We start from the raw sequence: 144,179 nt of genomic DNA, 5'->3' as shown, positions 1-144,179 counted from the left end.
ATGTACAGATGGTCCAGCGCACTCACATCTGCGTACTGCTGGAGTAAATGCTCAGAGGCCCCTTCCTGCTACTGTTGCCTCTTCAGGGAGAAGAGTTCTCCCAGTTGCTACCTTTGCTGCTCCTGAGGAGAGGGGAGCAGAGTTCTTGCTGCCATTCCTGGGGTGTATAAGGACAGAAGGCCAGCCCCAGAGGGCTAGGAGCATAGACTAGGAGGTAATGGAGAGTGTGCTATGAGGCCTTTGTGTCTAGAGTTCTGGATTAATCTGGCCTCATTTCCATGACTCTTGTTTTTTAGGGGAGGGAATGATGCACTAAGCAATCCATGCACAATAACCATTTGTCTTATGGGCATGACAAGGGAGGTTTAGGTTGGACATTAGGGAAAAAATTGCCAACAGTCAGGGTGGTTAAGCACTGAAATAAGTTGCCTAAGGAGCTTGTGGAATTTCCAGCATTGAAGACTTTTTTTTTAAGAGCAGGTTAGACAAACAGGTTAACCCGTACCCAGGAGCTGCCGCAGCAGCCCCCTCGGGGGGCAGGAGCAGCCAAGCTGGAGTGGCCTCCACACTCACACCCCTTGAATCAGTTAAATGCTATGTCAGCACTATGTTTAACCATTTAACCAAGTAAACAGGATTTTCATCCCCACAGAGGATGGAAGTACATTAAAACGGTTGGCTGGGAAGACTGGTTCTTTAGTTCAGTCTCACCCATGTAGCTCTGGAAGCCAATGCGATGATTAGCATAGTGGCGTGGCCAAAAGGCAGAGTACCATTGCTTTAAAAATGCTCTGCTGAATGCTCTATCCCTATTCACATCAAACACATCTCCATGAACTATATTAGGGGTAGTCTTTATCTTACGGTTAGGTCAATGCAAGGCAGTGTTTATCAACTTAGCTGTGGAAGTGTCTTCACTTAAATTTGGCTCCTGCTAATGTAAGCACCTCTCTACTACTTAGTAACACCACCTTTTTGAGTGGCATAGTCATGGTACTTATAATTAGGTCCACAAATTGTCAGTGTAGACACTGTGTTACTTCCATTGACTGTTTCTGGCCTCCAGAAGCTATCCTACAATGCCCCATAACAACATCTCTGGTCACCATTGTGAACTCCACTGCCCCAGGGGTCAGGTAGACAGAAAGCCAACCCTCTCAAGCCTCACTAATTTTTGAAATTCCTTTTCCTGGTTATCGGGCTTGGTGAGCACATCTAGCAGCCTCTGTTGATTTGAACCGCCCAGCTGACCATGCCAGCTACATACTCCAAACATGCTCCTACCTCCATGCTCTCAGGAGCTCTTATTATTACCAATACATCTGCAGGATTGTCTGGGACCCCAGGCACAGCACTCGGATACCTTGCCTGCCTGTCCCAGAAAAATGACACTTCCTGGTCCTTGTTCTGGAGATGGTGCCTCATCCTGCCTCATGACATCTAAGTACATCATGGCAGGCAACTCCAATTTCTTCTAATCAGCAGCCAGACCTCACTGCACACATAGGCTCAGAAGCTTCTACACTGAGGCGACTCAAAGCACTGAGGTTTGGATTCCCTTCACAGCAGCACTAGTCAGAGGCCAGGAAGGGGAGCTGTGGTAGCTAATGGGATTTATGTGGTAGTGAGTGAAGCTTTTTTAAACAGTCTTTGCTGAAGGGTTTAAACTTTTTGTCTTAAACAGAAGCCAAGAGCAAGACTGTCCATTTGTCCGAATAACTGTCTGGTTTACAGTTAACTCTGTCAGAAGTATGCAACAGTCATGAAGCAGTTACCCATAGAGACAGACACTTTGCTCAGAGTTTAACACCTTCGTGATTTTTATGCTTAATTGTGTAAAGTACGAGGGAATAAAGATCATACAAAAGACTAATTACTTCTTGCTTTAGTATCCTTTAAATCACCTTCTATACCAAATGACAGCCCAGAACACTGAGAGCCAGGACTGATGACTGTAAACAAACTTTATGGGACTGCGGGAAACTTGGCCACACCCATGATAAGTGGACATCCAGCTAACTAAAATCATGCTAGACCACAGATGTTGCCAGACCAGAGAGTGCTGGACTAGAGAGGTTCAACCTTTGGTATATTTTTTTCCAGCTTTGAGGTATAATGTGAAAGTAATGTCAGTTTTTCTTACACATTCTGAGCATTTTGCCCCTCTTCCTGAATAAGCTTGAAGAGTGTGAGAGTGGCAACCTAAGAATATTTCTACTGTTCACTGTTTAAAGGGAAAACTGGTCTTGTAAATAATTCTTGGTAATCATGTTCCAATTTGGAGCATCAATGAATCATTTTAATGTTCTTGGCAGTCTTTTCTTGGCCTTCTCATTGTTACTTTCAAGTGATATATGTGATTGAAGGCCAACAGTAGAATTACAGCATAATTTTGTAACTCAAGGCAAATGGCATAGCTTTAAATAATTATCACTGAGAATTCACCTCTTACAGACTTGGAAGAAAGATGGAACAGATCCTATCTGTGTTTGGATATTGCTGTTCAATGGAGTTGCCTGTCCAATATAAACTAATAATAATTTGTAAAGCTAATCCTCTTTACCATGTGTTTTCTTACATAACCTTTTCAAGAGAAGCTTTCCTTCAACTCTGTGAAATCTGTGCAAAGCCTTTGAATTGAAAGGCCTCACATTCTCTGTCATACAACCATTATCCAAGTCTTCCCTAACCAGACCAAATGAAGGGCCAAATTCTTTCTTAAAGGCACAAACGCATTAGAAAACAGAATTTGGCAACAGGTGTCAGCGGGAAACAGTCCACTTACATAACAAATCTTAAAGCATATTCTCTGATGTAAAAACTCTGCCAGTGTGCCAATCAATAGACTATGCATGATGAATCGTGAAACAAATATTCTAGGGCTTTAAAAGAAATCTGGACTCCAGCATGCCAATCAATCAGAGATTGCCTGAAGAATCACAAAACATATTCATAGACAACTAAAAAATGTCTGGATTCTGCCAGTATGCTAGGCTAATCAATCACGGTGTGCCTGATGCATCATGAAACACATTCTGCAACATGTCAGAACATATACACAGCTGGCACCATTCCCATCACCCAGAGTTTGTCTCACAGTTAAATTGACTGAAGTTGAGTTATAGAAATGTTGTTTTTCCCACCTACTGACCTCCACAACCAGCTCCTCTTAAACTTGCTTAGTCTGTCGTTGGTTCAAACTGAAGATTTTAGACAAGGGTTCAACGAGATAGCTAACATGTATTTGCGATGTCTAACAGGTGTTAAACCACCATTGAAGCTGTCAAGCACATATTTTAACAAGAGAATGGACTCTAGCAGAAATGTTTCTCTTTAAAGCCTTCCCTTTTAGATAAACCAGAGTGGGGACTGAATCATTAAGGCCACAAGTGTCCTGTTCTAATGCCGTTACAAGTTTGACTCATTCCTCCATCATGAATCATTCCATAGGAAATATGTCACTATTATAATTCTCTTATTTCACAGCTAGCACATACAGAGTTGCTACTTCACAGTCAATCTTTCCATTATACATTGTAAAATGTTGAGAGCCCAGCAAATTAAAATACCTTGGACCAAGTTAAAACATAGCACATGAATCTTCTCAAATGAGTTTATAACAGTGTACAGTGACATTGGTTATTTAAAAAACAATCCTAAGCAACCCCTGTTATTTGGCAGAAAAAAATAGTTTGAAATGTTGCTGTTCGTTTACAAAAAAAAGGAAAATTGAAAACAAACTGATAAACTTTTAATGTTTCTGGAAACTAATTTTTTTTTCAATATTTTGTTTTACCAAGACCCAAAACATTTTTGTTTTTTAATCAGTAAAGAAAGTCTCCACAAAAGCTTGCTGGAAGAAGTTTTCATTCTTTTGTTGTTGTTGAATGTACTTACCATATTCTTACCAACTGTAATAAAATAAGTAATAATAACACCAAACAGTTTTCATCGGTAGATCTCAAACCACTTTATAATGGGGAAAAAGTATCGTTATCTCCATACTAACTCCATTCACTTTAATGAAGTTATTCTTGATTTACATTAGTGAAAATAAAAGAAGACCCAGTTTAATTGTTCTTACATTGAAAATTTCTTTTTAGCTGATAAATGTATAACACAATTCAGTGGCTGGAAACTGAGCCTAGACAAATTCAGATTGGAAGTAAGGTGTAATTGTTTAAGAGTCGGAGTCATTAACCACTGGAACAATTTACCAGTGGTCCTGGTGGATTTTCCATTTTTAAATCAAGATTGATTTTTTTTCTTGATATCTATGCTTAAAGAATTACTTTGGGGGAAATTCCATGGCTTGTGTTCTGCAAGAGGTCAGATTATATGATTGCAGTGGTCCTGTTTAGCTTTGGACCTATAAATGCATGAATTGTCTTTAACAGGCAGATGATGCTGGTGGAGTACACCCTTATTTTTCCCAGAAATAAGTATACTATGCTCTGAATACTGAACTGTGGAAATAGTCATCAGCAAAGACATTAAAGGAAACCTGCAATGGAATATAAAGTGGTTTCCAGTAACTTAATCCAATACAAAACCTGATTAAAAGCCAGACCCACAGAGGTGCCTAGGCATTGAAATGCATAAACTCATGGTAACCTAGTAGAATCCTCTGCTCTGAGAGAGCCACCCAGTTTCTCCATTCATTTTATGGGAGAGTTAATCATCTCACAAAGGGATTCTCAGATGACAGCAAGTTCAGTGGGGAGATGCCTTACTTAGTCAAGAATGAAATGCAAAGGAAAGGGGCAGGGTGTCAGCTGAAATCACCAAAGTATTTAGATGTCTAACTCTCATTGATCTGGGCATTAGGCAGGAGGCGCATCTAAGGGAGATGCCTTCTGGCTCTAAGCTGGAAAGCCAGAGCCAAGGGCCCAAGAGGCAGCAGCAGAGGGCATTGATTGATGGTCAGAGATAGATGCTTCTCTGCTGGTGATTCTTGGCTGTGAACATTCTCCTAGATTGGGCCTGACACTGAAGCAACACATAACTGTGGGTAGTGGGAGGGCAAAGCTGAAATGTTCTTGGGGGCATGTGACCACCCTATGCACTGCCTTTGCCTCCACCCCCAACTCACTTCATCTGGCAATCTGCCTGTAGCCACCTGCCCTTCTGCCTACTCCCTCTCTGCACGGACACATGGTGAGTGCTACCACCAGGGGGAGCCACTGCCTTCTCACTACTGGGTGTCTCAGGGAGAGGCATCCTGGGAAATCTGTGAGGACATGTGCCTCCACGTAACCTACCACGTGTCATTTCTGGTCACAGATAAAATAGTTGGGGCAACAGCTACTTTGAGACTCCTGCTTTGGTATCGCTGGGGCTCTTGGCTGTTCATTAGCTATAGATAGCAGCAGTACCCACTGTTGGAAATGTAAGGGCCTCAGTGGCAACTGAGATGACTGACACCTAAATGGATGTTGGTGCCTCAAGTGTCCACTGTGAATCTACCTCCATGAGCCAAAATCATTTTTGAAAATAGAACAAGGTCTTTACATTACATGATCACAATGGCAGTTTTTCCACAGGGCCTCAGTGCACAAACTATACACACAAGGGAGCAGAGTTATGGTTTCATGAGTAAGTATAAATCTGGGATTGAGTTTTCAGTCTAAACTTAATGCATGGATTTGTACGTCTATATATATATATATATACACACACACACACACACACACACACAGAGTATTACATTGTATGTGTGTAAAATAATAATATATTCTCATTATTTTAAAGTATTTCCATGTACTTTTAAAAGAGCGTTTTAGTAAGAATTATGTGATAGAAAATAAAAAAATAAATAAAGCTACTTCCAACAGTATTTCAAGGGAAGTGGAACTGGAAATTAGACACCATTGTTTTCTTTTTCAAATTAATACCCACTATTCGACTTGGATTTGAGCTGCGCTGTAACAGGGCATCTGGCCCATTAAATGAAATTGGGCTCTGCTCTTGTGTTCCAGTCCAATTAAACCTCTTTGGGCCAATTAAGAGGGTGAGGAAACACATGGGGACTATCAAAGGTTAATAAGGAGTCTGACAGGAGAAGTGCAACAGAGGAGAGCTGCCAGAGATAGAGGATGGTTCTTGGGAGAAGTTTGAAGGCAGGAGACCAGAAAGAGGATGTTTCTGGTTGGTGTTCTTAAGCCAGAGAGCTAGGGGTGGAGAGGTTCGAAGGCAGGAGACGCATCAGAGGGAGATACTTTCTGGCTATAATCTGGAAAGCTAGAGCCAAGGGCCCAAGAAGCTTAAAGAAGGGGCAGCAGCAGAGGGACTTACCCTCTGGCCTCTCTTTGAGACTTTATCTGGATTTAAATGTCTATTTAATAATGACAAGAGCTGAATTTCATGTGAACACTTACATTTTTTGGAACTACCAAAACCAGCCCCTGCTGGTACTCATTTTTTGGAACTACCCTTTTGTTCCTAAATACCCAGTCATCATTTATTTCTCTTCTGGCTGCTCTGTAGCCATCCTGTTCATTTTGCAGAAAGCATTATTTCAAGGTAACATGAGAATCACTTCAGTCATTATTGAAGTCTTAAGACAAAAGCGCTATATACTAATGCAGGCTTCTGCGTTCTCATCTGTTGATGTTAAAATGGTGCTAAGTACCTTGAAAGATCTAGTCCACAAACTTATATTACCACTGAAGGAAATTCCCGAAGCCAGTGTTGAATACCTCGTGAATATCAATCTCTCCAGGGTGGGTACATGTCAGCTCCTCTTCTTTACACTTCTAAGCATGGGGTTGAACCAGAGGCAGATTAAGGTCTTCTGGGGCCCTGGGCCATAGCAAGAAGGAAACCCCTCCCCTTCACTTCTGAATATAGTCCCTCCCACATTCTGCTCCTTCCACCTGTGGCCCCGCCCACTATCCCACCCCATTCTACCTCTTCTCCCATGGCCTTGCCACCATTTCACTCACAGTCCTGCCTCATTCCACACACATCCCCACTGCAGCCTGAGGGCTGGAGAAGCAAACAATATATTAGGCAATCTTCAGCTCCTCTCCAAAATGAGAGCTGCTGCCTATGAAGCAGTGGCTCTCATCCTCTTCTTTACTGAAGCAAAATGCAGGACAATGTAGCACTTTAAAGACTAACAGGATGGTTTATTAGGTGATGAGCTTTCGTGGGCCAGACCCACTTCCTCAGATCAAATAGTGGAAGAAAATAGTCACAACCATATATACCAGAGGATACAATTAAAAAAAAGTGAACACATATGAAAAGGACAAATCACATTTCAGAACAGGAGGGGAATGCGGGGGCGGGGGAAGGAAGGAAGGTAAGTGTCTGTGAAGTGATGATATTAGAGGTGGGGAGAGTGGGATGTCTGTGAGCTAATGGTATTAGAGGTGATAATTTGGGGAAGCTATCTTGGTGATGGGTAAGATAGTTTGAGTGTTTGTTCATTCCTTCCCGGAGAGTGTCGAATTTTAACATGAATGACAGTTCAGAGGATTCCCTTTCAAGTGCAGATGTAAAAGGTCTTTGTAGCAGAATGCAGGTGGTTAAGTCATTGAGAGAGTGTCCTTTCTGGTTAAAATGGCAAGAAACTGTTTTTTCTTTGTGATCTTGTCTGATATCTGTTTTGTGGGCATTAATCCTTTGGCGAAGTGTCTGAGATGTTTGTCCAATGTACATAGCAGACGGACACTTTCGGCACATGAGGTGCAGGAATATGTGTTCTTGAGTTATAAGATCAAGAACACATATTCCTGCGCATCCAGAAATATAATCTATGCTATCATGTGCCGAAAGTGTCCATCTGCTATGTACATTGGACAAACATCTCAGACACTTCGCCAAAGGATTAATGCCCACAAAACAGATATCAGACAAGATCACAGAGAAAAAATAGTTTCTTGCCATTTTAACCAGAAAGGACACTCTCTCAATGACTTAACCACCTGCATTCTGCTACAAAGACCTTTTACATCTGCACTTGAAAGGGAATCCTCTGAACTGTCATTCATGTTAAAATTCGACACTCTCCGGGAAGGAATGAACAAACACTCAAACTATCTTACCCATTACCAAGATAGCTTCCCCAATTATCACCTCTAATACCATTAGCTCACAGACATCCCACTCTCCCCACCTCTAATATCATCAATTCACAGACACTTACCTTCCTTCCTTCCCTCCTCCCCCGCATCCCCCTCCTTTTCTGAAATGTGATTTGTCCTTTTCATATGTGTTCACTTTTTTTTAATTGTATCCTTTGGTATATATGGTTGTGACTATTTTCTTCCACTATTTGATCTGAGGAAGTGGGTCTGGCCCACGAAAGCTCATCATCTAATAAACCATCCTGTTAGTCTTTAAAGTGCTACATTGTCCTGCATTTTGCTTCAGCTACCCCAGACTAACACGGCTACATTTCTATCCCTCTTCTTTACTGTGGGTCCATGTTACATCAGAAAAATGTTCCCAGCACAGGGAAAAAGGAAGAAAGGGGGATCGCAGCCCTCAGTCTGAGACCCATTAAATGATAAGGATGAAATCCTGAGTCCATTAAACTCAAGAAAAATCAAAATGGTTGCAAACGCCTCAAATCACATACGAGCCTCAAACATGCACATTGCTCTTCTGCTCCTTCACAATGTAGGACTTAGTGATCTGAAATAGCCAATTAATGTGTTTGTCATAGTACTTTGCCCAGCTGCATGCAGTACAAGTATGCTGTCACAAAACAAAGTTGTTTTGTTTTTGGTAGGAAAAGGCTGAGATTGTGTCATTAAATTTTAAGAGGACGAAGAACAACATATTTGTTTTATATTTTGGTTTTAGGGATTTTGTAAAAGCCTGAGGGTTTTTTTCCTCTAAAACTGAAATAGTGACTTTAGTTGGTTCTTTTCATTTTCTTTATTTTCGAGTTTAAGTAGTTTAGCTCTCAGTTAATTGATTTCTCAATGCTTTGGGAAGTGTGAAAAGGGAACTATGTTGCTGCAGAAAGAATGTTCCTTATAGTCTCTTACCTTTAAATCTGATCATCGTGCTAAGGAGCGCCGGGTCAGGTCACAGGAGTTGCCCTGACTTGCTCTACCTAGTGCTCTTGCCAGAGAGTGGGGTAAGGATGTGGGGGCTTTCCCTGTCCCACTCCATCAGGCACCCGAGTTGGGGCATCGGGGCACCCATTTTTCCAGTGCCCCTAGGCACGGACCTCATTAGCCCAGTAGCTAATCTGCAATTGGGCTGGACATGAGGCAGAAAAGGTGACCAAGTAATATTTAAGAAGTTATGAACTAAGCTAGTTCTTTCTCTAAAGAAAATATACACAATCCAGCAAAAATAGCTACTGACTGGCCATTTCTAATCAAATCTCACTGGTTGACTAACAAACCCAACTGCTTCACCAGCTATTCTAATGTAAAAACAACTCTATTATTCAATACAATTAAACATGAACTATTCCCAAACTCATGCATCCTTCCACTGTTTGCTGTATGAATTCTAATGAATTTATGGCAGATATGCACAGATGTCATTTTTTGATCTACTACAGTGTGCCTCACCTATTACTGCTAGTTGTACAATGCAGAATGTGCTGGAAGAGGAAAAAATACACTTCTAAGAAAAAAAATCTGAGATGTGTTCTCTTGGAATATCTTCTCTCTCTCATATTTCTGTGGATAGTTTATTTCTTTATCATATGGAAGTGGGGTATACATAAGATGGCAGTCCAAAACCAGTCACTCAGATATTGAGCTTGGCCTTCAAGTTCCTATGGAATCTGAGTATCCAGCCCAGTTTCTGTCTGTCAGAAAAGAAAGAAGTTGATGTCATATATGTCTTTACAGATATTAAGAACATAATATATCTCATTCTCATTCAGCCTGTGGAGGCACAGCTTCAATGAAAGCAAAGCTTCTGTATCCAGCAGGAAAATTACCAGCAGGAGTTGGTGAGAAGTGGGCTTTTAAACACATAAACACATGAACAGCTTCATTCTAAGATATTTTTAGATGGGAAGTAACCATTCCATTTGCTGCATCAGCCTTTACATGCAGCTCCATTAGAAGGGTGGATGAATCCTTTACATGATCCCAGCAGTCAGCACCATCTTGACGATGATGATTCTGATTGAAGAGGAAGAAGAATTTTCACCACTTTGTAGATTTATTTTGACATAGGGTGATTGTGTATATGAGAAAGACTTTTATAATACTAGTGAAGAAGTGAAAGCAACTATGTTTTCAGGATGGGCAGGAACCAGTTTTGTTAGGAGATGATTTAGATCTTATGTGGTTTATAAATCAGTGAAGAAAATTAGAGTTCTGGGTTGGGAATTATGAAGTTCTGAAACTTGTGTTTGCATTTGGTGGAAGAATTTGATTTAAACAACATAATTTCATGGTGGTGACAGACTCATAGAGATGGTTAACTGAGAATGAGTTATGGAGGAGAGTTAGCATTTGAGGGTGTGCATTATTGGAAGTCTACGAGATTTGTATCTTTAAGACCACTCTTGCAACCTGCCCTGGATATCCATATTTAAGCAGAAGATGCTGCTACTGTGCCCCTTGATTAATACATGATGGGGTCCAATAGGGCTCAGCAATGCTCACATTGCTTGGACATCTGTGGAGATTTGTTATGGGGGCTTGGATTTTAGATTCCTTTCATGGTTAGAAAATAACTAGTAATCAAGTCTAATCTAGATTCACAGTATTTAATATAAACACCACTCTTCTTATTCAGGCATTCGTTTTGTTTTCAGGATTCCAGAGGTTTGGTAAATGGGATCCCTATTCCTCAAGTAATGCTGCTGAATGTAAGATCAGTGGATGGAAAAGGTAACACATTCATGACAAAGTCATAGATGATTTTATATGTTATTATGGTTGCCAGGTGAGATGTATTGTGTTAATCTTGAAATAGCTTGCAAAAGCCTCATGTACTGTAATATAATTTTGTAAGACATCTAAAACCAATTTGGTGTAAATATTCCTTCTTCATTGTAACTAGTACTAAACTAACTAACAAGAAAAATATTTGAAATCCATTTAGAAAATGTCTTGGGCTTTATGCTTTCCAAACCTTACCCTCTTTACCTGGAAGTTCTTCTGAATTCATCTCATGAACAGAAGAAATTGGCCATGGAAACAAAACATTCCACGCTAATAGGAAGCAACTTGTGTGTATTCCTAACAACAAAAGATTTCTTTGAACATCTTCCAGAAAAAATTCTAAGTATATGCACAAACTGTTCCAGCTAAGGAAAAAGCTAATTCTTGCTGTCTTCTGAAGAATTGTTTGCCTGTTTAATTTATGTACACAACTTCTGCTCTCAGAGTATTCCATTGTGCAAGCCCTGCAGTTGTGCATGGCCCTTACATCAGCCACAGAAAAGTGTTGGGATGAAGACTACTTTTGCTCTTTCTTCCTGCCTCGCTGCACCCTCACATAAGGACTCAACAGAATCACAATCACGGAGTGGGGGGGGGGGGGGGGAGAGATCAGGTAAATGCCAGAGAAAATGGCTTTGGTAAACAGAACTAATTCAGATTAAAAATGTGTGGCTTCAACTATCCAACATTAGCTGATGAAACTTTATTTAGGGAAACAGTTTAGATAAGCAATTTCATTATGTTATAAATTATTGTTTTTTGGAATAGCCAGTTCCAGAGCTCACGAGACAAGAAGCTACTTAGTCCTAAATAACACATAAGAGTTAGTGCCAGAAGTAAATGTAGCAGATTTACGAAGCAATACTGACAGGTAAAACTATAGTACCAATGTTCACTTTCATTAGTCTCTACTTGCATAACTGAATTCAATGTCCATAAGGGAAGAATCAATTAAAAGTGAATGGTATGACAGTGGCACTACATTTTAGGAAAGTTATTTAAATATAATAAAGAGGAAGCAGGTTAGAAAGACCGTAAAGCAAAAGTAATAGAATTAACATGGAATCACACAAGGTTTGCCAATCCTGACACATAAAAGGAAGCCAAAAATGATGACATAACCCTGCAATCAGGGGGAATTACTGGGCCCCTGGGCAAGGTGGAGGGGAATCGACTCTGCACATCCAGAAGGTGCAGGACCTCAGGTAGAAGGGGTGGGGTTGGGACAATCAGCCCACAAGCCCTCAGAGCTGCCCAGAGCATACAGGGCCTGGGGCTCCACCACTGTAGTAAGGAGACCGGGGCCCTTTTGAATCATCAGGATCCGGGGCAACTGTCCCCTTCCTCTTCCTCCTCCCACCCTGCTCCCATCAATGGGCTTGTCCACAATGGCTTGTCTAAACATTTATTCTAGTTCAAGAGATATACTTTCAGAAAGAGGAAACCAGACTAAGTGATGTAGATATTGGGATGGCCGATCTATTAAAAGAATATAGTCAGTCTAGGGTTGCCAGGTGTCCAGTATTGACCCGGATAGTCCAGTATTTTTGCCTCCTGTCCAGTAAAAAAAATCTGAAAATACCAAACACCTGGCAACCCTACACACACTCAGCAACTGGGCCCAGCCCCCAGGCTTTCTCCCGACCCAGCCCCCAGGCTCCTCCTGGACCTGCCCTCAGTCCCACCAAGCCCCCCCTCCTCCTCACTTACCTGATTGTGCAGGGGAGCTCTCTTCCCACATAGAGTACGAAAACAAAATGGCCACCAGCAAAAAAACAAAAAAAACAAAAAAACCCAAAGGCCTTAAAGGGGCCATGCTGTTTTTTTGTATTTTTTGTATATTTTTTTATCTTTCCTTTTTTTTCTCAATGGGGGGGGCGATGTTTGGTGTTTTGGTTAAACCATCTAGCAACCCAAATAGTCACTCCGCCATATGGTCATATAACATATAGTTATTTCCTAAGTTTCCTCTCAGACGAAATAAAAAATTCGGTAGACAAGATCAGCAGGTGAATTCACCAATAGGTGCCAACCCTAGCAATTCAAAGATAAAAAAGATGCTCATTTTGAAAATAATGGAATGCCCGGAGTTACATTGTACAAACTTGTAGAATAAAACAGCTTAGCAGTTATTTAATGTTATCATAGTTAAAAGCTTAATAGTTTGGGATGCTAGAAAGTTTTTGCACCATTCCATCTAAAAGAACTGAAAATAGATTAGTCAGTGTAGTTGCAATGGGATCATCATCTTAAAAGGGAATTGAGCTAGCAATAATCTAGTTAAACTGGATTTTATTCGTGTTTATGTAATTGAGGTTGATATAAAGTGTATACAAGATTAAAAGTTATGTTTGATATCATTGAATGGTTCAACCTTTTATTGTTCTGCTAGGGATGTAGACTTACTGGCTACGTCTACACTGGCCCCTTTTCCGGAAGGGGCATGTAAATTTCACCAGTCATCGTAGGGAAATCCGCGGGGGATTTAAATATCCCCCGCGGCATTTAAATAAAAATGTCCGCCGCTTTTTTCCAGCTTTTAAAAAAGCCGGAAAAGAGCGTCTAGACTGGCCCCGATCCTCCGGAAAAAGCGCCCTTTTCCGGAGGGTCTTATTCCTACTTTGAAGTAAGAATAAGAGCCTCCGGAAAAGGGCACTTTTTCCGGAGGATCGGGGCCAGTCTAGACGCTCTTTTCCGGCTTTTTTAAAAGCCGGAAAAAAGCGGCGGACATTTTTATTTAAATGCCGCGGGGGATATTTAAATCCCCCGCGGATTTCCCTACGACGACTAGTGAAATTTACATGCCCCTTCCGGAAAAGGGGCCAGTGTAGACGTAGCCACTATGTCTTTACTGTTGCAGGAATTAATTTGTGGTCAGAGTCCAATACTCTTACTCACAGTGAGTAGTAATATTTTCTTTATAGCTGAAATCAGTAAGACTTCTTGAGAAACAAGATATTTACTTAGTATGAATAAATGTATCAGTATCTGACCCTAACAAATTTCTTTTTAAAAAAGTAATCTGAGGTTATTTTTAATGTGATAGTGTATTGAAGATTAATTAATGCTATTCGTACAGTGTCATAGCAATTCTCAGACTGGATAAGACCAGTGATCCAGCTAGTCCAGTATACTGATTCCCGCAATGGTTATCATGAGTTATTTCAGTTGTAGGCTCAAGAAACCCCCTATCCTTCAATAGCTGGCTCATGTCCAGCAGAATGATAGTTTAGAACCATAGGCGTGGAGGCTGTATGTTTGAAAAGCTGAAGCTTTATGCTAATCATATGTTTCCAAATGTATATAACAATGAATTCACATTGTTTCATTTATATAAAGAGACTCCCAGTTGCTCAAACCCTCCAGTTGTTCATTTCCTTTCCCGGTCAAACCCAGCATCTCACCCCTCACATTTCCCTGCCCCGACACATTTTTCATAGATTCCAAGGCCAGAAGAGACCATTAGGATAGTCTAATATAACCTCTTATATGACACAGGGCTAGAACATCCCCTAAATAATTCTTAGAGCATTTTTTTAGAAAAATGAAATTAAAAATTAAAAAATAAATTGAAGAGGCCATTATTAAATATGTATTCCCCATGGAGGTACTTATGTATTCAAGTCATTGCTGAACTGTTTCTTGGTGAAGCTAAATAGGCTGAGCTACTTGAGTCTATGTGTATATGACACGATTTCCAATCATTTAATCATTCTCAAGACTCTTCTCTCAGCCTTCTCCAATTTACCAACATCCTTCTTGAATTGTGGGCCCTGAAACTGGACACATTGTTTCAGAAGCAATCATACCAGTGTCAAATATAAAGGTAAAATAATATCTCTGTTCTTACTCAAGATTCCCCTGTTCATGCATCCTGGAATCACATTAGCTCTTTTGGTCACAGTGTCATTCTGGGAGCTCATGCTCACTAATTATTCACCACAACTCCAAAATCTGTTTCAGAGTCACAGATTCCCATGGTAGAATCCCTCATTCCATAAGTGTAATATACAACCTTTGATCCTAGATGTACATTTATATTTAGCTGTGTTAAAACACATACTGTTTATTTGCACCGAGTTGAGTATTCTAAAGTATTCTAAATTGCTCTGAATCAATGACCTATCCTCTTTATTATTTCCTTCTCCCACATGTTTTGTCATCTGAAAACTTTATCAGTGATGATTTTCTATTTTCATCCAGAACATCAGTAGCCCACACAGAGTCTGTTTAGTTGAAAGTTTGTTACAGAAACTCCATCAGAGGCCAGGTCCCAGCCCCTCACATGGCACTCATTTTTGGTGAGACACAGCCAATGTTGAGTGGAAGGAGGTGGCTTAGCTACATCAATTACAGTAGGGATTAAGCAAAGAAGTAAAGATGAGCTATCATACACTGAGAAACTCTCCATCTTGGATGCCTTTTTAAATCTGTCCCTTTGCATTGACACTTAGCTGCAAAAGGTGTGTGGGGAGGGGGTAAGAGATGCCATCCACTTGTTTATAAGATGAGCCAAAGCCTCTCATACCAAGCCTGGCTCACACACAAATCAACCTGACTCACAGTCATTTAACTCTGCAGGAGAAGGCGCATCATCACCATGAGGATCTATGTTTTTACTATGGGCACCCAGACATGCCCCCCTCTTACCCATTCAGATGAGAATTGGGAAATAAACAAGATCATGCCTGCTAAGTGTTGATGGGCTGGGCACCACTGAGGCTTGGATGGATCAGCAAGAAAGCTAACTTATGCAAGTCAGAAAGTATAGGGGGGAAAGTGAGAATTGCCCAAGAGCTGGGAGATGCTTATGCAATCAATGCTCCTGATTCAAATATTGAGCTGGAGAGAAATCAAAGAAGAGGTGGTGGAGCAACAGAAAAAGAAACAACAGAGGATAGGATAGTAGACCTCAAGAGGAAAGATTGTGTCACTGATGGCACCAACAGTCAGACCATCCTGGCAGTAGAATGACTACTAATAACCTAATTGGGTTAGGAATCTGGGTGAAGCCAACCAGTAGCAACTAAGAGGTCTGTACACCTTACAAGATGTCTGCAAGGGGCCTGGATAAAAAAATGGTATAACTATAACTACTGGTGAAGTGAAACCACATATAGGAATAATAGAAACATGGTGGAATGGTGGTTATGACTGGAGTACAGGTATTGAAAGGCATGTGCTGTTTAGGAAAGATAGAAATAAAAGTAAAGGTGAAGGAATAGCATTGCATATTAATGACAAGGAAAACTAAAGAAATTAGAAGTGATCAAGAAGATAAGATGGATTTGTCTGGGTCAAAATCACTTTGGGGAAGAATGGTAACAGAGCCTCCACTGATATTGTGTTTGGAACATGCCTGCATCCCCTGGATCCAGTCTAGATACAGTTACAGACCTTTTTGATATTTTTAATAAAATAAACAATATTAGGAATCGTTGAAATTATGGAAGACTTTAATGTTCCAGACATAGAAAGGAAAATAAGTGGTAGGACCCTGATATTCTAGGGTGTGATAAATGACAGATTTTTTTCACAAAATAATCATTGAGTAAACAAGAGATGAATTCATTGTAGATTTAGTATTGGTAAGCAGTAAGGACCTGAAAGAAAATTGACTGTAGAGAACAACCTTGTTGCAAGTGATCATGAGCTAATTCAATTTAAACTGAATGGAAGGATTAAAAATAGGTCTGCAGCTAGGGTCCTTGTGGTCAAATCAGCAAACTTAAAAAATGAAGGCAAGTACTTAGAGTAATGCACAGAATTAAACAACTCAAAGATCTGAATGTGGAAGATGATTGAAATTATTTTAAGTCAAAGTTGCAGAAACCAATGGAACCCTGCATCTCAAGCAAGAGGAAAAAAATTGTAGGAAAGTGTTGTAGACCAAACTGGACAAACATCTCATACTGGGAAGAGAACTCAGGGAAACCTAAAAGGGATGGAAGAAAGGATGGATCAGCAAGAGAGCTGTCCTTTGAAGTTCAGAAAATATAAAGAAAAAGTGAGAATTGCCCAGAAGAGTTGGACCTTGAAAAGAAATTAAAATAAATAGTAAATGGTTCCTTAACAATATAAATGAAATAAGGGAAGATGCAATGAGACCACTACGTACTGAGGATGAGGTGGAGATTAAAGATAAACTAGGCATGGCCCAACATTTAAACAAAGCTTTTACCTCCATTTTTAATAAAGGTAATGAGGAGTTTAGGAATTATGGTATGGTGACTAATAGAAACGGGAATTGGGAATTATAAATTGCTACATCAAAAAAGGATGTCAGACTAAATAATCTTAATAGGACCAAATGGGGGGCCTGGATAAACTTCTTAGAATATTAAATAAACTGGAACATGAAAATGCAAACCCAGTAGCAAGGATTTATGACTCTGTAAACTCAGGGTTTAAAACTTGCTAATATAATATGTATTGTTAAGAACTGGAAAAGAAGTTATCCAGCAAACTACAGGACTGTTAGTTAGACTTCATTTATATGGAAGGTCTTGGAACAAATTTTGAAAGAACAAAGAAGTAATTGAGAGAAAATGCGTGGTGTTACAAAAGAAAGACCAATCTATCTCTTCTTTGAGAAAATAACTTATAGTTAAAAAAAATGCAGATGTAATCCATCTGATTTCATTAAGGTATTTGATAAAGTGCTACATGGGAAATTATTAATTAAATTGAGAAAGATGGCAAATTATATAAGTGAAAGGTGGATAAGGAACTGGTTAAGGGGAAACTATAATGAGTCAGACTAGAGGACTTGTCTTCACTGTGGTGGTTGATTTTCTGGTATTTCATTTAGCAGGTCTATAAAGACCCACTAAATTGAATGCTGATGGCTCCTGCCCCCTTGACCCGTGTGGTACTTCTCACAGTCATGAGGAGTAAGGGAAATCGAGGGGAGTATGGAGGGAAATGGAGGAAGAGGAGTTCTTTAAAGTGAGCACCAACATTGGCACAAAACCAAATGGATTTAAATTGGTCATCATCAAGTTGAGGCTTGAAATTAGACAAAGTCTCTTAACCATCAGAGAAGCAAAGTTCTTAAAGTCTATAAAATTATGATCCCAGCAGGTGAGCCATGTGACTGTCCCATACTGAAGAGACTGGTTAAAAAAAAGACATGCTCCCTGCCAATCTGAGCTATGGACAAATTCCACCTTGACTTAAAATCTGACTCCAAGCATGTAAGTAAAGCACAACAGCCAGGAACCTAAAAAAGGGTTGAATACTCACAATACATCACAATAGCACCCTGCAGACCCCCTTTTCACCACTGTTTTATGATTATCATATGATTTTGTACAAAGTATGCCTTATGAGGGAACATTGGAGAAGTCATGATCTGTTGAACATTACTGTCTTGTTCAATTATATGTTTTACTATCGTATCTGCAGTTTTGAAGTTTTGTAATTTATGTGGTACTGAAATATGTTGTGAGTCAGGGAAATGCCTACAGCTGGCCTTTGGGTGACAACAAAAAGACAACTAACACTTCCAAGTAATATTTACATTAGGAAAAGCTAGCCATGTGTTGATGGCCCATTAAGGAGAATCTACTCTTCTAGGGTATGTCTACACTAGCTCGTTAGTTTGAGCTAGGTAGGGTAATTACGGCAAGAGGAGTTGCAAAGAAGCCTGGGATTTAAATATCCCGGGCTTCATTTGCATGTTCCTGGGCGTTGCCATTTTTAAATCCCCCTTAGTCTGAACTCCGTGCCCGCGGCTACACGCAGCATGGAGTAGGTAGTTCGAATTAAAGATCCTAATTCAAACTACCATTACTCCTCAACAGAATGAGGAGTAATGGTAGTTCGAATTAGGATCTTTAATTCGAACTACCTCCTCTGTGTCGCGTGTAGCCGCGGGCATGGAGTTCAGACTAAGGGGGATTTAAAAATGGCAACGCCCAGGAACATGCAAATGAAGCCCGGGATATTTAAATCCCAGGCTTCATTTGCAACTCCGCTTGCCCTAATTACCCTACCTAGCTCAAACTAACAAGCTAGTGTAGACGTACCCCTAGTGTAGCCCTCCCAAAGCATGTAAAAATAAGAATTCTTTAACCCAGTGAGTCAGCAGGGGACATGGAACATGTAATACCTAACTCCATGTGTGAGACAATATCTTTCCATGCCAATGAATGGGGTGGGGGTGGGGGTATTAACTAGAGAGTTTGACAGCAGCCCAAGGCCTCTCTCTTCTCCCACCTATTCTGAAAGTGGCAAGAATGTTTGGGGAAAAAAAAGATCTTGAACTAGAGAGATTAGTCCCAGGCTTAGCAAGGAATTCTGCCTGTGTATTGAGAAGTGTGAACTGCTTAAAACATGTAGTGGGATGAGAAATTGCTTGATTCAAATCTCGCTTAGTCTGATAAACTGTGGAATTTAGACTGTGATTTTATTTCTATTTCTTATGCAACCAACTTTGACCTCTACCCCTAATATTTATAATTACATAGGGTACCTCTAGACTACACAGTTTTAAAACTGTTCTGTGTCCAGGGAACGCGTTTGCTCTTCCACGTTTTTTTTTTTTTTTTTTTTTTGCGGAAGAGCAAATGCGCTCTTTTGGAAGCCCCTGTATTCCTCGTTACATGAGGAATAAAAGGACTTCTGACAGAGGGTTTTTTTCTGACATTTGGCCCAGTCTAAGCAGGCCAAATGTCGGAAAAGTTTAATCCGACAAAAGAATTGGAAAAACCTATGCAAAATGCGATTCACATTTTGCGTAGCTTTTTCCAAAAAAAAGCTGTAGTCTAGCCATACCCGTAGTATCTCTGGGTATGTCTACACTACCCCCCTAGTTCGAACTAGGGGGGTAATGTATGCATACCGAACTTGCTAATGAAGCCCGGGATTTGAATTTCCCGGGCTTCATTAGCATAAAGCCGGCGCCGCCATTTTTAAAAGCCGGCTAGTGCGAACCCCGTGCTGCGCGGCTACTCGCGGCACGGACTAGATAGTTCGGATTAGGCTTCTAATCTGAACTATCTGTAGGTGGAACGAGGTGTACAGATAGTTCGGATTAGGAAGCCTAATCCGAACTATCTAGTCCGTGCCACGTGTAGCCGCGCGGCACGGGGTTCGCACTAGCCGGCTTTTAAAAATGGCGGCGCCGGCTTTATGCTAATGAAGCCCGGGAAATTCAAATCCCGGGCTTCATTAGCAAGTTCGGTATGCATACATTACCCCCCTAGTTCGAACTAGGGGGGTAGTGTAGACATACCCTCTCTTTCCCTCTTCCCCTTCCACACATGCTTTATTGTGAAAGAGCTATTTTGCAAAAAGGCTTCTTCCTCATAGAATGAGGATTACCAATGCCGGAAAAAACCCTCGGTTCTTTAGATATTCTTGTGGAAGAATGCAATTGCAGTGTGGACGGTCCTCAAGTTTTGTCAGAAAAATGACCATTTTTCTGACAAAATTCTTTAGTGTAGACATATGAGTAACTTCAGAATATGGAAACTGAAATACAATGTAAACCCACATCTTCCCTGCCCCTCTTTTCCTTCTCTGTGTGGAGGTTGGCTGGACTGAAGTACCAGGTCCAATCTGTTAAACTGTTTACATTCTAAAAAGAAAAGGAGACTTACCTGGTCCAGCATTGCTAACTGTCAGCAACAGTTAAAACTGTCCTCATCCTAACCCCCTTAAATAGTCAAGACCTCAGGGAAAAGCAGAGGAGAAAACCTAAGGAGTGGAGCACATGGGAGATAATGGAGGGTATGCTCATAGTGGAGGCAAAATGTGCGGGATTCTAAGTGGGAAGACTTGAACGTGGAGAAAGGACAAACCTGAAAAAGAAAAACTCAGGGGACTGGGAGACTAAAATAGGGATAATCATTAAGATGGCACAGGCCAAAATAAAGATGTGAGTGTAGGGAAATTTGCAAAATTGGTGGAAATTGCAGTAGATAAGTCAGAACCTCAAAGAGAAAGAAAAGGGAGTTATAGGTTGTAGCGAAAAGAGGATTCCCCAGGACCTTGTTGGGACTAGACAGACAGAAGGGAGAGACACCTTTTGGAAGCTGACAGAAGGGGAAGAAAATAGAGAAGAAATTGGGGCCAATGGCCCAGGCCTGGCTGGATTCACTCAAAGTACTCACCCGGTGATATTCACTCATTAGGTAATATTTTAAAATTCTACTAAAAAAAAAACCTGTTGTGATCTTGGTGTGGGGTTTTTTGTTTGTTTGTTTTTCAAAAAAGACTGCAAACTCCAAGTATGGGATAATTGTTCAGCAAAAAATAAAATCTGATTTTTCCCATTGCCTGCTGTAGCCTATGATCTACAGGCAATATTTTACTATCAATAGCTTCAAGAGAAAATACAGTAGAACTATACACATAGCTTGGCAATATTAAAGGATCTGTATTGCAAATAACCTGAAACTAAACAGCTGATAAAAGAAAATGGTTAATATTCTCAAAATGGTCTCTAAGGCAATTGCATGCTGAATACACAGTGCTAGTTGGACAAGGATATTCTCAGCAAGAACCACTGGACAGAAGAGCTAATTGGTACTGTCAAAAAAATCTGTTCCCACTTTTCTAACTCAATAAACTGTGCACAAAGCATTGAAATCTGTGCAACTAGAAAAGCCTCTCTTCTGACCCATAAAACCGCTGGTTCAAATATTATGCTTTCAATAAGCAATTGGGCGCTGATTAGAAAGTCCTGTTCCTATTCTGGAGCACTCTCTGATTACAACTCATGTTATTCAAGAGACAGTAAACTTGAATCACTGTCTATTTCATGTTCATTTCTTTGCTTCTTACTTAGATGGCATAATTCTGTCTAGCTAACTTTTTATTGTATTTGGTTATAGGTGCTAGACTGATAACCATAGAACAAAGTCTTCTCCTCATTCATTGTATAAGTAGAACATTGGATGCACATAAGTAGATATAGGTATCCAGGCTTTATGATGAGGCTCTGACAAACTCCCTCAGCATTGTTCTCGAAGGCCCATGCAAGAGATGACAAATTAGATCCCTTTCTTTGCCCATTGAGTCTTTACCATCTCTACTGAAGCTGTCAATCAATGCCAACTATGATGATGTCTTGTGAAATATTTTGATTTGTATACTTGAGGCCAAAGAAAGGGAAATAGATATAAAAGTTCTCAAGCCAATTTGGACTCTTTCCAGAGAGACTCATGATATGTTTGATTTGACTGGCAGTGTGAGGCTGAGTAGAGGAAACAAGATTTTTTATTTTTTATTTTTTACTGTAGGAAATAAATAAAGGAGCAGCCTTTATTTCACCTACACATGTGTAATACCCACACCCTTGTTACACTACAAGGCTATTTTTCTCACAGTTGATCATTAAATCGATAATGCTAATGTGGGTATCAATCATTCATCATTAGTTATCCATTTCTCCTCTCAAAATCGGTAACTAATAACCCTCAGATAATATCAGAGACAATAATTTCTGTATTTAATCTTGATCTTTTTAAGGTTAACAAAGTTTTTTTAAGTACTTTCACCATCTAGGAAGAAAAGCTGTATTTCGGAACAAAAAAATCAGTCTTCTCATCTATATAATTATACACACACAAAAGCCTACAATAAAAGAACACTATTAAGGTTGCAAAGTCATGTGCTACAAAGCAAGGAAATGCCAGAATTAACACTTCCTGGATAACATTAACCCATGCCCCCTAACCCACTTGTGTTCATGCATTATGCTACAGAATTTTAATTACATGATCATATACCAGACAGGACCCTGCCTCATTCACTTCAAGGATGTTGCCCATTTAGTGAGCAATATTTTGTTTTATCCACAATGTTGAAATGTGATCCTGGGCCTTATTTAAAACACATGATTCCAACCCTCCTCTAAAGAAAGGATTATGAATTTCCTCATCGATTTTTCTATGGTGCTCATTGTTATAGTACATAGGTGCTTGGCAAACATTAAATAATTTATCTTCACTACCCCCGTGTGCGGTGTTATAATCCCATTGTGAAATGAGGAATGGACGCACAAAAGGCTAGATTTACAAAGGCTAGATTCTACACCTATTCAATAAGGAAATGATTTTAAACCAAATTGAAATAAATCTTCTGCTACCAGCTATTTCCTGAGCCCTTCTTCATTCCATCTACTGGAAAGGGGTCTTCTTAAAGAGCTAGAATTCCCTTGTAAAACTGCCCCACCATGTCTATTTGCTCATAGATGCGTGTGGTTTCCTCATAGCATTTGACTCTCTGACCAATGTCTACTATAAACTAGAAGCCATTGCATAACTCATGATTCCTTTATACCCTTTCCTGTGTCTTTACAAAGGTTTGGTCCACACTGGAGTGCCCTTTTCCAGAGCTGACTGATATTTTGATGCGTGTCTGTAATAACTCACTTGCTTCCTCTGATTCTTCACCTTCTTCTTTCTTCAGTTTCCAACAATGTATGGCTATGGTATCACCAACATGGCTTTGATTCTATGCCCTATCTGAGCCTATTACTGAATTATTCTGATACTCTTGTGGTGGAATATTCATATTCATCAACAGTGCTAAATAAAGATCTTGTATCATGCAGAAGTTGCAGTAAGTTCTTTATTATTATGGGATACTGTTTTTCCCTAAAGATACAGATATTCATTCAAATAATTTAGGAAGATTGTGTGGCATTAGAGATTCGTTCCGTTGTTGATTATTGGCCATCTGTACAATTATTGGCTGCTCTTTCTCTGATACATCATATTCTAGGGTCAGCTGTCCACCAAGCTGGTTCAGGACAGTTCCTAGAGTATAGCTTTTAGAAAAACATCCAATTTTGATTTAAAAATTTCCAATTATTGAGAATTCACCCCAACTCATCATAGCAGACGATAACTGCATTGCTTGGTCTTGGGCCTCCTGGTGGATAATCCTCTGAATGTGAGCACCACTGTGAGACTTTGCCCCCAAAAAAGCTAATGCAATTGTTTCATGTTTAAATAAGACATGATTGAATATGAAGAAGGAGCTTGTATTACCTCTGTGTTCAGCATTAATGTGACCACTGCTTGAATGCTGTGTCCAGTTCTGGTCCCCACAGTTCAAGAAGAATCTTGAGAAACAGGAGAGGATTCAAAGAAGAGCCACAGGAATTATTGAAGCATTAGAAAACATGCCTTATAGTGATAGACATACCACTTACCTTAACAAAGAGAAGGTTAAGAAGTGACTTGTTCACAGTACCTATATGAAGAACAAAAAAATTGGCAATGCATTATTCACTCTAACAGAGAAAGATATAATTATATCCCATAATTGGAGGTTGAAGATAGACAAATCCACACAGGAAATAGAGCACAGATTTTTAACAATAAGAGTAATAAATATTGGAACATTTTGCTAATGATTCAGGTGAATTCCCCATCTCTGGCAATTTTAAAATGAAGATTGGATTTTTTTTAAGACATACTTGCTTTGGTCTTGTTATTGCTTAATCTATGAAGTGGACTACAACAAAGATTTTCTAAAAATTGTATCAGTTTAATGTATTTAGCTTTTGTGTTTTCATTTTGATTAAAAAATGGAACACAGGTCTGATCAGGGAGGAGAATTTTCATGGAGTAAAATGATACAGGGCTTTAAAAAACAACTGTAACAATTTTGCTTTGATTAATCATGAATCATCACTTTAATATAGTGGTTCTCAAACTGCAGTCTAGTGGTCCACAGCCACCTTGCTGGTGGCTGTGGCTCAAGACTCAGCCCCACCCATCCCTCTGAAGCTGGGAGCCCATGAGAGCACTCCAGCCCCACTGGGCTTGTATAGGGGCCAAGTGGCTTCATGAGATGCTGCTCCTCCTCACCCTGGCTGGGGGAGTGGCAGTGAGGAAACTGGTTGCCTGGAGGCTTTCCCCACTGCTCCCATTGGCTGGACTCACATCCAATGGGAGCAGTGGTAGGTAATGCCTGGGATGTGGTGCCTGAGAGCAGTGGGGGTTGTGGAACAAAGTAAGTGCCCCATCATGCCTAGACCTCATACCACATCACCCTCACGGACTCCTCTCCTTCTAAGACTGTACACCCCTAGCCCAATCTTGCACTCACCCTCTCTCCCATCCAAACCCCCCACCCCTAGTCTGCTCCTGCACTCTCCCTCCTGGCCAGACCTCACCCCCTCCAACATCCAAACTCCTGGTGAGATCCCCACTCCCAACCTGCTCCAGCACCCTATCAACCACCCAGACTCCCCACTCTCACCTCCTCCTGAACCCCATCCCTATCCACTCCCTGGCAGTCATCTCCCACACACTGAACCCCTAATTTCTGGCCCCACCCCAGGGCCTAGGAGGGCTCACAAAATCTAATAACCCTTGGACTCCAGAAGAGTCAGTCTGGCCTATCCCCTCTCCGTTTCCCTCCGCTCCCTCTTTCCCCTCTCCCCCATGGGGCTGGAGCACCAGGGGAGTGAGGTGTGTCAGCTGGGGGCCACATCTGTGAGGGTTGGAAGGTTGTTTGTTTGTGGGGCCTCTGACTTATTTTACTGTGAGTCAGTGGCCCCGATCCAATAAAGGTTCTTCACCCCTGCCATAAATAGAGACAATGTTGAAACCTTTTGTTTTGGACATTAAATTAATATTTTACTTTTTTAAAACAAAGTTTGATAAACTAACATGATAAAGTTAAAACACTTAATCTGTTTGGGTATGTCTACACTTGCATCCTAGTTCGAACTAGGGATGCAAATGCAGGCATTCAAAATAGTCAATGAAGTGGGGATTTAAATATCCCAGGCTTCATTAGAATGATCTCGCCGGTGCACTAGTTCGAATCACAGCTGATTCGAACCAGGAAGTGTGCGCCGGCACTCATTTTTTGAGGAGTAACGTTAGTTCGAACCAAGGGGTTTGGTTCTAACTAACGCGTCCCGGCGCGCACTTCCTGGTTCGAATCATCTGTGATTCAAACTAGCTCACCGGCAAGATCATGCTAATGAAGCGCAGGATATTTAAATCCCCGCTTCATTGACTATTTTGAATGCCTGCATTTGCATCCCTAGTTTGAACTAGGGTGCAAGTGTAGACATACCCTTTTATTATTTTAATTTTGATTAATAATATTTCCTTTCTTACCAGTTATATATGCTCCCTCATGTTATAGCTGCATATGTAACTTTTTATGATTCAGTAGCTTAATATGCATAATTTAGTATTTAAGATATTCAGAAATAAGCAAAGGAACTTCATCATCATGGGAGGTTGTCTCATGGTCTGTGTTTCCGCATTGAGCGGGGTGGGCTGCAGGCCAAAAAGTTTGAGAACCACTGATCTAAAAACTGGGAATTACTGATTCTTACTAATCTCCATGAACTAGATAGAGATGTTCGGCTCACATGAATCTCAGGCACATGATATCCACTAGTTCAAATAGGAATCAATGCAGGGAAATTGAATGGCCTGTGTTAAGATGGACGTCAGACTACATCAGTGGTTCTCAAATGATTCTGGCCAATGGGCGCAGCAGCAAAATCCTCCAGGCAAGCAGTTTCTTTGCTGCCATTCCCCCAGATGGGATGAGAGGGAATGGCATCACACAAAGCCACTTGCTCCCCCTGCAAACCAGATCCAGCTTGTGAGGATCAGAGCTCCCCCCCCGCCTCTCCCCCCCCCCCCCCCCCCCGCGCGCAATGGAAAGCTGGTACAGTACTCGTGCTCCAACCTCACGGAGATGGGTACTGTGTGGCTGGAATGCCAGCATGGGCTCCCGTCTGTGGGAGGAGAGAGCTGAGCCTTGAGCTATGGCCCACCTGCAAGGTGGCTGCGGACCACTAGTGGTCCACGGACCACAGTTTGATAACCAATGGACTAGATGATGATGGCAGTTCATACTGGAGTTATAGTCTATGACTCTGTTCAGTGAGATGTCATTTATTTTAGTCCCAAATTTATTTATGTTCCTCGCAGATATGTGGCCCTGCCACATTTATTGTTTACAGATATGTACTTCAGAAATAAAGTCTTATAAATTAAGGCTCAAAATGAATTACTTTCTTTAAAAGAGGGAACTCCCCCCCAATATTGAAAGTTTCCTAAATGAATACTTTTTGATTACTCTTAATGGTTCTTTGTCACACATTGCATTTCACATTTGGGCCTGGCAGATTGAGTGATATGGTTGTGTATAAGGAAAAAAAGGTGCTGCCCCAAGCAGAGTTCCTGCTTCTCCCCTCTTTCTCCAACATGGAGAAAAGGTAGGTTTACTGGGAAGAGTTTACTCTTCTCTTTGTGTCTGGCCTTCCCCTCTGGACAGTGTGTGGGGTCAGGAAAACATCACTCTTCATCTCTTTGTCATAGGTGATGGGAGCTATTGGCAACACAATCACTGTTCTGTCCCAGTTCCATATACTGATGTATATATGTCCTACCTGGCTGCAAGGGGAGGAGGAGTGAAGTGTTTATTTTCCTGTGCAGTCATATCGAACCAACACACAATCTTGTCCTTTGGTATTTAAATCTATCTATCTATCTATCTATCTATCTATCTATCTATCTATCTATCTATCTATCTATCTATCTATCACTTAATTTAAAGTTAACAAATGTTGCGGCATGTATTATCTCAGACTGATTGTTCAGGTGCTATAAGTGTGCAATGCAATTATTTGTATTTCTAAACAGTTCCAGTTGGTGCAAACCAGAAAACAGGGAGAATTTCTCTAGAAAAAATATGATGAAAAGTATGCATTTTGGAAATAAACTTTAAAGAAGGGAAGTGGGCCTTCCTCAGGAGAGAAGTACTGGGAAATGGATAAGCACCTCCTTCCAATAACACCAGGAACCTCCTTCAGAAACACAACTAAATGCATGAAAATCAAACTAGCAGATAACTAGGTCAGAAGAGTGAATCTGGAAGAAGGCGTCTCCTAAAAGCTGACACTTACCCTTCCCTGTTTAATATTGTTCTTGGTCTTCCATCTAGATATTTCCTTCCATCTCTATGTTCTTGGAAGTCCAAGTTTTATATTTGTATCCCTAGAATTCCCCAACCTGTTGTCTGCAGTGTCCATGATGCAGCCCCACAAGGATTTGAGTGGATTTTTTTGTTTTGTTTTGTTGTTTTTTCCCCCCTGCTGTAACTAGCAGGAGCAAAACCTTCTGGGATAATTAGTGCTGCTTCAGTTGGACAGGTAGCAGGTGGGAAATAAACAGGCTCAGGAGCTCTGGGGACATTACTGCTGCTGTGGGCACGAAGGCAGCAAAAAATAAATATAGCTAAACAGTTGGGTAAATGCTGATTTTTTTTCTGTCTTTTCCCTCTGCTTATGAGGAGGGGTCAGCTCAAATCCGAGGTGAAAGATCTCTGAGCAGTTGCCTTCTTTCTCCTATGATGTCACTCCATCGTACAGTTGAGAACAATAATGACCCACTTGGAAGAGTTTCTTTTTATTGTTAGCTGCAACAGGAGATAATTTGTTACATAAATAATGAATTAGATGTGTATTAATTTAGAACTGCTTGTCTGAATGATTTGTAAAACAGCTGTGTGATTTTAGCCAGTCATATGCTGTCAATTAACAATTTATTCTAAGCTAAATCTGTTTAAGCTCATTATGTGTATCACACAGTTTGGAATTTCTTCAGAGGGTCTTACTGATTCCAGCTCTTGGTTGTACAGTAGTTTTAAACTGCCAAAGATTAGAAAAGATCCCAGCTAAATTACAGATGGACATGAGGAACTCAACACACTTGTTCTTCTTTTACTCGGCATTCCACTGATAATCGGCTTGTGTTATTTTTACCAATGCTGTAAAAGCTCAGGAAAACTCATTGAAAGAACAAAGTCTTCAGTTATACATTTACAAGTTTAGGCAAACTAAATTTGAGTTGAAAATGCATGAATATTTGTATTATTAAGGGATGCTGCCTTTCAGTCCACATTTAAGGATGAACCAAGAATTTCAGACCAGCAATTTATCTAGTCCAGAATCCTGTCTTCCAACACTGGCCAATGCCAGGTCCTTTAGAGGGAATTAACAGAATACACGCTCATCAAATGATCCCTCCCCTGTCACCCACCCCCAGCTTCTGGCAAACACAAGTCAGGAACACTCAGAGCATGACATTGCATCCCTGTGCATTGTGGATAATAGCCATCAATGAACCTATCCTCCAAGAACTCATCTAGTTATTTTTAACTCACTTATTTCTTTGGCCTTCACTACAGCCCTGAAAAGTTGACTGTGTATTCTGTGAAACACTATCTGTTTGTTTTAATTCTGCTGCCTATTAATTTCATTGTGTGACTCTTAATTCTTGTGTTATGAGAAAGATTAACACTTTCCTATTCACCTTCTCCGCACCAGTCAAGACTTTATAGACCTTTGCCATATCCTCACTTAGGCCAAAGTCTAGGAAGTTTCAAATGTAAAAGTATTGTCATATGGGGAAGTTTGGCATTGTCATGCAGTTATTATCGAAACCCTATATTAAAATCTTTCCATCTGACAGTGTGGAAGGCTGGAAGGAAGCTGAGGCAGATTCAAGGATCTCTTAAATATACTTTTCCAGACCTTTTATTGTCTACATGTGGGCTGGGGTCTGGTAGGAGGGACAGTTATACTATAGAATGACCAGAGGGAAAAAGCACAGGGCCGGAGGTAGGAACCAGGACAGCTATAACCCCAAAGGGTCAGCAGGAGTCAGGGGTGGAGAAAGGGGCAGCTATTTACTATATATATATGAGAGAGTTTGTCCGTGTGTCTGTCTGTCCCCCAACTGGGGGACATGTGCCCTTCTCCAAGCTGTGCCCACTGCAACTGCAGCAGCCATAGACAGGTGTTTTTCACCTGGCCCCAAGCTGCTGTAGTGAGAGAGGGCTGGGGTTGTCCACTCTTCCTGGGGCAGCGTGCATACTGAACCCCTATACCAAAACAATGATTTAAAAGAAGAAAAAATAAACTTATTTGAGTTAAGGACCCAAGCAACACTGGGTACACCTTCTAATACAGTGTATGGAAAGAAAACTTGATTTACCACCTTCTGTGATTGGTGAAAGGATGCACACTTTTATGTCCCTTGTAACAGGTGGAATGCTGACAGTGTTATTCTCAATTTAATTCTAAAAACCTTTTTAATTGTATAGTGTTTGAGACAAAGAAATTCCTTTTTGTAGGGAAAAATTACTTTTCCAGAATGTTTTTAATATCTCAGTTTACTTCATTACTTATGGGATTTCATGTATGATGTCTTGCTTTTTGTGTTTGATTAAATACATTTGTAATTCAAAAATTATTATGAACAACTGTTGTAGTAAGCTCTTTCTAATGAGTCGCACATCTTTCAATAGGTCATTATATCAGAAATCATGGAAAACATCTGCAATAGCAAATATCCCTTATCAATTATAGAACATATTTGGATTATAAGCACCCACTTGTCAATTATCCAGTTTTGTTTATTATAACATACTTCTGTAGTTTCCCTTCATGAGTTTTGAGGTCCAGTGCTTAATTATGTACATTCCTGAGCATTCTGACACCCTTGGTTCAATTTAAGGACAGACCATTTCAACTTCTTAGGAACAGGAGACTAAATTTATAATTATTTATATAAATAATTTTGTTAATGTATAAAACAATTATGAGCATTTAACATACAGAAAACATAAAAGATTACTGGTTACTAACACACCCTTCTTCCTAGGTCACTTTTGGCCTCCTTTTTTCCTTCTTTTTGTCCAGATTGCCCCTGTACTTCCACATGCACAATTCAATTCTTTTCCTTCTTTCTTTGTTCAGACTGGCAGATTTTCAATTCCTAACTGCTTTACCCTATGATTCTGTTATTTTTCTCTGACTTTTCAGCTGCTCAGCTATGTGGGCAAACTGAGCAATAAAGTGAAATAACAAGAAGTTCCATAAAGATCTGGTGAGTCTTGGCTGTACACTCAGAATCTAACTGAATGCTACATAGGGGGTTGGGAAGCATTTTCCCTCCAGGTTAGCTTGACAAATACCCTGGAGATTTGCCATTTTCCTCTGCACTATGTTAGTCACTTGCTGGTTTGAACTAGAGTAAATGATGGATTTTCTGTAATTTGAAATTTTTAAATCAAGGTTTGAGGACTTCAGTGACTGAGCCCAAGGTTCCATATCTATTACAGGAGGAGGTGGATAAGGATCTGTGGTCTGTAATGTGCAGGAGGTCAGATGGCTAATCATGATTGTCTCTTCTGGTCTTAAAATCTATGAGTCTATGAGTTTGATGGTGCAGATTCAAGCACTTTGGTGTTGCTGTCACTGTTGGTCTGTCATGTTCTCTTTTCCCAGTCAGTTATAGGCCCCGGGAAAGAGTTTAAGACAACATTACTGTTATTTTTCCTTGCAACTACTCTCACACTCCCATGTCTTGCAAAACAGAATACAGGAGTGGAAAGCTCACACTGGTGTGAAGGGGAAAGGTTGCTTGCTCTGTCTATCAGGTTACTGCATCTGACCCCCCGGTGGCATATTTCAGGTCTCCTGTCATCTGCTGTTTTCCATCACCCTCTCTCTACTCTGTTATGTCATTTTTATGGTTACTCAATTATAAAATGAAAATAGTAATATTTATAATGTAGAGCAAGCTGGATTGCTTTATCTTTCACTCATTTTTTTCCAGAGTACTTTATTCAGACATGGATAGATAAGATGATGTGCTAAAACAATCTGTGAAAGGATGCATGGACTTTTAAGCAAATTAATAAGTGCCTTGGAGCAAAGATATATAATCACTGAAAACACTGAATCTTTCATATCAGGTATATTCTTGAAACACTATTTCATCTAGTTAATTAGAGATAAGGGGGAAAGGACGTGCTTTCATGAGAGTAAAGAACTAACTTGGAATATGCAGATGGGATTTATTTGTAATACACTGTGTACACACTTAAATATTAAAGTTTGATCCTTTAATATTTAACCAAGGGACATTCCACTGAGACACCTATTTCATTTCCACTGGGGGCCTGGTACAAGCATCAGCTAGTTTTAATAGACATCGCACATTTAAAAAAAATAGGCACAGCTAAGTCACAGTTCAACTAAGAGCCATGGGGCACAATATGTTGCATGGGTCAAAAGCGCACGTCCTAAAGGAACTACTGAACTAGAACAGTGTCTTTGTTATTAATCCGGAAATTGCATTTTTAGAACATATATTGCTGACTGTATAAGTCTCAGTTTTCTCCTTTCTTGTATTTTTTCACAAAAACAAAACAAATGTCTCCCTTTTGTTCCTCAAGATTTTTTTCAGTGGATTCCTATTTGAACTGATCAGCACCATTTTTAATTTGCATCTATATATTATGTCTAAGCAGGTTAGAAATGTCCATGTTTATTCATACTAGGCATTTTTAACATACATTCCCATCTGCTGGTGACCTGCACATGACCTTCTTTTGAAATGCAAGGTAACTTGGCTAGCTCTACTTCTGGTCCTTCTGAAGAAAGATTGTCAGGTCAAATAGTGACAGTTTAAGTGTGATGTTTGATATTGACTGCTGTCCAGAAGGGACTTAAATGTCACATCTCCCACTTCATTCAGGACCTCAGTATTGACTTGAACTATTGTTCTAAGATAGTCCTTTCTCTTCTAACTTTCCAGACATAGTAATAAGTTACACTAGGGTGTGCATTGTGAAGCTGTTGTCACACAGTTCAGGTACCGGACTATATGCCTTCATCTACCTAATAATGCACACCCTATGGTGTATTGATGTCATTGGTTTTATTACTATTACTATAACCACTATGATTCTAAAGTTTCCATGATTTACCTTTTAAAGCCAACATTTCAAGATATGCTTTTGGGGTTCATATTATCTATAATATCTTTAAAAGAAAATAGTCCCTTTTAGAAGAATATGAAGAAATGGGGGGGAAGCATACTATAAAGCATTATTCTTTACTAATTTGACCATAGTTATTGTTAAACTACTTCCTTTCTGACTTTTTCTTCGCCCCATACCAGTTCCCTAGAGTTCTTGAAACTCTTATTCTTGCACCCAGCCTCGTGTGCTTCCTGCTCTCTTTTCTGTAGCAGTTCATGGCCTAATGGGGGCCCTTTAATCTGACACTTCATAATGGGAGATATTAAAGCACTCCCAGTGAAGTTTTTACAGTAGAATTTAAATGTGAGAGCCATAAACTACAGCTGAGAAGTCATCTGGACTTTTAGAAGAAAGTGTAGAGAAGGGACAGTTGTATACTGCCATCTTCTTTTCTCCTCCTTCTCCTCCTTCCGCTTACCCTCTCAGACATCTCTTTCCACAAACTTTTCCCACACCTGCTTTTGTGTGGCTACGATAAAAGAAAAACTGAGGACAAAGAGACGCAGCCACAGGAAGGCAGACGAAGTGTGAGGAGAAACAAATGGGTGGACAGAAGAAGTTACAGGCCTTGGCTGTTTTGTCAAGAAAGCCAATGACAAGTTTTAAAAAAAAAATTAAAGTTTTTTAAAAACCAGTATCTAGAGAAGTGATTATTCCCCTTTATTCGACTTTGGTGAGGCCACATCCGGAGTATTGTGTCCAGTTCTCGGCCCCCCACTATAGAAAGGATGTGGAGAGGGTCCAGCAGAGGGCGACCAAAATGATAAGGGGGCTGGAACGCATGACCCCTGAGAAGAGACTGAGGGATTTGGGTTTGCTTAGTCTGCAGAAGAGAAGAGTGAGGGGGGATTTGATACCAGCCTTCAACTTCCTGAAGGGAGGTTCCAAAGAGGATGGAGAAAGGCTGTTCTCAGTAGTGATAGATGGCAGAACAAGGAGCAATGGTCTCAAGTTGCAGTGGGAGAGGTCTAGGTTGTATATTAGGAAAAACTATTTCACTAGCAGGGTGGTGAAGTACTGGAATGGGTTACCTAGGGAGGTGGTGGAATCTCCATCCCTAGAAGTTTTTAAGTCTTAGCTTGACAAAGCTGTGGCTGGGTTGATTTAGTTGGGATTGGTCCTGCCTTGGGCAGAGAGCTGGACTTGATGACCTCCTGAGTTCTCGTCTAGCTCTATGATTCTGTTATTCTACAAATCAGAGGAAATTAATCTTTTCTGCCGGCCACCAACTGAATACAGACACACATACACAAATATATGGAGACAGACCGCGGAGCCTTTATGCATGTTAGTGAGCACTGGCTCAAGTCTGTCAGCCTACTGAAGCTAATTATGGAGACACCAGTGATGACTTCATAGTTAATACTGAGCTCCATGCTGTATTTAAGCCACTTTGTTTCAAGGAATAACATAGAATAAACTCTCTAAATTTATAGCACTTATTCTTTCTGTATAAAAGGAATTTACAGAGAATTTACAAATAAATTCATGTAGTAGTACATGAGTTAAATATAATTTAAAACTACATCCTATGAGACTATGTACAGATGTATCAGTCTTTTCTCTGTCTGGAATTAGCTTATAATAACACAGACACCTCCAATTTTTCATGTTATAAAGTTCAGTAAAGAGTCTGATACAGTGCCACATGGGAAAATAGTAGTTAAGTTGGAAAACACAGGGATTAGTACAAACACTATAGCGTGAATAAGGACTAGCTAAAAGGGGGATGACTATAGATTGTAATGAAAGGGGAACTGTGAGGCAGGAGGGAGGTTGCTAATAAAATTTTTCATGGATTGATCTTGGGATCAATCTTAGCTTTTATTAGCGATGTGTGTATAAAAAGTTAGCATGGGCTAATAGAATTTGCTGATGACGTAACGCCAGGAGACATTGTCAATACAGAAGAGTATCAGAATACCATACAGGAAGAACTAGATAACCTCGATGACTGGACTAATAGAAATGGGATGAATTTAAAAGTGCAAAGGGTAAGATTATATATTTAGGGAATAATAACAAGAATGTATGTTAGAAACTGGGAACTGGAAACAATAGGAGAAGACTTGAAAGACTGGGATATATTGGCTGATCACAGATGACTGTGTCACCAATGGGAAGCAGCAACAAAAAGGGCAAATGCAATCTCAGAATGTATCAGGTGAAAATTTTCCAGGAGAGATAAAGCTGTGTTAATTGGATTGTCCAAGGCACTGGTAAGCCTTGCCAGGAATATTGTGTGCAATACTGGTCACGCATCTTCAAGAAAGAGGAATTCAGTCTGAAAAAGTACAGAGAAAAGCTACTAGGATGATCGGGGAATGGAGGGCTTATTTTATAGCAAGAAAGTGGAGGAATTTGGTTTGTCTAGCCTAATAAAATGAAGACTGAGAGCGGGGTTACACTTTCTGACTAAAAATACATTGGGGGAATATGGAACTATTCAAGCAAAAGGACAATATAAGAGTATAAATTGCCCATGAGTAAATTTAAGATGGAAATTAAGAAATTTCTAACTATTAAAGGGAGGAAACTGATAAGGAAAGCAAAGAGACACAATGAGAAATTTATGGCAGCAGAATTAAGTACAATAAGAAAAATGTTAAGTATATTAGTAAAAAAATTATAATAATGTCTTAATAATAATCCTAGATGGAAATGGTAAAATTATCACAGTTCAAATAAGATGCTGATACATTGGACAGGGCACAGAGAAAAGACGCAGGAACGATTAAAAGATTAGAATACATGATTTACAGTAATAGACTAAAAGAGCTCTATATATTTAGCTTAACAAAAGAAAGTTAAGGGGTCGCTTGATTACTGCCTACAGCTGCCAACACAGGGAACAAATATGTAATGATGGACTCTTAAATCTATTAAAGAAAAGTATATTATGAGCCAATGGCTGGAAGTTGAAGCTAGAGAAAATCAGACTGGAAATATCAATTTTCCACAGTGAGAGTAATAAACCAATTGGGAACACTTTACCAAGGATTGTGGTGGTTTCTTCATCCCTGATCAGTTTTAAATCAAGATGTTATGTTTCTCTAAAAGCTATACTCTAAGAAATTCTATAGTGTGGGGTACACAGGATGTCAGACTAGGTGATCACAGTGGTCCCTTCTGGCCTTAGAATCTATGAATCTCTTGGAGCAGCAGGGGGCAAGAAACCTAACTGGATTTATGATACAGTCAGGTAAATTCATGAATGGGACTCAGGCCTGTCGACAGAGGGCAAATAGGATGTTGCCCCAGGGTCCAGAAATTCAAAAGAGCCGAGGGCTCCTTGCTGACACCACAGCCCCAGGCCCTTTATATTTCTGTTTCAGTACCATACATCATGCCCCATGCAGCTCTCAGGACTGGGTGGGGCATGCTATGCTCTGGGTGGCACAGAGAGCTGGTTGAAGCCCAGCCCCATACCATCTACACAAGGCCCAGCCCCTTCTGAGAACGCAGAGCAGGCCCTCCCTACCTTGCCCCAGGGCCACGGTGGCTTTCGGCTCCCCTGATGGGATTACATGGCATGGTTGTCTGTGATGGCACAGGACTGGTCCTGTTGACCCAGGGGGTCCCTTCCAATCCTTTTATTATGTTCTTCCTAATTAATGGCTTTTGTAAGAAATAGGTTTTAACTAAGCTAATTAATTAAATCTGTTGCATCTAATTGTTATGATTATGTAGTGTAGAGACAGGTTCAGGTCAAAACTTCAGTGGGTAATTATGGTAATCCAACTAACCAGCAACCTTCCTTTGCAGCTAATTTGGAATAATAGAACTGTAGGCCTGGAAGGAACCTTGAGAGGTCATCTAGTCCAGCCCATGCATTCGTGGCAGAACTAAGTATTATCTAGACTGTTACTGATAGGTGTTTGTCTAACCCACTCTTAACAATTTCCAGTGATGGAGATGACACTATTCCTCAAGGCAATTTATTCCAGATCTTAACCACCTTGACAGTTGGGAGCTTTTCCTGCTGTCCAGCCTAAACCATACTTTCTGCAATTTAAGCACATTGTTTCTTGTCCTAACCTCAGAGGTTAAGGAAACCGATTTTTCTCCCTCCTCCTTTTAATAACCTTTTATCTGCTTGAAAACTATTACTGTGTCTCCCCTCAGTCTTCTCTTCTCCAGACTAATCAAACCAGGTTTTTTTTAATCTTCCCTAAGAGGTCAATAGACTTAACATATTTTATTGCTCTTCTCTGGATTTTTTCCAGTTTGTCTGCATCTTTCCTGAAATGTGGAGCCCAGAACTAGACACAAGACTTCGATTGAGGCCTAATTAACATGGAGTGGGGCAGAATTATTTCTCACACCTTGCTTAAAACACTCCTGCTAATGTACTCACATACTGCAACAATTCTATTGGTTGTATTGACTCAGTGGTTTTAGACTACACATGTCTCATGAGTTCTCTTTGGTAGGTTACTTGGCCCAACTGACACTGCTCTTTAAAGATTCCAGGGTCACATGCTGATCTAGGCATCATTGTTTAAAAGGCTCTCCAAGCACTGTTGCCTTGGCTCTACTGGGCATGGAGGAAGCCATGCCAAACCCCTGACATTTCAAAGGCATTGGGACTCAGGGCCTTGGCACATAACCACTGCAACTCGTCTTTCACACAGTACCAGACTCAGTAACACAACTCTCTAAAACAATTGATCAATTGAAAACTACAGGTCAGATTCACTAGTATGTTTTGGCTACTTTATATTGCACTGGTGTGCCAGTGGATCTGCCCTTAAAACTTCAAATAAAATTTTAAAATTTTATGATGATATTTTCACATCATTAGATATTGAGAGGCATCATTTTCTTGGGCTTTATTGTTGGTAATCATATATTAAATTTGTTTTAAAATGAAAAAAAGAATTACCAAAGAGCTACTTTGAAATAGAGTTTAGATTGAGAGTATCAACCTTCTATATTAGAAACTGAAAGGTAAAAAGTTATGAAAATGTTGTGATTATTCTAAACCAAGCATTGCAATTCAGATAATTCAGAGATAAGATGCACTAAAAAAAAATGCAAACACGTTAAGGTACAGACATGTACAGTTAAGGCCCCAAACAAACTTAAGTATGACATGCAGTGACATCATGAGGGGAAAGGGAAAAAAGGAAGTGGGTGAAGCCTCCACTTTACTTCTTTAAAATTAATTTAATATAATCTGTGATCATAAAAATTAAAGTATCTTAAGCCTAATTATATAGTTACTGCATTGCATCACTATAGGACAGAGTTATATTAGGTTTGTAAGTGCCCCTGTTTGAACTACTTTATTTGTCTCTGGGTTTTTTTGAACACATATTCCCTTCCCCCTTTGCTACCCAAATGGATCATGATATAATTAATCTATTTCTGAAATACAGTCTTCATTAATCAAGGAGACAAAAAAGCAGAATGCTCTAGGAGGTCCACTGGGACCTTAACCATGTTTACTTAATTTACCTGAAAAACACTTGTATATTACTCTGATGGATACAGCAGAAAACTCACACTATAAACTTTGGTCAACATAAGTTATATCATCAAGCCTCTTGAAATAATGTATTGCTTGGGCACATGTATAGGGCCTGTACTCACCAGCAATTCTTGTGTTGCTGCAATGTTCAGTGCACCATGGGTAGATATCCCAGCATTCCATGCACCACCCACCCTCTTGATAAGTTTTTCACAATGGGCTGGGGGGTAGAAATGAGCTGCTCAGGAAACTCTGGGCGCTAGTGGTCAAGTTTCCAGCATCAACTTCTTCCATTTCATAATGCCATCCATATCCCATAATTTTTGTGCCTTTAAAAAAATCCCAAATCTGGCCAGTACTGTTCACTGACTGCTATCTTTGATAGAACCAGCGAACCCTCTGGTGTTTGGAGATCCACAGGAAGAACAATAACAGTGCATAAGAACATAACATAAGAACATAAGAACGGCCGTACTGGGTCAGACCAAAGGTCCATCTAGCCCAGTATCCTGTCTACCAACAATGGCCAGCACCAGGTGCCCCAGAGAGGGTGGACCGAAGACAATGATCAAGCGATTTGTCTCCTGCCATTCCTCTCCAGCCTCTGACAAACAGAGGCCAAGGACACCATTTTATCCCCTGGCTAATAGCCTTTTATGGACCTAACCTCCATGAATTTATCCAGCTTCTCTTTAAACTCTATTATAGTCCTAGCCTTCACAGCCTCCTCTGGCAAGGAGTTCCACAGGTTGACTACACGCTGTGTGAAGAAGAACTTTCTTTTAATAGTTTTAAACCTGCTACCCATTAATTTCATTTGGTGTCCTCTAGTTCTTCTATTATGGGAACTAATAAATAACTTTTCTTTATCAGCCCTCTCCACACCACTCATGATTTTATAGACCTCTATCATATCCCCCCTCAGTCTCCTCTTTTCCAAACTGAAAAGTCCCAGTCGCTTTAACCTCTCCTCATATGGGACCCGTTCCAAACCCCTAATCATTTTAATTGCCCTTTTCTGAACCCTTTCCAAGGCCAAAATATCTTTTTTGAGGTGAGGAGACCACATCTGTACACAGTATTCAAGATGTGGGCGTACCATACTTTTATACAGGGGCAGTAAGATATTCTGGGTCTTATTTTCTATCCCTTTCCTAATAATTCCTAGCATCCTACTTGCCTTTTTGACCGCCGCTGCACTCTGTGTGGAAGTTTTCAGAGAACTGTCCACGATAACTCCAAGATCTCTTTCCTGATTTGTCGTAGCCAAATTAGCCCCCATCATACTGTACGTATAGTTGGGGTTATTTTTCCCGATGTGCATTACTTTACACTTATCCACATTAAATTTCATTTGCCATTTTGTTGCCCAATCACTCAGTTTGGTGAGATCTTCTTGGAGTCCCTCACAGTCTGTTTCTGTCTTGACTATCCTAGACAGTTTGGTATCATCTGCAAACTTTACTACCTCACTGCTTACCCCTTTCTCCAGATCATTTATGAATAAGTTGAAAAGGATTGGTCCCAGGACTGACCCTTGGGATACACCACTAGTTACCCCTCTCCAATCTGAAAATTTACCATTTATTCCTACCCTTTGTTTCCCGTCTTTTAACCAGTTCGCAATCCAAGAAAGGACCTTCCCTCTTATCCCATGGCCATGTAATTTAAACAAGAGCCTTTGGTGAGGGACCTTGTCAAAGGCTTTCTGAAAATCCAAGTATACTATATCTACTGGATCCCCCTTGTCCGCATGTTTGTTAACTAACTCTAACAGATTAGTAAGACAGGATTTCCCTTTACAGAAACCATGTTGACTTTTGTCCAGCAAATTATGTTCTTCTACATGCTTCACAATTTTATTCTTTACTATTGTTTCGACTAATTTGCCCGGTACTGAAGTTAGACTGAAGTTAGGTCTGTAATTGCCAGGATCGCCTCTAGAGCCCTTTTTAAATATTGGTGTCACGTTGGCTACCTTCCAGTCATTAGGTACGGAAGCCGATTTAAAGGATAGGTTACAAACCACAGATAATAGCTCAGCAAGTTCCCATTTAAGTTCTTTTAGAACCCTTGGATAAATGCCATCCAGTCCCAGAGATTTGTTAACATTAAGTTTTTCTATTTGTTCCAAAACCTCCTCTAATGACACTTCAATCCGGGACAGTTCCTCAGATTCATCACCCACAAAGGACGGTGCAGATTCAGGAATCTCCCCAACGTCCTCAGCCGTGAAGACTGAAGCAAAGAAATCATTTAGTTTCTCCGCATTGGCTTTATCTTCCTTGATTGCTCCTTTTATAGCTCGATCATCTAGGGGACCCACAGGTTTTTTAGCAGGCTTCCTGCTTCTAATGTACTTAAAAAACATTTTGTTATTTCTTTTTGAGTTTTTGGCTAGCTGTTCCTCAAAATCTTTTTTTGCTTTTCTTATTACATGTTTACACTTGATTTAACAGTGTTTATGTTCCTTTCTATTTATCTCACTAGGATTGGACTTCCACTTCTTAAAAGATACCTTTTTGTCCCTCACTGCTTCTTTTACATGGTGGTTAAGCCACGGTGACTCTTTTTTAGGTCTCTTGCTATGTTTTTTTAATTTGGGGTATACATTTAAGTTGGGCCTCTATTATGGTGTCTTTAAAAAGTTTCCATGCAGCTTTCAGGGATTTGGCTCTAGTCACTGTGCCTTTTAATTTCTGTTTAACTAAACTCCTCATAATATGCATATGCACATGCATAATATGATACTTTCTTCAAGGTCAGTATGCTGAAAGTGAAAAATGATCCAAGGTTCTTGCAGGCTTTCACAGAGCCGTTAGAGATGGTGGCACACTGCTTCTGGGCATGAGATATGAGCACTGACTGGTGAGATGACATTGTAATTCAGGTCTGAGAGGACAGGCAGTAGCTGCAGAGCTTTTGGATGTGAAAAGCCATATCCCTGGATCTATGCACTGAGCTCCCCCAAGCCCTCCTGCAAATGGGACACCACTATGAGATCTGGCTGACAAAAGAGTGGTGATTGCATTGTAAAATCATGCAACTCCAGAGTGTAAGATTGGGAAATCTTTGAGTGCAAAATTGAGTGCAAAACTCAATGGGAAATTACTCTGGAGCTTAAAGATCCACTCTGTGTGAAGGAGGATGGGGGAAATGTCTTGCAAGTGTATGTAGCCATTCGCTATTTCTTGCTATACTACAGGGCTTTGATTTTTGGCAACATGTAGGACTTAGTGGATGGATTTCCAAAAATGGGGTTCCCAAGATGTGATGGGCCAATGAATAGCACACATGTCCCTATTATGGCACCTTCCACCTTGCCACAGAGTACATGAAAAGAAATGGCTAATTTTCTTTAGTTATGTAAGTGTTGATGTAAGTGTTGCCCAGGGAGGTTGTGGAATCCCCATCTCTGGAGATATTTAAGAGTAGGTTAGATAATGTCTATCAGGGGTGGTCTAGACAGTATTTGGTCCTGCCATGGGGGCAGGAGACAGGACTTGATGACCTCTTGAGGTCCCTTCCAGTCCTAGTATTCTATGATTCTATGATTCTATGCTTCACCACAATCAATGGGAGGTCACTGGGGAAGGTGCATAATGTTCACATCTTTAAGAACATGGCAAGCACAAACATTCTTTCCCATCTGGCAGACTACCATCAGCAATACTAAAATGTCAATAGAAGGGCATAAGTCAATTATTTGCCATTAACTCAAGTGATTAACACCAAAAAGTTAATCACAATAAAAAAATTTAATAAAAATTAAATGCAATTTTAATCACACCGCTAAACAATAAAATACCAGTTAGCGGCACAGAAGTCAGCCGAGCGCCACGGTGGGAGGCAAAGGACGTGACTCAGGCAACAGCACCACCCAGAGGGAACAGCCAGGGAGGCAGCAGCGCCGCCTAGAGGAAACAGCCAGCATTTCAGCGTTTCAAAGTCACAGACATTGGGCTACTATATATATGATTTCCATATATATTCCCCAGAGCTATATATTTCAGTGTGGTTTTTATTTCTTTTTGTTTCTGTTTTTTGTTCTTCATTTCCAATTCTGTGTCCAGATTTCTGGACATTCTGATTCTTTACCATGAATCGTTTTCATTTTAATTTCTTGATTTAATTTTCAGTCTAAAATACAGATCTGTAGATCCTTTCTTCTCACTCTGAAATGGCATTTTCTGATTTCAGAGCATGGTACTGTGAATATTGCATTGTGGTTTCATTTCACTGGAGTATGGATTATTATAATTAAGTGATACTTATGATTTTGATCTCATAATAAGGGTGAAATCTTTTCACAGAGATCCACAAAGGTAGATCTCCTTTGATGCCTTAGAATTTCTTCAATTGAGTAGTGCAGCAAATAACTTCAAATGCTTGTACTTGAGTGTTTTTACTCTGGTTTCTGGGTCCAAATATTTTCTTGATTCAAAGCGCTTTGCTTCAGATGTCAAATCCTTGCTCCTTCCCTCCTGCCAGTGTATCTACCTTACTGAGACTGACATTTTCTGCTTTAAGAATATTAATTGCTGGATTGTTCTAAGCAATTTTTTTCAGAAATGTTATATATCGCAATCACAGTGTTCCTATAATTCTTCTGAATGTTCCATGTTTATTCCCACTAAATGGCTTGGGTGCAACAGAGAATTTAAAGGGATATTATGTGGCATATTATTTGGCACCTTGCACAAATGTCATGAAAGTGCAATTACTGCCAGTATCATTTCACAAATCAATGGTGGGGCAGAAAAGGTATGAAACAAACCAGGTATAGTTTGTTCTTTTCGCTGTACAAATTTCGAGTTTTCACAGATATTAAAGCCAGTATGATTCATTGTTTTTCTTTACTACTGTTTGTAGTAGTGAAGCACCTAGGGTATGTCTACACTACCACCCTAGTTCAAACTAGGGTGGTTAATGTAGTCAATCGAAGTTAACAAATGAAGCCCGGGATTTAAATATCCCGGGCTTCATTTGCATCTTGCCGGGCACCGCCATTTTTAAATCCCCGGTAGTTCGGACTCTGTGCCCGTGGCTACACGCGGCACGGAGTAGGTAGTTCAAATTAGGCTTTCTAATTCGAACTACCATTACACCTCGTTCCACAGGGGTAGGTGAAAAGAAAGGGTAGGTGGAGGGAAAAGGTATGGGTGGGTACTGGCATCTGTGTGGTGAGCTGGAGGCTGGGATGTCCTGACTCACTTGCTGCAGTCCTCTATGTCTGACTGGGTTGGGGGGAAGCTAGATGCATGGTGGAGGAGGAGTTGGCAGGATATTTTCATGATTACATTTCAAACAAAGTTTACATAGCTGTTAGTGGCTTAACGTAAGCAGGGACGGCTCTACCATGAGGCGAACTGAGGCAGCCACCTCAGGTGCCAGACTGTGCGGGGGCGTCACTAGGACCCAGAGTGTAGAAAATTGTGTCTGCTGCTGGTGCATATGTATTCTCTCTGCTCTAGATGCACAGAGATGGTGGAGTGCTGTGCTGGAGGGAGGAGGGCATAAGAGACCTTTCAAAGTTTTGGCCCAAGCAAGCGGGCATGGGGGCATCGTTTGAGCTCCCCGCCTCAGGTGCCAAAATGTTGTGGGCCGGCCCTGAAAGTAGGAAAGAAAAAGATTCTTATAACAGATTTTTTTAGAGTGTTTCAGGTATCTAAAACTCTGATCTTAAATTAAGGACAGATCTTTGCTATGTAGTACAGTTCTGGCTCTTATGAATCAGATGTAGCAAGTACTAGCTGTGATGTTAGTTGTTTTGTAGGATGAAACCTTATCTGCAAGCTCTTTGAAACATGCATCTGTCTGCAAACCTTGAAGCCATGTGTTAATTTGTTCTGGGGCTTCTACTCTTTGAGTTGGTGACACACACAAGATGATAGTTTCAAACCAGGAGAACTTTTATTTGTTTGTACAGGTCTCTTTCACTTGCTCTTATGCAGCATGAATCCTAAACATACCCCAGAGAAACTATATACCCCTTAGTGAATGCCTTTTACTCTCCTTTGCAGTGTCAGTAAATATTGTATTAGTCATGCTCTTCTTACAAATACTATTACTTTGAAGTAGGAATAAGACCCTCCGGAAAAGGGCACTTTTTCCGGAGGATCGGGGCCAGTGTAGACGCTCTTTTCCGGCTTTTTTAAAAGCCGGAAAAAAGCGGCGGACATTTTTATTTAAATGCCACGGGGGATATTTAAATCCCCCGCGGATTTCCCTACGACGACTGGTGAAATTTACATGCCCCTTCCGGAAAAGGGGCCAGTGTAGACGTAGCCCTTGGGTAGTATTATTTTATTTATTTGATTTCGTATTAAATATTGTAAGCATTGCTCCTTGTTAACTATCCCTTGTTTTAATATATTTTCTTCCACACCTATGAACTGTTTAAATATAGTTTATATATATATATAATACCTGAATATTGGTGTTGTACACAAGAAATTTCAACCGGCCCAAAATCAAATTTAACCCACCCAAGGATAGAAAATGTTAGAGCGAACACTGACTGAAAGAGTCCCCTCCACATGGAAAATTGTATAAAAGTCCTTGAAAACATCAGTATCTTTCCTCTTTCCTGCTCTGACCTCTGAGCTTAGCTAAAAGGAGCATTTCAGCCAAGGGACTGAGGACCTTCCAATCTTTTGGAGATTACCAGAGACTTTACAAGCCAGCAATTTATTCCACCACTGTTTCAAACCTGCCAGAATAACTTTGCAATTACTGTATTTCCTTAACTATTTTATTTGATTTCCTTAAGCATTTTAACACTTTCCTCTTCCTTTTTTCTCCCCTAAATAAATCTGTATATATTAGCAACAGCATGATTATTGGCTATGTTTTGAGTTCTATATTGAGCTAGCTATGTGGTTGATCTCTTGGGATTAGAAGCACCCATTATTTGATAGAATTGATTTTCAGTAACTACTCATTGTAAAAGCTAGTGTCTTGGTGGTGACATCAAAGCTGGAATGTCTAAGGAACCTGTATTTGTGACTTCTTGTTAACCAGTTGGGTGAGACAGAAATTTATTTTTGCTAGTGATTTGGTATATCAGATGGTAGAATAACCACCAGTCTGGAATAAGTTTGCCCTATTTCTTAGCAGTTTATCCTGAATCTGGTATTCTCAGGTGCAACCCACTGAGGCACAATGACAGAATCCTGTGTTAGTCATTCCAATATTTTGTCCAGAAACAAGGTCAAGTTTATAGTTATCTGGCTCTCCCTGTTTTCCCTTTTTAAATACTGACAGAGCACTGGCTTTTTATAATTCCCCAGGGTTCAAAGACTTATTAAAAAATTGCATCAGTAGTCCAGAGAGAGCCTCAGCCAACACTCTGAAAATTCTTGGGAGCAAATTATTCAGACCTGCGGATTTTAACATATTTAATGTGAGCAGTTGATTTTCAACATTATATTTAGTTACTACTGCAAAACAAAATATTTCATCATCATTATACGATATTGATATTGTCCAGCTTGTTTCCAGATACAGAACATCAATATTTATTGAACTCTTTTGCCTTTTCAGCATCATTATTTACAATAATTATAATAATAACGAGAGACCTAGATCATTGGTAGGATTCCTTTTGATCCTTATATTCTTTACAATAACTTCTTGCTGTCCTTAACTCTATTGGCCATATTAGTTCATTGATACTGTTATCTTAGAACCTCTTGATGCCAAGTGGCAGAGGGCACAGGGTATATAAGAGTTACAAAGATCCCCTGGGCCTCATTTCTCCCTACTAGTCCACCAATGAGAATACATCTAGATAGCGGTGCTATTTCGGGATATGTCCGGTATTCAAAAATAGCATTTTCTGCATCTTAACAGCACACCCATTATTTCAAAATGCAATCAAATTACTATTCCGACATCCCGGTAAACCTTGTTCCACGAGGATTAAGGGACTTGTCGGAATAGCGGTCTACTTTGAAATTTGGCACTGTGTAGACCAGTGGTCTCCAACCTTTTTACACCCAAGATCACTTTTTAAATGACAGACCAAGCCAAGAGCTACCGCCCCGCCCCTTCCTTGAAGCCCTGCCCTCTCTATTCTCCTCCTTTCCATCACTTGCTATCCCCAATCCTTATACTGCTGCTTATTATTATTATTATTTTATTCTTCTGTAGGAAGAGGTTTTTTCAACATTTGGCCTGTCTACACTGCACCAAATGTCAGAAAAAAAACCCCTTCTTTTGGAAGCCACGAGGAATAACGGGGCTACCGACAAAGGGCTTTGATGTCAGCAGGGGAGCTTCCAGACTAGCGTGCTGAGCGGAGAAACAGCTGATCAGCTGTTTGTCGGCTCAGCGCGGCAGCCATGTAAATTTAAATGAAGCCGCGATCATTTAAATCGCGGCTTCATTTGCCTTTGCCTATGTGTCTAATCTACATGCCTCTGACGACACAGGCATGTAGTCTAGACACACCCTGGGACAAGGAAGCTACTATGTCTAAACTACACTTTTTTCAAAGTAGCCTTTTTTCGAAAAAACTTCACCTGCATCTAGATTGCCGTCACATTCTTTTGAAATTAAATTGAAAGAATGTGGCAGGTTTTTTGACAATGGTAAACCTCATTTTACAAGGAAAAAATGCCTTTTTTGAAAGAACTCTTTTAAAACAGATGTTATTGAATGCAAACAAGGCTTTTTTTGAAAGAGTGTGTCCAGACTGCCTGGGTTCTCTCTTTCAAAAAAGTGGCTCACTTTTTCAAAAGACTTGGGGCTCTCTAAATGATCTCTTTCGAAATAAGCTTGTAGTCTAGATGTACCCCTAGTGAGGAAGTCCAATTCCCATGTTGTAACAGACATGCACTTTTACTTCTGCAACATATCCCCATGGATCTGACAGTAAGATTTTGTCTCTATGAATCTATCCATCATATTCTGCCTGTGGACAGGGGTTCATCTCAGGTCACTGATTGAAAGAAAGAAGAGAATGTGCTTTGACTGTATTTTCCTTCCTATTAACTTTGATAGTAATCAAAATGAGAGACAGAGTAATCTCTTCTTTGGGCCATACCTCTACACACATTCTGAGCTTCTGCTCTTTATCATGCATATTAAAACTTCCAGGGTGTTTTCTTTAGGGAGAGAGTTAGAATAATAAGATAACCTAATAGTGGAATTGTCTCCTTGATTTCTGTTATGATATTTAACTTATAGAAATGAAAGAATACTTAACTAGTAATACATTACAGGCAGTCCCTGGGTTACGTACAAGATAGGGACTGTAGGTTTGTTCTTAAGTTGAATTTGTATGTAAGTCGGAACTGGTACATATTGTAGGGGAAACTCTAGCCAAACATTTCTCCAGAGCTCAGTTTTATTCTCCCACACCTCACTTCCCTCAGTCCTTTATTCTCAAGCTGAGGTGTCTACTGAGAAAAGCCGCTCCGCGTCTCCCTGGTCTGCTGGGTGGGGCGCTAGCTTCGCGTCTCCCTGGTCTGCTAGGGGGAAAAGCAGCTAGTGCGGGGTCGCATCACCCCGTTTGTAAGTAGGGATCCGATGTAAGTCGGATCCATGTAACCCGGGGACTGCCTGTACTTTACTTCACACGTAGTTTATGGTCAACATTTTCAAAAGCATTTAATTTTATAAGACTCCGAGTCCCATTTTCAGAAGGTGCAGGACTTGTCTACATGGTACATCAAAGTGATGTGATTTTTACAGCACTCTAACATGCCCCTGCAAAGACTGTTGGCATCATTTAAAAGGTAAATAGTTTTGTATTAACATCATCCCATTTCAAACATGGGCAAGTTATTGAAATTGAAGTGACTTTCTGAGCACACCAGTTAAGTCTACCTGGTGCAATTAGAATGCAGCTCGCTAGCGTGCATCACAAATCAGACCTTTCTAGACCACTTTGCCTTTAGAGTTTGAAGTAGCTAAGTCATTTCTGAAAATGGGACTATGGCTCCCAACTTTATTCAAGCATTTTTGAACATTTTACCCCATGGCACATAATTTTGACCATTGTTCATATTTAGCAATGTAGACTCCAGTAATGCAAAGAAAGATCTTAGAGTTAAAAACAGTTTTAGCAAAATAGCCTATAGCCTGATTCAAACACTGTGCTGAAATTCTCTTCCTCCTACTGCAGAGGTTTTTGCTCCAGCATCAGCAGTGTGAGTTATTAAGAAGCTGTCTGAGTTCCTTGGATGGGAGTTAGCTATTTCCTAGTGGGAAATATGAAATATGAATGTGTGAGAGTATGATGTGTGTACACATATTTAGTAAATCATGAGATACAGGGTGTTATTTTCCGCTATACTGCTACAATTTTACAACAGTGTAACTATTGTAGAGTGCCACCAGGCTCACTGGGTCTTGTATTAGCCAGCAGGAGGCTTGGACACAGAGAAGCTCTTCTTTTTCTCTCATCTCACTTGTCCTGGTTCAGTCCTCTACTAATAGATCTGGTAACTGCTCCTCCTCTTAATGGAATATTTACTAGTTTCAGGGTCCATGCTGAATACTCCAGAAATTAACAGTAGTGCTTTGTGTTCAGCAGCAACATCTTCTACTATTGTAGGATGCTCGTTAACAGATTGAGTCAAGTTCCTCATATTTACTGTAGTTGGATGGTTCTAAAAAGAAAGTTTGAAGCTTCCTCACTTTAGTGTTACACAAAAATAGACTCAGACCCTCAAAAGGACAAATATTGTCTTCCTGGTAATTTGCTTCTTACTCAACGGGTATGTCTACACTACAGCATTATTTCAAAATAACTTATTTCGAAATAGTTATTTCAAAATAGCTTATTTCAAAATAACGTGTCTACACACAAAATGCATTTCAAAATAGATTTTTGCTATTTCAAAATAGCGCATCCACACTGAGTAGACACTGAATCACATTTAAGGCCGGCCAGAACCAGGTGGTCAGGGCATCAGGTCAGGAGTTATTTTGCGTGGCTGCTGCCTGAGGCTTTCTGAGGCCTGTGCTTAAAGGGACCCCTCTGCCCCCAGACAGCCAGTTCTCAGCTTTCCTTGCTTGTCTGCCTACCTCGATGAGGGACAGCAAAGCATTTTGTCTCTGCGTGCTCTGGTTGCCCTCACTCAGGACACCACAGAACTCTGCAACATGGAGCCAGACCTGCCCCTCGTGGTGCTTCTCATGGATGCGTTGCTGCGAGCCTGGCTGCACTTTCTGCAGGCTGCCATCTGGGAGGTCCATCGGGGGGCTGCCAGTATCCAGGAAGTCCTGCGGGAGAGCTTCCACCCTAAGGAGCACTAAGAGACACCCTGGTTTGCCCCACTGTGAGCTTGTGCCTCATTCCTCCCTCACGTCCTTCCACTTACCCCTCCCTAACGCCCCTTCCTGATGTAAAATAAAATAAATGTATTTTCATGAACACAAACTCTCTTTATTTAACAAAACTGAGGGGGGGATGAAACTCTGGTGAGACTGGGGAAAGGAGTCAGGAGAGGAGAAGAGAGAGTGGGAGAGGGAAGGGAGACTAGAAGGGGGAGAGGAAGCTCAGGGCTCAGGGTTGGGGGGTCTTGCTGGACCAACTTGATTTTCATTCAGACCTGCTCCTGGGTTCGCATGTGGCCTTTGGTGGCCAGGCTGGCAGCTATCCTGCCATAGACGGCCACATTCCTCCATCTAGTGCGGAGATCATGGACGTTGGGGGCATCCTCACCAAACCTGAATAAGGTCCATGATCTCCACCCTGGACCAGGAAGGCACTCGCCTTCTCCGGGCCCTGGCAGGCTCCTGGGAGCTGGCAGACTGCTCCTGGGGAGCAGTGGAGGGCTGGCTGCCAGTGGCTTGCTGGCTCATGTTTTGGGGCCACTGGGTCAGGGGCAGTGACTGCTGGCTCAGGGCCAGCAGGCTTGGAGTTGGCACAGGCACTGTGGCCAAAGTCAACCCCTTTAAGGGCTCCGGGAGGAGGAGGGAGAGGAGTGTTCTTGGTTGAGGCTGGAGTGACCACCAGGGCACCCTGAGAAGACTGGAGGCCCCCTATTTTAAAATAAGTGTCTACACAGCACTTATTTCAAATAGCTATTTCAAATTTGACATTATTCCTTGTGGAATGAGGTTTACCAAATTTGAAATAAGCACTCCGCTATTTTGAATTAATTTTGAAATAGCAGTTTGGCTGTGTAGACTCTAGTAAAGTTAGAGGCATGTCTACACTTCAGCGTTATTTCAAAATAACTCACTTTTTTTTCAAAATAACAAGATGTACTTCTACTCAGCAAGCCCGTTATTTCAAAATAATTTCAAAATAATGGGCTTCTTATTCTGAAATAAGGGCACTTCCAAAAGAGGAGGTTTTTCCAAAATTTGGCCCTGTGTAGACAAGCCAAATTTTCAGAAAAGCCTCTTCCAAAAAAACAATTGGAAAAAGGTACACAAATTGCAGAGTGCAATTTGCTACCTTTTTCCGAAAAAAAGCAGCAGTCTAGATGTAACCTTAGTGGCCACTCTGTCCACACACATCAAAACTCTATAGTTCTCCTTCCCCTGCAGCCCTTAATGCTGCAGCCACAGGGGAAAATGTTTGTGGCATAAGGAAAGCCTTGCTAGCCTTGTGCCACGCACCAGCAGCCTTCACTGCATTTGCTGCCACCATGAGCAACCTCCATGCTGCCACTGAGCCTTCCACAGCTACAGCTGAGCTGGGGGCAAAAGAGGAGGGCCTCTACCTGGTCTGGTGTAGAGATCCTGAATCTCACTGAGGTCTGGGGAGAGGAGGCAAACCTTCAGGATCTCCTCACCAGACAGAGAAATGCCGCTGTGTACAGCCTGATGCCCGACAGCCTGGGCCAGAAAGGCCACATGTGCACCCAGGAGCAGGGGTCAGTCCCTTTCCCCCACTTGTTGTGAACTCTGGGTGCGAGATGCCTATCGTCAGCCTCCTGGAGGGCAGGGCTGTGGATGAGAAGGAGGAGGAGCAGGAAGCCAATACCGACACCATGCCCACCAGCCAGGAGTTCATTCTGTCCCTGGAGCCATTTCCGCCCCCTCCCCCCCCCCCCCCCACACACACCCCAGGATGTCACTGAGGGGTCAGATGAACCTGGGGAAGGCCCATCAGGTGAATTCCAATACTTTCCCTAGACATACATAGGGGGAGGTGGTAGGTAGTGGGAGGTTGCATGCTCCTCGCTCAGCCTTCTCAGACTCAGGATTGAACAGAAGCCTGTGCACGTGAGTGCACATGCAGCACCAGTCCAGAGCAGACAGCTGCAATGAGGCTGCCACACAGTAAGCTTGTGCTCCTGCTCATAGAGTTCCTGCACAGGTCTGCCTTACTCCTGACCCCATGTTGGGACACTTTCCCACCACAAGCTACTACTAAGGAGGCTGGGGTCATGGACACACACACAGCAGTGCCACACACTGCATATGCTCCCAGACAAGCATGGAAAAGAGGAAGACACTGACCCTCTGCAAGGGGAGCCTTCTAGAAAGGGAAGAAAGTGGAGGGAACTCCAGTAGCAACCTCCCCAGAAAGCGGCACGTGCCATTCACACATATTTCCCACAATACCCTCCCCCACCTCCAGAGGGTGCTGCCCCATTACCCTCCCTTAATGGTGCCCTTGGTCCTATTCTTGCAGAGACCAAGCGGTGCGGCAGCCAGTCTAAGAGCTGGGGACTACTTTCCAGCAGGTCTGGCTCCATGACTGGAATGCTGTGGTGTCCAGAAGGTCAACCAGAGTAGGCAGCAAGAAAAATTTGCTGTCCCTCAAGGAGGTAGGCAAAGTTGAAGAACCTGAGACACAACTGTACAGAGGGATCCCTTTAAGCACGAGCCTCAGCTAGACTCAGGCAGCAGCTACAGGAAGTGACTGCTGTCCTGATGCCCTGCCTGGAGTGCTTCCTGGGGGCCTTAAATGTGATTCAGACTCTCATCAGTGTGGACGCTCTATTTCGAAATAACTCAGTGCTAGTTTGATGGACATTTGCAGTGTGGTTGTGCTATTTTGAAATAAACTATTCTGGAGGTTTTATTCCAAAATAGCTTTAGAAATAAGCAAGTAGTGTAGACTTACCCTAAAAGTGGTTGTTGTTTCTGATGAAATGCCAAATCTTTCAGCTCCCAATCATCTTTGATTGTAATCAATTCACTCATTTTTATCTTTCCTGCTTCTGGTGTCTTTTGAAGATAAATATATTTCCTCCATTCCTAGTTTACTGTTTAGAGCTTATTTATCAAGATTGCTTATTTCATTGGCAGCCAAGGACCATATACTTTCCCCCCTGAAGTTCACATTGTCTCTTTGAAGAGTATTAATGGAATGGTTCCTCTTAGGTATTTTATTCTCCTGTGTCTACAATTTGATTGCAAGAGATCTGCTCTGATCTTTTCCCATTTTTACCTGAAGAATCATTCACTACTAACTCCCAGGCCTGTAACTTCATAAGCACTAAAAATATTAACTGAAGTCATATTAACTGCTACCATCCTGGGTCTCCTCAACTAACAGTTTAACCCATCTGCTCAGATTTTTCAAGTTGACACAATTATAATAATCAATAGTAGTTGTTTCTAAATATCCTGAACATTTAAACATGTGCGTGCTTCTGACATAAGACTCTTACAAATACCATTAAAAATACTCTTCCATAGACTCGTGCAACTCAATGAGCTCTGGAAATTGCTGCTGTAGTTTTGGTCTATCTTATGTAATAATTTCTAACAGTGTCATGCTACAGTCAGTTCTGTTGTACTTTAATTCATTTAAGGTTTCAAAGTTAAGAAATGTATTTAATTATATTAGATTAAAGTATAAAAGAAATTATCAATCTGATATTATAACTCTTCTTATATTGTTCAAGTATAATAGGGTATGTCTACACTAGAAAGTTAGTTCGAACTAACGGACGTTAGTTCGAACTAACTTTCCTATGCGCTACACTAGCGCTCCGCTAGTTCGAATTTGAATCGAACTAGCGGAGCGCTTAGTTCGAACTAGGTAAACCTCATTTTACGAGGACTAACGCCTAGTTCGAACTAGCTAGTTCGAACTAAGGGCTGTGTAGCCCTTTAGTTCGAACTAGTGGGAGGCTAGCCCTCCCCAGGTTTCCCTGGTGGCCACTCTGGCCAACACCAGGGAAACTCTATGCCCCCCTCCCGGCCCCGGACCCCTTAAAGGGGCACGGGCTGGCTACGGTGCCCGTGCCAGGTGCAAGCCTGCCAGCACCCAGCTAGCAGACCCTGCACCTGGCACGGCACAGAGCCACCCACCCGATGCCCCCCAGCCCACCCCCTCTTGCCGGGACCAGGCTGGCGGCTCCCGGGAGCTTGCCCTGGACCGCAAGAGGCGGGCACCTTCCTGGGCTAGTGCGGACATCGTGGACCTCGTCCACGATCTCCGCACTAGGCACAGGAAAGTGGCCGGCTAGGTCAGGAGAGCTGCCAGCCTGGCCACCCAGGAGCAGGTGTGCATGAAAATCAAGGGGGTCCACTGAGACCCCCGACACTGAGCCCTGAGCTTACAATGGCCGTCCTGGGTCAGACCAAAGGTCCATCTAGCCCAGTAGCCTGTCTGCCCACAGCGGCCAACCCTAGGGACCCTGGAGGGGATGGACCGAAGACAATGACCAAGCCATTTGTCTCGTGCCATCCCTCTCCAGCCTTCCACAAACTTTGGGCAGGGACACCACTCCTACCCTCTGGCTAATAGGACTCCATGGACCCAACGTCCATGACTTGATCTCACTTCCCTTTAAACTCTGTTCTAGTTCTAGCCTTCACAGCCTCCTGCAGCAAGGAGTTCCACAGGTTAACTATTTGCTTTGTCAAGAACAACTTTCTCTTACTAGTTTCAAGCCTGCTACCCATTCCTTTCCTTTGGTGTCCTCTAGTCCTTCTTTATGGGAACTCATGAAGAACTTTTCTGAATGCACCCTCTCCACCCAACCCCTGCTTTTACAGACCTCTATCCTGTCCCCCCTCCGTCTCCTCTTTTCTAAGCTGAACAGTCCCAGTCTCTGTAGCCTCTCTTCATCTGGGACCTGTTCCCAACCCCTGATCATGTTAGTTGCCCTCCCCTCTCCCAGCCTTTCTCTTCCCCTCTCCCACCTCCTTTTCCCAGTCTCCCCCAGTTTTTTTCAATAAAGACAGAGTCAATGTTGGAAGAAACGTTATCTTTATTTTGTACATCAAGAAGAAGGGGGGCTAGGGAAGGGCAAGTGGAAGGAGGTGAGGGAGGAATGGGGTACGAGCCCCCGATGGGGAGGACTGGGCTGGCTCTGCGGGCTTCTGGGGGTGGAAGCTCTCCTGCAGCCCCCCAATTACTCCCTCTCCCCAGATGGCAGCCTGCGGCAAGTGCAGCCGGGCTGATGGCCGAGTGGTGTGATGTGCCCAGTGTGGGCACTCAGGGCACTCCAAGCCAGAACTTCTTTGCAAGCGGGGCACCCCTTAGAACTGTGTGTCCGGGGTGGGGGTCGGGACCCTTTAAGCGCAGCCCTCGGCTAGCCTGAGACAGTATCTCCATGCTCTAAGTCCTCCTTTTATGCCCTGCCGGCACTGCTTCCGGCCATCCTTAAGCCCTGTTCAGAGTCCACTCAATGTGGACTTACTAGTTCGAACTAGCAAAACGCTAGTTCGAACTAGTTTTTAGTTCTAGATGCGTTAGTTCGAACTAGCTTAGTTCGAATTAACTAATTCGAACTAAGTTAGTTCGAACTAGCGCTGTAGTGTAGACGTACCCATAGACACACATATAGATTTTATAACTTCTAAAACTACTCCTGCACTTGCATTGTACATTCACCTTTCATTAGTCAAGGGGAGTTTCTATGTTTGAAAATGGAATGTGCCATCGTATTTAAGGTAAGATTGGGAAAGAAGATGTTTACTAAAGAAGGACAGACCTGGTCTCTGGCAGAACAAAATGAGGAAATTTCACTGAGAAAGTTTAATCAGTCCCCTCCTGTTTGAACTGTGTGTGTGTGAACTTGAGAGCCTTCAAAATGTACCCAAACCATCCTGAAATTTCTGAATCCACACCTAGAACCATAATGCACTGCCACCACAAAACATCCCTTCCATAAACAATCCCACAACAGCCCTGAACTCTATGGGCTCCATAATGCTCCCTGTGGTTTTCTGTCAGATTACATCAGATGTTCTTCACATATTTGTGTCCTCCCTGTATGCTGTCCCAGCTCTGCAGAGGTATCTGGCACAGCAGACCTTGGGCGAATCACCCAATGGCCACAAGATCATTAAGGTACAAAGGCACCTAGCCAGGTTTATTGTTAACGAAGTATAGTACTAGTATCCCACAGACTCTACAAGACCACTAAAACATATATGCTCATAACAATGGATACAGCTCAGTCAATAGCAATTTCCACTGTCCGCTAGACTGGACAAAGTCACTCCTTTTGAAATACATTTTTATGCACTAATACAAACAAATTACATATCTTTCCTGACCTATATAGGTGCCACCCTCTGACGTACCTGGGTGCTACCTAGTGATGTATTCAGGGGTCTCCTGTTACCTTATACATGTTGGTTTGATCAAAACATCTCTATTCATCATGTTGTCACCCTGACTTCATCTGTAGGATGGGTCAGTGTGTTCCTGATATTGGTGGGGAATGTGCTGTTATCAAGATGTTTTGGTGTCACCCTTCAGGAATGCGAGTGTTTTGTGGCTAACAATATCAGCTAAATTCTGTGAGCAGGGCTGGCCTTTTGCTCACACCCCGACTTTGCTTTATGTTAGCAAGTTTTGACATTACTTTAGCCAAGAGTATTAGGCTCATATGAGACCTCTGATACACAACTTTATATTTCAGGTTCTCTTCCTATTACACTTCCCATCATCTCAACAAGGCCCAAGATCCTTGCTTACTATGATGGCTTCTGAAGTAAGTCCTGATGGTCTGCTACACATTTAATATATATTCAGGGATAACTGACTGACCTGTTTTAGGGGAATACCATTGAATAAATCCTCTCCTATCTAAATATCCTGAATAAGACATCTTCTTAAGTGGGAAGACAAATGTCTTCTGGTTCCACTGCCTCTGGCCCTATGAGGCATTTATGCTGACAGACCAGCAGACAGCTATGTGAAAAAGGAGAAAAGAGGCGGCAATGAATATAGATTAGAAAATATTAAATATGGAAAATGGATGAGAGAAGTTAAAGATAGTAGGGAAAAATCCATGGTTAACAGGGCTATTAAGAAGGATTTTAAGTATAGTAGGTGTTAGCTGGAAGGACACTCAAATCAAAATGGAACTTAAGGAACCTGAGACACTTTTGCAACCAAAACTATCAGTTGCACACAGCACGTGGCTGTGCATACAGTACCACTAAGCTGCACACGGCACTTTTTGCACTCATCACACTGCAGCTTTGCACTAGAGACTTCTGGTGTTTTCCCACCTAGGGATTAAAAGCACAGACCTCTGAGAGAATCGGGCTCCCTTTTCTCATCGTCCGGTTAGTTGGCAGTTTCCATTTCCACCTGGAGGAGGATCGCTGTGCTCAAGGCCGGATTAAGGGGGGGCTAGCTGGGCAGCTGCCCGGGGCACCAACCTATGGGGGTCGCCCGATGGCAGCTGTAAGGGGCACTGCACACCCGGGGTCAGGGGCCACGTGGCGCCTGTTAGAGCTGCAATCAGGCACTGCACGCCCCATTGCAACTGTACGGTGCGCAGCGTGCTGGGGGACGGGGCCACGCATGCGCCGTGTGCTCGGGGGCAGAACCACGAAAGCATCATGCACCCACTGCCCCGGGCACAGGAATGGCTCGAGCCGGCCCTGGCTGTGCTATTATTGGAGACCATGGCGAAGGCCGGGACCAGCTTCATGACAGACCAGACCCAACGCCACCACTGCCAACAGGGTGCTCCAGTTCACTGCTGTAGCGATTGCTCAGTATTGTGGGCCCTAGCTTATCCCACATCACCGAATCAAGACCCACCGCACAGTTCTATCGTGGTTATCATGGTGAAGGCCCCTTTCTGGAGACAAGAACTGTCCACTACCATGGTGCATGCACAACTTTCCTTCAGTTGCTGTAATAACATCAACAGACTACATCTGGACTCCTCAGTATTCCTCCCCTGAGGCTACCCCTAGCCAATGGCTAGAAAGCCCTGAGCCTTGTGCAGTCATCGGCCAGACTGAGTATAGAGTTCTCCTGTTCATTTTTGCTGTTCTATCTTCTATTATATCTGGGGTGAGGGGTTGGTTTTAGGCAGTGTTATATCCTGTGGTTATTGTTTGTTGTATTATCTGTTGTATTCTACATTATATTATTAAATTCTTACACATCTGTGTTTATTCAGACTGGAGAAATCCGCTGGTGATAGATATGGTGGTTTCCAGGACAGACCACTTTCTGGGACAAAGGTAATTTACATCAATTTAGATCAGTCCCCACTAAATTTAGCTTGCTAGTGTGCCTTTGCTAGTAACATAGGAATAAAAGAAATCCTAACACATGGGATAGGCCCATTAGTATCTAGAAATTGTGAAATTATTAATACTGATGCAGAAAAGGGAGAAGTGTTCAATAAATATTTCTGTTTTTTCATTTGAAAGGAAGCAGAATAATGTACTTGTAGCATATGAAGATGACAAAAGACCATCCTGTAAATTAATAACCAAACCAATGTTTAAATATCTACTAAGGGAAAATATTTTTCAAAACAGTAGGCCAAAATATCTCTTTTAAGGACTCTTGCATGTAAATTATCTGAGGAGACATCTGGCTTGCTAATGTTAATTTTTAATAAATCATGGGATATCAAGGAAATTCCAGAAGATTGGAAGAGTGTTAATGTGCAAATAGTCAAAAAACTCTAGTTCCTACAGGTAATAGGCCAGTGATATGAATATTGGGTAAAATATTAGCTAATATGGGATTCAATTAATAAAGAACCACAACATAGAAATAGAATGAATGCTAGTAAAGATCACTTTACAGAAAACCGATTTTGTACAAACATCAAGAAATTTATTCTTTAAGGAGATTACAAGTTTGGTTGATGAAAGTAATTGTGTAGATGTAATATATTTACATTTTTATAAGTCATTTGACTTAGTATTGCATGACATCCTAATTTAAAATAGTACTGTCGGTATCAGTAAATTGTATGCTAAATGGATTAAAAACTGACTACGTGACTGAGCTACAAATTAGTTGTCAATCAGGTGTCACCAATGAATAGGGGTTTTTCTAGTGGCGTTCTATAGTGACTGGTACTAGGCAGAATGCTGTTCAACATCTCGTTGAATGATGAAGTTAATATAAAATCACTGCTATCAAAATCTGTGGATGACACAAAGATTGGTGGAACTGTAATCATGAGGAGGAAAGAGCATTAATAATGAGGAGGAATGGTCTGGGTCACTTGCTAAATTAGATCCAGTCAAACAAAAGACATTTTAGTACTAGTTTTATAGCTAAAAACAAGAAAGGCAGAACAGACTTATAGAATGGTGGACTGTATCCTGGAAAACACTAGTTCTAAGAAGGATTTAGAAGTCATAATGAACAAGAAACTCAACATGAGCTCCTTGTGTAAAGCTGAGCTAAAAGGCCTACTGTGACTCTTGGAGTAGTAATTAGGAGTGTGGAAGTGATTTTATCTCTCTATGTGGCATGAAACCAATATTGAAACACTCCAAATAGTTCTGGTGTCTACTTTTTTTAAAAGATGTTGAAACATTGGAAACTGTGCAGAAGAGAGCCACAGAAATGATTAGTGACCAGAGAAAATGCCTTACATTAAGTGACTTTAAAAGGTTTGTCTGCTCAGCTTATCAAAAAGAAGATTGGATTACAGTGTCTAAATACCTCTGAGGGTAGAAAATATCAGATACAAAAGAGTTTTTAAGATAATGTGGGAGAAAGCATAACAAGAATCAATGGCTGAAAGATGAAATCAGACAAATTCAAATTGGAAATAAGGCACAATTTTTTAACAGTGAGGGTGATTACCCACAGGAACAAATTACCACGGGAAGTGATAGATTGAAAGCAAAACTAGATGTTCTAAAAGATATGCTTAGCCAAACACGGGTTATGATGTAGTCAGATAAAGTTACTGGGCTCAGTACAGGTGTAACTTGGCAAAATTAAATAACCTGCAATATATGAGAAATCAGACAAGTGAATCTAATGGTCCCTTCTAGCCTTAAATGCTAAAAAGCTATGTAATATGCTAAAATCCCAGTCATACTGAACCTTCATGCATCACTAACACACGGGTGTCACATGACGCATTGTTTCACAAAAAAAAACATTTCTTTTCATTGTGACCATGAATAAATTATTTTAAATAAGTACTTTAAAATACTCAGTGCCCTTAGCTGAAGTGTAAACCACGTGTCTTGGTTTTAGAACTGTCGATTAATGGCAGTTAACTTATGCAATTAACTAAAAAAATGTAATTGTGATCAATCATAATATTAAATGCTAGGATAACAATTGAAATTTATTAAATATGTTTGTTTCCTACATTTTCAAATATATTGATTTCTATTATAAAGCAGAATACAAAGTGTACAGTGCTCATTTTATATTATTATTTTTATTACACATATTTGCACGGTAAAAATTATGAAAGAAAAAAATTTTCAATTCATCTCATACAACTAGGGCATGTGTAAATTACATTCCTCTTTCGAAAGAGGAATGTAAATTAGGCAAATCGAAAGTGCAAGTGAAGCATGGATTTAAATATCCTGTGTTTCATTTGCATATTCACATCTGAGTGCTTTTTTGAAAAAGGGTTTTTCGAAAGTGAAAGCACAGTCTTGACATGGTTCTTTCCAAAAATCCTCCTTTTTTGAAAGAATCCATACTCCTTATTTTTTCAGGAGTACAGGTTCTTTCGAAAAAGGTTTTTTTTGTTTTTAAAGAACCGTGTCTAGACTGTGCTTTCACAAAGTAAAACTTTAGAACTTAGAGATCCACTAAGTCCTGTTTCTTGTTCATCCAATCACTTACACAAACAAGTGGTTATAATCTGCAGGTGAAAATGCTGCTTCTTATTTACAATGTCGCCAGAAAGTTAGAACAGGCATTTGCATGGCACTTCTGTAGCCAGTGTTGCAAGGTGCTATATATGCTAAACATTTGTATGCTCCTTCATGCTTCAGACACCATTCCATAGGACATGCTTCTAAGTTGATGATGCTCACTCAACATTTTTTTTTAAAAAAAATGTCAATTAAATTTGTGACTGAACTCCTTGGTGGAGAATTGTATGTCTCCTGTTCTGTTTTGCCCACATTCTACCATATATTTTATGTTATAGAAGGCTCAGATGATGACCCAGAACATGTTAATTTTTAGATACTTTCACAACAGATTTGACAAAATACAAATGTAAGACTTCTAAAAATTTCTATAACACTTGACTCCAGGTTTCAGAATCTGAAGTTCCATCAAAAAACTGAGAAGGATGAGCTGAGGAGCATACTTTCAGACCACTTGTTTGGAATAATCTGATGCAGAAACTAGAGAACACAAACTAGCAACTGGTAATAGAAATGTAGCCATGTTAGTCTGGTGTAGCTGAAGCAAAATGCAGGACTGGTGACATCTGACTCAGATGATAAAAATGAACATGGGTCCATCCACTCTGCTTTGGATAGTTATAGAGCAAAACCCGTCATCAGCATGGATGCATGCGTAAGTAAAGGTGGTTGAAGCAAGAAGGGACTCAATCTTTAGCATATCTGGCATGTAAATATCTCATACTCCAGCTACAATAGTGCCATGTGAACACCTGTTCTCACTTTTAGGCAGTATTGTAAACAAGAATCAGGCAGCATTATCTCCTGCAAATTGTAATTAACTTTTTTGTCTGATTGGCTGAAGAAGAAGGAGGCCTGAGAGGGCTTTCTGGTCAAAGTTTTACATTGTTTTATTTTTGAACGCAGTTAATTTTGGTACATAGTAAGTTCAACTTTCATGATAAAGAGGTTGCACTATAATACTTGAATTAGATAAATTGAAAATATTATTTCTTTTGTTTTTTACAGTGCAAATATTTGTAATCAAACTAACTATAAAGTGAGAACTGTTCACTTTGTATTCTGTGTTATAATTGAAATCAATATATTTGAAAATGTAGAAAACATCCAAAAACATTTATGTAAATAATATTCTATTATTGTTTAACAGTGCAATAATGTGATTAATCACGATTAATTTTAATTGCTTGACTGCCCTACTTACTTTTTAAATTAAGATCATAATAACTGACTTAAAAATAAGAAAAAAAACTAACTGAAACTAGCTAGGTTTAGCAGAATTCGATTTTTGTATCATTTTGATGGATAATATAGATGTTCATTTAAGCTTTTTTCAATTTTTATCTATATACATTTTCACAGTTTTGCTAAATCATGGGTTTTAGCCTTTTTATTTTTATAAATTTAAATTTAACAATTGAGGTAAATTATAGCCAAGGTCAGACAATTTTTTTATTAAAAGTTGAAATTCAAATAACTGAAGTTTATAACTATTAAAACACAAATTATCAGCATCATGTGTCAAAATATACAAAGTAAATAGCCTTAAATATTCAATTATAATAATTTATCAAGCAGCATATTTTACTTTGCCTAGCTGTAAAATGTTATTAATATTGATTGAAATATTTTTCCTTTGGTTTCGTCTCTATAGAGTGAAACTGACACTTGCCAATAAAAATTGAATCCTTCTAAACCTAAAATAAGTAAAACTTTCCTTGATCTACTACAATACGTCTGCTTGGATAGGCTATTCTGCAACAATCACATTTTTACATGCAAGGAATTCAGATATTATTACTTTTAATTCTTTTAAAATAATAATAATCTGATAGTGTAATCTGCTGGTAAAATGTATGGTATGAAGGGTTTAGGGGAGAAGAGAAAAGGGAAGATGAAGAAGCTCTCTGAAGTGAGAAGGTGGTGTGGGTGTTACTTAGTAATGGGAAATCATAGCTGTTGAAACTAATGATGACAGATTGTCAGTGAAGAAGTTTGAAGGCCTGTAATTATTGGCTGGCATGCCTGAGGCATCACCCAGGTGTTAGCAAAGCATTAAGGTTGAGCAAGAGAAGACAACATTTTACATAGGTTCTATGATAAATTCCCTGAAAATAGTTCTAATGATGCTGTTTATTTTATTATACTAAGTGGACTAGCAACTGTAAATCACTGTAAACCAAGGTACTAAAAATAAACAACCCTCTAAATATTCTTTCTTGGACTATAGTTCCAGAAGAAGGCAAATAAAGAACTAGAAACAAAAACAGTATGTGAATATCTGTGCAAATCCTGAGTGGCTTTTTAGCATGTACTCCTTTTATTTGCTATTCATAACACTCACTTGCGTAGGATTTTGTTTGCACTATTGTTTGAGGAATCAGCCAAATTCCTATATTCACAAAAGAACAAAGTGTATTTATTTGATATTTGATGTTCTCTATTCCTTATTTACTCTTTAGAAAGTTTTAGTTGTCCAAAGATTAGGTGAAACATTACCATTTAACTTAGTTAATCAGTCATACTACTTGAACAGCACATAGTAAAATTCTAAAATGATCAACTCATGGACCATAATCTTAACATTGATTATATAAGCTATTTAATCAGGACCAAATTTTTAAATTGGTGGAAGCCAAATGCTTTGGTGTCTGCAAAATCCCCCTTTCTATCCACAATCATTAGGCACCTAAACACCTTTAAAAAACAGGCTCTTAATGGTTACAAATAAAAAATACAAGCATCTCCTTGTTTTTTGTGTCGGTCCTCTTTCTAAATTTAAATGCTCCAAAGTTGGGCTCCTGTGGTGGTTTTCCTACAACAGGTATGTTAAAATTTAATTATATTATGGTTACTATTATCAGGCTATGTATAGTCACCTCTTGGACCAAATCCTGCGCTCCACTTAAGACTAAATCAAGAATTGCTTCTCCTCTTGTGGGTTAAAGAACTACCTGCTCCAAGAAGCAGTCATTTAAGGTGTCAAGAAACTTTATCCCTGCGTCCTGTCCTGAGGTGACATACCCAGTCAATATGTGGATAGTTGAAATCCCCCATCATTATTGAGTTTTTTAAATTTTTATACCTTCTCTAATCTCCCTTAGCATTTCACAGGTGGTTGTTGATATATCCATACTGCTATAATCATATTATTAGATCTTGGAATTACTCACCGTAAAGATTCTTTGGAAAACTTTGGTGCATATGCAACTTTTACTTCATTTGATTCTACATTTTCTTTCACATACAGCGCCACTCCCCCACCTGCACCATCTGTTCTGTCCTTTTGATATATTTTGTATCCTGGTATGACTGTGTCCCATAGGTTATCATCATTCCATCACATCTCTGTGATGCCTATTATATCAATATCCTAATTCGATACAAGGCACTCTAGCTCTCCCATCTTATTATTTCTAGCATTTGTACATATGCACTTAAAAATTGTCACTATTTAGCTGTCTGCATTTTGTCAGCTTAGATACTGAAAAATTTTCTTATGAGAATCAGCTTGGTACCTGCCTTACTTCAGATGAAATGCTTTGAAGGGAAGCCCACCTTATAACTGTTAGCCCCATGGTTCAAGAACTTAGCTGTAATGTGGGAGACTGAAATACAATTCCCCCTCCATATTGTAAATAGAAGTTTCCTGCTTCCCAGGAGAGCGGTCTAGTCACTGAACTACGGACATTCTAATGTGGGAGCTGCCTCAATCTCTCAGTTAAAGATGCTCCACTGTGACTTAATAATGAAAGAATGATTGGAGTGGGGGAACGGACTGGATCTCCCTCATGAGGGCCTTAACCACAGAATTATACAATCATTTTCTCTCTACCCCAATGACTATTTAAATATTTACCAACACTGGATGGTTACAGGGTTACAGCAAGTCCAATGGTTAGGGTGCTCCCTGGGAGTGGGGAGACCCGGAGTCCAATCCCTCCACTCAAATTATTCCTTCGTTTTATATTCGCGATGCAGCAGCTTGAAGAAGAGAGACTGACAAAGCCCCACATCAGAATATGCTATAGCTCAGTAATTAGAGCACTCTTCTGAAGTGTTGGAAGCACTCTTCACATCCTTTCTTCCCCCTCACAGAGACAAGGAGGAAGTGAAGCTGGGTCTCTCACATCCCAGATCTCTCACCAGCGGCTTTAAAACTGTACAGTGGACATCTCATCCTCTGGCCAGACTTTGAAAGGGGTCTAAGGAAGTACGTGATTGTACCCCGTACACAGTTTAGGTGGAAGAATATTTATCTTCACGAATATGTGAATAGCTCTGGGGCTTAGGCAGGGAATAGGTGCCTGGCTGCCTAGAGAGAGGCAGTGGTACACAGGTCCAGAAGCAAGGACATGGGCCTGAGGAACTTTTACCTTGAAAACATAGGTGATGAGTGAATTTAAGCCCTCACAGGGTGTGCTGGAAATATTGTGAATTATGGGGGAGCCAACATAAACCCAAGATTATGGTGCCTAAAATACTTATTTCCAAACATAAAGGTTCACCTTAATATTTTCTAAAACAAATTTCACCTCATAATGCTAGGAGAGAGACATTTAACGCTCTTGAGGATATAGGAGAATTGGTTACCTTACAACATTGTTCAAAAATCTTAGTCCTTTATAAGAGGGGAAAATAAATTTCTTGGTGGGCTGTAGGCATAGCCATGTCTATCCCTTGTTAATGATTTGCTACCCAAATTAGGTTTCTGAAGTTATCAGACATTTAATTGCCATGAAATGCACTATTCCTATTCTTACTTCCTTCTGAAGAAGAAGGATTCAGATTAGTTATGCTACGGATTCTTTGATGGATTTACTATATATTCTTTTATATGCCTGCTTTTGAGAATGGATGATAAAAATGAATCAAGAAAAATGCATATTCAAATCTTGAATCACACAATTCAGCATGGGAAATGATCAGCTGAACCTCAGAGCGCACTTTCTTACGAAAGAGCAAGATCAGTTGCAGGTCAGTCACAACACTAAAGGAATTTACTTTCACGCACAGTAACGGAAATAATTAGAATATACCTGGTTTATGATGCATAGTTGTCTGTATGATGTATTTTTGAGTACTGTAATATGAATGCCAAAAGTGCTAAGGCTTCACAGATTTTGTTTGAAATGTAAAATATAACATAGCCAAACTACACTTCAAAATGATATACCATATGAGCCCATTTTCAGCATATCCTTCCCTCCACCTCCATTTTTGCACCCACATTTAGTTGTTGTTATTAATTTTACAATAATTTTCACAAATAAATAAAAAATAAAAAGGCGAATGACTTACAGCTTATATAAGTTACCAAGGATGTGATTAATGGCCCTCAAAGGCTCAAGGAGAGAAGATGACTCCTATTTTTGTCTGTATTTGTAAGAATACAGGATTTAAATTTATTTTCACTACAGATTTGACCTTCCTGATCCATCACCATCAGGTATTGATTGGGAATGTGCAGGACCAGGGGAGATTAATACTGATCACTCTACTGCCAGCCTCTGTGCTCTCTTCTGGATGCTGGGCTCCCCTCCTACCTGCCAGCCCCCACTTCCAGGCTCCCCTTATGGCCACCGACCCTACTTTCCACTGGCCCTGAACACTCCTGGCTACCAACCCAGTTCTGCTCCAAGCCCATGCTGGGTTCCTGGCTGCTGGCCTGACTCAGTTTCCAGCTCCGGCCCTGGCTAGTCTTACAGCCACCAGCCTTTTTGGTAATATTTCTTGATTATTTTATAGCTAGATACTTGACTGCATTGGTTTTCCTATGGAAATTCCATTGAGAAAGAGGCTCACTACATGGCAACAGAGATTTCCAATCTTTCCTGATTTATTTTGTAACCAGCTATTGGTACATATTTTTCAGTTAATGATAGGAAGGCCAGACTAATGATTTCTGGTATATGCAAAAGGACTTTGTCATCATATAACATCAAGCTATAGATCATGGAAACAAGTTGTGTGCCTCAGATGTCTGAATGAGCCAGAAGAGGTAACGCCAGGGGCTCAAGAACTAAACTGAAAAGCAACAGAGACAGTGGGTACCCTTTATAATAGCCCAGAAGAGGATGATAGTATCCAAGATCACATTATTGGTTTTGAAACAGGAGTTTGGAAGAGAAAATAATTGTTGGATTCAGAAACTAAACATGAATCCAATTTTTCTGTAGTATACAAAACATATACCTCCAACTCTATCAAAAGAGGTTTTTACAGCAAAGACTAATATGGCTTGTGTTTTTGAGTCATCGTTTCTCAGTGCTATAATCAATAAGTTGTCAAAGGTTATTGGAGCCATGATGGCCTCTGGCAAACCCGCCTTGATTTGGGTGAATGAAAGAGGTTAGAACTTTCTCCAGTTTCATTGCCAGAACTTTTGCCAATATTTTGACATCTCCATTAATAAGTGAAATTGACTTATAGTTGAAATATAGTGTGGCATTTTGTCCTGGTTTAGAAATATCTGATATTAGGGCTTCCCTCAGCATAAGGGGAAGTATGCCCTCTAGGAGTGATTTATTAAAAAGTTTAAGCATCTTGTTAAACAGGAGGGCAAGACAGTGTCCACAGAATTTGGTAGGGAAGTCATTTGGCCTAAGGGATGGCCCCATTTTAATATTCTCAGTTTGCCTCAATTAACTCATTTTCTGTTAGGCACATGTCAAATTTTCTACACTGAGCTACAATAATTTGCAGTAATGTAATATATTAGAAAAATGGATGCAAAGCATCTGTTCAGAGGGTTGTGTCCAGTTGCTACATCTCTTTATAGAAATTAAAGAACTCTTTATTAATACCTTTAGGTGATGTACTTATTGTATCATATTTATCATTGATGGCCGTGATTCTACATGCAGAGCTCTTTTGCCTTAGGTGTTCTGCTAGCAACTTGTCAGCTTTTTCACCTCATTCCCAGAAGTCCTGCCTGAGTTGAAATAAGACAAATTCAGCTTGCGCAAAATGCAGTTTATTGAGGTATAGCTACAATTAATCAGGGATTGCAGCAAACCTGGGGCTGTGGCATAAGACGAATTAAACAGCCACAATTATATACAAATAAAACAAGAACTGTCTGTTGAAATTTACAAAAAATGATCTAGTCCAAGATGATCACCAAGTAATTCCTCCCTATGAATATATAACATGTATTAAATAGGTGTCAAACGACTGTACTTACTGCACCTGCAGTATTAAAAAAAGAACAGTAGACTAGGTGCTCTAGACATGTCAGCTGGTGTTTAAATACAATATTGATAACTGGAAGAGATACAGAGGGATATATAAACAACTTCAGATAGGTTGAAAAAATATGGTTCTGGAGTTCAAAAAAATACATGTGTGCTCTTTTCCAAAACTGAGTTGCATAAATGGTACCTGTTATAGACATAGAAGGGATACATCAATTAAAAGAAAAGACAGATACCAATGGGAAATGTTTGGTCTCTAAAATATTTAAGCAATGACATTTTTTTCATCAATGTTAAACTGTGATGTAAGATTCATTCCAAATTCCAAGTCTGATAAGCACACTACTCACCTAAAAGCTCATAGGGTATGTCTACACTACCCTCCTAGTTCGAACTAGCGGGGTAGTGTAGGCATACCCTTACTCATCTGCCTGCTGCAGTAGCCCAGCAGCTTGCTCAGTAAAGGATAGAGTGGCCACAATAAAATAGCTTTTCTAAACTCAGATGTGCAGTTGCCTTTTCATCACTGATCAGGGCAGGTCCTCTTTCAACATGCTTTTGTATATTACACAACTAATTCATTGCCAGAGTTCTATAGGATCTACACATGCAAAGATCCTCCTCATGAAGAGTGTGTCACATAAGCAGCTTCTAGGACAGAGTCAGGAGACAGAGAAGCCCCCAAAAAGGGCCAGGACATGAGGCAAAGCCAGAGATGATAATAGGCAAAAACATGGGAAGAAATGTCAACATCAGTGCCAGGTCCCCCACCCTGGTGCTTCTCCACAATACATAAGCAGCCGCTTGGGGACAGACTAGAAATAGCGAGGGCAGTCACACAGTAAGTAGCTAGATAAAAAATAAACTGAGAACTGTGCCACTAAGCATAGCAGCAGATGACACAATGCCTGAGAGCCACTCAGGGAATGTAAGTGCAGTCAGAGCAGGCTGCTCTACTCAGGCTGCAGGAGATGCTACACGATATAAGGCATCTCCACATACATCATCACAGCAACTGAGCAGCTGGATATTTTGTCAGTGGAAAAACCAAGAACAAGTGAGTAACTCTGATCTCTCGTGTAGTGACAATGCATAGTACATGCAGTGATAGTCTGACGTGTATCAATAAGGGGCCTTTTGGCACATTGCCATGCAATCAATATTCCATTCAGTGCATCGTCCCAGGGTTCCCCAACTATTCCATTCCCCTGGCTCAATATTGTGCCAGGAGACACAGGTACGTGGGTGGTGAATACTTCACCTTCCCCATCACCACCACAACTGATTTAGGCTGAAATCCAACCTGGAACTATGAATTTGGCATGGGCATGCCCACTCAGTAACCACTTTTGCAGATATTTGGCTGTTATCTGACGTTTCTCCCCCAGTATGAGGTTTCATGATGGAAAGGAAAAGCCAGATTTCCAGGAAGTGCCACCTGTCTGCTGAACGAAGAGGAGAGACAGATTATTACATAAAATGAATTCAATGGGAATGTTACTCTTCAAATTTGTACACCATACATATTAGGAGGCTTCTCCACTTGCCCAAGACGACACTGGACTAGATGTCAATACTTGCAAACAGTACCACTATACTTGATTTGCTTAATAAACAAGAGTCAGCAGAACTAGGATATCTGGCTAAAACAACCCAAAATTACAAGTGATCATCACATACATACACAAGCAAAAAAAAAAGTCCTTGCATTGGGGATCACTTCCTCGGTGTGCACATTTTGGTTTATTTTAATCTGTCCTTGTATTCTTAGACAATCTGTAAACAGGGGTTTTATTATTAAATCGATTATTTTCACAGTGACACTAAACATAAAATTTTGGTTTGGATGCTTTTTGCACTCAACACAGTTCCAACAGCCTCTTTTGAATGAGATTCAGACAACTCGCTTATTCTGAAAATACCCTTTCTTAGGAAATACTAACCTTACTGGTCAGTTCACTAAGATACAGACACTTGTCGTAGAAAGCATAAAATATTAATCAGTAGTCTTTAGCAATGTAAATAATCAGCTTGTTTAAACAAGAAAAATAATCATTGAACAGGGATAAGTTACTATGGGAGAAATCCTGGCAAAGGATTTCAGTCTGTATGTTTTATTCTCAGTGCTTGAACTTCTAGTAATAAAGGAGAAACAGCTATATTTTTTCAGTTTATCAATACAATTACAAACATTAACCAGACAAATAATACAGTTTAAACAATGCATTGCTCTCACTTACATTAATAGAACAATTTAAAAAAATACTATCCTAGTTTTACATAGTATTTTTCAGAAATATTTAGTACTGTAAAAGGGAAGGGATTATTGTAATCTACAGACTCCCCATAGTTCAGGGAAATGAATTAATATTTTCAAAGACATTAGATCTTTAACACGTCAATTAAGAACTAAGTCTAAGGAAATTAAAAATAATACAATATTTATCAAGTTAATTCTGCATCCATTCATGCTAGAATGGGTAACAAACTCAGCAATGGTATTTTTCTATAATTTTCATATCATTGTAAACATTGTGTTATTTTTCAGTAAAATATAGGAATCATGTAATATACATGACATCTAATATACATGACATTAGCAGTACAGCTGGGTATCTGAAATAGTATGGGTTTTGGTTTTTTGTTTGTCTGTTTTCAATACAAATGTTGAAATAAAAAAATAAAGGATTTTCATAAGATTAGAACTGAATCTAACGAAGAAAAATAATATCTTTATATTCATTTCCATTCAAAAATAGTATATTTCATAGGCAAATAATGGTGACTCCACATGTGTTCAAGCACTTGACAAAATGGAAGCAAATATACATTTTTAAAGTGTTACTTACTTTTTACTTTTGTTTTTGCACTTGGCTTACATAGTTTCATAAAAGTTCAAATAAAATGCTCAGAGTCTTGAATTCCCAAGACTCCTCTTTGAAATGTTCAGTTGATTGGACACTTCTTCATAGTAAACAGCGCTTCTGTGAAATTGAAAGATCTATTTGCTGAGTGGTTCATGTATTAATTTCATTGTACAACATAACCCTTGAGATTTGGAGCATTTAAAAATACCTTTCCTGTTTCTCTTCAGTGCAATTGATTTTCATAGTATATAAATTGAATTGTTTTAACTGTTGACATTATTAGGCTGAAAATCCTAAGTTTATCATCAAAGTATTATGTTATAATAATTAGATCATGTATACCGCTGCCGCTTCTTGTCATCACATTCTTCATGACCAAATAAACTGTCATTATATCTGGACAGAGCCCAAATACATACACATGAGCATCATTCTCCACTTCAATATTTATCCTGAGATTTGTCATACTCCAGACTTCTGTGAACTTTAAAAGGAGTTTTGAGTGCTCATAGAATTCCATAGTGGGCTCTTTCATAGGAAAATAATAACAGAATGTACAAATAAACATAAAGGCCAAATATTTCCAATAGCTTGGGTGACTTAAGAAATTTTCCTTTCTATTAGCTGATCTGTACAAAAGGTGATTCATCTTATACAAAAAGTCAATGAAATTTTTCCATAAGTACTGTATGCAGGTTCAGGATCAGAAATGCAGGTCTGTTAGTTACTCCAGACAGAAAAGAAAAAAACAAAAACCACCACCACAACCCAAAAACAAATAAATCAAAAAGCATTTACCTATTTTTTAGTTATTGTTTAAGCAATTAAAATGTGTAATTTTAGTTGGATTACCTACTTTAACTTGTGGCATAAGTATGTTTGACAGGCAGAGAAAATATGTTCGGCAAAAGTAGGGCAATTGTATCCCTGAGCATAAATGAATTTTCATTTTAGCTGTAGGAAACATGGTTCAAGGAAAATTCCACTTCAAATACAGAAAAATAAAATAATTTTATAGTAACCTCATTTTCAGCTAAGAATTATTATTGTAGTTTTTAAATATCATAAGAGGCTCATTGTCCCAAAAGAAACAATTGATTTAATGCTTTAACAGGATATTTTATACATATTGGTGTTATTTCAGGTAAGAAGATTTGTTAACTGGAAATCCAACTCTGACTATACAGTCCATTTTTAAAGGAGAAATTACTTTGTACAACTGTAATTTAGCTATGCAAAAACTGACAATATAAACTTTAGTTTGCACTGGTAAAATCTTAGATTGTGTTTCAATTCTGTAAAGCTTCAACCCTTCAAATATCTTTTTTTATGTTTAAAGGTTAATTTTCACTCAGGTAACCTAGCTCTCTGTAAACCTTCTCTGTCTGCAAGGGATGGAGAGCGAGACTTTAGCATGACAAATGAGTCTGGTGAATAGTTTTGTAGAATAATAAAAATAAATATGTCAGCTTGTCATTAAAAGAAATAGGTTGTCATTCTTTTTTTATTAGTTCTGCCTGTGACCCAGGGTTACCTACTGTGTATAAATGGGATTGCTAGATAACTTGATTTCCTGTTTCTTTTTGAAAAAAAATTTGGAACTATTGGCTCATTTATAACATTGCTTGTGTTTAAAATTTGGTTGTATATTAATTGTTCTTAATGCTATGATTTCAGATTTTTTATTATATAAAATGGACATTTACCAATAGATTCTGAATTATTTATTATAATAATTTTATGATAACAGTGAAACATAAAAATGAGTTATAGTATTTGAAGTGTCTAATACACTTTATAGCAGAATGGTAAAAATCAACACTGAACATAAGTGACTACATATTAAGGGGGGGGGGGAATGCATTAACAATACCAGAAAAGGGTCTGTGGTCACAGCAACCACAAAGTTGCTGGATACATCATAGAATTATATTGAACCCTAATATAAATGTGTCTATAATAACATACAATTTATAGAGACATTGCTACCTTTGTTCCTAAGTAAAGTGTTGAGTAAAAATGGAGCATTGTAATTAAAGTAAAAATTAAAGCAAATTGCTGCTGACAGTAAATTGAAGCAGTATAGTCCCTGTATTTTCAAAATATTCCTGGCTCAGACTACTTTATTTAATCATGCTTTCAAATATTTCTGTCATAGACAACTATTGGTTTGATCCACTAGTAGAAGAAATGTATTGATGATTCAATCTTTACAACTGCTCATGGGAGCTAGGAGAAAGCTGATAAATGGAGTCCATTCATTATGATTAATACTTGTTCTAATCCTCACAGAGCAAATGTGGCTCAAGGCAGGAGATACCCTACTCAATTTCTAGTAGAGAGACAAAGAGAAGAATGAGAACAAGCCCTTTACAAAGAAAGTACTGAAAGGTGTTTATTTTTGGAAACTATCTCCCAATCCTGGGACTTCTATCCCTGATGAGAACACTGTGTGAAAAGGCACAATGTAGCTTTCAGGCTGCATCGGTACCATCTAGTGTGTGAGAAGAAGGTAGATTTTGATGCCTGAGTGATCAGATCTTCTTCCAAGTAGTTTGCTAAATTCCCACTGGCTAAGAACAGCAAAGCTGGAAGTGCAATAGATGGAAACTAGAGACCACGATAATTGTACCAAGGCCTGCTGAGATTTTCTTAACTGCTTCCAGTAAAAGAAAAGAGTCCCTTTGTAACAGTGGGAAGTCCCACAAGAAGGACCAAAACACTATGTTCACTCATATATGAATAACACTTATTTTATCACATGAAGTTATAGATCCAGGTGCTCTAATAGAAAGAGGAATTTAACAAATACTTCATGAGGCAGAAAACTTTTCATTTATTCACAGAAATAATGTAATTTGTAGCTCTTTTCATATATGCTGTGTTTTTCAAATAGTTAGAATAAGAAAATCTCTGCAACTTTTTATTTTGTATCATAACAAATGTAGAAATGAGTCCTTTAAATGTAATTGAATATTAACCTTTTTTTTTCTTTATAATAGTAAGTTTGGGTTTTTTTAAAGATTGTATATAAATAAAAATGTTTGTAAAATCTCTGTTTCACAGATTCCTAGACTCCAAGGCCAAATGGACCATTGTGATTACCTACACTGACCACTGGGTATAACAAAGGCCATAGAACTTCCCCAAAAAAATTCCTACATTGTTTTTATAAAAACATCAAATATCGATTTAAAAACTATCAATGGCTGAAGAATAAGCCACACCATTGGCTAATTACCCTAACAGCTGAAGATGTGTGCCTTATTTTTTCCCATCTGAATTTGTCTCGTGTCAGCTTCCAGCCATTGGATCCTGTTACAACTTTCTCTGCCAGACCAAAGAGGTCATTATTAAATAATTGTGGATTATAATCAAATCATCCTTTAAACTTCTCTTTGTTAAACTACATAGATTGAGCTTCTGGCGTCTTTCACTATGTGGCATGTTTTCTAATCCTTTAATCATTCTTGGGGCTTTTCTCTAAATCCTCTCCAGTTTATCAACATCCTTCCTGTACTGTGGGCACCAAAACTGGACACAGTTTTCCAGCAGCAATCACACAAGTGGCTAATACAGAGGTGAAACAATCTGTCTACTCCTATCTGAGAGTCTCCTATTTATCCATTAGCTCTTGGACACAGTGTCATGCTGGGCACTCATATCAAGGCCGTAACAAGGGCAAGGCCAGTGAGACACTTGCCTCCGGTGCATAGCTAAGGGGGTGCAGAAAAGACAGCTACTATGCTGTTTTCACTCGTGCCTCGGGCCACGTCAGCACCCCCGCCCGCGCTGAGGACAGTCTTGCCTCAGGTGCCAAATAAGCTCTGACTCATATTGAGCTGATTTTCCACCACAAGCCCCAAATCCTTGTCAGACATGGCTTCCTACAAGAGAGTCACCCATTGTGTGAGTATGCCTCCAGTCTTTGTTCCTGCATGCATACATTTACATTTAGCCATAATAAAATGCATATTGTTTCTTGTGGCCCACATAACAAATGATCCAGATCACGTTCAATCAGTAACTTATCCTCTACATTGCTTACCATTCTTCCAATTTCTTTTTTTTTTTTCAATCTGCACTCTTTATCAGTTACAGTGTTGTATTTTCTTCCAGCCAGCTCTTTTAAAATTCTTGAATTCAAGTTATCTGGACATGCTGATTTTTAAATGCCTAGTCTTTGTTAGGATTCTTTTTGTTCCCAGAAACTCTGATTGTCCTTAACTCTTCTTGCCACAATTTTTTCCTGTGAATCTTTGGATCCCTTGTCAATTTTCTACAATTCCTACAATTAAAATACTTCTGCTGTTAAGACATTTTTAAACATTACTTCAAATCAGTAACTGTATCCAGTTCAAAATAATTATTCCTGATTTGCAATATTGTACATGAGACAATGAGGTCCAATGATTATAGCAAGAAAGTTTAAACTTTTTCAGAATTTCTTTCTTGCTTTAACTCTTAAATGTTATATATAAATATTCCATTATTTTTAAAAAGCTTCTATTAGACAACACTACGGGCCAAAATGTGATCCTTCCCTCTTTGCTTGTTATCTTATAGTGCCACATATAGTGCCACAGAAGTCCGTAGGACTACTTGTATAGTAAAGTACTCCCAGCATGAGGAAGACTATCTGGATGTGTCCCTGATATTTCAAGAATAATCATACTCAACTCATTATGTCAAAGTTAGTTATGATGCTGTCTTTAAGGACATGATTCTACCCTCTGTCATATAAAGTGTTCATAGAAGGTCAGATTCTGAGATCTATACACAGACTGAGGTGCTCTATACACCAAGAGGTCATAGGGGGTATGTCTCCACAACAGAGTTTTGTCGGAAAAACAACCATTTTTCTGACAAAACCTGAGTTACATCCACACTACAATGGCATTTTTCTGAAAGCAAATAGAAAGAATAGAGGGTTTTTTCTGGAATTGGTAATCCTCTTTCTACGAGAAAGTCTTTTTCCAAAAGAGCTCTTTCAGAAAAAGGAGTGTTTGGAGGGGAAGAGGGAGTTCTTTCAAAAGAAGAGGAAAGAGGAAAAAGCGCATATGCCCTAGTGGCCACTCCTCCCATAGTACTTACAGCTTAAATGAGAGATAGAGTCCATTCAGTGTGGATGCTATCTTTCGAAAAAGCAGATCGCTTTTTCAATGTGCTTTTGCAGTGTGGATGCTCTCTGTCAGAAGAAGTTTTTTCGGGAGATCTCTTCCAAAAAAAGGTTCTTCCGAAATAAGCCTGCAGTCTAGACATAGCCAGAGTTATAGAGTTTCAGCCTAGAAGGGACCACCAGATCATCTAGTCTGATCTCTTATATATCACAGGACACCGAATCCACCCAGCACCCACACACTAAATACAATGACCAAAATTAGACCAACGTTTTACAGCCCACAAAGACTAAATTATGTGCTGCAGACAGAGAATAGAATGTACTGAAGTGCACCAGTCCCCAGTGTCCCCACAGTGGCAGGGAAGTGATTAAGTAAGATATATGTTTAAGTGAGAAAGGCTAATAAGCCCAAGTTCACTGCCAGTCTGACCTGGGAAAAAATTCCTTCCAAACTCCACATACCCTGCCAACCACCTGATAAGGAGAATGGTTGGCAGGGTAACAGAGCCTAGGGCTCTTCCTTCCCAATGTCCCATCTTTAGCCGTGGCCTTCCCTTGTATGTCAGAGGAAGATGATTAAAAGAAACTTCTCCCAGAATACCCTTTTTTGTCCCCAACTTGTGGCCAGATGAAGCATGCACAAAAGGAACATAAGACCTAAACCAAAAGTGAGCCCTCTGGTTGTTGGGTACAGCCCCTCTCCCATCACAATCAATCCCATCATACAATTGGCCCCATATATTTGTCCAGATCTATCAAACCTAAGATGTTTATCCCCACAACTTCTTCTGGGAATCTTTTCCAGAAACTCAACCCTGAGATGGTTAGAAATTATCTTCTAATTTTGAGTCTGAATATATTCATGGCTACTTTATAGCCATTTGTTCTTGTGCCAACATTATCCTTTTGCTGAAAAACTGTCCACCCACCTATGTATTTATTCCCCTTATGTAGATATAGAGGGCAAAACTATCCTCTCGGCCTTCTTTTTTCTAGACTACATGAACCAGACTTATAGTCTTCTCTCAAAAGTTAGACTCGTCGTTGCCCTGATCATCCTGGTAACAATTCTTTTTACCTGTTCTGGATTAAATTCACCTTTTTTGAACATGGATGGTCAGGATTGTGCACAATATTCCACATAAGGACTTTCCAGTGCCTTTTGCAATGGCATGAATACATTTCTATTTCCACTAGAAATGCCTCACCTAATATATCAAGGAGCTGTATCTGTCTTTTTCACAAGTCACATCACATTGGTAAGAAACCAGTGATCAGCCCTCACACTCCCAGGTCCTTTTTTCCTCTACTGTCGCTTCCAACTGCTGAGCCCCCAGCTCGTAGCAGAAAATGCTATGTGCATGACCTTAAACTTTGCACTATTGCATTTCATCCCAATTCTGTCACTCCAGTCTTCAAGGTCATCCAAATTTTCCATAATATTCCAACCATTTTCTGAACTGATGAAGCCTCTTCCTCCCATCAGCAAATTTCATTGGCATACTCCTACATTTATGCCAAGAGCATTAATGAAAATATTGAATATTATTTGTCCCAGAACCAAATTTTGCAGACCAACACTAGCAACCACCCTGCTGTCAGACAATTCACCTTTCTGCACAACCTGTTGCCTTCTCCCTTTGACCTTTTCCTTATCTACCTCATAAGCCTTGTGCTGATTCCCCACACTCTCTATTTTAGCTAATAATTTCCAGTGGGGTACTGTGTCAAATGCTTTATGTATATTAGATCTACTGAACTTCATTTTACTACCCAGATAAGAGCTGGAGTAAGTGGAAATCCCAGCTGTCTTTTGTCAGAATTATATGTCCATACTAATCTAGTCAGGATTTAGTTCTAGAAGCTCTATCTATTGATAAATTCACTGCATTGTACATGCTTTACCATTTTGTTCTTGAAGTTGCTTATAACATAAGATTATGAAACATTATCTCAGGAACGAAAAAGTCCCTAAAAACCGAATGAAGATTGACAAACATATAGTTGACCACTCTTGAACTTCCTCATCTTGACTGGTCTGAGTTATATCTTCAAAGTAGTATGCAAAAAAAGTGAATTTAAACAAAAAGAGAAAACAGAATACAAAGGAACTTTCATCACCTGGATACAAACCAGTAAAAAGCATATTTGAAATTGATGCAAACTGAGTTTTGCAGATGTATAAAAATAACTGACTTTTGCTATTAAATATGTGCTGTGTTAATTAACAAGTACCTTGATTTTTTTTATCTTTTATAAAAATGTAAATAATTATTCCAACTGACCAGATATGCATTTCTCATAGAAGTTGAATGGCTTAGAAATAATATGAAAATAAAAATTTTGTTTGGCTGAAACTTGGTAAGGAGGCTCACGCGGAGACAATTTTTTTCCTAAAATATCCTAAAACGTTGTCTCTGGTTTTGAATTATACATACTGAAAACACAAATTATAAAAGAAATACTCCAGACCCTTTACTACTTGGATAGCTCTATATTTTTATATGTAGTTTTATTTCTACAACCCCTTTTAGAATTGGCGAGCTCCTGGAATACTGAACTGATGTTCAAGCATTCCTAGATGTTGTACGATAGCACCAAATGTCTCAAAAGTTTCCAAATACCATTTCCCAGCTTGCTTAGAGTCTGGTGCAGAGAAAGAATGGAATGTAAATTGGAATGGAATGGAATGCAAAAGCCAATGTAGTGTTTCAGATAGTGTGACTTTTATAGACAGTTTGCGGGTCCAAGAAGGAGCCATGCCAATCTAATTTCTTCTATGATGAGATACCTGGCTCTGTGGATACGAGGAAAGTGGTAAACCTTAACTTTAGCAAAGCTTTTGATATGATTTCCCAAAGTATTTTTGCCAACAAGTTAAAGAAGGATGGACTGGTTAAATGGACTATATGATGGCTAGAAAGCTGCCTAAATCATTGTGCTCAATGCGTAGTGATCAACAGCTTGATGTCTAGTTGGCAGCCAGTATCAAGCGGAGTGCCCTAGAGGCCAGTTATGTTCCATATCTTCATTAATGATCAGGATGATGGGATGGATTGCACCATTAGCAAGTTCACAGATGATACTAAGGGTAAGTCTATACTGCGGTGCTGTTTCGGGACACTTCGGCTGTGTCTACACTGGCATGAATTTCCGGAACATTAGTTATTTTTCCAAGAGATAGTGCATCCTGTGTCCTTGGCAGCAAGAGAAGTAACCTTCGATGGGGGCACTGAGTGCCAAAATTAAGTTCCTAGAACCCAATCCATACAAGGAGAAGAGAGAAGCTATTCTGATGAGCAAACCATATCGCTTCAAAATCTCTTTCTGGAACTTTTAGGGTATGTCTACACTACCCCGCTAGTTCGAACTAGCGGGGTAATGTAGGCATACCGCACTTGCAAATGAAGCCCAGGATTTGAATTTCCCGGGCTTCATTTGCATAAGCGGGGAGCCGCCATTTTTAAAACCCCGCTGGTTCGAACCCCGTACAGCGCGGCTACACGGGGCACGAACTAGGTAGTTCGAACTAGGTTTCCTAGTTCGAACTACCGTTACTCCTCGTGAAATGCAAACAAGGCGACGGGAAAAAAAAATGGTTACATAGTGTAGGAGCATGATGTCTGGAACACTTTGATAACAGTCATCTGGATCAAGTACAGCTTCTGAGCTGGAGTTGGGTAAAAGCAGTTCTGTGCACCAATGCAGCTCCACTAACTCACACAAGAACAAAGCCAAGAAAAATAGCAAAATATCATATCCAGTCTGATCAGAAAAACACATTCCATTAAAAATTTCTTCCTGGTCTCAAAAGGGCACATATACAGTCTTCTATCTATGAGTCCCTAGTTCAGGTATAGCACAGAATGGTCAAAATATTCATATGATGGATATTCAATGGCTTCTGTGAAATGATTTAGTGTTTTCGTTCCATTTTCTATGTGCCCAAATGACAAAACTTGCTAAGCTCTATAATTGCACTTTTTATAGCAATTTCAGCATAAGAGCCATGGACTAAATGGGCATGGAAACTGTTCCATCCTTTACCTTAATCATAAGGGTTCCTTTGTCTGTAATCAAAGATGTGGTCCATAGGTCAAAGTTGAAACGTGGTACAGGGATGTTTATTTTTTCAGTAGATAAACATAACAATTCAGTTTCTAAGTTTGTCAGTTTGGCACCATTGGCAAACACTAAGCATTCATTTAAAATTATTTATATTTTAAATTATTCCATGAAAGCATGGTTACAAATTTCAAACTATGTTAGATTTATCATAAAAAAATTCAACAAGACACAGGTTTGCTTTCAATGTCAGTAGATTTTACAGTGAGTTATTGTCCTCCAAAAAAAAAACCCTCAAAACAAAGTGTTGAACTTCTAAACTACTGCCCTAATCTGTCCTCAGACTGTTTCAAATTGCTGCTTCTATAAGTAGAGGCATCCAAAATGTATGATAATGTTAGAGAACAGTCTTGTACTGGCAGGAAGCTGCACAAGCTCATTAGCGTTTTTCCGTTTTTCAAATCCTATGATTTTCATCCTTATATCTACTTCAAAGAAATTTAAAATGCCAAATTGCTCCCATTCAATATCGATGGCTACTCTGTCTTTTTGTTCCTAATATATTTGTAATGAGGTATATGTAATTCTATCTGTCTGTTTGCCCATCTATCATCTCTATATTATTGGGCTATGGTACCCAATCATCCCTTAAAGTAGAAAGACTTTAAAAAGTGAGACATTTGACAAGCCCCCCACCTGTAGATTGTGGGGGCGGGGGGAGGTTAAAATAGGACATGGAAGGAAATTGTGCCCCAGTGGTCTCCCATGAGAATTTCCTCCGGCAACAACTGCCTCTCCACATGGTAACTTTCTCACATAAGAAAAAAACACAAAAGAATAGTAGTTTATAATTTAGTTTCTCACAGTAGGATCAATAACAGCAATAGAAATGTTCTGTTAAAAGTAAGGAGTAGTTTTATACTGTCAGCTCTAGAAGCTAACATTAAACCTTGCCATACTGTTCTTCACAAGAGAGACAAGTCACATATTTCAGATGGAAATATTTTAGTATCTGATATAGTTTCTCTTTTATGTTTCCTTTGCATTTCATTTTAAAAGGTATACTATGTGCCCAATCACAGCTTAGGGCACATATATTATATTTAACAAAATAACTCTATAAGCCAGCAATCTGCCACACACCTCAAAACACCACTCCTCAGACAAACCTCTGCAAAAGAGCTGAATCTTCTGATGTATCATGAGGCTGAAATTTATAAAGTCATCTACGGGATGTCCACGAAGGTTCTGTCACACCACTGGGAAAGCCACACTACAGTTCAGACTCTTGACTCAGGATGCTTGGCCTGCAGATGATTAAAGGTAGAGATTTTCAGGCTGACCACTCTCCAGTGACCTCAACTGCCATGATATCTGAAACAGTGAGAGGTGGTTTCAAGAAACTAGAACGCAAATTGTGCAGTGATTTATACAGATCAGCCAATATCCTGAATTTTAATTGTAAGTAAGTTGGGGGGGAAGACCTTGAGAGCTGATAAACATGTTTCGTGCAGAAAATATTGCCATATAAACACCTAATAGATAGATGGTGATCAGTAATCCAGTCTAGCAGTAACCGAGGTATGAACTATTGTGGCAAGGTCATAATTCTATGGATGTACATCTACACCACAGAGAAAGATCAAAACTGCAGCTGTTTATCTTCCAGGGTTTGAATTAGCAGTCTAATTAAGATAGCTAAACTAAAGTGAGAGGAGCACTCTGGTCAATGCCGGTAACCCTGCTTTCATGAGGAATAAAGGAAGTGGAAGGAAGAGAGAGTTCTTCCTTTGACTTCCTGCAATTTGGACAGCACCAAAAGCTGAGCTAAGCTACTTCAACTTCAGCTACGCAATTAATGTAACTGAAATTGTGTATCTTAATTTGACTTTGTCCTGTAGTGTAAACATACTCTGGAACTGCTTACACAGTAAAACACAACTCAGTGAGAGAAAGGGAGGAACAGTTTGTCCTATACTCTTAAATTCCCCAATGCATGCAGCCTATTTTATACATATATTTTTATAGAAAGTTCACATACTTGCAAAGCCCTGATATTTGTCTACAAAGACCCAGGTTCAGATCTTGCAAATGCTTAACACCCATGTTTAATGTTAAGCATCTGAGTAGTGAATGGAATTCTCTCATGTTTAAACGTAAACATATAGATAAATATTCAGGACCCAGCCCTTAATTTGCTCAAATAATAATATATAAAAACCTGTGAAATTGACCCTTATTCACTAAGTGCAGGCCAAAAACTTAGATTGTTGCAACCGTCATTTTAAGAACATCAGAGGGGTATCTGGAAACCTGTAATATTTTTTATTATAGTTGGGTTTTTTGCTTTTTTCTTTCGTTGTTTGTTTATTTTTGTTTTTGTTTTATTTTTTGTTTTTTTGCTTTAGGCTAGAAATGTAATGTACACAGATAAAACCATTATGAATGGACAAAGAAATCAGACCTTATTTTTATCAGCAAATGTCATACACAATTTTAGGTTTCATGTGCATTCTCAAAACATGTCTGATCTTAGCGTTTTCAGTCCATTGCCTATGTGCACTAACAGCATTTCCAAATGCTCTAGTCTAGATTTATGTCTGTAATATCTAAATGTTTATCACATTTCTATTTTGGTATATATTCAATAATTGTTTACAAATAGCTCCCTAAGGGTATGTTTACACTACAGAGAAGATCCAAGTTGCCGCTGTCAAACTTCCAGGGTTCAAATTAGCGGGTCTGATGAAGACACGCTAATTCAAACTGAGAGGGGAACTCTGGTCAATGCCAGAAGTCCTGAGCCCTCAAGAGTAAGGGAAGTTGAAGGGAGAATGTTCTTCCTGCAGTGTGGACAGAACCAAAAGTCGAGTTAAGGTATTTCAACTTCAGCTACGCAATTAAAGTAGCTGAAGTTTTGTATCTTAATTTGACCTTATCCCATAGTGTAGATATACCCTCTGTGAACTATAAACTCTTGATAATAAACTCTGTAAATGGGTATTAAGAAATAGGACTACTACTTTTGATTTCATGGTTCTCTGGAATTACACTGTTCTCATCAATTTTGTGGTATAATAGTTTGGAGATTCTAAATGGTACCTTCCACTCACCAGTTAAATCCAGTGTCTGTTGACGTAAAAAGCTTTTTACTGAAAAACTGCAAGATTTTTACTTTGACTTCTACAGTCTTTAGTTTTCAGGGCATTAATAAGTGTTAAGCGTACATTAATTGAAAAGAAGTATGTAATTATCTATAAGGATGTAAGAAGAAAGATTGGAAAGCTTAAAAGGAGTTAGGAGTCTACTTCCATTGGAGTATTCTTCCCATAGTTCCTTAACAATGCCTAAATGTTTGCACACCTGCTTCCGATAGGTAAGGGGATTCCTATAAAAAGGTAACTTTTCAAAGCATCTGTATCAGGTCTAGTTATGTCTGTAGGTAATCACAATTAAATAATTTACCTTATGTCTAACCAACATTTATCTGAAAGTATAGACTATGTGGCTCTAAGTATTGAGACTTAGTAGAAACCTTAAAATGTAGGGCTGTGTCCAGACTCAGGGGTTTTTTCGGGAAAAGTTGCCTTTTCCCGAAAAAACTTCCCCTGCGTCCAGACTCAAGCCGCATTCTTTCGAAATAATTTCGAAAGAACGCGGCTTTTCTTTCGATGGCGGTAAACCTCGTTTCACGAGGAAGAACGCCTTCTTTCGAAAGTTCCTCTTTCGAAAGAAGGCGTTCTTCAATGTAAATAGGGCTTCCTCGAAAGAGAGCATCCAGACTCGCTGGGTGCTCTCTTTCGAAAAAGCAGATTGCTCTTTTGAAAGATCCGCCTGCAGTCTAGACGCGATCTTTCGAAAGAGGCTCTTTCGAAAGATGCTTTCGAAAGAGCCTCTTTCGAAAGAAGCCTGCAGTCTAGACATAGCCTAGAAGTGGAAATCCACTAAGGTTTGTTTGGCTTCCAGTGGGGAGGCCTATTGATTCATGGTTGTTTGCCCTGTCACACAAATGTCTAAATTCAATCATTATTGTTTTTTAAAAAAAGAAGTAAACCATTAACTGATGGCATCTTGTTAACTACAGCTGTTATGGCAAATTTTTCTATAGTTATTTAGTTGGTATTGCCTTAATATACTTGTTTGTCTATAGTACATGTTGAATCCAGCTGTCAGAAAAATCAGATACACATACACTGATTGCAGGCTTCAGATTTCAATGGGTCAGTACAAAGTGTAAACTATAAAGAATTTGTTCCCAAGAGTCTAGATTTCCTCACACTAATAGGACCACTAGCCAGAAAACCTGGATTTGCAGGGACAAGATGCAGGATTTGATTGAAAATTGCTGAAATGGGAAGTTTTCTGATAGATGGCTGAAAACAGAACTATGTATGAAAGTGAACCATAGCAAGAGAATTTAAAATAACAACTCCTGATGAACAGGAACTGCTAGTTTTTAATATTTTTCTGAACTTTCTGTTTACTAGTTTTGCTATATTGCCTACACGCAGAAAATAGGCGATATCGTGACCTTTAATGTAATGTGGTGCAGCTTAATGTGCAGCGGCATGACAAGGCATGACAATGCTCACTGAGTAAACATTGTGGTTTCTACGAAATGGGAAATCATGGTTCAATGGCTGTTGAAATTTTTGTAGCATGTGCAGAGCTATATCTACAGTTTACCTGTGTTGCATTGGAACTTCTTTGTCACAAATGATTTTAATACAAAAACATTTTGTTTATGCAGAATGTCTGTCTCCTTCTATATGTTTTGTTGGGAGGGGGAGGGAAAAATGTGATGTGTTAGATACCTGCTATCAAAACTCTAATATTTATAGATTTCAGAATTGTATTTATTTATGTATATATAATTTAAATGAGCTAGCATGAAACACCACTTCTCCCTGGCTCTCTTTGACTGGCCATCAATTAAAAAATAAAATTTGAACCATTTCAGGAAAAGGACCTACACATTATCTTCACACTTACTCAGCAGTAAATATAAACATGATTACAGACCACGTTGGAATCTCCTCAGACTTCAGGTCACCTCCAGTTGCTCCAGAACCACAGACTTTGTAGCCTGTCTAGGTCAGACATTGGGAATTTTCTGGACCAAAAAGCAGTTAGGTTTCCATTGAGATTTTGTGAGCCCATCAGGTTTGATTTACCTGCATGTTTGCTTGGAAATTCAAGTTCAACCACCTCAGACTTCTAAGTGAACATTCTACTTCCCCTCTGGAATCCCACACTAACTCCATCCTTGCAAAACACCTCAGCCCTACAGATTGTTGATGACTCGCCTTTTCCTGCTTTTGTTCTGGTAGTTGGTGGGTAATAAAGACAGCCTGAAAGAACCAATTTGAAAAACAAGAGCCCCAAATCAATGCATAAAGGGCTTTGAGGGTTGCTGTGGTTCTGAAGTATAATTTACAATCTTGGCCTATTCCTATATGTTGCTCTTTCATTTCGGATTTTCTAGGTGAAAATAAAGAAATTTGTCTTCAAAACCTGACAAATTTAGGGAAATATAGCTTGACCCTCATTAATGATTCCCAGAGGTGATGGATGAAAATTTTCTGCAAAAATATATCTTTGCCAAAGACATGCAGATTTAGGCTGAGCAAAACATTTCATGAATTTGGAGTGATTTCAATTAATTGTTTCTGTTGAAATAAAAAATAACTGGAAATAATTGAAACATAAAAACCAATTATTTTGATTTTATTTTCGAGCCAGAGTTACAATTTGCTTTAGGCATCCTTCACAAAATGGAGGAAGAAGTGGTGCCCTCCTTAAATGCAATAGCCAAATGGGTAAACAGTCACCTGGGATTTGGCAGATCCATCTTTGAAAGAGCAATTTGAATTTAGCCCCGCCCATGAGTGACCTCACCATCAAGCTACAGGGTCTTCTGCATGAGACTTTCCCAAAAGCTGTCAATGCTGTTACAATTTGAGTAACATAGTTGAATAGTCATTGAACCAGAAAAAGAGCGAAAGTAACACTATTGCTAAATGGCTCCAAATTCCCATCCCTGAGCCAATGAATGTTTCATTGTGGATAAAAAAAAGTGGGGCAGCTTCAAAAGGAGAGTTTAAGAAAACCCACCCCAGAATAATTTGCTGATTAAGATGCCCAAATGAAAAAATGGGAGACCTGCATTAAAGACTCTAGACATGGGATTACAATTTAGGTCTCCCTTGCCTGAGAACAAAACATTTTGTTCATCCTGAAATAATTCCTCTCCCCCACACCCAATTTCTAAAAATTTAACATGAATTCAAAATTTCAATCCAACATGAACCAATTTTTTCAGAATTACTAGAAAAATCAGTTATTTGCACAGCTCTGTTTCCCAGAACCCACATTTAACAATAGTCCCAAATGTGCATTAGAACAAACAGCTGTAGTCTAAATGTATGACATTCAGAAAGTTCAAATTCATTTAAAGGAATGGTCAAACTTCAGAGCTGTTTTTTTTTTTTAAAACCTTCAGGTTTTTGTTGCACTAACATTAAGCGAGGAGGATGGGGGAGGGAAAAAGGAATTGAAAATACCATCAGGTTTTTGACTTGTAGAGCAAAGAGCATGGTGGTGTTAATACTGTTGTGGAGATCGGTGGAAGAAAGATTAAAAGTACAATTTTGGTCATGTTTACTTTGAACTAAGTTCAGATTGAAGCAGAGATGTCAGAGTCGTTTCAAAGATGCAAGGCTGAATGGTGGGTGAGAAGTAGGGGTGCTGACAACCTCTGTAAGCTGCTAGGCAAGGGGGAGGGTGGCTTCATGCTCCCAGAAGGGGTAGGGTCTTGAGCAGAAGGGGGGGCCAATGGCAGCCAGTTCAGAGCATGCATCCCCCCCAGACCTCAGAGTCACCCACAGCATGCTGTGCAATGCTCCAGGTGGCTATTTAAAGGGTCCAGAGTTCTGACCACTGCCATGGTAGCAATTGAGGGGGGCAGGAGCCCCAGAGCCCTTTGAATCACCGGGTCTTGGGGCTACTGCCCCTTTTGCCTCTTCTCCTCATAGAAGCCTGTTTTCAATCATTAAAACTTTAAATAGCTGACAGAATGGTTTTGTCTCTTCAAAGACTGGTTTGGGGCTTTTGTTTCAATGAGTTATATTTTTAAAAGATCAGATTGACACTGCAAGTAGTCTATTCAAAACCCTCGTGGTCTCCCTCTGAGCAACACAAACAAAAAATGTAGTCTAAAAATCAATCTAGATACTCTTGTAGTAAAGAGAATTTTTGTATCAATAACTTTGCAGTGCTGCCATGTATGAAATTATGAAAGTCCAAAGATATGACTGGCACCTTCTGAAAAGAACTTTCCTTCAGCTTTTGCTGTTGTCTCTATGGTTGTAAAATACTCTGGCTTCAAAATCTTCTTGTCAATAAAATGTTTGCTATTAACAAAAAATGACTCAAGAGCTATTATTTGATATTAAATTGTGGGCGCCTCAAAACTCAAGTAAAGCTTGTTTCTCTTTGTCCTGCTTCTTTAAAAAAAAAAAGAAATGAAAACCTTATTTAGGTTCCATGAATTTCATTTTTTCTGATTTCATGGGGGGAGGGGGAATCCCACTAGCACTGGTAATTGCATAAATGTTCTAGAAAAAAAGGAATGGATGAATAAAATAATTCAAGCAGTGAGGTTTACTACCTGGGCCAGATTAGTTTGCTGCAATTCTAATTAGCATAAAAGAATATTAAACATATGGAAAATGTAGCTAATGCTCAGAATTGCTATAGATAGATGGTTCAGCTAACAGAAAGGTAGTGTGAAGAAAGATAAGGAAAACAATCCTTTAAGGGATTTAGGAAAATGGTATGACATTTTGAAAATACAATTTCTCATCTTTACAATCACTTCCATTTTACCTCCTGGAGATTGCTTTTCTACAATGTGGGAGTTTATATTTTCCCTGAAAACAGTGGTGGGCACATATTCTGATCCATAATAAAGTTGTACAAAGTCCATTAAAATTAATATGATATCTTGAATGATTTGGGTAGCAAAGAAGTTGTGACACTTCACAGAGAGCTACCACTGATCAGGCAAAGCATATTGCCGAGGCACTTATAAAATTACTTATTCATAATGCATCTATTGAATACAATGAAAAATAAGGTGCATTATGTTAGAAAGCATTTTATTGTCTTCTGTATCTCATTTTATGCCTAAACTAGTAAATGGACTTCTTTCTAATGACATAGCCATGTTATTATCAAAGTGCATATTGTACTGCCCAAGATGAAAGAAGCGTGCTTGGAAATTCAATTACAAAGTCTTTCAATCAAAAATACTGTGAATGCATTTGAATATTTTTGACCTAAAAGTATTAAAACTACAGGCACATTGTGTATTTAACATGTAGTTGCTTTTTTCACCTTTCCATTTACTCCTAAGTTCATCTGAAAAACAGGTAAGTCAAATTCAAGTACCTTTGGCAGTTCTGAACATGACATCACTTTTTTCCACAATAAAAGAAAAACTACCCACATTTTGCATGTGATGTCCATGAAAAACCCACTTTGACACTAACTGCTCTGCTGTGCATTAAAAATACCACCGCATTTTTCTAATGTATTCTGACTCGTTATTGCACGATCTAAGGCCCAAGGAAGGAAGATTTGGCTCTTCACATGCTAACTTTTCAAATTAGGGGCTGATGTGAGATTCTCTTCTTCAAAGTAACTACAAAAGTGGCCTTGTGGCCTCCCAAGTTTCAAATCTCCCACTGATTTCTGTATCAAATTTGTTCCATTTTCAATTAAAAATAATTATTTTCTTACTGCCAGTCCTGCAAACTCAACCTGGGATATGAGAATCAGTCAATGTTCTTTGCTTCTTCCTTATTCTCACCAATAAAGAAGCTCCTGCCTCAAGTACCCATGTGCAAGACTTCCAAATTGTTTTCAGATTATGTTGTCAGTAACACTCACACAACCCATTTGTCTATAAGTGATTCCAAGTTCACATATAATTATATTTATGATGAACAAATAGAAATAAAACACTTCTTTTGTGTTGACTAAGAGGATAAAGGTAATCAATTTTATTATTAAAGTAAGCTGATGTGCCCCTGGATAGATGCAAGGAACAGTTTTGTTAAAGAGAGCCCAGCCACTAGTAGGACATCATTGTGCTAGGAGCTGTACAGTTATATAAAAAAGATAATTTCCAAGAGTCTGGGGTCCTGATTCAGCAGGGTAGTTAAGCATAAGCCTCACTTCAAGAAATTGGATTCCGGATATAGACAAAGGTACAGAGGTAGATTCATGTTTAACTACCTTCCTGAATCGGGGCTTAATAAAGACATGATGTCATAGAGGAGTATAAAACACAAAGGGGAATCAGGGACAAGGTTAACATGAAAAGGAACAGAAAGTCACATAGATTAGCTATGTGCATAAATTTCAAGATTTTATATATAATACACAGAAACAAATCACCAGAAGATATATGAGGGTTCCACAGCTAAGCAGGTGGCCTCTTACACATCCATCATAAATTTGGTCCATTTATTTTTGTGCATGTTAACAAAAATAATAAAACCTTAAACCCTGATCTCATCTGGAATCTTGGAGTTCTACCATAATATTAAGATATAATAATTATAACAACATGCAATTTTTGGACTCAGGGACAGAATAGTGCCTCCAAGTGATGCTGGAACGGAGCTATGAACTCAGCTGCTGAGCCTCATACTCCTCCTTTTAGAAGAATTTATTGGAACTTTTCTCATATTTCTTTTCAGCTAATCACTGTCTTGCAAGTCCTTGCCTTACTTCAAGAAGAATGAATACTATTTATAGTCTTTCTGATGACATAAGTGGGTTTGGTTGTACTATCATTTTAGGGAAAGTTTCATATCCTCTTGTCATCTTGTATATTCAAAACCTTCTATCATACTGTTATCATCTTGTGACACTTCCTGGGTTACCCAGGACTGTACTTCACCTTGTTCCCCCCTTGGCTCCTGTAAGAGCAAGAATTATTTATATTTATCTGTCAGCTCTCTGATACCACCAGCCTGGTAGGCACACAAGAAATCTCCTCTGGGCTATACCAACCCTTATTTTGTCTTGCAGATTAGCAATAGGTGCACCCCAGTCCCTGAGGGTATGTCTACACTACCACCCTAGTTCGAACTAGGGTGGTAATGTAGGCAAACGGAGTTGCAAATGAAGCCCGGGATTTGAATTTCCCGGGCTTCATTTGCATAAAGCTGGGTGCCGCCATTTTTAAATGTCCACTAGTGCGGACTCCGTGCCGCATGGCTACATGCGGCACGGACTAGGTAGTTCGGACTAGGAAGCCTAGTCCAAACTACCTAGTCTGTGCCACGTGTAGCCGCATGGCATGGAGTCCGCACTAGCGGACATTTAAAAATGGCGGCGCCCGGCTTTATGCAAATGAAGCCCGGGAAATTCAATCCCGGGCTTCATTTGCAACTCCGGTTGCCTACATTACCACCCTAGTTCGAACTAGGGTGGTAGTGTAGACATACCCTGAGACCCTTTGAAGTGTTCCCATGTACTGTTTAGTCCTTTCTCCACTGAACACTTATAGAAATATCAGGTTTGTTATCCCCTAGAAAACTGTGTACACACCAGTTTGCATGATTAAATTTAGGACCAGCTCCTTTTATAATACCACAGCATTGAACTACTTTTCTAATGAAAATAATAATTTTATCATCCAAGAGTTGAGATTCTAGAGATGAGTAAAGATACTGAAAATAAAAGGGTAACAAAAAATAAAATCAAACAAATAAAGAGTAAGGATAAATGTTTAATCGTCAACGGGAAATGAAATTAATAATGGTGTGACACTTCACCCCCATATTTTGATGGAAATATGTTTTCAATAATGAATATACATGACTCAAATACACCTTTTGCAAAACATGTCACATAACCTATCATTCAAGAGTTTATGATCCCCCTGACTGTGTATATTCTATTTATGTGCATGTATCATTCTTGTAGATGGGGCGGGGGGAGTTAAACAAAGGATTCCTGCCCTAGGAAAATTCTATTTAAGGAATGAGAAGCAATCAATGATCATCTTCAGATGACTTTTGAAAACTCCCTAATCATTTTTGTTGCCCTTTTCTGAATTCTTTCTAAGGCCAAAATATCTTTTTTGAGGTGAGGAGCCCACATCTGTACACAGTATTCAAGATGTGGGCGTATCATAGTTTTCTACAGGGGCAGTAAGATATGCTGTGTCTTACTTTCTATCCCTTTCTTAATAATTCCTAACATCCTATTTGCCTTTTTGACCACCACTGCACACTGTGTGGAAGTTTTCAGAGAACTATCCACGATAACTCCAAGATCTCTTTCCTGATTTGCCAAAGCCAAATTAGCCCCCATCATACTGTATGTATAGTTGGGGTTATTTTTTCCAACGTGCATTACTTTACACTTACCCACATTAAATTTCATTTGCCATTTTGTTGCCCACTCACTCAGTTTGGTGAGATCTTTTTGAAGTTCTTCACAGTCTGCTTCTGTCTTGACTATCTTAAACAGTTTAGTATCATCCGCAAACTTTACCACCTCGCTGCTTACCCCTTTCTCCAGATCATTTATGAATAAGTTAAACAGGATTGGTCCCAGGACTGACTCTTGGGCAGTAAGATGGATTTATTTGGGGTTTTTGTCCCTTTTGAGGGCAGTTTTCTTGCATACTGTCAAGTTTCTATAGCTGAGCCCTCGCAGAGCTGAGTGGTTATGGGGCACCCCAGAGGGCAGGTAGGCAGACTCAGTGCTAAAGGGGATCTTGGATGGCTTTATTAACCATATTCTGGATGGTTTTATTAACCATATACATTTTCTACTGGTTTTGGATCTTGCTAAGCTCTTGGCTCCAATATCATCTGACAATGTGTTCCATCGGCTAGCTGTGTATTGTGTGAAAGAGTATTTTCATTTTTCTGCCTTTATATTTTATTAAATGCCTATTAGTTCTTGTAATATTAGAAAGGAAGAATAAATGTACCCAATCAACCATCCCCATAAAATGTATTATTTTATATCTTGTTATGTGTCACACATTCAAATATAAATATATAAATAAATAATGCACTATCCTGTTATTCATTGTCTAAGGGGGTGAGAGCACCACAATGGCGCCTCCTGCTTACTTTCTTGAGAATTAGATTAATCCTTCTGTAGGACACCGTCCTTCTCCTCTGGGACTCATGTTGCTCCCTGGACCATGGCATTCTCTTCAGAACACAGCCCTCCAACTGTGCCCCACTCTGTTCTTCCTCCTTCCAGTAACAGCAGTCCTTAGCCTTGCCACTCACTTCAGCAGCCACTTCAGTCCAAGGTTCTGGCCCTTTTCCTCAGTGCCAAAATGCATCCCTTCACTGGGCACTCATCTTTGTTGCAAATTGGGGCAAAAGGGAGGACCTTGACCTACCCAATACTCTGGGTCCTGACTTGGGGACCCTATAGCCAGCAACCACGTTCTGCCCCTCCTCCACCTGTATGTCTCCTTCTCAGGCCTCTTCCCTGAAGCAGCCTCCTGCACCTCTTCTGCTCTTGTGTTAGGGCCTCAGTCTGGCAGCCATCAATCTGGCACTCCTCCTCGCTCCATCTGACGCCATCCAACACTGCTCTATTCAAAATGCTAGCAGTTCCACCTAGCAATGAGCTTCAGGGATCCATTCCTTCCCTCCTGGACTCCCAAGAGGGAACTGACTCTTCTGCCCCAAATCCATCCTTATATATGGGCCTGCTCTGCCTTGATAGGCTGCTCCCTGCAGTTCCTTTCTGATTGGCTGTCTGCTGTGCTGCCTCCCCAAGGTTGCTTTTAATCCTTTCTCCACCAATGTGGGGCAGACACCCCATCACACACTTCCTCAATAAAGCAAACAATCCCAGTCTTTTCAGTAGCTCTTTTCCAGGCCTCTAATCTTCTAGTTACATATTTCGTATAGATTCCTAGATTCCAAGGCCAGAAAGGACCACTATGATCATCTAGTCTGAACCTCTGTATACATAGGCCATAAAACTTCCCCAAAATAATTCCTAGAACATAGCTTTTAGAAAAATATCCAGTCTTAATTCAAAAATTGTCACCATGACCCTTGGTAAGTTATTCCAAAAGTTAAGTAACCTCACAGTTAAAAATCCACGTCTTATTTCCACTTTGAATATGTCTAGCTTCAACCATGAGACATTGGACCCTTTAATACCTCTACCAACTATTGAATATGTGTTCCCTATGTAGGTACTTCTAGACTGTAATCAAGTCACCCCTTAACCTGCTCTTTGTTAAAACTAAATAGACTGAGCTCCCTGAATCACTATAAGGGTGTGTCTAGACTACAGGGATTTTTCGAAAAAAGTGGCCTTTTTTTGAAAAATCTTTACCTGCATCTAGACTGCTGCCACCTTCTTTTGAAAGTAAATTGAAAGAATGCACTAGTTTTTTTTACCCCGGAAAACCTTGTTTTACGAGGAATAACACCTTTTTTCAAAAGTGCTCTTTCGAAAAAAGGAGCTATGTAATGCAAACTGTACTTTTTCGAAAGAGAGCATCCAGACTGCCTGGGTGCTCTCTTTCAAAAAAGCAGCTTGCTTTTTTGAAAGTACTGGTTGTAGTCTAGACGCTCCTTTTTGAAAGAGGCTTGCAGTCTAGACGTAGCCTAAGGCATGTTGTTAAATCTTTTAATCATTTTATGTCTCTTCTCTGAACTCTAATTTATCAACATCCTTCTTGAATTATTGACACCAAAACTGGACACACTATTCCAGCAGCAATTGCACTGTGCCAAGTACAGAAGTGAAATAACCTTTTTATTACTACTCAATATTCCCCTGTTGATGCAACCAAAGATCACATTATCCCTTTTGTCCACACAGTCACATTGGGAGCTCATGTTTAGTTGATTTTGCACCCTAAAGTTTTTTCAGGGTCACTGCTTCCCAGGTTAGATTCCCCAGTCATACAAATATGGCTGCATTCTTTGTTCCTTTACATTTAGGCATAGTAAAAAAGGACACTTTTTGCTTGCACACAACCATGTGCTCCAGTTCATTAGGTAACAGTTACCTGTCCTCTTCACTATTTACCACTCCTCCAAGTTTTATGTCATATATAGACCTTATCAATGATGATTTTATATTTTCTTCCAGATCATCAATAAAAATACTAAACAGTATTCTCTGATCACAAGAACTGATCCTGTCAGGACTTCCCTACATACACCTCTTTTCAATGATGATTCCCCATTTATTCTTACATTTTGAGACCTATCAGTTAAACCAGCTTTTAATCCATTTCACGTGTGCCATCTTAATTTTACAGCTTTTCAGTTTTTTAATCACAATGTCATGTGGTACCAAGTCAAACGCCTTACAAGAGGCACTATTACCTTTATAAACACTCGTGATTTCATCCAAAGAAATCAACTTAGTTTGGCAGGTTCTATTTTCCATAAATCCATGCTAATTGGTATTAATTAGATTATACTCTTTAAGTCTTTATTAATTGAATCCCATATCAACTGCTCGATTATCTTGCCTAGGATAGATGTAAGACTATAATTATCTGGTCCACCTTATTTTATCTTTTTAAATATTGTCACATTAGCTGCTCATCTCATTCTCCAAATCATCAATAAACATATTATACAACATTGATCATACTATAGAATTTGTAGCATTGGGATTTAATTTTGTGCTATCATAAAAATTGACTATTTATAACAATTCTTTGGGGTTGTGTGTGTGTGTGTGTGTTTGTCTTAGCCTGTTCCTGATCCATGGCAATTAATTGGGTCTCACAGTAGGACTATTTATTTCTTGTGTGTAGTGTGTTTTGATCAACTGTGCTTTGAAATGGGAGTAGTGAAAGTGGAACAGGGAACTTTTTGTGCACAGTAGCAGGGTCCACACAGACAGTGTCTGGCAGGCCAGGAAGATTTAGTGTTTGCTGTGCACTAACTTTGTATATGCAAGCTCTCAGGTTCTTTATGACAGACTTTATAAAAGATCTTTTGACAGACCAAAAGAAAAAATACCTGGGCATCACTGTGGACAACCCAACATGTAGCAATAGTTCTAAAAGCAAAATCAGGTTAGAACATATAAAGAGGATAGAAAATAATATTATAAACATTGCAGTGTTTTAATGCAAATCAATGGAACTCTGTGCCTGGGATATTGAATCGAATCCTTTCCTATCCCTACCTCCCATGATTCCACTCATGTGAGTTGCAAAATAGCCAAAAAAATCAATATAACCATGTATGTGATTTAGTGTAAAGGGAATCTCTGTGTTGTGTTGGGCTTGTTATGCTGGTCTTAAGGCACTTCCCTCCCAACCCATTTCTTCCTTTTCCCATTCCCAACACGGATCCATAACTAGGGACATGGCTGAGGGAAAGTATTTATAGGATGGTGTATTCTGAGATTCCTGGGCTACTGGAATGGCCTTTTGGAGAGTGTTGCAGCCAGGTGTAGAATAAATTAAATATTAGGGTGTTCTAAATTATGCTATGAGCCAAACTGATCCCAAGGCAGCCAGAGATGGGATGATATAAAGGTGATATAAAACCATCTTTGCCCCCTCACAATTTCATTGGGGACATCAGAGTATATGGTCCTGTGACAGCTCAGTCTGATGGCCAACTTGCCTAGTGGTCAGACAGTGGCTCCACAGTTCTTTCCAGCCCCTGTTGTTCTAGAAGGAGCCTAGGCCAAGTTCTATGTGGCAGGCCTTAATTCTTCCTGAGTTTCTCTTTCACTCCCCTTAGGGTTCTGTCATGAGGTTCAGGGGAGCAAGGAAGAGGGTGCCCCTCACTCCATCATGTCCTGATCCAGCAACCTAGAGGGTTGTTATAATATCCAGACTACTTGCTGGTCCATATCAAGTTACATTGTCCCCAGGGTTGCTTCCCACTGAGATGTGGCGCCTCTGATTGGGTGTGGTCACAGGCTCAGAAATATCCACTTAGCTTCTCAGAAGGACAATGTCCTGCTCATCAGAGTCTCTTGTGAGATTCCAATTCTCAAAGAGCTGGAAGCGGAGAAGAATCTGGATCACTGATTCCAGAGTAGCCTTAAGAATTCTACTGCCAGCCCTGGTAACAGCTGCAGCCATCGGCTTCACTTTCTAATGCCACCTATCGCTCCTTCCACTGATCCCTTGAGCTCAGAGTGCCCTTTTAAACTAACCCTCCACTTGGCACATGCTCTGTGGAATCTGCAAATCACATTAAACAGCATTCTTTCAGTTCTCAACAACAAGATACCTTTTTCCATATAAACAAACAGGGCAGGGAGAAGTATGTAGATGCAATCAATTTATAGAACTGGTGCATCCTGAGCCACCTTGCAACTTCTGCAGTGTACCGTCCAGGTGCTCAGAGTTCACTGGCACACAGCCTCAGCAGCATTTTGCCCCGGATCAAGAGTGAGCCTTATACGATTCAATGCTGGTTAATATCTTCAGATGGGTTCCTGTTCCCAGAGTAAACTAACAAGGGCTAATCCAGAACCAGCAGGAACTTGCCAGAATCAATCAGGACAATCAAGACATCTGGAGACAATTAGGAGGTTTCCAGAATCAAATGAGTCAAACTAATCAAGACACTTGGAGCCAATAAAGAACCTGTTGAGACTGGTTAAAAAGGGCTCTCCTTCTGTTAGGTTATTGTACACAAGGAGCAAGGTTTGAGAGGAGCAAGCACAAGCTGGTACCAGGAAGAAGAACCTGTGGTAAGGAAGGTGCTAGGGAGGGTTGTGGGAATAGTAGTGGCCCATCAATAGAGGCAACCTAGGCAGTCACCTAGGGTGTCAAGAAAAAGGGCCGTTGAGGACTTTGGAGGCAGGGGCACCAATCGCATGCCGATTGCATGTTTTGCCTATGGCGTCAGTTGACAGCAGCTAGTCTAGGGCTGCTCCTGTGTAAGAAATTGGCCCATAGGATCATAGCTATCATGCAACTGATATTGGAAACTGTGAGGGAGTGAGAGGAAGGGCCTGGCAGTGCAGTGGCTAAACAAGGTCCTTTTGACCAACTAGCCCCATCCTGTTTTACCTGCAGCCAATGCTAGGCTTGGAGGAAGAATAAAAGAGAGGAACCTGGCTCAGTTAGGGGCTGACCACGGAAGAGACAGGAGCTGGTTCAGCCATCCACAGGACCTGAGCCACAGCTGTCTACTAGGTCAGCCACAGGAGCATGTAAGCCTCCAGCCCCTCCCCTTGGCTCAAAGGGGAGAAAACCAGAAGGAACCCTCTCTGGAGAGGGAAAAACTGGACTCTTGGGGCCATGGCCCAAACTGAAGAACCAGACACTGATAAGAGGCTGGAATTCCTAGACCTGGGGCCACAGCGACAGGGGCCTACACTCCAGGCCACCAGTTAACTCTGGGACCTAACCACTAAGCCACCCCACTGCCCAGGAGACCCAGCCACAGAGACATTGCTATCACAGGGTCCCTTGGATAAAATCTGGAATAAAAGGAAGGTCTGGTTCCCCCCCCCCCCCATCACCAACTCCCCATTTCAGCATCAGCGAAGAGTTAATTTTGGTAAAGGGGTTCTCTCCTTCTTGTATGACTTGGTGGGGCAATAGAAACTGTGGAGTTTGGTCTCTTCTCTTTTCCCCGTGCTGGGCAATCAGGAGGATGGCTCAACAAATGGCAAGCTGATGCTCTAGAGCAGGGGTGTCCAAACTTTTTTCAAAGAGGGCCAGATTTGATGAAGTGAACATGCGTGAGGGCCGACCATTTTGCCTGACATTCTTTGAACCATTAAAATTAAATGCAAATTAAGTATTTTATGCAAAGTTTATTGCAAACGGCATACTTTTCATTTTGTCACATGGATGACAAATCTAAACAAGTGTTAAATCACTCTGCCTTTCATATCTGAAGGCCAGATGAAAAAAAAATCCAGGAAGCTGAAATATATGTCAGGAACATTGTAAAGTACATTACATATTATCAACTTTTAAGTTCAAAAAATATGAACAGGAACATAACACCAACTATACATGTTGTGTCCAAATATATTTATAACTGATTTAGACCAACTGACATTAACTGAGATTTTACAATGTATTCATCTCAATTGAAAAAAAAACTTGCCTACACTAATGTGAAGGGTGAAACTGAGATCTGGACTGCAGCACATAGGCTAGGTCTGGTTCAAAGGCAGTGGTTTTGATGCGCAAAATGTCACGCAGAGTCACTTAGTCTTGTCCTCACGCGGTTCTTGTTAAAGTTCATAGCAGAGAATGTCTTCTCACACACATATGTTGAGCCAAACAAGCTCAGCATTTTCTTAGCCAATGTTCGAATCTATTGAAACCGGCTCTTATCCAGTTGGCGGTAAAAGTTCACAAGAGAGAGCTGTTGGTGACGACTGCGTAACTCGCTGTCACAATGCAGCTCAATGAGCTCGAGCTGCAGCTGATCTGGAGCATCTTCGGGGTCAACAGAGAATGGAGAGGAGAAAAGGCTGATCTCCTTTTCAATAGCTGCAAAATCCTGAAAGCGCCATTTAAACTCCCCAGCCAGAGATGCAATGTCTGCTGCATACCTGCTCGTTTGCGCACTGATATTGTCCTGTGGAAAACTGTTCATTATTTCCTGCAACGCTGAAAAATGTATGGTATTGGGCTGTGTTTGTGACAACTGCCTTATGAAAAGTTGCAGCTTTGTCCCAAAGGCTTTGAGGTGTGAATAAAGCTGGTTCACCGCTGCATCTTTCCCCTGAAGACTCGTGTTCAGTACATTCAGATGCTTTGTTATGTCAACTAGAAACCCCAAATCAGCCAGCCAAATAGGATCAGATAGTTCTCGCATTGGTTGTCCCTTTGTTTCCAAGAATTCTCCGATTTCCTTTCTGAGAGAGTAGAAACGTTGCAGTGCAGACCCCCGACTGAGCCATCTTACATCGTTGTGATATAAAACATCTTCATATTCAGCCTGGATGTCCAGTAGAAACTGTTTAAACTGGCGGTGGCACAGGGCTTTAGAGCGAATAAAATTAATAGTCTTTAGCACTGGTTTTATAACATGATCATATTTGAGATGTTTAGCACAGAGAACTTGTTGATGAATGATACAATGGAGTTTAATAGCTTTGCCTCCTTCTTCGATCACCTTGTTACAGATTAGGGTTGATAATCCACTTCGTTCACCAACCATGGCAGGTGCCCCATCAGTAATAATCCCAGTAACTTTGTTCCAAGGCAGTTTCATGTCATCTATGGCGGAACTAACAGAAACAAATAAATCTTTTCCTCTTGTTTGGTCCGTAAGGCTCTGGAGGTCAAGTAGCTCTTCAGTCACATTCATTTCATCGTCCACCCCTCTCATAAAAATCAGCAACTGAGCTGTGTCAGATAGGTCCGTGCTTTCATCACAGGCTATTGAAAAGAAGTCAAAATCCACTCCTTTGGATGTCAACTGTCTCTTAATATCTGATGAAATCTCTTCAATTCTCCGTGCTACAGTGTTACGAGCCAGGCAAATGTTGGCAAACTCTTGCTTCTTCTCGGGACAGATATTCTCAACCATTTTCATAACGCATTCTTTGATAAAGTCACCCTCAGCAAAAGATTTGCAATTTTTAGCAATTAACATTGCCACCTCATAGCTCGCCCTTGTGGCATTTTCATTTGACTCACGGGCTCTTATGAAAAATTTCTGTTGTGACATTAAAACAGCTTCAAGTTGCTTCAACTTTTCACTGCGGTCGTGCCCTGTAAGCTTGTCGTATGTGCTATGTCTCGACTGGTAGTGTCTCTTGACATTAAATTCCTTATAAACAGCCACAGTCTCTTGGCATATCAGACAAACACAGTGATTCTGTATTTCAGTGAAGAAATATTCCACTTTCCACCTGTCCTGGAAGCGGCGGCCCTCACTGTCAACTTTCCTTCTCTTATTTACAGTCGCCATTTTTTTAAATTGACCAGAAGGGGAAGGGATCATGTGAGCGCAGTGCCAGAGGTTTAATACACTGCCCAAGTAATACACTGCACTAATACACTGCCCAACAAGAATTCTTTTGCCTTTGTGGCTGTTTGTGGCGAAGTGTCTAATGATGAGCTCCGGCGTGTTCGCAGCTCCACGTGCCTGAGCCCGCCAGGAAGCTGACAGTGCGCAGGGCCAATCACAGATACTGAGATTTCCTGATCTCAGCAGCTGCGGAGTCCGTCCCCGCACTGTCAGCCCCAAGGTAGAGGGCCCGCAGGGTCGGAGGCGGGCGGAGAGCGCAGGGCACGCTGGCCTCACAGCGGCCCGGGGGCAGGGCGAACCCGCAGCCAAGCGGGGGAGCGGGGCTGCGGACGTGCCCTACATGGCAGGCTTTAGGACCGCAGCGGCCGCCATGGATGGCGGCGGTGCGGCCAGAAGCGGCGCCAGTTCAGAGGAGCGCCGGGGAGCCAGGAGAGGGGGAGGAAGCGGGGGCTGTCCCCGCACTCTCAGCCCCAAAGCGGAGTGCAGGGGCAGGGTCTGGGACAGCGGCGGCGGTCCCTCGAAGCGGCGCGCTGCGCACGCCAGTTGAAAGGAGCACCGGGGAGCCGGGAGAAGCGGGGGCCGTATTAAATCCGACCGCGGGCCGCAATTGGCCCGCGGGCCGGACTTTGGACATGCCTGCTCTAGAGAAAGTGTCTGAAGTAAAGCCTGTCATGAGCCTCTGAGGTAAAAGTGTGGGACCCACCAAGGCAAAGGAAGATATTTGTCATAATTGTTTCAGAGAAGCACAATGTCAGGATTCAAGGCATGTTGTCCTCCTATTCTCCTGGACAGGCCAGCAATGATATGCCATCCCTCTCTTTCACTTCTCTTCCAGGTTCTATGGAAGATTTGTCACAACAAAGCACTAGTCAGTCACATTGTACCCAATTAACCTAGACAATTCTGGTTTCTGGACATCCTAAAAATGTCAGCTCATCATCTCATCAGAACTGAATCTTTCTGAGACCTGCTAATGCAAGAAGAATGGCAGGATCCGACCCCACACTCTCCTCACTTCACAGCTTGGCATTGAAGGGCGTCAGGCTTAGGGTATGTCTACACTGCACCATAACTCGAAATAAGATACGTAATTTGAGCTATGGAAATTATATATCTTATTTCAATGCTATTTTGAAATAACTTATTTTGAAATTTGGTGCTGTCTTCACAGTGCCAAATTTCAAAATAAAGTGCTATTTTGAAATGTCCCTTATTCATCGTAGAATGAGATTTACAGAGATGTCAGAATAGCGAGCCCGAAATAATGGGCTTGTTGTGAAGACTCTGGCATCCCGAAATAGCATTGCAGTGTAGATGCACGCTTAGAATGCTCTTGTTTGCAGGTCATTCAAATTATTTTCAATTACAGCACCAAAGATTCTACCAGGAAATGTTATCCAGTCAAATGGAAGCATTACTCTACTGGGTGCAAGTTATCAGAACTATCACACTGTCTGAAGTAAAAACTTAACAAGCAGCAAAACATGTAGATGGTATCATGAGCTTTCATGTAAACAACCCACTTCTTCAGATGACTGGAGTATTAGAAGTCCAGATCCAAGGGAAAAGGGGTGGAGGTGGGAAAAAAGACAGTGAGTAGATTGTTCAAGTAGTTACAAGAGGCTGATAAAAACAATTGGTACCTCCGTTGGTTGGTTAAGTCATTAGGATGTGGAAGGTAGTGTGCAAGCCAGTTGATGTCTCTGTTCATCCCATTAGCATAAGAATTAAACTTGCAAATGAAGTTAAGTTCCAACCCTTCCCTGTGTATTTGGCTTGTGGAATTGGCCTGAAACTCAGAAACACTGTCTGAAGTGACTCACAACTGTGAGTGCCTATCTCAGGGCAGGCTGTCAGAAAACAGGGCAGACACCCCAAGCTGGTGGTATATTCTATCAATCCCAAGAGACCTATCACCTCTCCCGGATCACTTGGTAATCCAAATCGTATTGCAAAGACAACTCTCGTAGCCAGTTCTACAGTCAACTAAGCAAAGGTTTATTAGCCAAGAAAAAGGAAATGAGAGTTATTGAGAGGGATAGCAAGTAAATAATTTGCACAGATGAGTCACAGTCTATCATTCCAAATGATGACAGTGACGTAATAAACTGCCTCTTTCCTAAAAATTCAGAGTACCCAGATTATCTCTGGGAATAGTTTTGCATCTGATACACTTCCCTGCAAGAGCTCAAATGGTCCAGAAATCTAGCATCCTTCCCTGAATCCATACATATAGCTTCTTCTCACAGAAAATAATCTGATAACACTACCCATATGAGATTTTTCTTAGATGACAGAGTCTTTGACCTCTGATCATTACAAACAGTGACCACTTCCTTTGAAATTAGTGCCATGTGACTGTTCATGTGGTCCCCCAGCATCTGAAAAATGTATTCATAAAATTCTTTATTTGCATTCCACAAGGTCTCTTCGACTATGTCTACACTGGCATGAATTTCTGAAAATGCTTTTAACGGAAAAGTTTTCCGTTAAAAGCATTTTCAGAAAAATCACGTCTAGATTGGCAGGATGCTTTTCCGCAAAAGCACTTTTTGTGGAAAAGCATCCGTGGCCAATCTAGACGTGGTTTTCCGCAAAAAAAAAAACAATCGTCATTTTCGCGATCGGGGCTTTTTTGCGGAAAACAATACTATGCTGTCTACACTGGCCCTTTCGTGCAAAAGTCTTTCGGAAAAAGACTTTTGCCCGAACGGGAGCAGCATAGTATTTCCAGAAAAGCACTGATGATTTTACAGGAGATTGTCAGCGCTTTTCCGGAGATTCAAGCGGCCAGTGTAGACAGCTAGCAAGTTTTTCCGCAAAATCAAATGATTTTGCGGAAAAGCTTGCCAGTCTAGACACAGCCTTCCTGTTTAGTGGATTATTTATTAACAGGGGTATACACAATGTAAAAGTTTTCTATCTACTGTATATTTTAGAGACTGTGTTTGATCAAGAACACTTCCTCCATGATGAGAGGTAGAACCACCACATTCAGTATACAGCTTCCTCATATCATAACTTAAAGCAATATTAGGGTTTGGTTGTGCCATGAAAACAGGATTTTCCTGCAATGGGATAGCTTCTCATAAATCCAAACAGAAAAGAGACAAAATCACCAAATCAAGTACAGTCCTCAAAACTGACATGACTGAGCGAATGTTGAAAGAGACTGAACCAAGATGAGACAGAAAATTAGGATGAACCTGGAATAGGATTGCTTCTCTATAAACCTTACAGAAAAGAGAGAAAATGAAGAAATGATAAGAGTGTATAGGGATGACACAAAAAATACATTACTAAATTACTAAAAAAATTAAATGGAAACATTTTAAACAATCCCTTTGAAGAAATCCAAAATAAAAATGAACTTAGAATAATACTATATTTTTTAAAAGTACAATCATTTAAATAAAGCATGTACATTTCTCTCTATTTATGTAAAAGAAATTTCCTGCAGGATGACAGAGTGATGTCATAACATCACTTTGCATTGCCCCACTCCTCCCTGCCAGCCTCCACAGAGTCAGAAGGGGAAGCAGTGGTCATAGCTCAGGGTTCCTCTCTGCCCCTCCTCAAAGGGCACCCTGGGCTCCCTGATGGTCCTGGGCTACCTTGATGGTCTGCAGGAGGGCCAGGGGGTGGCAGTAGCAACTGCCTCTGGCCATGCTTCTAATTCTTGGTCTGGGGCCCTTATGGTAACTGCCATCATCTGCCTTAGGCCAAGTGCTCAAGCTGCTGCCTGCCTGGCACTCCAGCCTTGGACTCCCCTCCCCCCACAAGATTCCAGCACCAGCACCGGTTTGCTGGGTGGGGGCAAAAGGGAGGAGAAAGCCCCAAGTCCTTGCCCCAGATCTGGCTGTGGGGGGTAGAGCCAGGCTTGGTGCGCCACGACCTCAGCCTTCCCTGGCCTCCAGGGGCAGAGCCGAGCCTGGCACAGCCTCTGCCAGGCACCGGGGCGGGGGGGTTGAGTTTAGGACTGAGCATCACTGGGTAAATCCTCTAGTTACATTATAATGGGAAAAACTTTAAAAAACAACAAATAGTCTAGTAGCAACTTAAAGACTAACAAAACATGTAGGTGGTATCATGAGCTTTCAGGGGCAAAATCCACTTCTTCAGATGATGGGAGTATTAGAAGTCCAGATTCAAGAATAAATAAAGGAGGAGGGGAGGAAAAAAGAGAGAGAATAAAGAGAGAGAGTAAACAGGGAGTAGATGGTTCAAGTAGTTACAAGAGGCTGATAAGAATAGTTAGCATCTCCACTGGTTGGTTGGTTGGTAGGTGAAGTCCATTATTCCTTTCAGTCTTATTCTGCAATCCACCCCTTTCATCCCCCTCATACACACAAGGTACATGTGTTATAAATAAACTTGCCATGCTCCTTCTCCGACCACATGCATGAACAATGATTTGGCTTTTTCTTTTACTATCTAGTCATTCTGTGGATTATTCCATTATTCCACAAAATTTTCTGGTTTAAATTAGAAGAAGGTTCACCTGCTCATTTTGTCTGATTTTTACTCAGCCTGATACCATATTATATTTAGGAAGCAGCCATGTTGAGTGTTTCTGTTTTTATTCGTTACCTGAGTTACACAACAAGTAAAATAACATTATCTCTGCTAGGTAGAACTTTCATTAACATAATTACTTCATTATCATAGGAACTGTTCATGGAGTGAGGTAATAATCTCTGTGAGAAAAGGTGGCAGATGTAGCCACATGTTTTTCTGCCCTATTGAGCAAATGACTGCAACATGCTCTGTTGGTGCCTGCTCTTGAGGATGACTCAAAGAGCCAGATTCTCTTTGACACCAAAGCCATTTTTTCACCATTCTGCCAGTGAAAAAATTGTACTATGTCCTGAAACCAAACTGTCCAGCCAATAAATATTTGCATCTTTTCTTAACTCAAACAATGAATGCAAATTCTCTGCCAGAGTTCAGCAATTTCAAATTTGTTGGAACAAATACAATCTTGGTGTAATTCCACTAACAGGGAAGCAATTAAATCAGAGAAAAATTTGGCTCACTCTGCTTAGGTGGGTTCTACAAAAGAATATGTATAGACTGATGGCCCAAATGTTCTGGTATCCTGCCAAAGTTATGTGGGGTACTTCAAAGGTACTAAGCTATGAAATTCAATCATTGGAATATGGATGAGGAGTGGGAGCAAAGAGTATCTGCTTGACTCCAGTGAGATTCAGAGTTTAGCTATAATCATTTGCCTGTCCTAATACTACAAAATTGTTTAATGTAGAAGAACAGAAAGGGAAAACTACTGAAGCATGAACAATATATACAGGGACAGCTATCGATTGAGAGGAGCTAAGCTCTTTCCACTTTATTTTCCCATTACGATTGTTGTATCTAGTTGCATGCTATTGAACATTGATTTCTTTGTTCAAAATGTTCAAAACTGAGTTCTGCAAATTACTTTTTTTCCCAAACGTTTTGGGGAGGAAACAGAACCTGAATCAGAATCAACACCTATATGAGATCACGTGCTCTTCTAGAGTTGGATGGGGTTTCAGCTATAGGGTGTGATAAACCTAAATTTATGACACACGTGGTTTAAAAAGTAAAATTCTAGCAAGTCTTCTTCATTACACTGTAATCCTGTCCATATAGCTGTAACTTTTGCCTCAATAAAATAGTGCTGTTCTTTCAAAAGAAGTGTTAAGTCACTGGAGCACTTTGCTTCCCTCTTCAGCCTATCTTCCCCAGTTTATACTTGCTGAATATTATTGTGCCAAAATTGAGTTGTTATTGTGCCAAAATGCCTATTCAATCTGTAGCCTTCTACTTAGGCTATGGCCTTGTTCAGCCACTATTTATTCCAACAGAAGACATTTGGGAGTCATTGTATCACAAGACTCTCTTCAAACTTAAATACACAAATGTTTTGGCTATCTTATTTCCAATCAAATTTATTGTGCACCCTTAATTTGTACAATCACAGTAAAACAACTTTCTTACATCTTTTTTTAAAATGCTTGCAGTTGTAAAGATGTCTTTAGCAGATTGATATGAAACACAAATTTATTTGACCGATTGCTTCTGCTTTTTGTCCTGTTTCATGTTTGTCATTCTTTTCTCTTAGAAATTGTTTTTAAACTTAAGGTGCAAAATTATATAGAGTTTTTCCTCAGGTCCATATATGAATATGGAAGAATATGACAGTTAATGCTTTACTGTCAAAAATCAGCAATTTAAAGATTATTAACATATACGCTCTGGATTACCAGGCATATTCCCAGTAGTATCTATTACAGTTCAATATAAATTGATACTATTGTAAAATATTTCATATTCTTTCTTTCAACTATTAATTTAAGGTGTTCATCTACCTTCCATGTCAGACAAAAAAACAGAAGCGGTCTGCATAATTCTAATTATCTTCCTTGTCATTTAAAAATGATAGTAAAGATTGTTCTTTTGCAACACAAACCTGTTACATATAGGGAGTCATCTGACCAGAGAAAATCAGGTAAGATATCCGCAGCAAATTTATTTAACCCATGTGATCAGATGTTTACCCTTTCAAGGGGGTATTTGATTGTTTAGGATTATGCAGATGAAATATATGAATTTTATCTTTTAATTTAAGTATGTTTCACCATTATAAAAAAAGTTATTTGACAGAGTAAGAGTAGAAATATTATATGCTACAGACAACGTTAATTTATATTGTGGGTTGTCCAACAGAAAGTCAAACATGAAAAATACATGTTTACTTATATTTCTGTTCATCCATTAGGCTAACAGGCAACCTGAAAGATTCATTCTGGGCAGATGCAGAACTGGAATGTTTCTTTTGAAACAGTTCAATGCATTGAAAAAGGTCTCTCCTACTAAATAGAACAGTCCAACAATAAATTAAGGAAACTAACCTTTTTATGTGTACATATCTAAGTGCCTATTTTCCCTTGTCTAGTTTCCTCAGTGTGTCCTTACCACTAACTATATGGGTGCAAACCAGTCTTCTGATTTTCTAGTGTCATGTGAAGCAATTTGCATTGTTTCAAGGATACTAAAAATATTGACACAACATATGACGGTGCTTGAACCCTATTAAAAGACCCTGGTACTGCCATTTATTTATTCTGAGGAGAAAACCATGATTCAGAATATCAGCAGCATAGCAATTCTTTCACAATACAAGTTCAGGCAAAAAAGAGGGGGAGGGTTCTATTATGGATAACAATTTCTTTGTTTTGGCATCTTGCTGAGCTGTGCTTGATAAACTGCAGGCAATGTTGAACTATGATCCAGGATTTTACATCTAATGCATCAAGTTATGGACTGGCCATTCATTAATTTTTATAAAGTGAGGCAATAGGCTTTACTATGGAATATGATTAACAAATGAATGTGTTATGTTCAGTTGATGATATATACAACTGAATAATATTTACCAAAGCAATTGTTTTGAAATATACTTCAGTGTATAAGATAATCACTTTAGCTTACAAAAGTTTAGCAAAATATAAAGCATCTGCTTAAGTACACTTTTCTATAAATTTCTATAAGTTTATCTTTTATCTCAAACATGTCAGGACAAAAGGAAAAATTAAGATAAATTTAGAACTTAACTGGCCTAAGGTCCAGGATTGGAATAGCTTTCTGTTAATCAAGCATCTGGCCCACTATTTTTTGCACTTCCAGAACTCCCATTTACTTAATTTGGAATTTTAGATGTGATAGAATTTCCAAATCAGTTGCAGAATTGTTTTTTCCAGGTCTCATAATTTAATAAAATTTTAGTATTTCACTAAAACTACTACTCAGGAATGATTGTCTGACATTAACAAACAATGTAGTCACTTCTTTGAAATGTATAGTAAACCCCTGTTTTCAACTGTCAACATCAACTGAAAATGTTTTAAAAGTTGAAGTTATTCTGCTAAGATCATATCCCTCATATTCTTCTAATTTTTACCATTTGAATTAGGGGTAAAAAAAAACCATTGAAAAGATTTGCAGAACCAGTTCTCTATTTAAATTTTCATCAAACTGTTAAAAAGAAATCTTCATTCCATTTGAACGTGAGCACTGTGCATAGTGTCATCTCTAATGGAAAAGTCAGGTCATTTACTCAGGTAAGATGCACTTACAGTTGAAAAAAACATGATGATTTGTCTCTTTTTATTACATATTATTCTGATAATGCTAAATAATTAAGATATTTAGAACCTAGGAACCTGTGACATTACCAAAGTAAACAGAGATGGTAATAGGAAAGGATTTGGAATACTTTTGCTTAGATTTTTATGATCCCTAAAGATTTCACAAAAGATGTTAACGTTAAAAAGACATCAGAAAATCATTTTCAAAGCTTCATTTGATTAAAGTTGGAAACAATTTTAATTATTTTTAAAGTAGACTATGGTAGTAGAAGAGAAATACACCATTTCATTACACCGCAACACATTTCTGGTTGTTTTGCAGCCAAGGAAACTACAGAGGGTTTTTTTCACCATACACATTTACAACAGTATTAGAGAAAATCAGACTTTACAATTTACATACAGAAACTTTGTTTTACCATAGAATCAAAGAAGACAGAGATGAAAGAAACTGATAAAGTCATCAAGCCATTTTCCTGCTGGTTCAGAATGGATTGTTCCCTAGGACAAATTTTCTAGTCCTTTGTCCATTTAATTTTAAATGTCCTAAAAGAGGCATTTGTGGAATTTCCTTTGTGGAATTTTTTGAACTTTTTTTGTTTGTTTGTTTTTTCTTACATTCATCCTGTTACTTTTAATTACATCTCATTTCCTAATGCTAAAATCATTCAAAGATCATACACTATTAACAGATTTCCCAGGCCAACCTCTTTTCCAGCCATCTCTAAGTCAAGTTATACACATGTAACTTTTTCTTTAACTTTTCATTTAAAGAATCAGTTTCATTCCCTTCACCTTCAAACTCATAATGGTTGTTGTTCTTCTCTGGGCTACCTGCAATATCTTTTTGGTAACGTAAATTCCACCAAAGTATGACCAAAAAAAACTGCTCCAAATTGGGTGGAGGGGGAGGAAAGTGGAGAGAAGTAGGAATGAAAAGTACATTTTCAACATATCAAAAGCTCAAAAATTCTATAAATCAACAATATACACTAGGATGTTGTCTATGGATGTTTTAGACTGAGAGAACCTGTAACCACATTCTATGTGTTGGCTCCTTGTCCTTCTGCATTCCTGAAGGCCATTGGGAAAGTAATGGGCCTTCTACCAGTGAAGATTGTCAGTGCTTTGCCTTTGAGAAGCACAGAATGTTCTAAGAACAACTTGTGTTTCACCTCTGCTCCAAAACCAATTAGCTATTCAGACTATTGACCAGTGTTCCATTTTCAGATAAATTAGGGATAAAATTGCGATGAGACAACTTTTGAAAGATCTGAATCCTCCTATTTCCTTGATATTTGGCAGTTAGGATTCTGGTCTGGATAATCATTGCATTGATTATAGATCATCTTCAAGTTATGGATAAAGAACAAGGATCAAATTTGTAAAAATACCTAAGTCACCGAGGATCCAGAATTTAATTTTTAAATGTAACATGGGCACTTAAATTCAGATACTTAAAGATATTTGAATGCCTACAGCTGTAGGTAAGAGCCTAGTGGGGTTTTTTAAGTAGCTAAGCACCTACCTCCCACTGATATTGCAGACAAGGAGAACTTATCTAATATTTTTCATTAAGGTTTCTCTCTCTTTTTCAACTGGTCAAAACAGAAAAGTTTCAATTTCAACAAATTTCTTCATGTCAAGGATTGAATTTCTGGTTTTAGAGATAACCCGTCCAACCACAGAACAATCAGTATCTGGGTTGTCTGGGGTGTGAGAAAGGGGGGAAAAAAACAGGTTCACCTTACTGCTCTGTTTTCCAGCCAACCCTACTCCTAAGTCATGCTTTTTTTAAATATTAAATCTATCAACGTCCTTTGATACCACAGATCATGGGCTGATGTTAACAGATGCTGATGGATGGCAGTGGAACAGGACATTTTTATAGGTTTTTTTTCCTTTCTGATTGAGGGACTCTAGAGGGCAGTACTGAGCAATTGCCAGCCTGTTGTCATTGCCAGAGTTAGGTGAACTCTATCTTGAGAAGATACAAGGTAGTGATGGTTGGTTGGAAAACAATTGGAGGATTTGGCTGACGTTGGATTAGCCTTTGTTTGACAGCATATATTCATCAGAAGTAACCAAAGGTCATGACTGTGAATGAGGTTCCCAGCTCTTTTTACATGGTTAAATAGCAACAGTGACCAGAACTACTTTCTTCTATCTATATCTAGTCATGAGGATGCAACTTTTCCCCTCACTTGCACACCACATTTCATGCCACTGTCATCTCTAGGTTGGACTGCTGCATTTCATTCTACCAGGGGCTGAAACATAAACCCATCCACGGGGGAAGCTAGTGCATCAACCAGCAATTTACTTGCTGAGTAAATGTATACATTGCAATCAAAGACCTGCGAAACAGCTACTGGCCCAGGTCAGCTGTGCAAGGCTCATGGGAGCTAAAAGTTGCAATGTACCCTGAGCCCAAACACCTACACAACAGAATTTGGCCCTGCTGCACAAATCCAAGTTAACAGACCTGGACTCTGAGGCTACGTCTACACAGCAGCATTATTTTGGAATAAGATATTCCAGAAAAGATTTTCCAGAATAGATTATTTCAAAATAGCACGTCTACACACAATATGCATATTGAAATCACGCTTAGCTATTTTGAAATACAGCGTCCACACTGATTGGATGCTGAATCACATTTAAGGCCACCCAGAACCAGTTCAGGCATGGCATCAGGTCAGTAGTTACTTCTGAGGCTCATGCTTAAAGGGACCCCTCTGGACAGCTGTTTCTCTGGTTTCCCTGCTCGCTTGCCTACCTCGCTGAAGTAGAGCACAGCATTTTCTCTGCGTGCTCTGATTGCCCTGCTTTTGGACACCACGGCATTCTCTGCTATGGAGCCGGAGCTACCTCCAGGCAGTCTTCAGCTCTTGCAGTTTCTGCATGCAGCCTCCAAGACTCTGCAGGATCCCAACACCCAGCCCTTGTGGGAGACCTTCCTAGGATCTGTGCAGGCACAGCTCCTACAGCTGGATCCCACCCACGCTTCCCTAGACACCGTGCCCCACTGGATCTGGCATCTTGACACCAGTGCAGACTGGTCGGACCACATAGTTCTGGAGCCCTGGGGAGACCAGCAAAGGCTCCAGAACTTTAGAATGAGAAAGGACACTTTCATGGAGCTCTGTGAGTGGCTCACCCCTGCCCTGAGGCAACGGGACACGCACATGAGACCCACCATCCCCCTCCAGAAATGTGTCACCATCGCCCTCTGGAAGCTCTCCACACCTGACAGCTACCGATCCATGGAGAACCAATTCAGCATGGGGAGATTGCCGGTCAGGGCCCTGGTAATACAGGCATAGCATTTTCAGGCTACTGTCCCAGGAGAGGGGTGAAAGGACAGAATGGGCTTTGTTAGGGAAAGAGGGGTGGGGATGATGCAAGCCCCCTCCCCGGAAGGTTTTTTCAGACCTGCCCTCAAAAAGCCCTGCTAGAGGTTGGGTTGATTGGAGGGGGGTGCTCCTGGTGAGTTGGAGGGGAGAGGGACTAGGAGGGTGAACTGGGAGAACTCTCAGGGGCCCTGGCACCCCTGTGATTCTCTGTTTGTTTTCTTCTGCAGGTAGTCAGGGTGATCAACACCATCCTGCTGTGCAGAGTCATCTGCCTGGCAGATGTGGACTCCAATATCCTAAGTTTGCTGACATGGGCTTCCCCAAATGCGGGGGGGGGGGAGGGGGGCTATTGATGGATCCACATCCCCATCCATGCCCCAGACCACCGGGCATCTCTATACATCAAGCGAAAGGGATATTTGTTGGTGGTCCCACAGGCTGTGATGGACCACTGGGGACAGTGCACCGATATATATGTCAGGTGGTCAGGCAGGGCACATGACGCACGTGTGTTTCGGACTCTAGCATGTTCCATAAGCTGCACACCAGAACTTTCTTTCCCGACCATCAGGGTTGGGGACATGGACATGCCTGTCTGCCTGGTGGGGGATGTAGCTTATCCCCTGCAGTCTTGGCTCATAAAGCCCTGCCCTGGCCACCTCAACCCCTCCGGAGAACTATACAATGCCAAGGTAAGCAGGGCCCACATGGTCATGGAGGGTGCCTTCGGCAGTTTGAAGGTGTGCTTCAGATGTCTCCTCACCCATCTGGACCTCAGGGAGCACAACATTCCACATGTGGTGGCTGCGTGCTATGTCCTGCACAACATATGTGAAAGGAAGGGAGAGGCATTCCTGCCAGGGTGGGGGGTGGAGGCTGACCACATAGGCAGGGCCTACGAGCAGCTGCGCATGGCTGCCATCCAGCAGGCCCATCAGGGGGTCATGAGCATCCAGGAGGTTCTGAAGGAGAACTTCTCCCCGGGAGACCAGTGACACTCTCCCCTAGGCTGCCCTAGTAAGGGCTTCTGCTTCACCCCTCAGAGCCTTCCCTCCACTAACCCCTTCTTTCCCCACCTTTCCCCCTTTCCTGATGAAAAAATAAAGGACACATTTGTTTATGAAAAACTCAAACCTCTGTATTTTTCATGTGAGGGTCAAAGAAACTGGGGAGAGACTGAGGAAAGAACCTGGGAGAAGGGAGGAGAGAGGGTGGAAGGGGGAGTGAGAACCTTGGAGAAGGGAGGAGAGAGCTGTAAGGGGGAGGAGGGGTGAGGAGAGGCTCTGGGCTGGAGCTGGGAGTGGCACCTGGCTCTGCTGATCCCACCGCCACAGGTGCAGGGACATCGGCGTCCACTGGGGACGAGTGTTGAGGGAGAAGCGGGAGGGGGAGCAGGAGTGGTAGATGGAGTGGGAGGAGGAGCTACAGCAGGAGCAGAGGCTGCAGCAGGAGGAGGCATCATGCTCAGGACAAGGGAGTGCACATCCACACACATGAAGCGGCTCTGCCCAAGCTGTCACAGCTGTGAGGGGATTTAAAATACTGGGATGATTTAGTTAGAGGAAAACCTGTAAGATCTAAACAAAATACTCAATGATAAAGAGAAGGTAAATTATAAGATCTAATTCATCATCTGAGACATTAATTTAAATTCTGATATTGATGGCGCTTTCATTTTTAGAGACATGCAAGTGGAAAGAGCACTATTTCATCAGCACTCACCTCAATTGCTTTTTCAATGGTTGGCCATTTTACCTTTCTTTTTACTTTTTTTCTTCCTGAAATGATTCATTATTTAGACTGAAAGCTTTTCCAGGCTGTGACTGTCTCTTGCTCCAACATCCTGCCAAGATGCACATTGTGTTTATCTAAACCATCCAAGACAAATGGCTATCCAGATAGTAGTATATGTCACAAGACCATAGGTCCTTCATCTTGCCAGAGGAAGAAGAAGAGTAAAATTGATCTTCATCAATAGGTTATACAGACAGGCATTTGCTAATAAAAGGATTTTGATGAAAATCTATAGGGATAATTATTGGAGGGTAGCTTTGTTAGTCTGTTGCTGAAAAAACAAGGAGTCCTGTGGAATCTTAAAGGCCGACAGATTTATTTGGGCATAAGCTTTTCTGGGCAAAAACCACTTCATCAGATACATCTGATGAAGAGGTAAGCACAAGTAGTAGGTCTGATGCTTCTTCAGAACTCTACACCACCCACAAGCTCAAAGTAGAAAGAAGTCCTCTCAATAACATCTGGCCTGACTGCGGAAGGCAGCAAGGTACCTACCCTGGCCAAAAGAGCCACACCTGTAGAAGACAGAAATAAACCAGATGAAAAAAACAAAAATTGAAAAGTAGTTTGCCTACCAAATTAGAAGAGGCTTCAGGGCTTTTTTAGATCACTAAGCAAAAAGAGACTTTTTGGAGTCCAAAATTCTTTGGTCAACTTGATGGGGTCTCTTTGAACAATTTCTTGCTGTTGAGGAATACTACAACTTTGGACTGGAAGCAGGTCTCAATAAGCCAGGAATGGAGTCAAAGGTGGCAGTATCTTTAAAGGGACATGTCTCTAGACCATCACCCAGCTAAGCGCAAGAAGCCAAAAATTCTCAATATTATATGGATGACATGCATACTGGTAAGTAGTGACTTAATTCACCTTTTGTGTGTGATAAAAATGCATAAAGGTATTTGGTGTTAATTTTCTCATGAGATACTTCAAAGAACACTTGCTCATATCTTTGAGGGATTAAAAAGTCCTGAAATTATACCATGAGTTTTTCTTTTAGCTAGGGATTTTAAAGAAATATATTAAATATTAGACATTTTTGCAAAAGGCAATATATAGGCAGCTAATGCTGAACTCCCAAAAGAAAAAAAAGCATCTTACAGAAATGATGTGCATTAATTACTGATCCAGATGAAATAAAATTCACTCTATAATATAAAAATGATCTACAGAGATTTATGAAGATGATAAACTATTTGGTGAAATACATTCCATTTCAAAACTTTAAAATTTAATAAAAATAGCTTTGGCTTAGAGAAAGGAACCACAAATAGGCATTTGAGCAATTAAACACAGATGTACAGTATATCAGCTTTAAAATATTATGATTGAATTAAGCTAGTTGAATTACCAACAGATGTATATGTCAAGAGACAAGGTATATGCCTTAATGCAGAAAAGGAATCATAAGAGCACAAGAGTTGTTGTTCTGGGTCAGATCATTGCCCACCCGCTCCAGTATCCTGTCTCTCACTGGCCCATTCAAGAGCTTTAGGAGAAGAGTACAGAACAGGGCAGATGGTATGATTCACCCTTGTCTTCCATTCTCCACTTCTGGTAATCAAAGGTTAGGAATGCCCCAGTCATGAGGTTGTGTCCTTCACCATCTTGGCGAATAGCCATTGATAGACCTATCTTCCATTAAATTATCCAGTTAAATTATCCTTTTACACTGCCCCTCCCTCCAGTGACATGCTACCCCTGTTTGATTTCCCTAGGAAGCATGTCCCAAGGCCATCCCGAGTGAGTCTTCTGCAACTAGGGAGCTATTACCTCCCACTCTTACCCTAGCAGGTGCCAAGGAGCAGCCTCCTCTACTCCTGCAGGCAGTGAGAAGAGACACCTCTCACCCCTTTTGCAATCCCCTTCTCTGCACTGTCAGAGCCTCTTGCCCCTTTCCTTACTGTGGATGCTGGCAGGTGATAATTAGGTGTGTAGGAAGTGAATAAGGAAGTATTATTTTCCCCTTCACATAACACAGTAACTAGGAATCAGCCAGTTAAATTAATAGGCAGCAGGTTTAAAACAAACAAACAAAAGGAAGTAATTTTTCACACAAGACACAATCAACCCATGGAACTCATTGCCAAAGGATAGTGTGAAGGCCAAAAGTACAACTGCGTTTAAAAAAGAAGTAGATAAGTTAATGGAGGGTATGTCTACCATGGGCTATTACCCAAGATAGACAGGGATGCAACACCATGCGATGGGTGTCTGGAAACCTCTGGCAACTAGATGTTGGGTGGATCATTCAATAACTTCCTGTTCTGTTCACTCCTCTGAAGCATCTGGCATTGACCACTATCAGAAGACAAGATACTAAGTTAAGTGAACAACTGATCTGACTCCATATGGCCATTTTTATGATACTCAACTCTCTCAAAAATGTAGGCAACTTATTTAGATACCTAACAATTTGGGAATAACACTGAGTAGAAGATAATAACTCCTTTACACAGAAATTTTCAGAGTTTTGAAATTTGATTTTGTTCTGTATTAGAACAAAAACACTATCATACATTTCCACAAAATTGGAATTGTGTGAATAAGTCCTTGCTGTGTCTGATTCAAAAGAAAGTTTCCCACCCCAATCATTCTAAATAGCCTCTTGATCTTGGGTCTCCCTCCTCCTGAGTCAGAGTACCTCAGTGGAATTGCTGAAACCAATGAAACATTTTGAGTTAGACAAAATTACATTGCCAACCAGCTGCAATTACTTGGAAGCCTAAATTAAGGCATCCCTGTATGAAAATCTCAGCCTAAGGAATAATTTTTACACTTGGGTACCTAAACTTAGGCATTTAATCTATACTTGGAAATCTAAATAATTGGTACATTTCCAGAGATGCTGAGCACTAGCTTTAATTGACCATCATGGGAGCTTTGGATACTCAGCAACTCTGGAAATCTTATTTAGGCCCATAAATATGGATTTAGATGCCCAACATTAAGCTCAAATTGTCACAGGGCATTCCATATGCTTTATGAAAATATGCTTATGAATACAACATAAGTAGAATATGCTTTATGTGAAATACCCCATATATTGGAAAAGTTACAATCTACTGAATATAATTTTCCCATTTGTGTACATGTATCATTCCTGTATTTCAAGTTAGAAATATGAAGTATAAATCTGTGTTATTAATTTTGTCATGCTAAGTGAGGGCCATTACCAGTATTTAATAAACATAATGGCCCAATACTCAGGGCAATGATTTGTGAATAGTCTTGTTTTTCCTATAAACCCGGGAGGAGGGGCTATGGTTGATCCTGCCAACACATTTAGCCATGTCACCTGATGCTAGGATACATCTTGGATGCTTTACTTTTCCATTGAAAGTGAGAAAAAGTTTAAACTGAACACAGAGGATTCCCCCCTTTGGCAAAACTCATATAAAGGTGGGAACCAAACAATGAGGGCTGTTGCTAGTCATCACTTTTTCCTGGCTTCCCCACCCAAGATGATAGCTGGAAACATCTAACATTGAAAGGGGTTGGGAAGAGGATTGAGTCAAACATCAATTCTCCACCTCTCACCGTCAATTGCATTTCAGGAATCAGGAGGAGCATCTGTGAGATCCTGGTGGACATTTCCAGTCTGTGAAAGCAACTTATCAAAATACCCCTGACAGTGAGCTAGTATAAGTAAACACTTTCTCAGTGTATTAAGCTTAGCGTGCATATCCTGTTTTATCTTACTAACTAAATTGTTTTGTCTAATATCTCCTAATACCTCTTAATCCTTCCTTTTATATTTAATAAAATCACTTTTGTTTATTAATAAACCCACTGTAAGTAATTGGTACCTATGGGACAAGGAGTCTGTGTATATCTCTCTTTACCCTTAGAACGTGAGCTTACCTTGTGTAAAACTTTATACAGAGTAAGATGGATTTCTGGCCCCATGGAGGCTATGCATTTGGGTGCTGAGGCAAGTTCCTTTGGCTGAGCCTTCCCAGGGCTTATTTGACCTCAATGTTTACAACTCCATCTCTGTGTCTGTGCTGAAGGAAGCTGCAGGGCCTGGCTCATCAGGACAGAGTTGGGAGGCACACAGGAGGGCAGGAAAGTAGGCTCAGTGGTATTTCAGCACATCCAGTGACAGTCCCCATGAGGTTTCCATCACAGAGCCTGTCATACAGGTATCAAAATGTTGGATTCAACAGCTAATGAAAGAATTAGTCCAATAGTGTATGTTTACCCAACATAGTAAGCCCAGGTCTGTGTAAACTCATTGTTTCCAAGCCAATGTTTGAGCATCCAGACTGCTTTGGAAACATAGGGGGTTGTTGTGACAGAAATTTGTGAGGAGACGAGGACTATGATGTACCCATCAATTTGTGAGGTGATAAGGTGGTGGGATTTACAAATGTTGCTGAAATAATTGCTATCTTTGACTGACTAGAATTTCCACATTGTACTGATGGGCCATGGATGGGACTCTGTTACTGTTATTTGCCCTGTACAAGGTGCACATGAGTACATAAACTTCAAAGGAACTACCCCATTGTTATGCAGGCCCTGGTTGACCACAGGGACAGATCAGGAACACTAACATGGGATCCGTTTGCAGGATGGATGATGCCTGGGATCACGACTTTACTTTCATGGACAAGTTAAGATATTATTCACACTGAATGACAATATTATCTGTTGCTACTGATCCTATTTACCCCATATTCCCATGGCTAATGAAACCTTACCTTGGTGTCAGAGGACCTGGCAAAAGAATGTTCAACAGACTCAGTAGGTCGGGGTGCGATGGGATGTGCATCTGGAAGACTGAAATCCCTTTGGCGCTGTTTTCAAATCAATTTGAATGTCAGTGTCGTCAATGCAATCTGCATTATATGACCTGCTGTGTTCTACATGGTGTCTGCAAAAAAAGGGGAAAGTTTTTGGCCAAGAGTGGACTCAGGTCTGTGATTTCTGAACTAGTACACACAGACAGACAGTGCACCTGTCATGACTGACACTAAATCCAAATGCTCCATACAAATCAGGAATGCTTTGTGCATCCACAGAATGGATTTGCATGGTCTCATGCATGCGGGAGAATGAAAAAAAAATGTGAAGTAGTGATGGTATAGATGTGGAATAGCTGCTGGATTTTTTAAAAAGTGATATTATATATTTGTAATGAATTGTATAAATGCTTTCCTGAAATGTATGGAGATGTGTTCTACATTTTATAAATACTGGCTATGTACTTACATTCACAGTCTATGGCTTACTGTGATGACAGTTTGTAAATTTGTATTATGAAATGTATTGAGAATGACTAAGGCTAAGATTAAGTCATGGGTATTTGTAGTAAAAGTCATGGATGGGGCATAGGAAATTAAAAAAAAAAAAACACGGCCTGTGACCCGTGTTGCATAAAAAAGCCTCCGCCTGAGCTTACTAGATTTATATACATGGATTTTCTGAAGCTACACCAAACTGTAAGGTCTAAGGTTTTAAACTGTCACTCATTGTGATCTTTGTCAAACTTTGGAATCTGTGTAACTCTCAAACTTACTGTAAACTGCAATTCACTGGAGACCAACCCTGGGTGGGCTCCAGTGAGAATTTTTTTAAGGTAACAACCTGTGCCTGACTTTTAGTACAAATCCTCAAGATGACTAAATCTCTGCTCATGGGCCCCTGCTGCTCTGGTGACACCTGATCCGATGAGGGGAGCTCTCTGCCCCCAGTAACCCCACTACTTCTTCCAATTGCGCACTGGGCCATTGTTACTTAGGTGATCTTCGTGTCCCTTCTGGGACTGATGCTCAGGTGCTCACTGGGGCCAGCTGCACTGTCTGGAACATTCTAGGACTTGCCACACTGACTGCTGTTTTGGTGGCTCTAGCTAGCTAGCCTTGGGGAATGCCCAGCAGCAGCCAGTATGGCTGGCCCCAGGGATAACCTGAGTGGCTAGGCCCAGGGCTGCTCCAGCAACAGCATGTGTAGCTGGCTCCGAGGCTGCTCCTGGGGCCAGCCACACCAGCAGCTACTTGGATGTTCCCAGGGCAGCCTTGGAGTCAGCCATACTAGCCAGTGAAGCTGCCAAAGTCGTAGCGGTCATGGAAAGTCACTGAATATGTAACTTCTGTGACCTCCATGAAAAATTGCAGCCTTAAGAAAGGGCATATAACATTCATGAAAGTCTGTTCCTCTTTTAACAATATATATAAAACAATTGGCTGCCTTCTGTGCAAATTCCACACTTCATTTTACATCTGTATTTACAGACCAATGTAAGAATCAGCTAGGCAGACCAGCTGCCATGCAAACCTACAACACAGTGACCAAACTCAGTGCCCAAACAGAGAAAGGTCCATGTTGCTAATTGGCTGGGCCAATTTTTTCTGGACATCCATTGTCCTTCTGCTCTCCTTTCCCTTTCTGGTGCATTTTATACACACAGGTTGCAACTGGACTGGAGTGGATGAATGTGCAAGATATGTTTATCGATACCGTGTGCTACTACTCATCACTCCAATACTGCCCCAGTAGGATTTGCAGTCCCAGCCCAAAGGGATTTCTGGCATGAGGAAGGCTGATGTCAGTGTGGATAACAGGAGGGGCTTAGGCTTAAACTAGTACCAGAGCCCAGGGTTAGTGCTATATAGCTTCACCCAAAGGCCCCTGAAGAAACTCCAGAGCCAAAAGGTCAACTCCCTCCACACTGACTAACAGCAGCCATCATGGTCTCCTGTTTGTTCTGACCAATGAGAACTAGCAAATCTGCCCCTACTGGAGGAGCTTTAAGAACATGCCAGTAATTAATGTGTGAACACTTTGGCTACACTATGCAGTCAAAAAATAGTATAAATATAGACCAAACTTTCCACTCCTGGGTAGGAACATGTGAACTGCTATTCTGGATTTGAACTGAATCCATTTAGTCAAGTATCCTAGCTTGAATAGTGGGCAGTACCAGCTGATTCAGTGGAAGGTGCAGAACCTCTGCAACTGCATGTAATATCTTTGGGGACTACATTGAATCAAGTGTGTGAATGGCCTATATATCACTGAGAGCCCAGAATTCCATGCAGCTAGTTTGCACAGCTCCACCAGCAACTAAAAACATTAGGGGGTAATTAAAGGAAATCACACAGCTTGAAAATTCCTCTAGAAAGGTGCCGTCTCCTGGGGAGATAACATATGCTGTTTCAAAAAAAAAAAATCCAGAAACCAACAGACAAAGAAAGGGCTTTTGATATTAAAAAAAAATCTGTTGAGAGTGGCTCAGGGACTTCTTTCTGATCTAGCAAATGGATGGGATCTTATGTTCAAGGAGGCCCCAGCCCTTGAAGAAAGGTTGGAAAGACTTTGGCCTACTAGGGCCCCCTATGAATGAGAGTTTCATAAACTTTTTGCATGTGTATAGGAACTTGCATTGTTTGTATATGTTTCCTCTGTAATGCTTTTATCTTAAGTATAAAAGTCCTTGCTTAGAAAAAGCTGAGTGGTGACTTGTAAGTACCAACAATATACTGTTCATAGCCTTCAGAGACAGGGCAATGCACAGGGCTTTAAGCAGACTGGCTTCCTATACATATCCCAATGTAAGGCAAGGAGCAGTGTAGCCTTAAAATCCCATGCACCCGGCAGAGATAAAAACACTGGTGGTCCCCTGGGAGAGGGGATGGCAGAAATTTGGAAATCTCAGTTGTGCACCCTTGAGGGACCAGCGAGGGGGGATGCACGTACATTCACCCTGAAACTATGACAACCTCCACAATAGATAATTATACAATATATTCCAAATCCCCTCAGCCAAAAGCTGCCCTATGCCCTGAACCATGAAGGTTTATGTCCCCTCCTAGATTTTGAGCAGAAGGGGGGTTACTGTGGATATTTTCATTATCCATAGAAAGGTCCAATTTTTTTATAAAATTCATGCTAACCCTAAAGTTAATCACCTAAATCATTACTTAGATACCTAAAACAATTGTTTTTAGATGTACAAATACACACGTGGAAACATATTTTTAAGCACCCAGTTTTGCAAACGTTTCTCATAGCATTTATTTTATACTATTTACAAGGTTAAAACATAATAGAGGAAACAAAAATAAAAAGACTGGCTGTGTCTAGACTGGCCAGTTTTTCCAGAAAATCGGCTGCTTTTCCGGAAAAACTTGCCAGCTGTCTACACTGACTGCTTGAATTTCCACAAAAGCACTGACTTCCTACTGTAAGAAATCAGTGCTTCTTGCAGAAATACTATTCTGCTCCCATTCAGGCAAAAGTCCCTTTTGCGCAAAGCTTTTGTGCAAAGGGCCAGTGTAGACAGCTCAGATTTGTTTTCCGCAAAAAAGCCCCGATCGCGAAAATGGCGATCGGGGCTTTTTTGCGGAAAAGCGTCCGTGCCAATCTAGATGCTCTGTTCCGAAAATGCTTTTAACAGAAAACTTTTCCATTAAAAGCATTTCCGGAAAATCACGCCAATCTAGACACAGCCACTATGTAGAATCTACGCCACTGCTATTCAACTTTGGAAGTCCCAGGGTCCACAATGATACTCACAGCACGTACTGAGGGGCGCAACTTAAGTGTAGTTGCATATACATGCAAATATATATGCAAATATATGCAAATAGTTTATTTCACACTGACGGGCATGAATACAAAGATTGAGGCAAGACTACACAACATACAGGCCCCATTTAAGTCAGTTCTGCTGATAATAATAAAATGCAATATTTATCCGATTTCCACCCATGGCTACGTCTAGACCACAGGTCTTTTTCGAAAGAAGCTGTTTCGAAACATGCTTTCGAAAAAGCCTCTTTCAAAAAAGAGCATCTAGACTACAATAAGTACTTTAGAAAAAGCAAGCCTCTTTTTTGAAAGAGAGCACCCAGGCAGTCTGGATGCTCTCTTTTGGAAAAGCACAGTTTGCATTACACAGCACCTTTTGTAGAAACAGCACTTTCGAAAAAAGGAATTTTTCCTCGTAAAACGTGGTTTTCTGTGGTCCACAAAACCACCACATTCTTTTGATTTACTGTCGACAGAACGTGGTGGCAGTCTAGATTCAGGTAAATATTTTTCTAAAAAAGGCCACTTTTTTTCAAAAAATCCCTGTAGCCTAGACATGCCCTACATGATAACACTTTTAATGAACAATGACAGTCCAGGAATTTAACTACTAAAACGCTTATCAATAGAAGACCATTATATTGACTAATGTGGAGTATATTCCCAATGGAGGCCATGTTCAAAGGATCCCACCTGGAGGCTGCATGTTGAGCCTTGCGTAAACCCAAACCACACTGTGGGCCACAAACAAACGGGCTGTGGGCCATATATGGCCCACGGGCCACATGTTGAGTAGCCTTGATCTACACTATTGCAAATTTAATGAAAAGCACCCTCATGCTAGCACAGACTTTTGTTACAAAGAAAAATAGAAGATAAACTAACAAAACTAACAAATGACCATTGATAAAATTCAGGGGTGACATCTTTGCAGATAATCTGTGTACTAGTATGGGAAAGCCTGGGAGTAGCAAGTGAGTGTTCTGGCTCTGTTCTACGCTTGTTTAAATATATTTATTTATTTATTGTATGTTTGTTTAATTGATTGTTTGTTTAATGTTATTTCCACCACCTCTTCTAATCTTTGTCTGACAAATTCCTACTTAATAAAGTTACATCTTTGTCAAGTTTCTCCAGTTGGTATTTTAAAATCACCTCACCCTGTAATCCACATTTGGGTGTGGTGTGCAGGCAGAAAATGTTGTTGCTTGCTTGAACAAAAGTCTTTTGCACTTTGGGGAGGCAGACAAAATTCCATCTTGCTTCAGCTTTCTCGGACATTTTACAATAGTTGCCAGATCTCAACAATTAGAATCACTAATTGAATTCAAGTAGCAGGAGTGCAAGGTTCTGAGCCATTGCAATTAAGGCCATTACAATTTAATTTTTTTTCTTGGGTTCATATAAAACTTTTAAATCCCAAAAGGAATTTCTAAAGAAAATTACCATTCAATTTACAACAAACAAAATCTACATTTTCTTGGGCAAATGACAGGAAGTCAAGAACACTAGAAATGAATTACTCCCCAACAGGGGCGGATACCCCTGCTCCCCAATAGAATCTATTAGATTGTTTCAACTATGATTTTTTCCCAAAAATGATCAATACCTATGCTACTATGTCAACCTCAATTCCAGTAGTGTTGACATTGAATCTGTGGGGTCCGCGGTTCCTACCAGACCTGAACTCAGAGCTAAAGTCTTCTTATTTCCAAGAAAAGTAGGTGACATGTAATTCTGCCTTAGTTCCTCCTCAAAGTTCATCTGACATGGGCACAATAACAGGTTTGGGAGCTTCGGATGCCTGCATGGGCAGCTCTATAGTTAATTTTTAGGCAGAATTGATTGCTTATGAGTACTGTGCTCATTTAGAATTTTGGCCTATGTTCCTTGATCTCTAGTAGTTTTCTCTTTGGAGAGCACTAGAGACATGAAATCAAAGTCTCTTTCGTTGGAAGAAAATCTCTTCCTTCAAAGAGGGTGAAGGATCCTGTAACCTGAGTCCCAGGACCTGCAATTATATCTGATGTGACATTGGACTCTTAGAAGAGGAGTTGCAGTATATTATGCTAATAAAACATATCACAGTATTACAGATGTGTGTATATTTAATATGCTGATTAAATTGATTTTTGTGAGCCCTACAATTCTTCTTTCAAGTATTTTTCTTCACTGAGCACACCTTAGCTAAAATTAAAAGTTGATAGTCTTAATTTTCTTCTAAATGATCTTGTTTCCCAGACAAAATTTCCCAGGCTCACCCAGCTTTAATCTCAGTACAATAAGCTAGCTTGTTTTATACTACATTTCTTCTACAGGGCAGCAATTCAACCATTTTATCACAGCTAAAAACTGAATCATTTTAAATCAGATTTTTTATCAGTCTGAAAAAAAAGGATAGTAAAAAGAAAAAGTTTAGGAATATTCAACAGCTTCTCAGAACTTTGTTGAGGTGTAACCTAATCCTAAATCTATGTATTCCTTTGTTAGACCTAATAGCTTCTTAGCCCTGCTGAGGTTCTCAAGCTAATTGCTCCAGAGAAAAGATCTTCTTATTTCAACATTCTTAATAAAAAGAAGATTTTTTTTAGATTTACTGAACACTGTCTTTGGAGTGATAGGTAGCATGAACGGGAATTAACTGTGCTATTCTAGCTTTCTATGTATGTAGAACTGGCCCTAATCTGAGTTGAGGTCACAGTCTTTTCTGGGTCTTATAGATATTAGACCATCTACAATAATTCATCAAAATCTTTGCTACAATTTGTAGTCTTTGATAAAGTTTCATGACAAGAACAGCAAAACTTAACTTGTGAAGTCTAAACTACTTTGACAATGCCTAGTGCTATTATTTATTTACTGTAGTGAATGTTAAACAAACTCCTGAAATGTTTATTAAATAGTATGTGAATCTGCAGACTAGACCACACAGAACTCCTTGGCACAGGTGATTCTGCAATTGTAATCCAATGTGAGTGTTCCCAATGTTCACTGACCCCCACATTTACACTTCACCTATGTGGTGTGTATTTAGGGTGCAAGATTACAAAATGTGTGCAAGAATACTAGATAGCTCAAGGAATTTTTTATGTCCGTTCTTTTGAATGATATGAGAGAAGGAGATTAACTTATTTCTACAACATTTTTGCGGTTTTGATTTCTGAATTTAACTCTGTCATCTGCAATGGATACCTATTCCTCTATTTTGCATCTTTTTTAATGTTTTTGTGTATATGTATGCATGTGCACATATTTCCAGTTCAGCTATTTCTCAATTTCCTTCTAAATAACTCATCTTTAATTATTTTTCTTCTGTGAACTGGTATTAACAATACATAATTTTTTTCATATTGTTAGATACAGGCAGTCCCCGACTTACGCGGATCCGACTTATGTCGGATCCGCACTTACGAACGGAGCTTTCTCGCCCCGGAAGTCGGGGCGAGAAAGCCCCGTTCGTAAGCTGCTCCGGTGCCCCTGGTCTGCTGGAGACCGTCTCCAGCAGACCAGGGGCACCGGGCGGGTTCCCGCGCTTCTGAGGCTTTGCCAGAGCAAAGCCTCAGAAGCGCGGGAACCGCTGCTGCTGCCCCTTGAGACCCAGTGCCTGTGGTCTGCTGGGGACGGTCCCCAGCAGACCACAGGCACCCGGACTGAAGCCGCAGCCGTGGCGGGGTCCCTCGCCTCTGAGGCTTTGCCAGAGCAAAGCCTCAGAGGCGCGGCACCCCGCTGCCGCTGCCGCTGCGGCTCTGCTCCCCGTGTCCCTGGTCTGCTGGGGGGGGGGGGGGCGCAGCTAGTGTGCTCCCCCCCCCCAGCAGACCAGGCTTTTGTTTTGGACTCTGGGGCAGAGCAGCTGGGGCGCTGCCGATTGGTCCTGCAGCGCCCGTGGGCACTACTGGACCAACCCGGCAGCACCCCAGCTGCTCTGCCCCAGGTCCTGGTTCAGCCGCTGCTGGTCAGTTTCAGCAGCGGCTGAATCAGGACGTCTGGGGCAGAGCAGATGGGGTGCTGCTGGGTTGGTCCAGTAGCACCCCAGCTGCTCTGCCCCAGGCGTCCCCAAGTCAGCTTCTGCTGAAACTGACCAGCGCTGACTACAGGAAGCCCCAGGCAGAGTTGCTCTGCCCCGGGCTTCCTGGAATCAGCTGCTGATCAGTTTCAGCAGCAGCTGACTTGGGGACGCCTGGGGTTCTTAAGTTGATTCTGTATGTAAGTCAGAACTGGCGGTCAGTTTCAGCAGTGTCTGAATCTGGACGCCAGTTCCGACTTACATACAGATTCAACTTAAGAACAAACCTACAGTCCCTATCTTGTACGTAACCCGGGGACTGCCTGTATTGGACTTTATCACCTGAAACAATAAAAAAACCCTAATGCCTATAAAACTAGCACCCAGTTTCATGTAATGCAGATATTTGTGTAAGTGGAAACATAGTTAAAATAGAAGAATACAAAGGGAAAATGAGAACTGATCAGAATTCACTAATCTATTAAAAATTGGCTGGGGTTATCACGTTTTACCTAAGTATACTACAGTGCTTTACCGTTCCTATATGCACCACTTCTCAGTTTTCAGCTCTTTTTTTCCCCATAAACTCTTATATTTTATGAACAGTGAGCCCAATCCTGCATGCTTTAATTACTTAGGACCCAATTCTGCCAGGTGCTGATCATTACCATGCATATACCATCAAACTACTACCATGGCAACGGACGGTATCCATTGCCTTCAGGAGCTGTTCAGCACCTTGCATGACCAAATCATTATGGAAACTCACATGGCCATTCTCATGAGTAAACAAAACAGAATTTGGTTGCAAGTCAGAATTTGGTTGAAAGCAAACTACGAAGTGTGAAATCCTGTCTCTATTGAAGTTAATAGCAACAATTCCATTGGCTTCAATAAGGCCAGGATTTAACCCCAGAGCCTGAAATATTTACACAAACCTGATTTTTTTGTATCAAATATGTAAATTGTTCATTTTTTCAAGCCACTTTTATGTCTTGCTGGCCTTTATCTTGTGTCAACTAAAAATTCATAATACCAGTTTTGACTGAAGGCTGGCTTTAATTACAATTTCTTTTACAGGTCTCAACAGCTTTTTTTTTGTACCATGGGAAACGAGAGCAATTCTTTCTATCATACTCAAACAGAAAATGAAAAGGTTGGTAAATGTATAAGTAATCTTAACTGATTCATTGATCTGAATACTTTTAAAGTAATACAGTAAGTATTTCGGTCACACTTTGAAGTTAAGCTTGGAGCTCAGTTTCATCCCTTAGGGTGCCTTTATAGCCATTAAGAATGTGTACCTTTTATCTGGTGCCTTCAATTAATTGAATTTCAAAAAATATTCTCAAATGTTTTTAGAAAATCATTTAGTTCCTGGAGGACATTCCTGTGTGATTTATTGCTACAGTAATTAAAAGCACTGAGTATTACACTGGTCACTGTTGGAACTCCAGCTGCCCTTGGCTATACTTTGGTTTAAGTTAAAACATATAGTGTACTTGAGAGACTTGTGAAGCAAAGCAAAAAAAAAAGAGGGGGGGATTCTTTTCAGACTGCTTCAGAGTTTAGGTACGCTTTTATAAATAACCTCTTAAAGTGATCGCAGTGATATTTGCATAATAATTATATGCAACCATAATTAAATGTCTACGTTAAACAATTAAATAATGAATTTCCTGGTAAATTATTCCTGACTTCCCAGATTGTTTTTCTGTAGTTATAATCAGCCTCATAAACTAATTGCAGTTCGACATATTATTCCTCTGAAGCAATGACTGAGAGCTCTCAAGAAGAATTAAAATAGATAATTAGAATAATTTCGCAGAAATTGTTCATCCTATTGAAAAGTCGTCTAATTCAAAAATATAATTGTTCCTTTAATTGTATCACTGTTTTACAAGGCAATTGATTCTGTCCTGAAAACACCCTTGCGTGAAAAGTCTTTACAGTGAATAGCACCGTAGTCAATGGAACTACTCTCACAAGGAAAGATTTATAGGATCACGCTTTTAGTCCCCTTTCCCTCTAGTTTTATTGGATGTTCCCCTAGAGAGCAAAGACCTTATTCCTGTATCCTTACTTAGGGCTCCATGTCAGTAGGACTACTCTCATGAGTAAGGTTTGTAGGACATGGCTGTCACTCCTCACTGAGGCAAAACTCCCAGCACAGTCAATGATCCTGGTTCTGTGGAGCTCTCAGTAGCTTGAGAATGAGGCTGAGTTCTTTCCCTGCCCATCTTCATCAGTCAGTGTTGTGATTACTGGATTTTTAAGCATGTAGAATGATGTTATTTTCCTACCTGATAATAATTCCCTCCACCCACTCATACATCAAATATAGCATGAAAGCCCTTAATGAACTATCTAATTCTAATAATTATGATCTTTACTACGAAATAAAGATCTTCTAAATACCATGGCTACGCAAATAAAGCAGCCTATCATAGACTTTAGAAAAGAATTATCCTTTGAATAAATCAAATTATTTTTAAACATGTCTTTGTGAAATATAAAATCTTCTGAATGACCTGCCAGTAATTAAAAATCCTTGTTTTACATATTTTCCATACAACTTTGTACACAAGTGTGGTTTTATAGATTTTGGCTAATGTGGCTCACTACTAGATAAACACTGCATATGTAAATATGTACACTGAAGTCACTGTTCAGATTAATAGCCTTTCCTTTTTTTTCACAGAACCCCCTAAAGGTTTTCTAATGTATTTCGGTATTAGGAACATCACATCATCAGCTTACTGTGAGGAAAGAAAAAGAAATGTCCCTTTTGCACATTAAGATCAACTTTGCTATTTTGAGATGAGCACAAAACTGTGTATCAAAACCACAGGGGAACTAAAAGCAGTTACAGTAAAAATCAGACTGCTTATTTCACCATCTTAATATACCCCCAGATGATCTGGTTTGACTCTGCAAATATCCTACCTATTTAAACAATTTCATTTGTTTCCTGACTAGGTAAAGGTTCAACTTAGTTTTTCGGGGGGGTTCCTCATACTGTGCATGAGCTCTGAGCCTGGTATGGTTTTGGCCCTTGTCTATATGTGACTCAGTGTTCTATAAAGTAAAGGCAGAAAAATGTAAGGCACTAACCTTTATCTTATCAGCTCTCATGAGAGGCATGCCTTAAGGGAAAATGCAGGGCACTGCTTCAGGAATTGGCTTTGGCAGGTCAGGAAGGTGTTCTTCACTCTATGCCTGGTGCTGTTGGAGATGATGATTTTCTAATGAAATGTAAAAATAAAGTTTTAACCAACTTTTTGGTAATTAAATAATCCCAGAATCCAGTGTCTGGCCTTCTCTAATCTGGGATTGCGCCATTAGTTGAGCTTTACCCATGCAATTGCTCCAGTGCATATCACTAGAAAACATTCCTTGTACTATTTTGCCCAGTGCAGCAAGACGGTAACAACAGTTGGCGAGGAAAGATAAGGAAGTCACAAATGACAACCTGTGCATCATATCTATACTAAAGGTTTGCACTTGGGCAACTATATTGGTAGATACACAGGTGGCAAATGTCCCCAGAGCAGACAAATCTTGCATGTCCTCATCAAATTCCCACTCCAGTCATTATACCCTGTTTACAGAAATTCCCGGTGCAAGTTCAGTTTCACACAGTATTCTGCTTTCCCTTCTGTCCAAATGGGTTAGGCGGCAGTGTTGTGCGCTGTCAGAAAGTGACAACTATATCCCTCCCCCCAGAGAAGGGTGTATTCAGTCATGTGTGAATATGTAACTACATAAAAAATTTTGGCCCTCACACACTTTTACCAAGTACTCACCCACTTCTACCATCCCTGAGATATTGAAAGATCTATTATTTTGATCCCCCTGAAATAAATGTATATTAATCTAAGATACAATTAATAATTATTAATTTTAATTTGTTCTTGTTTTGAAATTACCAGCTGCCCCTGATTGTCATACCAACAGGCAAGCAGAGAAGGAGACAAAGCAGCAGGTACCCCAGCCTGAGAGAAACTGAAGTATTTTGTCAATTTCTATTCCAGCTGCTTTTGTCAACACACAGGCAATGAAATATCCACAGAAGAATGATGGTGTGGAAAACAACCCCATGGATGTGGGTGCTGGAAGGGAGTGATTATCTCTCCTCCTTGGTTGATCCTGGCAGGAAAAGTGCTTGTAAGCATGCAGAGAAATGCAGAAGGAGCCATTCCTGTAGGCCTTGTGCAAGCAAAATTCCCACTCAAGCCAACCTGACCGTTGCTAATCAAGGTTCAGCTCCAAATCATCACATTTAGATCTGGGAAGGAACTTGCAGCTATGTCATATTAGTAGTTATCTTGAGGGGGAAATTACCTTCCTTCAGAGCACTGAGCCTGAAGAACTTTTTATGGTCAGAGGAGGTATCCCACAACATTTTCTGTATATTGTTGCTGGGGGAGAGGGGCAAATGGAACATAAGCTTTCCCCTTGCCTTTTAAATTTATTAATTCAGGCAACAATATGAATTCCACCTCAGTCCAGTCCAAAAGGATCAGGATCTGCCTGGAAGGAGAGGGGAGGGATGCCATATTATCTGAAGAACATTTTCTCACTTAGGGCTTACATAATTGAATATTCCACCGCATCGTCTTTATAAAATATTGAAACAGATTGCTTTTCTTTGAGAGCTATTTGTAGAGGTAGGCTCTACGGATAAAGTGCTAAACTTTTAGAAGGCAGGAGAGTGCAATGAGAAAGTGGAGAAGGAAATCGAGAAGCTCCTGGACACAAACGTAGGCTCCAGGCAATGACTTTATCACCTGGAATAAAACTTTTGTCTGTCGCTTCTCAGTCTTTTGGGCTCCGACTGGGTTCACTCCCTGCCTGTCGCTTTTCATATCACTCGGGAGGCAAGTAGTCATAACTACTGGCAAAATAAATAATACCTGGAACGATTAAGTTCTGATCAATCTTCTATATCAAACCTTGCTTCCATACGGAGATCAAATTAAAACGTAGCACCTACTACAGGGACGCTATCGAAGCGGGAAGCCAAAGGAAGGGTCTGTGCTCGGCTAGCATATGCAGCTACGTCCTCTCGTGGAATTAGAGCGGAGCCAAACCATTCATTTAACATGAGAAAGGTATTGCTCACATTCCACTGAATGGTGGGAACGAGAATGGGAAAGTGCCTCTCTCCTGGAATGTATGTGGTTTATGTGCTAGACACAAGAACTTGGCTAGATTCTTCGGGTTAATGGTAGGAATGCGAGCAATACCCCTGGCTATGCTTGAATGTTTGCTGAAATCAGATATTTACATGATATTCTCTGGAAATTAAGCTAACACTGGGAGGGCAACTCCGGAGCTATGCTGCTGTGGCTGCGTTGCTTGTTTTAAAAGGCAGTGTCGCTCCATGATTGGCTTAGTGTTTCCAAACATCCATTAGGAGCAGATGAGGAAAGTGTGTTTTTCCCCTTTATTTGGGGGGTTGATTTGCCTTCGACACAAAAAATAACCCGAAAAAACCCTACTATAGCCTTTGTCAAACTGAACATGCTACTGCATCCCCGCGCTGTGTGATGTGTGTGAACTTTGTAAAGGTAGGTACATGGTACTGTCATTAAATAGTTCTGGCCAAAAAACCAAAACACTTATACGCAGAGTTGCATATTAACGCTAGTGTTCAGTTTTTGCAATTATGTGAAATGTTAGATTAAAAATGGGGCTTTCTTCCTCTTTTTCAGCCTCCCATTCCCATCCCTACCGCCCCCCAATCACAGATCATTCGACATGCTACACGTGGATATATTCTCTAAAGGCTAGAGCCCTTTTCTTCTCTTCTGCCCTCTTGAGACATCTACTACAGCTTATATATTTAAACACAAATGACACTGATCCCCTCCCCCCAGACAAACATCTTTCTGGCAGTCTTGAGTTGGTCTTACACTGTGGAACAACCAAGAAAAGAAGATGCGGCTGTGATGGGAAACTTCAGGTACAGTATGACACAGCAGAGTTGCAATGTAGACCAGCCAAGTTTCCTTGGGATGGCCCTGCAGGCACCTGACAGATTTTTGCTGCGCCTCGCTAATCACCCCAGCTTGCGGTAAAAAGTCTCTAGCCTGCATGTTATTTTAACATCATGAGCCCAGGTGACCACTGGCAGTACCCCGGCCTTGCTTGTGTGTAGCAAGTTCACAGTCGAAGGAACCTCGACTTTAATGGACACCCCAATGGGCTACTTAGAATCCCAGTGTGTTGTTACTCACCGCTGCAGCAGACTACAGTTTGAGGCGCAAGCCTAGGCACACCCCAGGCGAGCAGATAGCGTTCCTATCTGAATCTTCTGGGTGGTGATTTGCCTTTCCACGGCTATTGCTCTCCTCACTGCTCAGCCCCTGCTTCCCATGAAATCAATCAGTGGGAGTTTTGCCATTGATTTCAATGGGAGACGGGATCGGGCCCCTAATAAAAGGCTGCCGAGGGGGATCACCTAGTGAAGGGCACCGCAGGACATTACAGAACTGTAATGTGTTGCCTCTGACCAGTAGCTTCCCTTTGGGGCTCCAAACTGGCCAGAGGAGAAGGAACTGGCCAGAGGAGCAGAAGGAAGGAGGTTTTCACCGCCCCAGGGCAGCTGGGGGACTGCTGCAGTGCACAGTCCCTAGACCAAGCCATTAGGGACAACCATCAGGCCAGGGGCTGGAGAGGTCCGCTAGGCACACTTTCCCTACTTGCACGGGTAACGACAGCCATTAAGCCCACCTCCTCAAAAGAGAGGAAGGCAAAGGACAGCGAGCTGGCTGCAAGTTTAGCTCCGCTCGTGCAGCCCAACTCGAGTTCGGATGTGCGCGCAGTTCATCAACCCCCTGGTAGATGGTCGCCTTCCCGCGTGTACAACCTGCAGCTCATTAGGTTACATGGAGGACATCCGCGTCCCTTCCGAGTCAATGCAATTATTGTTTGCCACAAGGACAACGCCGGGCATGGCAGCGCTAGTTGCACTAACCTGCTCTGAATTACGGTGTCCCCCTCGCCATCAGCAGCTTGTCTAGCCCTAGGAACCGAGGGGCGCCTGCACTCCGTTTTCAAAGGAAAAGTTGCAACTCGAGTGCCTGGCCGTGTTGGAAAGTGTTAATCAGTAGGAAAGAGTGTGATCAGTGAAGCTATTCACTTGAACGTCACTCTAGTACAGGGGGTTAGTGAAGTGATTGTGGCGCCTAGGGACTGAAAGCACTATTCCACTCCAGTCAGGTATTATACACTGAGAAATGTCTACATTAGTTCTCTATAGCTCTCCGCAAAGTGAGGCAGTACAGACAAGAGGCGAGATCCCCTGCCATGGAAAAGCTCTCGCTAGAAGATTTTAGTCGAAGCCTGGCGTGATCTCAGGTAAAGAAACCTTCCGCTTGTTTTGATGAGAGGGCTTTTTTTCTTCTTCTTCTTCTTCTTCTTTTCCCCCTCAGAGCCTGCTTCACCAGCCAGCCAGCTGCAAAGGAACTGCTGGGAGAAGAGAAACTACCTGTGATAAATCATTTGACTTTGTGCAGTCTTTAGAGTACAAATCTGTATGCTATTTCTTGGGCAGGGGGTGTGGATACGATGATCACCGTACGGTAAGGTAGGGGACTGAGTTTAACTTTCTGGATTTTCGGTCGGACTTTGGAAGGGTTGGGATTTGATCGCGCAGCAAGAAAGTTTTATCTGCATATTGAAGTCCTGTAATGCTGTTCCTTGCCGACAGCTCCGAGGGAGGGGAGAAGGAGGGAGCGTTTGGGTGTCTAGGAACCGGCGGCACTTTGGAATTGGAAAAGAAACACCCGTGGGTGCTGCTCTCTTTGCTAATGAAATAGACTGTATTAGCTGTAGTCTTTGCGCCTTGACAGAGCAGAGCGGTGCTATTGTGCAGGTCAGCGAGCGCCTGTGGTCCATCGCAGCTGCTCCTGGATGCTGAAAACGTGCGTGTGTGTATCTTGGCTCGAGTTCCTAAGTGTTAAAAGTTAATACATACAAAGACTAATAGGAGAATGGGAGGCCTCCTTGCTGTCTAGGTTGTCGAGGGGATACAAGACTGTCACTAAAGAGTGTCCAAGTGGCTACGTTTAAACAACTGATTGTACAGGTAGTTGTTACCCGGGTAAAGGAATAGCAGAGGTCCCCTTTTAGGCAATCATTGTGTGTGTGATGATAATTCGAGAAATCACAGATCATAGGAAAGGCTTCTAGACACATATGTACAAAGTGGCACGGAAAACTCACTGCCCCTCGAGACAGGCTGTAATTACACTTTGTACAAAGTCTGTGAATTCAGGACGGACTTTATGAGGAGCTAAATCGCTTGAAAACGTTGCAGGCTGCCTTAGGTGCCATCTCAGATCCCAAATGAGCAACACGTAGAGGTTCACGCCCTTGGCCAGACAGTGCCAAGGTGGTTCTAAGCTTTCCCTTGAAAACAAAGCGCAGGCGACTGAACAGTCTTACTAACGCCTAGTTAGCCCATAAGCCTGTATCACCGCTCCCAGATATTTGCTGGCGAGGCATTGACCCCTCCAAAGCAGGGAGGGAATGAGCTTCTCTCCAGTGAAGCTGTACCTAACCGCAGCCAGATCGCGTCCCTGAAGACGTCCATCAAAGCCGTAGCCCTAGAAGAGTTTCCCTGTTTTACCTGCTGTGGCCTGTTCACCACGTATCACGATGTTTCCTTCTTGTTTAATGTTTCCATAATAAAACTTGCCTGAACATTTCCTCCAGTGTCTCGGAGACGGAGAAAAACCAACCAGTTTGTAACCCTGCAGGGCATGCTTCATTAAGCTTTGGCCTCAAAGATGTGTTTGCGTCTGTACTTTTTTATGTTGGGAACCTGCTGCATTTCCTGTTGATTTTGAGGTTTTGTTTTCTTTAGCTTTGGAAACAGCTCGGGTTGGGTATTTGGCTCAAGTGCTGTTAACTATTTTTTACGGGAAAGGGGCTTGGCAAGACAACTTGGGTTATTACATACAAAATGCTTGCATTTTCCAAATGCTTAAGGATATAGCCCACAGCATTAATCGTCTTTACTTGGATTTGAACAGGGTTATCTTGCTCATGTGCAAGAGCCACAAAGAGTTTAAATCATTGCAGGACTTACTGCATGTTTGTGCTCTGGCACTAGGAATTCATGCTGAAATTTAACTTCGCTGAGTTTCTCATCAACAAAGAACCATTCTTTGTAGAGTGTAAGTGACAAAACAGCAACTCTTTGTGACAAGGTAATGCCAGCTTTTATAAACTGTCCGTGTTCTGATGTAAATTATTACAAGTTTTTAATGACAGTTTTCTTGGGAATACCAATTGGTACAAGTCTAGGGCTGAGTTAGGGTAAAGTAATGTAACAGGCAGACTGGAAAAGACAAATGACAAATTATTACAATGATTAATAAGGGAACCTTCCGCGCAAAAACAAGCGGATATCAGTGGATTTGCCCGGTGCAGCGTAGTGAAAGCCATTTGTAGATATATATAAGCAGACAGGGAATATACATTCTGAATCTGGTCTTGTAAAGATTAATCGACTCATCTAAAATATCAATCCTGTTATGCTGTGGGTGTCCCTGTTGAGTTGTTGTCTGCAGTAATATCAAAATAAAAAGACAGGACATGCCGCAAAAAAACTATGGTTGGAAAAACTGTAAGATTGTGCAACTGTACAGTACAGCTTCTCAGAACAGTTCTCCAGCTCTATCAGCTAATTACAGCGCTTTGCACTGAGCCACTCTTGAGATAAGGGCAGCTATTTTCCTCTCCAGCCCCAGTGCATAACATTCCGGTGTTCAAGTAAGCAAAAGGCAGTGCAAATCTCATAAGGAAGATCATTTTTATAACTGGTGGATTTTTCTCAATTATTTTTTCACTAAATCCTCCATAAGGTTAGAGATGTGTTACCTGTAATAATAATAATAATAATAAAACTAAAAGTAGCATTGTGTTCTAGATAGACTGAGCAGCTGGAAAGAATAAGTAAGAGTTTCACTGTAACCTAAGCTCCAAGGGCTAGTTTATTATTATTCACTTAAAGAAGGTGATATTAGCATTGCAGGTGAGAAAGGAATAAACACTCTCCCAAGAAATCAATACGGAATTCAAAAACAATTATTAGTGTCATTTGACTCCTGTTCTTTACGCATTTCTCCCGGCTACAGACTGAATAATTTGCATGTACGGTATCTATTTGTTGTTTGGGAACTCTTTAAGATGCCGCAGGACACCGCTTGTTATAGTCTAACCCAATCCTAGAACTAGTATTTTCATCTGTAAATTAAAGCAATTACGCAGCAGATATTATATTATGTGTACTGTGGTCTCCAGATAGTCATCAATCACCCTCAATCGAGCTGTCAGAGGGGGCAGATTCGTTTCTGGGAGGCAGTCTTCCAGCTGGGGAGAAGAAGAGAACATCATCATTAATTAGAGTGTGACCCTGGGGCTATTCACATGTCTGAACCCAGGAATCTCTCCGAGCAAGTCTGCACACCCAGTCTGCACGCCCCTGCGGCCGCGGCTCCCGCGCCACGAGCTGCCCGCCGGTGCCTCCGAAAGGCGCGCGGGTGCCACGTTCCCCTGGGAGCGCGTGGCTCTTTGGAGCCCTCGTGTTCGCAAGTGTGTGCTCCCTGTAACTGGCTGGCACCCCTCCGCCACGGCAGAGGGGCCCTTCCTTAGGGAGCAGAGCCCAGGGGACTCCCGAAGCCACGTTAACTCTTTGCCACGCCGTCCCCCCCCCTCCCCAAAAAAGGGTGGGCTGAGTAGCCTGGGTCACTGCGGAGAATCTAAGCAAGTCTCCAGCCCGGGAGTTTCCCCAGCAGGGGGTCAGCAAGAGCGGGGGGGGAGGGAATGGCTGTGCGCTTGGCCTTTGCGCTCAGCACCAGCTCCTGCTCTGCTATCCTGGGTGCCCCACCCAGTCCCTACCGAAATCAGCAGGAGTCGCGGCGTCTCGGCCCCACGTGGAATTGGGCCTTTACTCCCCACTCAAACACAACCCCAACTGCAGCAAAGGGGAGTGTAATCTCGGGGGGGGGGAGAGGAGGGAAACAACTGCGGGATCTGGCCCCGCAGAGCGATTGAAAACACGTCCTATGTGGAAACGGACTCTTTCTGCTCCAGATCGCTAGTCCCCTAGTTAGGGAGCGATTGAGAAGAAGGAAATAAAGGCGCTTGAAAATAACGAAGGATCCCGTTGAAATCAATGGGAGTTTTACCATTGACTTCAGTGGGGACAGGATTAAGGCCCTGGATTAGTAAAATTGTTAGATCTGCCATGTCTACGCACTCAATAAAGCTTCTACCTCCTAGGTCAGCCTCCTCTGAAGGGCGCAGGCTAGGCTTCAGAGGCCAAGGAACTGAAGAAAGCTGTTTTAATAACTCATCCCAAAGGGCAGAGTTGAGGGATGCCCACAGAGCTAAGAGTGTAAGTTTGCCCAGAATAGCGGGTAAGAGATGCTGGCGATACACGTGAAATAACGCCTGAAACCTAGAGCGGCAGACTGGTCTTTGATAGATTCCCCAGCCAAACACACAGCCTCTCCTGGTTTGAATTCCATCCTGCATTCTCGTCCTACCTCATTCACTGTAGGGCACGATCCAGGCAGGATGGGGCCCTACCACGACTTCGCTCAGAACATTGCAATATTGAGATTGCGAGCAAACTCTTTTCGAGGTGAACATCCAATGTCTTCAGACATTTCCTGGGACGTATATTTATGTATAAGTGGTTTAAAATGTAGCCGCACATCTGGACAGAAGGGTGCAAAGAAAACAAAACTGCTCGCCATGTGGTTTATTGTCAGCGCTAATTTTAACTGTTGATTAAATCTTAAATGAAGACTCACTCGTGTGTCTCTTCATATGTCTCGTTTGTAATTGAGACTAATTATTACGGCGAACTGGGAAGAAGCAGCTGCTCGTTAATTAATTTCTAATTAAAAGGGTTTACCATTCTTCAGTGACTAAGGGGAAAAATCTTAGTTGGTGTAATATTGCTTCTTCAGATCTTCCTACAAAACCATATTAAAACACAGTGAACTTAAGAACCTAATGTCTCAGTGCTCCCCAAACTTTGATTCAGTATATGTGTAAAAACTGTCTTCTGTGTTCTGAACACAAACTCAATATGAATGTTAAACTTTATGTGACGTCAGAGTCTCTGCTGTTAAAAAACGTGCATCTGAGTTGCCTGTTTGCACTACTTTTCTTTTCTTCTTCTTCTTCTTCTTCTTCTTCCTTTTTTCCGTGCAAAATGTTTATTTCTGCCTCCATGTGAGTCAGCCTCTGCGCCACATATAGAAATTGCTTCTAGTTTGTAGCTGTAGAAAAAAATACTACATTAATCGTCCATCTTTTTCAGTTAAAAAAAGTTTTTTTAAGATTCACGTAGTTAAATTAAATGTGGTATTCTGCTTCGTCCTATAAGCATCTAGGAACCTGTGGTTACCAATCAATTGGTACAATAGAGCAGAGCAAGGCTGCAATAGCGTGCAGATCAGACGTCTCTCCTTGTTTCTAGATAACCAGGAGCCTCCGTACCATGTCATACCCTCAGTTTGGATACCCTTACTCTTCTGCACCCCAGGTAAGACTCTATTGTCCGCAAACGTTAATTGATTGAATTTCAGTCATTATTGATTTCTACAGTTCAGTGCTAAAAGCTGCAGCGATCCTTTACAGTACGTGAAAGCGTGAAATTGGTTAAGCACTCGGTCTGTTTGAAAGATATTTAAGTTATATCTTGTATGCATATTTGTAAAATGAAAGGAGCATACAGTATTTAGGATGTTATGGGGAGAATGGAGGGGCAGGGGAGGCGATAGGAAAGAAGAGAGAGGACGGAGACCCTCCAGGAATAATATTGTATCGTCCGGATGAGGTTTACTATTTACACACTTAAAAAGGAATTTGCTGAATTCTCTATTGTAGAAACATAATGGGAGATCTGAAACCAGGAGGTTAAGAATAGATGTATGTAGGGCTGTTACAAATCTGCAGTCAAAATACATATGCATGAGTGAATTAGGAAAAAAAGGTTTAAAAACGCAGATGGGGAGCATTGTGCTGCAAGTGGAGACAAATGATGTCAACACTTTGTGCAACCCATTATGAAAGTTTCTTTTTAAAGCATTTTTGATAAGCAGCCCGAAAACCTGAATCAGCCGCCCCCTTCCATTGATTTGCTTTAAATGCCTCGAGTTTTGTCTTCCTTTTTCACTGATAAAATAGGTAGTCTGTACATTTCCCGAAACCTTAACGGAAATAAATGTCAAAATTTAGCAGCAGTTTTTTTTAAAGAAAAAGTTTTCCTCTTTCCCCTTAGTTCCTGATGTCCACCAATTCCCTGACAACTTGCTGTGAGTCTAGTGGCAGGACTCTGACAGATTCAGGCGCTGCAGCCTCGACTCAGACCCCAGTCTATTGTCCTGTATACGAAAGCAGGCTATTAGCCACAGCCAGACATGAGCTGAATTCTGCAGCTGCCTTAGGAGTCTATGGAAATCCTTACACCAGTACCCAGGGCTATGGAAACTACGTTACCTATGGTACCGAAGCTTCTGCCTTCTATTCTTTGGTAAGCAATCCTAGCATCTTCTTTATCACTCATTAGTAAAACAAATCCCAGCATGGGAGATAAATGTATCTTCTCGCTTCTTGGCTGGCGTGTCCTCCCTAGAGGAAATCTGCGCTCTCTCCTTCCTTCTGAATTGGAACTGTTCTCTAAGACTCAAATTCACGTGCTGCTCTGTTTAGATTGTTATCTTCACTCAGTCATGTTTTCAGGACCACTTTAAGTAGTTCTACTAAAGACCCTCAGTACAGGTAGTTCTTCACGTCAGCCTATTTTATGCAGCCGACGCATAGCTCTGCCTTTTTAAAAACTCTGTCTAGTGCTAAAATATGAGAACAGTTACATGATACTACCGTGAAAGGCCAGTTTTGGGGATCTGATGAACGACACTAGAATGAAAGCTATAGCTAGGCTGGTAGTTCAAAGTTGCATATACACAGGGCGCAGAACAATCGATATACCTTGGAATGAGGTTTTTCTTTGGCATCATTATAGCGTGGGTTAATGTGTGTATTGATTTCGGTGGCTGCTGAAAGTCTAGAGGTTTCAGATTCTTCAAAGGAACCAACTGTCTTTCCTGTAGCCAAAACCTAGCTTGCTGTAAGACCACGGAAGTAAAGTTGCCATTTGTCTTTCATTTCCTTTGCATATTGTTTTTCAGATTACTGAAAGGAGTTAGTTGGGAACAGCTAAGATGCCACTGAACGTTTAAACGCTTGTTGGCCGTTGCTAGAATTGTTTTACGAAGTGCAATGTGCTCTCGGTTTTGCAGAGACGAGAACTATGCATTTTGTTAGATATTTCGGATAGGAGAATACTTGTTAATAGGAAGGGATACCGCTTCATTATTGTGTAGTCAAATAGCAGGCAATTGTTTTGGAACCAAACACAGCTGGGGGAAGCAATATATATTCTATGGCAACACTTGTTTCACATTTTGCTTTACATGTAACAAGTCAATTCACTTCCCTTAACTACTTCCAAGGAAAGAGGCGGGGTGGCGGGGATGGGGGTGGGAACTGGCAAAAGGACACACTGGATTTTGTGTTACAGAACAGTTTCGACGCGAAGGATGGGGCTGGATCTGCGCATGCGGGCATTACCCAGGCGGCTGCCTACTATCCGTACGATCACACACTCAGTCAGTATCAATATGACAGGTAAGAAACAAACAACTACCCAGACGTCACAAAGTGTGGGGTTTGCTTTTTCATCAGCTGGGGACATTTTAAACAGCGAATATTTCTGTCCGTTTAACAAGGGGTTATGAGCCAAGGTAACACAAGACCTAACACAGATAAATACATAATTAGGCAAAATGGAAGCCTATATTTCTTCTTTGACAAAACTCGCACGTGTCCTCTACCTGACGTTGCTCAAACGGTGCGGTGAAAGCCAAAGCTTTATTCTCAAAGGTAACACTGTTAAGACTCTAAATTAAACGTGTGGGGGGGGGGAGATGGCGGGAGGGGGGCTGGCTAACCACCCACAAATGTGTGTTGGTCAGCCCTGAGCAGTATCGCAGAGAGGCAAAGCAATAACTCTGCACTCACCTCTGACTTTAGCAAACGATGTATCAAATACACCACGCCCTCCCTTTCCCACATGTAATTCAGTCTGGTCCAGCACTCTCCCAAACAGAATCACAGAATAGTAGAATTGAAAGGGTCCTTAAGAGGTCATCAAGTCCAGTCCCCTACCCTCACGCCAGGACCAAGCACCAACTAGTTCATCCCTGACAGATGCCTGTCTAACCTGCTTTTAAATATTTCTAGTGATGGAAATTCCACAACCTGCTTAGGCGATTTATTCCAGTGCTTAACTGCCTTGACAGTTAGGAAGTTTTTACACACACACACACACACACACACACACACACACACACACACACACACACACACACACACCTCAAAAACTTTACTCTCTCCTAATCTTTTATAGAAGCTGTTTCTAAGTATATGTTTCAGCAAGTTGGTCTGCCATGCCAACACGTGGTCCTTTACTTTGCAGGGAGCTATACTTCCCGCTAGCCACTGTGTATATTAATTAGCTTTTTCTACATTGTGCTAAACTGAACGGCCCTTTTATCTTCGGTCCGTTTATTAGTTTTAAAACAGCGTAAAACCACTTAAACCATCTCAACCTTTTAAGCCCACTGGGTGACGGTGACCTTTCCTGGCTGATGTGCATTAAATATTCAGGTGCAGTCCAGTGTCTTCTGCGTCCCGTTTTTACAATTTCAGGCACAAAAGGGTAGGAGAGCTTACTAATAAAAGGAATAAGAAGGAAATACATTTCTGTTAACAGTTACACCCCGGGGTCACTTAAATATATTTGATTTGAGCAGGATTTCTCAAACAGCTGGAGAGCAGAACTTTTCTCTGTGTGTGTCTGCGTTTCTAAGCTGTTACTGTCACACAAGTTGTTAAAATGGACTTTACAATTTACTTGATTAAAAATAGACATTTCCTGTTCTATTTATTCTTCAAAGGTTACTGTACACGTGAATCAAACCATGTCTCGTGCCCAGTGTTTCTCATTTTAAAATGGTATTGCTGCTTTTTTCCCCACTGAAGGGTTGGGCGGAAATCGTTACTAACAAACAGCCTTTGACGTCCTCTCGAGTGTTGGTACACTATTCCTCCCATACTAAATGATTATTGCTAGAAGAAGGTACCGCTAATACTCTCTCATAATACTTAGTGCAAAACCCACCTGTCTTTCCTTTGGCTTCAGTGGGCTTTGGATCAGGTGCCCAAAGCCCACCTCTCTGCTTCTTCGTTAGGATCTACCTATGATGTCATTTATGTTTTGTGAACTACAGATATGGCACCATGGATGGAGGCACCCGAAGAAAAAACGCTACTCGTGAAACCACCAGCACCCTGAAGGCCTGGCTGCAGGAGCACCGGAAGAACCCCTACCCCACCAAGGGCGAGAAGATCATGCTGGCCATCATCACCAAGATGACCCTCACCCAGGTCTCCACCTGGTTCGCCAACGCCAGGAGGAGGCTCAAGAAGGAGAACAAGATGACCTGGCCTCCGAGGAACAAGTGCTCGGATGAAAAGAGACCCTACGAAGAGGAAGAGGAGGAAGAGTCGCAGGAAGACAATATGAAGACCGAGAAAAACGATGGTATCTTATTAAACATACATTTACAATGACCACGCAGAATTCTAGAGTAGCCAAACCCGTCCCCCTGTAGACTGTGTCTAACAAGAGCGTTGTTGCATGGCTGGGTAGGCTATGCTCATGAACGGTACATAGCCTAGACACATGCATGCAGGGCTGCAGTTAGATTCTGCTCATTTGTATTCTTAATAAGTAACGCCCTTTCAACCCTTACTCTGGATCGTTAGAGGTGGTATTGCTTTAAAGGAGCACTGTAATGCGATTTATTGCCTATGTTTTGCTGTTTCCCCATTCCTGCAGAGGCCACCGGCAAAGCAGAAAAAGAGCTGGAACTGAGTGATCTGGATGACTTTGACCCCATTGAGTCGGAGAGCTCCGAATGCGAATTGAAACAGCCCTTCCAGCACCTGGAGAGCACCCAGATAAGGACAGCCGAGACCTGTGCCACTGATCATTGCAAGGAGCCTTCTTTAAAGATGCCCATCGCGGCGGCCACCATTGAGGAAGACCTGGAGAGGGCTAAAAACTGTCTCAAGAACGTGGTGGACGAATGTGAGCAAGACTTGATCAGTGTAAGGCAGAGAAGCTGTGAGTCCAAAATGTGTTTTCAGCAGGGGCAGCAAATATTGGAGACAAAGCCTAGGATTTGGTCCCTGGCTCACACTGCCACTTCTCTAAACCAGACTGAGTACCCTTCCTGCATGCTGAAACGCCAAGGGGTCTCCTCCTCCGCTGCAGTGTCGGCTCCTGTTAGTGTCATTGACAGACATCAGGATTCCCCAGTCACCAATCTCAGGAACTGGGTGGACGGGGTGTTTCACGACCCCATATTCCGACACAGTACTTTGAACCAAGCTTTGAGCAACACAACAGTTTCCTGGGCTACCACCAAAGGCGCCATTCTGGAAACGGGATCCTTGGGGCGCTCAATTGGGAACGGTACTAACGTGCTCAAAGGCCAACTGTCAAATTTAACCCACCAGGACTCAAATAAAGAATTTCTTGCATTTCCTAAAGCAGGAAGCAAAATGTTTTGTTCCTAACAGCACCCCAGTGGGGGGGAAAAACTTTCTAACAACTGAAGAGTTGGATACACTGGGGGAAAAAAAGATTTGGAAGAATTTAAATTTAAATATAATTTTTTTAAAAAACAAAGATAAAGATTTAAAGTGCGGTTTGCTTAGTTAAACGGGCAGACTTTATTCATTGCTGTTTTGAAGAATTTCTGTTGGTTGCGACTTTAAGGGATCAATGTCGTGAAAATAACTGAACTCCATGTCTAAAAGCACGTACTATAGTGTAGGCGTACTTAAAAGTTTACATCCAAAAGTTTACAAACGAGAAATTTAAATTCAGATATTTAATTTAAGGCATGCCAATATTAGTTCGAAAGACTTCTCCGATTTTTTCCTTCTGATTTCATTGTTATCATATACTTCACAAACGGCACTTATACCAAGTTTACACGATTGCACAAAGTTAACTTGACAAATATGTTTAAAAACGTATGTTCACTCCAATAAATTGTCTGTTTCAGAAGTAAAAATTAGTGGTGGCGTTTTGCATTACAAAAGAAATATGTTCCCGTTTTAGAATGTGAGCTCTTGCATGTGCTAGTAATTGAAAGAAATGCTAGGGTGACGCATTCATACTAGAAAAAGTTGCGGAAATGTCAATAAATCAGGAGCATCACTGCAAACAAATGTTTTTAAATCAGAAATATTTATACTTTTCCCCTCTTCCACACACACCCCTCCTCCCACTCTTCTCAAGGAATCCAGGCGATCATTGGGCAAAAATGGTCTATAGAAGCGGCGGGGAGATTTCCCTTTAAACAAACAGTTATTATTTTGTACAGTCGCATTTACTAGGCTGTACTCTGTTAAAGAGCGCCGTGTTAAAGAAGACTATGTTACACTGGAATATGGATGTCCAGTCTCAAGAGCCCTTCTCTGCCAGAGAAACCCAGGGCAATCCATCATTACATTTGTTGAGTTTGACAGTTGTCACCCAGGAAAGGAGGGGTGGGGAGGGAAACAATAACAGGAGTTAAATGTTTAGATAGATAGATAGATAGATAGATAGATAGATAGATAGATAGATAGATAGATAGATAGATAGATAGATAGATAGATAGATAGATAGATAGATAGATAGATAGATAGATAGATAGGAGTGTAGTTGTGCTTTAGACTTGCTGAAATAAAGGAGAGAACAGAAGGAG

The 144,179-nt window shown here is 40.7% G+C and overlaps 1 protein-coding gene and 1 long non-coding RNA gene across 13 annotated transcripts; one reads left to right on the top strand and one right to left on the bottom strand.

The window, feature by feature from the left end:
- Positions 1-23,878: 23,878 nt before the first annotated feature.
- LOC102450602 (uncharacterized) lies at positions 23,879-132,706 on the bottom strand. Of its 2 annotated transcripts, XR_003086926.2 has the most exons (7): positions 132,242-132,706; positions 128,374-128,504; positions 117,425-117,597; positions 80,577-80,740; positions 70,229-70,363; positions 24,043-24,083; positions 23,879-23,952 (listed from the first exon to the last, which is right to left on the bottom strand). It is a non-coding gene; the product is annotated as an uncharacterized LOC102450602 (long non-coding RNA). The 2 variants fall into 2 exon arrangements; XR_012901817.1 differs by lacking the exons at positions 23,879-23,952; positions 24,043-24,083; positions 70,229-70,363; positions 80,577-80,740 and adding an exon at positions 116,616-116,852.
- On the top strand, positions 131,104-143,201 carry IRX4 (iroquois homeobox 4). Of its 11 annotated transcripts, none has more exons than XM_075921524.1 (8): positions 131,104-131,227; positions 132,517-132,624; positions 136,558-136,672; positions 137,768-137,833; positions 138,572-138,823; positions 139,874-139,980; positions 141,645-141,958; positions 142,256-143,201. In XM_075921524.1, the coding sequence occupies exons 4-8, from the start codon at positions 137,789-137,791 to the stop codon at positions 142,996-142,998; spliced, it is 1,461 nt and encodes a 486-aa protein (XP_075777639.1). In that variant the 5' UTR covers positions 131,104-131,227; positions 132,517-132,624; positions 136,558-136,672; positions 137,768-137,788; the 3' UTR covers positions 142,999-143,201. The 11 variants fall into 11 exon arrangements, with proteins under 11 accessions (XP_075777639.1, XP_014436097.2, XP_014436095.2 ...); XM_014580611.2 differs by having other exon boundaries at positions 136,558-136,694; XM_014580609.3 differs by lacking the exon at positions 136,558-136,672 and having other exon boundaries at positions 137,675-137,833.
- The last annotated feature ends 978 nt before the right edge of the window (positions 143,202-144,179 follow it).

The sequence above is a fragment of the Pelodiscus sinensis genome, chromosome 2, assembly GCF_049634645.1.
Source record: "Pelodiscus sinensis isolate JC-2024 chromosome 2, ASM4963464v1, whole genome shotgun sequence".
Lineage (NCBI taxonomy): Eukaryota > Metazoa > Chordata > Testudines > Trionychidae > Pelodiscus > Pelodiscus sinensis.
The sequence above is the reverse complement of the archived record's forward strand: the minus strand, read 5'-3'. Positions and strand labels throughout refer to the sequence as shown.

Coding starts and splice junctions, on each gene's coding strand:
- IRX4 (XM_075921521.1), top strand. CDS start 136,523: ATGTCTACGCACTCAATAAAGCTTCTACCTCCTAGGTCAGCCTCCTCT. Junction 138,824..139,873: donor CTTCTGCCTTCTATTCTTTG/GTAAGCAATCCT, acceptor TTTGTGTTACAG/AACAGTTTCGACGCGAAGGA. Junction 141,959..142,255: donor GAAGACCGAGAAAAACGATG/GTATCTTATTAA, acceptor CCATTCCTGCAG/AGGCCACCGGCAAAGCAGAA.